Here is a 107,065-nt window from a genome sequence, read left to right as displayed (position 1 = left end):
GAAAGAGAGAGGGGACAGGGGGGAAAGAGAGAGGGGACAGGGGGGGAGAGAGAGAGGGGACAGGGGGAGAGAGAGGGGGGACAGGGGGAGAGAGAGAGGGGACAGGGGGAGAGAGAGAGGGGACAGGGGGAGAGAGAGAGGGGGACAGGGGGAGAGAGAGGGGGACAGAGGGAGAGAGAGGGGACAAAGGGAGAGAGAGGGGGACAGAGGGAGAGAGAGGGGGACAGAGGGAGAGAGAGGGGGACAGAGGGAGAGAGAGGGGGACAGAGGGAGAGAGAGGGGGACAGAGGGAGAGAGAGGGGGACAGAGGGAGAGAGAGGGGACAGAGGGAGAGAGAGGGGAGGACCGAGGGAGAGAGAGGGGGGACAGAGGAGAGAGAATGTCAATATACATCACAGGGATGAGATGAGACGGAGAAGCGAAGAACTTCACCCCCATCTCTTCCCGAAACCCTCTCCACCCGGAACAAGATGTCATTCAGGAATTATTTAAGCACAAAGAAGGAATGCAAATACTAGTCAGATTCACATTTGTGAATGTGCACGTTTAACTAATAAACATTTTTTTAAAAACAAACGGTGGTTTGTTTAACCCACTTTCGAACAGAAATGCCATGATAATAGAAAGCAAACCACGTTACCCTCTGAAGAACAGCACAAGGAGGACGTTCTCTACCCCCCCCCCCACCCACCCACCCACCAATCCCATCCCATCTTCGCAAAGTTTACTTCCAAGTTGTGTCAAACAGGCAAATGAACAAAAGTCCCAAGCAGCGTGCAGGAAGTCAACTGATTTGCCCAGCATCTGAACTTGCCCGCACCTCTCTCTCCCCCCAAGTGGGGCCAGTTTACGGTCAAGGGGGAAACCCGGCTACTGGCCGAGAGGTGCTGCCTCCCGGCCGGCTTGGCTCTTCCACTCACCGCGTGTGTGTGGCGCGACTGTCCGCCGCGTTGGCAGGCTGCGGCTCGCCCTCTCCCCGGGGGGAGCGGACTCGGGCTCCGGCCGCCACTGGCTCAACGGGGACACCCTGGAGTTCAACTCTTTCAAAAGTGCCGCTTTCTCGGCTCTGCCCAGCTGCATCCCCCCCTCCCCCCCACCCACCCACCCCCTCCCTCAGCTCCCGCTTCCGCCTTCGGTCTGTGCCTGCTTTCGCGGCCGCGGCTCTCCGCTTCCCGTTATTCTCTCGCTCCAATCCCGACGAGCTCCCTCCCGGCTCTTGCGCGCTCCGAGGGGGAGGTGGGGGGGGAAATGCTCGCGTGTGCAGGTGCGTGCACGGTGCAGCGCGCGCGCACGGCTTCCGACTGGGACGGTCTGCAGAGAGGCACCAGCGTCTTGCCAGAGGTTTTGGCTGCCTTGTTCTGTTCAGGTAGTAATGCTATTCAGATTTTTTTTAAAGTACTTCCCCCCCCCCTCCCCCCTCATCAGTTCCCAGAGACGAAATAAACTTGTTAAATGGCTGATTCTGCTGGAGTTCAGCATCTACTTTCTTTCAAACCCCCCCCCCCCCCCCCACTTCAGACCAACTCCTTGCACATTGGGAGTTTTGCAAAAGAACCCACAAAATCACGTTGGTGACACTTGCTTAAAAAAAAACACAATTTACTTGCCCCTGGTTCAAGGAGACGTTGGTCTGGAGAAATTTCGTAGCAGAATTAGAGGAAATTGGAACAATGTTAAATCACTGCTTGGCATAGAAAGCTTAAACCATCCATTCCCCTGATCAGGCAGAGACAGAGCTGCCCAGGGTAACTTATCCTCAAACCAAATCAAGCTCCAGGAAATGTAGTTCTTCTTCAACGTATTTTAATCTCAGCATTAACTACTGGAAGAGTGGGACTTTGCTATGTGGAGGATGTGCAGGAAATGTATCTTTCTTATTCTCTGTACAGGGCCTCCATAATGTTTGGGGCAGAGGAACTTTAAAAAAAATTACCCCTGTGCTCCACAGTTTTAAATTTGTAATCAAATTAAAGTGCACATCCAGATTTTTCTCAAGGGTATTTGTGTACATTTTGGTTTGGCTAGATTGATACCAGGAATGAGGCACATTTGTCAGATCTTGGCCAGTACTCATTGGCATACAGAAGGATGGGGAGGGCCTCATAAGTCGCTTTCAGGTGCGTTCTCCGCCAGAAGCGGATTCAGACCTGTGGAATGGTCATTCAGGTGGCAGCGCTGAAAGCGCAGTGCTGGCTACCTGAAAGGGATAGCTTCACAGGAGCACTCCGGCTCCTGTCCCTTCAGGGTGTCAGGGTTGGGGCGGCCGGCATGGGCTGTCCCCACATTGATCCCACTGCTCTGCCTGCATCGGCTGCCCCAGCATCCCGCACCTGCCACCCCAGCGCTGACAGCCCATGCCGGCCGCCCCAACCCCTACAGCCCATGCCAGCCGCCCCAGCGCTGACAGCCCGTGCTGGCCGTCCCGTCCCCAGCGGGTGAGGGGCTGTCAGGCACTTGCCAGCTGATTGTCATCCCCTTAGCAGCCACTTTCAGGTGGCTGCATTCAGGTGCCGGGGGGACCTCAGTGTTCTGGCAATTATCCCTCCCGGAGGAGGGTTAACAAGTGAGGGGTATAATATGCAGCTTTACATCGGATATTTTGGCCATCTGAAAGTGTTATTGAGATATTTTGAATGCTGAAAGGCCTGAACAGAGTTGATATGACAAAGTTGTTTCCCATGGTAGGGGAGCTGAGGACACAATTTCAGGATAAAGGGCATCAATTTAAAGCAATGCAGAGAAATTTCTTTAGTCAGAGGGTCGTGAGTCTGTGGAACTTGGAACCAGGCACCAGTGGAAATGATGTTGGTGGGTGTATTTAAATCAGAAATTGACAGATATTTATTTTGTGTAGTTTTCTGATGTAATATTGTAATCATACCGTTTTTAATTTTTTTTTCTATTTTTCTTTAAATGTAATTCTTTATTGTATTCATGTTATAAAATTTTAAATAAAGTCTTAAAAAAAATTTGACAGATATTTGATTAGTCAGGGCATCAAGGGAGAAGACCAGGGAGTGGAGCTGAGGGATAAAGATCAGCTTATGATTAAATGGTAGAACAGACCCGACAAGCTGATTCGCCGACTTCTGCTCTTATATCTTGTGATCTTGTGTAGAAATTACAGCATTTTTCATGTATAGTCCCCTCATTTCAGGGCACCATAACATTTGGATATACCAATGGGATGTATATTTAAGTAATCACATTTAGTACTTTGTTCAATGTCCCTTGCAAGTCTGTGATTCATAGACACCACCAGATATTGAGCATCTGCTCTGGTGATGCTCTGCCAGGCCTCCACTGCAAACATCTTCAGTTCCTGTTTGTCCCCTTAAGTTTTCTCTTCAGCAGATAGAAGGCATGTTCAATTGTATTTAGATCGGGTGACTGACTTGGTCATTCAAGAATTTTCAGTTTTTAGCTTTGTTTCTTTTTCAGAATGTTTGGGATCAAGGTCGTGATGTAGGATGAAGCACCATCCAATGTTTGGAGACATTTGCTGTGAACTTGAGCAGATGTTTCCATTCACCTAAGAATTCATTTTGCTACTGACATTAGCAGTTACACCATCAATGAAGGTAAGTGCATCAGTACCTGTGGCAGCCATGCATGCCCAGGCCAGAACACGTCCATCACCATGTTTCACAGATGAGAGAGTACACTTTGGATCTTGAGCAGTTCCTTTACACCTCCACTCTTTGCTCTTGCTATCATTCTAATATAGGTTAGTTTTTTGGTCTCACCTGTTCATAAGACCTTTCTCCAGAATTCTGCAGGCAAACTGTTTCTGTGGCTACCTAATGGTTTGCATCTTGCAGTATAGCCTTTGTATTTGTGTACATGAAATCTTCTGCAGACAGCCGTCATTGACATATCCACACCTGCCTGCCAAAGAGTGTTTCTGATCCATTAGACAGGCATTGGGGATTTTCTTTTCATTGAGCAATGTCTTTTCCTGTTTTATTCTTGTTTTTCAGCCTCAAAATGTCTTATTTGACTTTCATTGGCTTAAGTCAGGTCCCCATGTTGAAAAATGGCAACTACAGACTCCAAAGGTGATCAAAATCATAGAAGCAGGCCTAGCTCTCTTATACCTGCACCAATGAAGCAATTAAACATAACTGAGTAATCGCAAACACTTGCAAAGCCAAATGGGAAAACTATGGTGTAATTGAAAAGTGGTGTAATTACATGGTTAAACCAAAATGAATACAATAACCTTGAATAAAATCTGGGATGTGCACTTCAATCACATGTGAATTGCTTGAATACAAATCTAAAACTGTGGAGCACTGGGGCAAGTAAAGGGAAAAGTATCTTTGTCACGAATCATCACAGCAAGCCAAAGCACAAAATAGTGAGAGAATTTTTCAATGATGGAGCTGGCTGGGAAGAACTCTGTTCAAGATCTGAATCTTGGAGAGGAGTCACGTGATGGAGTAGTGGCCGGACGATGAACTCCAGCCCTCTCCAGAAAAGTCGGGAAAAACAAAGGAAAACACAAAGGCACAGAAATAAAAGTTACAGAAAAGTGAGTATAAAGGTGGAAAGAAGATGGCGACAAAAAAAGAAAAATCGAAAGCAACGGTAAGAAGAGAGGAAGAGAAGACAAAGGAGGAAAAAGGTGAAGGCCTTACCTGTCCGAAGAGGCCCGCTGCGGAGAGAGAAACCCGCTCCCTCAGGTCGGTAAATAATGGACTACAAAAATGGCTCGCTGAGCCGAGTAAAAGTGCGCAACCGCGCATGCGCGATGCGAATGAAAAAAAACACACTGACGGGAGGGGGGACCAGCTGGGGAGTCGATCTCCACAGCCGGCAACGACAGCTGCAGAACACCTGCAGCAAGAAGAGACCACAGAAGACAATAGAAACAAGAAAGAATAGAAGGAAAGGGCACCAAAGAAACAACAGATGGCCAACCCAGAGGAAGAAGAAGAGGAAGAGGAAGAGTACAGTGAAATAGAAGAAGAAAAGAAAGGCAAGATAAAGGATATACTTTCTCTTATTAAAGGATACATGGAGTCATTTAAAGAATGGCAAACACAGGAATTTAATGATTTAAGAAAAAGAATAAACAACACAGAAGAGAAAAGGAATAAAATAGAGATGACCTTAACAGAAATGGGAAAGAAAATGGACAAGATGGAAGAGCGGGCAGTAGCAGCAGAAATGGAGGTAGAAGACTTAAAAAAGAAATTGGAGGAATGTAATAAAAAAACTAAAGAGACACAAGAACTACTAGCTCAAAAAATAGATACAATGGAAAATTATAACAGAAGAAATAACATAAAGATAGTGGGCCTTAAGGAAGATGAAGAAGGCAAGAATATGAGGGAGCTTATAAAAGAGTGGATCCCTAAGACCCTAGGATGTCCAGAACTACAGCAAGAAATGGAAATAGAAAGGGCACATAGAGTATTGGCCTCTAAACCACAACCACAACAAAAACCAAGATCTATTGTAGTAAAATTCCTAAGATATACTACAAGAGAAAAGGTACTGGAGAAGACAATGGAAAAAGTAAGAGAGGGCAACAAACCACTGGAGTATAAAGGGCAAAAAAATCTTCATTTATCCAGATATAAGTTTTGAACTCCTAAAGAAGAGAAAAGAGTTCAATACAGCAAAGGCGATTTTATGGAAGAAAGGGTATAAATTTATACTAAAGCATCCAGCGGTATTGAAAATATTTATTCCAGGACAACAAAACAGACTATTCTCGGATCCAGAAGAAGCACGAAAATTTGCAGAACAAGTACAAAAATAGACTGAGGGAGGAAGACGGGTAATGAGAGTTAAAATGATCACGATTGATATGTATGTGGGTAAAGACAAAAATAGACTGAGGGATGAAGACGGGTAATGAGAGTAAAAATGATCACGATTGATATGTATGCGGGTAAAGAGATATAAGAGTGAATAGAGACAATGTGCATACGTGAATGTATCTGTACTTAGAGGAAAATATAGATAGTATAGACAAGAATTAATAAAGGAAGGTAATGGAATAGAGAGAATAAGGAGGGAATTAAAAGAGTGACCTTTGTGACATATGAAAAGTGAAATCTTTTCTGGGGGGGCGGGGTGGGGGGAAATAGCGGTCACTGCAAAATCAGTTGACGCTTGCGAGTGGATTCACAAATCCAAATGGAGAGGGGAGATGTGGTTGTCCGACAAGGGATAAAGGACAACTCAGGAGGGGAAGGGGAGATTGGGGATAAATAAGATAGAAATAGGAGAATAAGGAAAATGTTGGATGTTGTAGGAATGTTGTCTTATAAAGAGTTGAAAATAAGAAAACAGAAATGGAAAAGGAGGAAAGGTAATGATGGAAAAACGGAAAGAGAAGATAAACAAAATATAAAAGGGCTACGCTGAACTATATGACTTTAAATATTAATGGAATACATAACCAAATTAAAAGGAAGAAACTACTAAATTTAAATGAATAAATGTATTCCATTAGAAAAAATAACATATAGGTTAAGAAATAATATTGAAATATTCGAACAAGTATAGGAGCCTTACATTAAATACAATAGCGAAAACCTACCGGGGACAAACATTACCTAAGTTGATGGAAGGAGAAGGAAAGAAAAGAATGGACTCAGTAGAATTTCTGGTGTATTTTTGTTGAATGACAACATTGTCTGACTGGCTTAATGCAACCTAGATTGTATACCTAAAATGGATGAGAGGGGGGGGTGGGGGGGTGGCTTGGGAGGAGTGGGGGGGGAGAAAAAGTCACTGTATATGTGTGAAAAAGAAAAAGTGTATATCATGGCTAATGTGATTTATGGTGTGAAAAATAAAAAATTTTTAAAAAAAAGATCTGAATCTTGGAAATGTACATTAACAAGTTGGATTCTTGAGGACAACACATCACAGAACACTCAACACTACAATTCATTTGCAGAATTGGGTGAAAACCTTCACTGAAAGTGTTAGGCATTTGCTTAACCCTTGTTTCTGAATTGAAGGATTGTGTTTGAGCCTTACTTAAAATTAATTTGCCCAGAAGTTCTCGAACAATGGTTGTGTGAGAATACTGTCAATATTTTAAGTTTTAAAAATTTTAATTTAAACATACAACATTGTAACAGACCCTTCCAGCCAACAAACCCATGCCACCCAAATACCCTAACACCTCCATATGCTTTGAAGGGTGGGAGGAAACCGGACTACCTAGAGGAAATCCACGCAGATGTGGGGAGAACGTACAAACTCCTGACAGTCAGTGCCAGATAAGAACTCAGGTCGCTGGTACTGTAACAGCGTTCCGCTATCTGTGCTGCAAAAATATACTGAATTTAGGAAAGAGTTATACATCATAGAAACTGCATGGCCCAACTCATCCATGCTAAGCTAGTCCTATTTGCCTGCACTTGGCCCATATGCCTCCAACACTCTCCTTTGCATACATCTATCTAAATGCTTTTTAAATGTTATAGTTATACACATCTCTCTGGCAGTTCACGGACCACTATCACTGAAAATATTGCCCCTCGGGTCCCTTTTAAATTTTCCAACCCCGAAACCAATACCTTCCAGATACTAATTTCCTTATCAATGTCCTTCATCATTTAGTCTACTTCTATTAAGGTCACTCCTCAGCCTCCACTGCTCCATGAAAAGAAAGTACTAGCCTGTCTGGCATCTCCTTGTAACTTCAGCAAAGTTTTGGCTGCAGTACCAGTGGACAAAAATGTAATAGTGACCAAGGCTCAAGATCTCAATCAAAAAGTGTTGGTCATTTTTCAGCATGGTTTTGTCTACACAAGATGCATCCCATAATTTTCAGCTCAAAAGGCCTTAGCATTACCCCAGCAACGTTAAAACATTTTCTAACTATATGCACAGTTGTTCATCTCACCAAAATCCTATACAATCTCCTTTCTGTTATGCTCCAACCTCATTGCAATAAAAACCAGCACCACCTGCCTGCCAAGAGCTTCCTATAACTGTATAGTTACTTTTTTCAGGCCATGAACCATTATAACAACATAGCTCTCGACTATCATCTTTGCTTAAAATATGCTGTTTTCTCATTTTCTATCAAAATGCATCACCAAGTTTTCTGACAATATACTCCACCTTCCCCATTTTTGTTCAGTCCATAATCATTTTCTTTTGTAGACTCCTTAAAAACTCTTCTTGGCTCACTTTTCATGAAGTCTTATATCTCTCATGTACATCTATCAGCCTTAGCTCAGTTTGGGAGTTTTCTCACCTCTTAATTTAGAAGGTTATGGATTCCAACACCTGACATTTAAAGAAAAAGATTACCCATTGTTTCAACTAAGAATAGAGAAGTCCCTCAAGTATTTTCGCCAATATATTTCCCTCAATCAAGATTTCAACATTTCTGAAAATAGATTATCTCGTCACTATCACATTGCTAATATTGGGAACCTGTTATGTGTGAATTGGGTGCCACATTTTCTATTCTGATAACTTCATGACAAAGCTTCTTGATACATGCAAACTGTAACATAATTCAGAATAACATCTTTTCCACATTATCAGAGCATGAAAAATGAAGACATTTTAACCTGAGGAAGATACCCTTAGAAAATTGTTTCAGGCAGTAATAGTTTGAAAGTTACCAGAACAAATATCTGAGTTATATTTTGTCAGCCTGAATGCATAATATCTGAATCTAATCATCCATGATTTTCCATTGCAGTACAAAGACATGAATGTTGAGGATGGAGCGCTTTCATCCCTAACGTCGAAGTACTCGAGATGGCAGAGGTCGACAGCATCGAGTCCACGCTGCTGAAGATCCAGCTGCGCTGGGTGGGTCACGTCTCCAGAATGGAGGACCATCGCCTTCCCAAGATCATGTTATATGGCGAGCTCTCCACTGGCCACCGTGACAGAGGTGCACCAAAGAAAAGGTACAAGGACTGCCTAAAGAAATCTCTTGGTGCCTGCCACATTGACCACCGCCAGTGGGCTGATCTCGCCTCAAACCGTGCATCTTGGCGCCTCACAGTTTGGCGGGCAGCAACCTCCTTTGAAGAAGACCGCAGAGCCCACCTCACTGACAAAAGGCAAAGGAGGAAAAACCCAACACCAAACCCCAACCAACCAATTTTCCCCTGCAACCGCTGCAACCGTGTCTGCCTGTCCCGCATCGGACTTGTCAGCCACAAACGAGCCTGCAGCTGACGTGGACATTTACCCCCTCCATAAATCTTCGTCTGCGAAGCCAAGCCAAAGAAAGAACAAAGACATGAATAAATTGCCCATTTCCCGTGCCTATCAGGAAATTTGATGTTCTTCTACCAACATGTATTGTTCAATCTAATTACTGGTTATAATATGGTTGGTTAGAAAAAAAATTAACCTGTAAACTGCTGTATTACCTTCCACTGTGATTCAAATTCCTCCAATAAAGAAATATGACACAGAAATGTATAAAAATTTTGTTTCATCCATAGATATAAAAAATATTTTTAGAAAATAACTAATGCTTTTGCAGGTTTACTATTGGTGTTGATCGTCCATTGGGATTTAAGTTACCCTTTTTGCAATTCAATGCATGATTATGCAAAATTGGGAGATTAAGGAAACCTGGAAGAGAGTGCAATCACATTGTAGCAGGATCAGCTATTTTTCTCCATTAAAACAATAATTCTATTTATTTATTCATGCATTTATTGAGAATTACAAAAATTCCAAATAGATCAAAGCAAATAAAATATAATAATTACAGCAGTGGAAATATTAGTGCATCTTTAGACTAACACATATATGATTTATACTAGAAAAATTCTGCTGAAAAAAAAATTATTAAATAGACTATTGCGTACAAAAAATTTCATGACCAAAAATTGAATTTTTAATTATTTTTCTGTACAATCACATGAGCAAAATGCCTGAGAAAATTTTGTATTGGGTGTAGTACATGTTGTTTTAATTATGTACCGTATTATATGGAGCTGCAGTCTAGAGGCACACACATTGAATGCTGTGACTTCACAGAGAAGGAGCTCTGTAATGAAGAAACTCACAAGCCTTCTCCAAATAATCTGGATGGCTGCATGTCTTAAACCTGCAAGCAAGATTCTGGCAGGCAGCAACATGTTCACCCTAAAGATGATGAGCTATTGAAAAGCAAGTAATAAGGGGGATACCTCATTCTTCCACTGTTGCTCCAAAATAAGGAATTTTGCAGCTGACAGATCAAGAAGTCATTAGTGTGTTTCAAGACTCTATCATAACAAGACATAGAATAGTATTTTTTTACATTATCAAGGTTTTTAAATAGAGTCTTAGGAAGTATACCTACTTTAATTTTAATGTTGTATCTTTGAAAGCAACTGGAAAGATCAATAAACCTATTAAAATATAATTGTGGGTTTGATAAATGGAGGTGCATATTTCAAAAGAAATATTTCAAAATGGGTGGTAGAGCCAGTTAGAGCTCAGTTGCCAAATCCATATGCCAAATTGCAGCAAGGTTGTTGAGGCCTTAGAGAGGAGTCAGAAGAGAAGGGGGAGGGGTACGTAATTTGTGACCATTCAAATGTGTACCCTCATTCCCATTCTTGACCAGGCCTACACTTCCAATCCTTCTTCATTTTTTTAACCATCTTGGAGATGCATCTTGGAGATCACTCTCCTGAGCCCTTGCTTTCTTGCCTCTCATTTCTCCCTGCCAACTTTCTCCCTCAAGGAATATTATCACTCAAAAAGAAAAATCAGTAAAATTCTAATTCTAATGATCGTCTGCTGGTAGGAATTGATTGCAAGAAATAAAACTGGTTAAGTGAAATCAAACATCAATCCATCTTTGTTGCATTATTGGTTAAAGATTAAACAATATTTCAGAAACATGCTCAGTTATCATATTTAAAGTACTGTATATTTCAGCATATAAGTTGACCACCAGATAAGTCAGGTCCCCATTTTCAGCCTCATTTTAATGATTTTATGATATATCAGATGTATAAGGCGACCCCCAAAAATTGCAATGACTGAGCTGTTGGGTGTTGGCAGAGGGTGGTTGTTATCATGGAGGCTCCAGCAAAATGACCAAAGTACAAAGCAAGTTTTAAGTTAAAAGTGATAGAAATGGCCAAGAAATCCAGCAACTGGGTGTTGCTGAAATAAAATTTGATATATAGAAGTTGGTAAGAGATTGGAGGAAGAAATTAGAGACTTTAAGAAAAATACCAAAAAGGCAATGTTCGTTGAGAAGGGGAATCACTCGTTGGCCACAGTTGGAAAATCATGTTGCAGAATGGGGACATGAACAGAGGCAAGATTGCTATACAAGATTATTTGCACTGAAGTGGGCAAAGTCATACCCTGAAAAACTTTAAAACTTCAGTCAGCTGGTACAACCGTTTCATAAATAGGAAAAATCTGGTATTACGACAAAATACAAAAATTGCTCACAAACTTGCAAAAGATCTTGATCATAAAGTTGTAAGTTTTCACCAATTTATTATACGTAACCGGTAGAAGCACCAGTTTGCATTGGCAAATAATGGAAACATGGACGAAACCCCCATGAATTTTGACAGGATCGGCAACAGAACAGTGGAATGGAAAGGTGTAAAAACTGTGCAGACCAGAGGTACAGGCCATGAAAGGACCAGGTTTACCGTGGTGTTATGGTGCATGGCCGACAGGACAAAGTTTAAGCGCAAACTTAAACCTAAAGTGAAATTCCCAGCAGGAATTTTTGTACATTTTCATGAAACAGGACGGATGGATGAAAATGGTGTAAAACTATAGATAGACAATGTGCGGAACAGGCATTTTATGCTAAGAACGGAGTTTGCTGGTCTGGAATACAGAAAAATCACTCACAAAAGGCAGGGCAATGCATGTTGCATCACTTGATGTGCTGTGTGACTTTGTGCTGAAAGCGTGGGATAAAGTGAAAGAAGAGACTGAAATAAAATTGTTTGTGGTATCTTTTGCATTTGATGGTACAGAAGATATTTATTGTGGGACACTGGCAATGAAGCTGAAGCTGTCTCATCAGATACAGACTGGGACCCAATTCGATGACTGTTTAAACAGTGAGGGAATGGATTTGCTTGCCGCAATCTTTGCCTCAGATGATGAGAGTGATAGTGATTTAGAAGAAATCCAAATGTGTTTTTCTTTCAATAAAAATTTCATTCTAATATACTGGTTGCATGAAATTTTGTTGTAGTCGGGGGGTTTTTTTTTTGGTTTTTCATGGGTCACCTTATACACCAATTTGGTTTTCAAGTATCGACTTGTACGCTGAATCAGTGTCAAACGTTTTTTTTAAAGTTGAATTTAAGGTCTCAAAAGTATATCTGGCATACAAGTCAACCCCCACTTTTTGAGAGATTTTTGAGGGTTTCAAGTCTCGACTTATACGCTGAAATATACAGTATCTATATCCGCTAATTAAAAAATTTGATTCTGTTTTTAACTAAAAAATATTACTAGTCACAGTTAATTATTTTGGTTTTGATGTGTGATCTATCATGTTATTATTAAGATGCATAATTATATAAACATTTGGTTGTGACATTTTTTTCCATAAATTCACTCCCTTCACTTGATTCTGTCAATGGAAATAATAAACTCAGCAAGCATTTATCACAAACCATAATTTTGCTCTGAGACAGAAAATGGAAATGTATTGACCTCCCAACAACCTGCAGAGGCAGTGTAACTCTTGGACTGCTAATGGAGAGACTGAGACTCGAGGCCATCTGTTCTACCTCAGTGCATTGCACAAAGTAACCGCAGGGTCTCCTGGAGGAAAAACAGCTGTTCCCGGGATAAAAATCAATGAATAATCAATTGATCTAAAGGAGAAAATGAATACAAATCAGAAAATAAGTTCACAGGTTTTGAGATTTCTAAACCAACAAAATATGAAAAACAATTTAATCATTTGTACAGTCACTGATCCAGAGTTTTCTCACAGAACACCACTTTCATTTCAAAGATAAATTTAAGTTGCTTAAGAATTTTGCCATCACAAAAGAACTACATTGCATTAAAAATACACAAGTATTTTAAAATGTATTCATAAGCTTTGATGTCAAAGTTCAATCATGGGCATCATTTACCTTCTTAAGTAAAATATATTTGCATCACACTAACTGCATTTGTGTATATTCATCCCAAAGATCCTGATGTTTTTGGTGAAATACTGATCAATTAATCCAGCAGGCTGCTATTCATGCAAAATTTAACCAAAAGATTCAGGGGATTTGCAAATCTCCATTAACATCTCAAGCAGTTTATACCACACTTCCAGGTTCTATACACAAAAGGCAATCTGCCCTCATTATTTTTAAAAGCTTTCTACACATTCATATAATTGCGCTTTAAACTCAAAGTTGGGGTTAGAATGCAAATAGCTTTTAATTACTTAAAAATTGTTAATGTAATGACAATCAATCTAACAACCCAGAAGTGAACAATTTGTTCATTCTTTTTACCCTATGGTAATTATTGTTCAAAGGGTTTTAAGAACACTAAATTCAGTTTCTTTTAGATTCTCTTTGTCATGTTCTCCCCTTTAAATCCAGTCTTTTTCCCTTTCAGTTTTTGGCTTGATTTCTATTCACCCTTTTGTCAATCAATCTTCAATTTTCATTCATATATGTCATTGATTCCTCCATTAACTAACATCCACAGCAAAACTACAACCCACTATTATCATCCCACATTCACTCAAAGCTGCAGGGTGCGGACAAAAGTCTAACTAATTGTGCATTTTGTGAAATACCCTATGCAGCTGGGATCAAGAGAGATATTCCAAGTCAGACTTTTCACTTTTTCCAAACAGTACAATGGCTTTCATTTTTGATATAATTTCTTAGAGTCAATAGTTCAGGAATAGAGATACCTTCCAGCATGAAATGGTACTTTGCAGAATTTACCAGCATATCAGTTTAATTCTGTGATGTCCTTAAATGTTCTGATCTGATTGTTGTATGTTATACATTCACCTAAAATTTGTATTAGTAAAATGCACGGTCAATAAACCTTTTTTTTTCCTCCAGACTTTCCTGTTTAATTCTTTTTTTTGTTCCTTTACTGTTTTGTGCACAGAAACATTGATTGCTCTCTCAAGACCAGACAAGGTACCAAACTTGCTTAAGTTGTAGTGTCATCTGTTTCATGATCCTCATATGCTCATCATATGACTCAATGGTTCAAGATATAAAGTCTCCATTGTAAATACCACTTTATTAGTGACTTGCATGCATTCAAATTTGAGAGGATGGATTTCTAAGCATTACAAGATGAAAAAGTTAGTCATTGCATTGTGTTCTTTTGGGAAATAGAAAACTCCCATCACAAAATAATGAATTCCAAATTGAGCAAGTTCTGGTCATTATAACACAGTTAATATTTTTGAAACAGCCCTCTGCGTTAAAAGGATTCCGCTTACACATTGTTGATTTTTTTTTCCTATTGTTGACCCATATTGGCACTTTGAAAGGTCTTGCAATGTGCTTGCAAGAAACGACACAAGTTTATCAAGAACACAAGCCATATGAAATGGAACAAACAACTTGCATTGGTATTTTGCGAGCAAAGGATCACACTACAGACTTCCATCATAAATTTGTAGGGACTCGTCCACAACCGAAAAAATTAGTTAAACAACAATCTGATATAATCACATTCGTAGCATTATAAATTTCTGCCAATCCTTGCTTTTCCTGGATTATCTACTATCCCATTAACAGGGTAATTGCTTCAAAAAATATGAAATGGAGAAATGTAGACAGGAAAGAATGGGTCATTTCTATCCTCTCCACAAGATGCAGGGCACATTCATTAAACCCATTACCAGCTGATCACACTCAACTTAATTGTCTGCAAAGTGATTGTAAATTAGTCTGCAAACGAATCCTCAGTTTGACCACAAGGGCCCCAATCTTCAATAATCATTTGTATCCTATATCTAAACATGGACAAGACTTATACTTCAGAGTGGAAGAGTATGCAGTGGAATCTCATTGAAAGTGACAGAAATTATGACAGTTAATCTGTTAAATACAGAGGGTGACAGGATGAATAGTGAGGTAGGTACCCGAGGTACCTTCCTTCTTCCTTAACCATAGATTTCCTTCTACCATCATTGACGGAGCTTATGTCCACATCTATTTTTCCAAATCTACACTTACACCATCATCTATGAGATTCCATAGCCAGGTATATATTTTACACTCCCCTTTTCACCATTGTAATGGACCATTTCCTTTGCAGTCCATTTTTTCACCACATACTCCTCTTTTCACTGCAATTTCCCATGCACTCTTTCCTTTTAACCCTTTCCTTCCCTCCATCCAGACATCCAAAGAGCCATTCTGATGAAGGATTTGAAAACTGAAACATCAACAATTCCTCTCTCCACAGATGATGTCTGATCTTCTGGGTATTTCCCAAGCTCCTGGCCTGCATTTTACATATTTTATGCGCTAATATTTTCTATGAGGAGAGAAACAAAATAAAAAGGAATGTCAAATATTTTAAAATCATGAAATATTAGGAAATGTTGATGATTGAAGTGATGTAGAACCAAGGATATCAATGAAGTTTTTCATAATTCTCATATGATACATTCTGCTGAGAAATAAAGACTTTTTGAGAATGATTTATGGGTTTTAAATTGGAGAAAAAAAGACGTGAAGATTAACAGAGGCCAGAAGACTGGAAACTTCTAAAAACCTGCAAAGAATGATTTTTTTTAAAAGGGAGAGAATAGACTATGAAAAATAATATGGACAGCAGGATCTGCAAAAGGTGGAGAAGATGAGATGGAGACATCAGGAAATGCCTTTGCGGCTCTGCATTTTAAAATCTACATACTCAAATTACTTCAACAGAATCCGCCGCTCACACACTGGCTGGGATCTGTGATACCACACTGAACCTGGGGCTCCTGGTATCTCTCCTGGGGCATCATGACGTCCACACTGGGGCCAGGACATGTGATACCACACAGAACCTTGGATGCCCTGGTGTCAGCCCCAGGCCCAATGATACCACAATGAAACTTGGTCATCCTGATGTCTACCCTGGGGCCAAAACCTGTGATACCACATTAAACCTGGTATGTCCTGGTGCTAGACTTCAGGCCAGGATTGTGATACCACACTGAACCAGGTACGACCTGATGCCAGGACCTGTGATCCCTCACTGAATTTGGTACAGTACATCCTGGTGCTAGCCCTGGGGCCAGGACCTCTGACACTATACTGAAGCTGGTACAGCATGGTGCTAGCCTTGGAGCCAAGATCTGTGAACCACACTGAACATGGTACAGTACATCCTGGGGCCAGGACCTGTGATACCACACTGAAACTGGTACAACCTGCTGCCAGGACCTCTGATACCACATTGAACCTGATACATCATGGTGCTAGCCTTGGGGCCAAGATCTGTGAACCACACTGAACCTGGTACAGTACATCCTGGGGCCAGCCCTAGGGGCAGGACCTGTGACACCACACTGAACCTGGTATGACCTGGGACCAGGATCTGTGATTCCGCACTCAATTTGGGGGGGGCCATCAAACAATTAACACCACTGATTGCAATGACATCTGTCACATGGCCACAGTCCAACAAATTACAACCAGGAAACTACTGGGAATCATTTTCTAACTCCTTCTCCACCTCCCTTCCTAATGGTTTCTCCTTATATCTGACTCTCCACCTCCCGTGTTTTTGTACACTCAATCACTTCTGGAACCCTCCCTCAGCTTCTTTATACATGTTATTTCACCTATTCTAGCTTCGTCTTGATAAGGGGTTTTGACTCAAAACATTGACTGTCATTTCTACCTGTCGATGTTATCCAACTTGCCTTTTACAATTCTTTCTTTGTTGCTCACATCCACATGGCCAACAATAATTGAACTTGCCCCTCTCCCCTTCCAACTCCTCTTGTGCTTAACAGCCTTTGGGACTTGTGCTTGAGGCTGCAGGGGATAGACTATTTTAATTACACTATTCACTTGGAATTGCAATTTAGTAAAATCTTCTTTAAGAAACTTGCAATGGGGGGGGCGTGGCAAGATGGCGTAGAGATCAGACATGAAATCCCTGCCCTCTCTGGTCAGACTTTTAAATGCCTGTTTTGTAACCCTTTATTTTTAATTTTAAAACTTTTATTTTCAGTTTGATATTTTGGTGAGACATTATGGCTGCTAATGCAAAAAAAAGTCTCAGTTACAAAAGAGAATACAGTTTCAAAGTCCAGAAGAATTGGGGCCTAAACAACCTGGAACAGCCTCGGATCTGTTTTCAGTGATCCCCAAGCTTCAATGATCGCCAGTGGGGACATAAGCTAAGGTAATAGTTACTCACCAGTCTCAAGATGGCGCTGGTTCAACCCGTTCTGCGGAGGAAGGAGTGCGCTCTCGAGAAGTCGGGCACGAGCCTGGAGGCTTGCTACAAAGAACATCCCCGTGGGAAGATACGGGAGCACGGAGGAAGAGGATTCTGACGGCAGACACGCAGTCTGCAGCGATTATGGGCTTGGGTGGCGCTGTTAATTACGGAGAGCTCCATAATTTTATTTAAAAATGGTCTGCGGGGGGACAGCAGCGACGACACCCTGAGGAAGTCGGGGGGTCGTCATTGGGTGTCTAAACTCGCAGCAAAACGACTAGAATGCTACCTTTTGAAGAACAACAAGAGGACTTACCTTACTCTACCACTGCACAGGAAATGGAAGAAGAGCTGGAAGAAAGTGAGTTACAAATTATGGAACCGGATCCTGCATTTCAAACTGCACTTCAGCCTGTTTACATGATGTTTGAGGGTATTGCTTCTTATTTGGATGTTATCACTGGTCAATTGAACCAGTTGGTTCAAATGAATACTAATATAATTTCAGACCTAACTGTCATTAAGGAAGAAATTAAAGGAAATCAAGAAAATTTTTAAGAATTTGAAGCTTCTTTTTCTGAATGTAAACAACAGGTACAATCCAACACAGAAACAACACCTTTACTATTGTTTCTGTATTGAATTGTACCTGTTGTTTACATTCAGAAAATGAAGCTTCAAATTTTTAAAAGGTGGAAAAATCAGTTAAAGATTTAGGAGCCCGGGAAAAAGAGTTAACAAAAAAAATGGACTATTTATAAAATCAAAGCAGAAGAAATAATGTGAAAATTGTGGGTTTTTCAGAAGGTATAAAAGGTCAAGATCCTGTCAAATTTTAAAAAAATTGGATTCCCCAGATGTTGGGGGAAGAGTCCTTTCCTGATGGTTTTGTATTGGAAAGAGCACATAGAGCTTTAAGAAGACCACCCTTATCTGGTCAGCCACCAAGAGCTGTGATAGTTCGCTATTTGAATTGTTTGGAGAGAGAGACAATTCTTCGACTTGCAGTTCAAAATGCAAGACAAAGGCAAGCTCCGATGATGATTCAGAATAGTAGAGTTTTCGACGCCGACGTGAATTTAATCCAGTTAAAGATGTTTTATGGCGAAAAGGTTACAAATTTGCTTTTCGTTATCCTGCTCTGTTGAAAGTGTTTTATGGAAACTATCGGTTTCAATTCTTTGAGAGTGAACATGAGGCAATGGTTTTTGCTAATTCGTTACCGGATGTCAGAGGACAAAGAAAGAGTCCACCATTATCTCCTAAAAGAAAATCTGATGGACTTGGAAATGGACAAAATGGCAGAAATGGAAAGAATGGGAATGGAAAGAGTTCACCTACTCTTGAAATGAGTTCACCATCTGGACTGGAATCTCAAGGCTGATTATTTTTTGTAATATTTTTGACTGGTTGGCTGGGGAGGAGGGGATTTGTTAGTCATCAGTCACTAGTGGGTAATCCACACCCACCTTTTGGTAGTTTTTTTTTCCTCTCTTATTAACGAATATTATTTTTATTTGGAGGGCCTATATATTTTAATTTGAGGGTTCTATATATTTAAAAAATTCTTTTTTTTTCCTTTGTTATTAATTTTGTGATTATTGTTGGTATCTAGCAATTGTATTAGATATGTCGAATTTGAAATTTGCTACCTTTAATGTTCAGGGATTAAATAACACGATCAAGCGTAAGCGAGTTTTGGCTTACATTAAAAAGATGAAGATTGATATTGCTTTTTTTACAGGAGACACATTTGAATGAAAAAGAAAGTATGAAATTGAAGAGGGATTGAGTTGGACATGTTTTTTCTTCTTCATTTAATTCCAAAGCTAAGGGAATAGCAACTTTGATACACAAAAATTTATCTTTTGAATTACAATCAATGGAAATGAATGCAGGACGTATTCTTAAGTTGAATTGTAAGATTTTTAATGAATTTTGGACTTTACTTAACATTTATGCACCACATGTGGATGATGAAGCATTTATTTCAGATGCATTTTTGTTTTTGGGACAAGCTAATGAAAATGTTCTGGTTAGAGGAGATTTTAATTGTGTTTTGGAACTTTTATTAGATAAATCTCCAAAAAATGTTAAAAAATCTAAAATGGCAATTCAAATTCGAGCTTTGACGAAAGATTTTAATTTAGTGGACATTTGGCGGCATCTTAACCCAACAGAGAAGGATTTCTCTTTTTATTCATTTAGACATGAATCTTTTTCTAGAATTGATTTTTTTTAAGTATCGGCACATTTACAGCAGAAAATATTGCAAGCAGAATATAAAAGTAGAGAAATTTCAGATCATTCCTTGTTGTATTTTACTTATGAGAGTTCTGAAAAAGTTTGTGTAGCTTCTTGTTGGAGATTCAATACGATCTTAATTTGAAGGACAACGTGGAGAAGGATCTCAGTCAGAAGTCCTACCGTCACTGCGCATTGAACAGCTGAAATTGAAGGGATGCCCTCAAACAAGAGGTTAGAGCATGTAGCATGAATAAAAGCTTTCACGACTGGAGGGAGAGTAAACGCTTTTATTAGCTTATAACTAAGGGTAGGGTTCAACAGTGGTCTTCAGAAGGGTTCTGGGTTTAGGCAGGAAACCCGGGTTATATGTGGGCAGATGGGGATGGAGCCGGGAGGTGGGGCCAGCCATCAGCACAATACCCTACCAGTGAATCCCAGTTCACTGCATTCATCTTCCTGTAGAATTTAGGGTATGTGAATGAAGGCAGAGAACATGAGTTCAGAAACAAGTAGTTAAAAAATATAGTTATTTACAAATTTACAAGTTTAAGCAGTGTGGGGGTCTGGAGATCCTGGTGGACCACCTTAGCACCAGGGAGCCTTGGACTCCTTGGGTCTCCTGGTCCCCTTGTGAGAGAGGAGAGGTGGTTGGGTCTCTGGCTCGACGAGGGATGGGGGTGTCCTTTCCTCCTGAACTGGATCCCCCGAGACCCTGACTGGGGTTGGTGAGAATGAGCTCCATGGCTCGCAGGGCACCTGAGGCAATGGACCCTTCCAGCAGGTGCCAGGTCCCTGATGGAGACTGTTTCCTCCCTGCCATCCGGGTACTCCTCATAGGCGTACGTGGGGTTTGCATGGAGCAGTTTCACCCCTTCCACCAGGGGGTCACTCTTGCTTCTCAAGTGCTTCTTAAGAAGGACTGGACCAGGAGTAGTGAGCCAGACTGGGAGTGTAGTTCCTGATGCCGACCTTCTTTCGAAGGTGAATAGAAGCTCATGAGGAGTAGCGTTGGTCGTGGTACATAGTAGTGACTGGATAGAGTGGAGCACGATGGGGAGGGCAGTTTGACAGCCTTCCAGACCATGGCGTTCTCCTTTTCAACCTGCCTGTTCCCCCTGGGGTTGTAGCTAGTAGTCCTGCTGGATGCAATGCCCCTCACCAGCAGGTACTGATGCAGCTCGTCACTCATAAAGGCCGAGTCCTGGTCACTATGGATATAGTTGGGATACCCAAATCGAGTGAAAATGAATCTAGGGCCTTCATAACGGATGAGGTGGACATGTCTCCACTTTTGCAGAGCGATGGAAATGCAGCTTGTACTCCATGCAGACCTGGCAAAACCTGGTCATTTCCCTGATGTTTTCTACAGAGTAGGGAAGATTGCAAGCCTTGACAAAATGAGCCATGCAGGTAACCTCTGGATGGTAGAACTCATTATGCAGACTGCAGTTGGCTGGTGTGTGCAAAGCTTCCTCTGGATAAGGCATCTGGAGGGTCATTAAGGGCTCCTGGCCAATAGGCAGTCATAATTGTAGGTGGAGAGCTCAATCCTCCACCTAGCAATTTTGTAATTTTTGATTTTGCCCCTCTTGACATTATTAAACATGAAGGCGACCAAGTGCTGGTCAGTGAGGAGTGTAAATCTTCTACCAGCCAGGTAGCGTCTTCAGTGCCTCACGGCATCCACAATGGGTTGAGCCTCCTTTTCCACTGATGGATTCCTGTGCTCATGGCCTTGTAATGTCCATGAAAAAAATGCAACCGGCCTGCCCGACTGGTTGAGGGTAACGGCCAGGGCTACGTCTGAAGTGTTGCTTTCCACCTGAAAAGGTACATTCTCGTCCACCATGTGCATGGCAGCTTTCGCATTGTGGTTCCAGAGATAGTTAAAAGCAGTTTGAGCTTCGGCCGAGAGGGGGAAAATAGTGGCTTTTAAGAGAGGGAGAACCTTATCAGCGTATTGAGGGATCCACTGGGTGTAATATGAGAAAAATCCCAGGCATCTCCTCAAAGCCTTTGTGGTGCCAGGGATGGGGAACTCTAACAGAGGGCACATTCTATCAGAATTGGGGTCAATTATGCCATTCTCCACCACGTAGCCAAGGATAGCCAGCCGTTTAGTCCTGAACATGACCTTGTCAATGTTATAAATGAGATTCAGGGCTTTCACTGCTTGGAGGAAGCTCTAGAGGTTGGCGTCATGGTCTTCCAAGGTGTAGCCACAGATGGTGACATTATTGAGGTAGGGGAATGTAGCCTTCAACCCATACTCATCCACCATTCTGTCCATCTGCCTCTGGAAGATAGAAACCCCGTTAGTTATACTGTAAGGGACCATCCAGAATTGATAGAGAAGACCATTAGCTTCAAATGCCATATATGGACGGTCCTCAGAAAAGATTGGCAGCTGGTGATAGGCAGCTTTCAGGTCGATGGTCGAATAGACCTGATATTGCACGATATCATTCACCATGAATGAAATACAAGGGAGGGGTATGTGTCCAGGAGTGTATACCAATTAATGGTTTGGCTATAGTCAATTACTAGCCTGGACTTGTTTTCCCCTTATACCACTACCACTTGCGCTCTCCATGGGCTGGTGCTAGGCTTGATGATACCTTCCTCCAGCAGACAGTCTCTGACTTCATAAACTCTCAGTCTGCTGTACTGTACCTCCTGCTCTTAGTATCAATGGGCTTGCAATCTGCAGACAGATTCAGGAAGAGGGAGGAGGGTTGATATTCAGTGTGGAGAGGCAGCATGTGGGTTCTGATTTTCGGGGCCCTCCGTCCCAAACTGTTACAGGAGGAGGGGACCAGAATACTCAAAGGTCACATTTTTAAGGTAACACAGGAAGTCCAGACCCAATAACACTGGAGCACACAGTTCATCAAGAATATACAAGTGGGAGGAGTCACGTGATGGAGTAGTGGCCGGACGGTGAACTCCAGCCCTCTCCAGAAAAGTCGGGAAAAACAAAGGAAATCACAAAGGCACAGAAATAAAAGTTACAGAAAAGTGAGTATAAAGGTGGAAAGAAGATGGCGACAAAAAAAGAAAAATCAAAAGTAACGGTAAGAAGAGAGGAAGAGAAGACAAAGGAGGAAAAAGGTGAAGGCCTTACCTGTCCGAAGAGGCCCGCTGCGGAGAGAGAAACCCGCTCCCTCAGGTCGGTAAATAATGGACTACAAAAATGGCTCGCAGAGCCGAGTAAAAGTGCGCAACCGCGCATGCGCGATGCGAATGAAAAAAAACACACCGACGGGAGGGGGGACCAGCTGGGGAGTCGATCTCCACAGCCGGCAACGACAGCTGCAGAACACCTGCAGCAAGAAGAGACCACAGAAGACAATAGAAACAAGAAAGAAGAGGAGGAAAGGGCACCAAAGAAACAGCAGATGGTCAACCCAGAGGAAGAAGAAGAGGAAGAGGAAGAGTACAGTGAAATAGAAGAAGAAAAGAAAGGCAAGATAAAGGATATACTTTCTCTTATTAAAGGATACATGGAGTCATTTAAAGAATGGCAAACACAGGAATTTAAGGATTTAAGAAAAAGAATAAACAACACAGAAGAGAAAATAAATAAAATAGAGATGACCTTAACAGAAATGGGAAAGAAAATGGAAGAGCGGGCAGTAGCAGCAGAAATGGAGGTAGAAGACTTAAAAAAGAAATTGGAGGAATCTAATAAAAAAACTAAAGAGACACGAGAACTACTAGCTCAAAAAATAGATATAATGGAAAATTATAACAGAAGAAATAACATAAAGATAGTGGGCCTTAAGGAAGATGAAGAAGGCAAGAATATGAGGGAGTTTATAAAAGAGTGGATCCCTAAGACCCTAGGATGTCCAGAACTACAGCAAGAAATGGAAATAGAAAGGGCACATAGAGTATTGGCCTCTAAACCACAACCACAACAAAAACCAAGATCTATTGTAGTAAAATTCCTAAGATATACTACAAGAGAAAAGGTACTGGAGAAGACAATGGAAAAAGTAAGAGAGGGCAACAAACCACTGGAGTATAAAGGGCAAAAAATCTTCATTTATCCAGATATAAGTTTTGAACTCCTAAAGAAGAGAAAAGAGTTCAATACAGCAAAGGCGATTTTATGGAAGAAAGGGTATAAATTTATACTAAAGCATCCAGCGGTATTGAAAATATTCATTCCAGGACAACAAAACAGACTATTCTCGGATCCAGAAGAAGCACGAAAATTTGCAGAACAATTACAAAAATAGACAGAGGGAGGAAGACGGGTAATGAGAGTTAAAATGATCACGATGGATATGTATGTGGGTAAAGACAAAAATAGACTGAGGGATGAAGACGGGTAATGAGAGTAAAAATGATCACGATTGATATGTATGCGGGTAAAGAGGTATAAGAGTGAATAGAGACAATGTGCATACGTGAATGTATCTGTACTTAGAGGAAAATATAGATAGTATAGACAAGAATTAATAAGGGAAGGTAATGGAATAGAGAGAATAAGGAGGGAATTAAAAGAGTGACCTTTGTGACATATGAAAAGTGAAATCTTTTCTGGGGGGGGCGGGGTGGGGGGAAATAGCGGTCACTGCAAAATCAGTTGACGCTTGCGAGTGGATTCGCAAATCCAAATGGAGAGGGGAGATGTGGTTGTCCGACAAGGGATAAAGGACAACTCAGGAGGGGAAGGGGAGATTGGGGATAAATAAGATAGAAATAGGAGAATAAGGAAAATGTTGGATGTTGTAGGAATGTTGTCTTATAAAGAGTTGAAAATAAGAAAACAGAAATGGAAAAGGAGGAAAGGTAATGATGGAAAAACGGAAAGAGAAGATAAACAAAATATAAAAGGGCTACGCTGAACTATATGACTTTAAATATTAATGGAATACATAACCAAATTAAAAGGAAGAAACTACTAAACTTAAATGAATAAATGTATTCCATTAGAAAAAATAACATATAGGTTAAGAAATAATATTGAAATATTCGAACAAGTATAGGAGCCTTACATTAAATACAATAGCGAAAACCTACCGGGGACAAACATTACCTAAGTTGATGGAAGGAGAAGGAAAGAAAAGAATGGACTCAGTAGAATTTCTGGTGTATTTTTGTTGAATGACAACATTGTCTGACTGGCTTAATGCAACCTAGATTGTATACCTAAAATGGATGAGGGGGGGGGGTGGCTTGGGAGGAGGGGGGGGGGGGGGAGAAAAAGTCACTGTATATGTGTGAAAAAGAAATAGTGTATATCATGGCTAATGTGATTTATGGTGTGAAAAATAAAAATTTAAAAATAAAAAAAAATATACAAGTGAAATTTACAGAATTCCACCCCCACCCCTTCGAACGATAGCTATGTTTTTGTACACACATAGAATCTGATTGAGACACGAGAAATATATGGTAATTAGAAGGATACATCTTCAGGTTGTATTTTTCCATAGACTGTGAGTCTATGGAACTCAGTAGAGCCCATGTCAATTTGGCATTTAGTGGAATGTCCATTTACCTTTATAGCGACTATAGAGTTGCTGAGCTGGTGAGGTCTGTCCTGATCCAGGACCATTGAGGCTAGCTCCCCAGAGACTCCATGCCCTTCACTCGAGTGGCCACCACCACCCTGCGTGGGTAAAATGGTGTCGACCTTGTGGCGCAGCAAGATGGACGCCCGCCTTCCTCCTCCTCCTCCTCCAATGACAGTGCCGAATTTGAATTTGGGTCATGGCAAGATGGCCACTGAGCCTTTTTGTGCCATTTCCTCACTGCCAGCCTCCATTGGCAAGTCGCGCAGCAAGCGGGTTTGGGTGAATTCGGGGCAGACAGCTTGGGACTGGAATTGGATCCAGGAGTGGTGCAGGCCGTGGACTTCCCTGAGTTTCCCATCACCCAATGTAATTTCTTGCCAAACCTGAAACACACAGTGTCTTTTACCGGGCAACGAAATTGGGAACAGTGCTCTTGATGCAAAAAAGCCCTCCCTGGCACAAGAAGCTGCAGTCATTAGGGCAGGGGTAGCAGGAGCAGCTGGTCCTTGGATGGGCTCACCTGGGAGGGCAAGCTCGCTGGCTTTGAGGTCGTCGTTCTCGAGCTTGGCCTGTTCCAACAATTTGGCCAGCTTGACGTGGCGAGACAGGTCTTTCTTACCCAACTTGAGTAGTTGCTGCCTCATGCACCTCGAGCGGACCCCTGCGACTAGAGTGTTCCAGATCTGTTTTTCTTCACGAATGTGGCCTGTAGCCGCTTTGTACTTGCACCTTGGCAAGCAACCGCAGATCCAGCAGGTAGTCATCAATGGTCTCTCCTGGCCGATGGCAATGTAGAGTGAGTCGGTACCTCACTAGGACCTCACTGTGCGACTTCAGGTACCTAACCTTCAATGCCTCGATAACAGCGTCAAACATAGAGCAGTCCCTGATGACTGCATACTCTTTTGTTCCTACCCTTGAAATGAGTGTGGATGTCCTAAGTTCATCTATGTGGAAGATGTGTCTGGTCACATTCAGGTGGTCCTGGAAGCAGTCTAGCCAGTATATGAACTCTTCAGCCACATCGGGGGACAGAGGGTCTATCAGCAGCATATCTGGCTTGAGCAGCACTTCCATCATTGGAGAATAAGCTAATAAAATTATAGCATGAATAAAAGCTCTCACGACTGGAGGGAGAACAAACGCTTTTATTAGCTCATAACTAAGGGTAGGGTTCAACAGTAGTTTTCAGAGGGTTCTGGGTTAAATAAGAAACCAACAGTGGCTGTTGCACTAGACGCAGAAAAAGCCTTTGACAGAGTAGAGTGGAACTACTTATTTAAAGTATTACAGAAGTTCAGTCTACCAGAAAAATTATATAAATTCGATGAAAGCATTGTATAATGGACCGTTGGCGAAGGTAGCAGTAAATGCATATGTAACGAGTCACTTTAAATTAAGTAGGTCAACCAGACAGGGATATCCACTATCCCCTTCAATAAAACCTATGGCAGAACTGATAAGAAAAGAAAATAAAAGGGATAAAAATAAAGGAGGAGTATAAAATCAGCTTATTTGCAGATTACATCATAGTATACCTAACAGAACCAGAGATATCAGTAAAAGAATTACATAAGAAATTGTAGGAATATAGAAAAATATCGGGGTTAATAAAAATGAATAAAAGTGGTGATGCCAATGAGTAATGCAGACTATACAGAATTTAAAAAAGAATCACCATTTAAATGGCAAGCACAAGCAATCTGATACCTCGGGATCAGGTTAGATAATAACTTAAGCCACTTGTACAAACTAAATTATCAGCCACTAATAAAGAAATTGCAGGAAGACTTAGGACATTGGAAAGAATTACCGTTAACGTTGATAGGGAGGGTAAACTGCATTAAAATGAACGGGTTCCCAAGGATATAATACTTATTTCAAACATTACCAATTCTTTTAACAGTATTTTTTTTGATGAACTGAAGAGAATAATAAGGAAATTCTTGTGGAAAGGGAGGAAACTAAGGGTAGAGTTAGATAAATTAGCAGAGAGGTATAATCAAGGTGGTTTGCAGTTACCAAATTTTAGAAATTATTATAGAGCTGCACAATTAAGGTATTTATCAGATTTTGATCAGATAAGGAAAAAACCAGACTGGACTAATATAGAACTAGATAAAATAGGGGAGAAGGTACTGGAACATATACTTTATAAGTGGGATGAAAAGCTGGTGCAACATGAAAACTCACCAGTATTGCATCATTTACTTAATACTTGGAAGAAGATCCGCTTAGAAAGGAAAAAACAAATGATCAAATACCAAAATTATTATTGACGCAAAATCCGCTAATCCCTTTTACAATAGACAATCTTTCCTTTATAGAATGGGAGAGAAAAGGAATCAAAAGAATAGAAAATTGTTTCTTGGGAAATAATTTATTAACATTTGAATAGTTGAAGTACAAATATGGAATAACTCCAATGTTTGCATATCATCAATTGAAAGCTTATTTAAAGGATAAATTGGGAAACAGCTTGAGATTACCTGAAGGAAGCAGATTTGAATATGTGATTACAGACACAATGATAATTAAAATATTTATAACGAACATGTACATTAAGCTGCAAGATAAGGAAAATGAAATAAAGTATAAACCTCAGCAGAAGTGGGAAAAGGATCTAAACATAAAGATTAAAAAAATGAAGTATGGGAAAAGTTATGTTCTGGAACAATGAAGAATACAGTAAACACAGGTTACGTATGATACAGTATAATTGGTTACACAGGGTATATGTTACTCCTCAAAAATTTTTAAAATGGGATTCAACATTATCGGATGGATGTTTTTGCTGTAAGAAGGAAATGGGAACAACATTACATGCAACTTGGGCATGTACGAAAGTGATTACGTTTTGGGAAGAACTAAATCAGATACTAAATAAAATTACAAAAAAAAACATACCAAAAACCCAAAGATATTTCTTTTAAGTAACATATGAAGAATTAAGCCTCAAATTGGATAAAGTGCAAAAAAAATTCATTATGATAGCCTTACCAATAGCAAAAACATGTATAATGTCAACTTGGAAAATAACCATATAACCACTTACAGCACAGAACAGGCCAGTTCGGCCCTACTAGTCCATGCCGTAACAAATTCCCACCCTCCTAGTCCCACTGACCAGCACCCGGTCCATACCCCTCCAGTCCTCTCCTCTCCATGTAACGATCCAGTCTTTCCTTAAATGTAACCAATGATCCCGCCTCGACCACGTCTGCCGGAAGCTCATTCCACATCCCTACCACCCTTTGCGTAAAGAAATTTCCCCTCATGTTCCCCTTATAATTTTCCCCCTTCAATCTTAAACCATGCCCTCTAGTTTGAATCTCCCCCACTCTTAATTGAAAAAGACTATCCACATTTACTCTGTCTGTCCCTTTTAAAATCTTAAACACCTCTATCAAGTCCCCCCTCAATCTTCTACGCTCCAGAGAAAAAAGCCCTAGTCTGCACAACCTTTCCCTGTAACTCAAACCTTGAAATCCTGTCAACATTCTCGTGAACCTTCTCTGTACACTCTCTATTTTGTTTATATCTTTCCTATAATTTGGTGACCAAAACTGCACACAGTACTCCAAATTTGGCCTCACCAATGCCTTGTACAATTTCATCATAACCTCTTGAATTCAATACACCGATTTATGAAGGCCAACATTCCAAATGCCTTCTTCACCACACCATCTACCTGAGTATCAGCCTTGAGGGTACTATTTACCATCACTCCTAAATCCCTTTGTTGCTCTGCACATCTCAATAGCTTACCATTTAATGCATATGACCTATTTAGATTTAAAATGGAAGAGAGCATGAGTATACAGCAATGGTACATGGAAATGAATAAATGCATTCCATTGGAAAAAATAACATATAATTTAAAAAATAAAGTCACAATGTTTGAACAAATTTGGGAACCATACATGGAACATATCAGAGAAAGCTTGCCTAAGACCTCCATCGCCTTAAATGAGAATGAAAATGATAAGACGACAAAATGACTAGATTTGCAATAAATAGATGACGCATTTTTCTTGTTTTTTTGCCTTTGAGTGAAGATATTGTTTTATTGTATTGTATATGTTGAATATTTATGGATTTTGGAGGGGGGTGGGTAGAGGGAAGGGAGGGAAAGGGGAGAAAAAAAAGGGAGAAAAGATCACTGTGTAAATTTGATGAGAAACGTTTGTACATATTTTGGTTGATATGGTTCCTAGTGTGAAAAATTTTAAAAAATTAAAAAACAAAGGGTTCTGGGTTTAGACAGGAAACCTGGATTATATGGGGGCAGAGCCAGGCATCAGCACAACACACTACCACTGAATCCCAGTTCACTGCAGAGCAATAACAAGGTTCCACTGCCAGTGGGCTGATATCGCCTCAAACCGTGCATCTTGGCGCCTCACAGTTTGGCGGGCAGCAACCTCCTTTGAAGAAGACCGCAGAGCCCACCTCACTGACAAAAGGCAAAGGAGGAAAAACCCAACACCCAACCCCAACCAACCAATTTTCCCCTGCAGCCGCTGCAACCGTGTCTGCCTGTCCAGCATCGGACTTGTCAACCACAAACGAGCCTGCAGCTGACGTGGACTTTTACCCCCTCCATAAATCTTCGTCCACAAAGCCAAGCCAAAGAAAAAAAAGAAGAAACAGTGTAAATAGAGAACTTGACAGGAAATGAGTGGGCATTACACTCAGGGTGCGAAGAGACTTCAAATGGTTTTCTTTTTTGTAAATAATTTATCATGAATAATGTCTATTTTTGATTGGAAAAAAATCAGAGCAGCAAGTAATTTAGAGAGGTGGTAGTAGAAACTAAGGTAGAAGTGTTATCAAGCAATGTTATGAAGGTGGAACTTCGGCACATAATGAACAGTCTAGAACGTGGCTCGATGCTCAATTCAGAATGAAATAGAACACCAAGATTGTCGTCTGATCAAGTTACAATTTCCAGAAAGGAAAGCATCAGCTGCGATGTTTTGAGCATCAATTATCTAATTATTCTTCAAAGGTTAAGATTTAACATTTGCACTAAATTATTTTGTTTGGGTGGCATCATGTATAAAGATTCACTTTTCAATCCTGCAGTTTATTTATTATCTGGAGAAATTGGAGAACAGGATCTTACCTTTCACTCCCAGCTTTACCTTTCTCTCTCATGTGCATCATTCTGCTGAAATCTGACAAAGTAAGATGTAAGGAGCTTCATGCAAAACATACAGAAAAAGACATTAATATGACTAAATTTAAATGTTTTAAATTTATGTATTTACAGAGCACAGTAAAACAGGCCATTTTGGCCCTTGAGCCCAGGCCACCCAATTTACATCCAATTAACCTATAACCCAGTACGTTTCAAACAGTGGGAGGAAACCAGAGTCCCCGTGGAAAACCCATGCAGACACGGGGAGAATGTTCTTACAGACAGCGTAGGATTCGAACCTTGGTCCCAATTGTTAGCGCTGTAAAGGCATTACACTAACCGCAATGCCAACCATGCTGCCCAAGTTGACCAAAATAGTGAAATGCATTGGCAGCTAGCCTTTCTGCTTGTCCTTGTTCAAAGAAAATTAGGATGAAGAATTTAAAATTCCTAAATATATTTTAATTAAAATGTGGTCAAACATAGAACATTTGAGCAGTTTATCACACGCAGATAAAATGTGGATCTAAAAAAAGGCAAGATATATTTCGAAAATTAGACAGCATGTGTCGATAGAGAGCTAGTATCTTAGTCTGGTGACTTTCTTCAGAACTGGTAAGAGTACAGGCATGCTTAAACAATTCAATATTCCCAATTCTGAAGAAGTCTGCTTACTTCCTTCCACCAATACTGCTTTGCCTGCTGGCAATTCTCAATTTTTCTGTTTTTGATTTCCAGTGTCTGCAGGTTCCCCCCCCCCTCCCTTTTTTTTCCAGTGTGAATCCAGTGCTTCATTGCCATCTGGTGGTAACACTTATGAATGTCGATTTGACCAAGCTCATTTCTTCCAAATCACATTGTTTTGCTTTAACAAATTGAATGCAATGTAGTTACAATGAAACATGTCAAAACAACATGCCTCATAAATGTTTTGCTTCTAACATATTTTAAGAAGGTAATATTAATGACTAATCATTTAATTTTACATCTTAGATTACAAACTCATTACATGTAATAGTGAAACTATTGAAGATGCAAGAATTTATTTATTTGAAAGTTTTGCATCCTTGACCGAAATTTACTTCCTGTGATCCTGAGTTCTATTGTTAATGTCATCATAGTCTACACCAAAATGACCCAGAAGAGCCCTGTCAATACTGCCATTCCATAAAATACTTGGATGTTACAACATGACGCTGCAGTTCAGTGAAAAATAAAAAAAATTACCTTCTTCCTCATATTATTTTAAATATTTCAATGAATAAACACATCAGGACAGTGGTTCTTTTCAGGAAATGCAATTAGTGAAAGACTGAAAAAATATATTTTATATATTGGCTGTAAATATACCATATGGAGCTATTGTAGAGAGAATTTTACCAACAGAAACTTTCTTCAGGTTCTATCTGAATTGCTTTTTTTTTCTCATCAATAGCTGAGTTTAAAGAATAATTTAAGAGACCACACATTTTGCTTCAACATTGTGCAAGCAAATGCTACATTTATTTATACAATTCATGTTCAAAAGTGATTTAAATGTCAAAACATTTCTCAGAAGTGTCATCAAATGCAAGAAGGTATTAGACAATTGATCATTCGAATAATCAAAGGGTTAATTTCTTAGAAAGATCTTAAAAAGAGAGATGGTGACATGGAAAGTTTTAGGAATCTTTGGTAATATGCAGAGCTACCAGTGGTGGAGCAGGAATGACAGAGGCCAGAATTAGTGGAGCAGGTATCTGAAAGTTATAAAATTGAAGTTACAAAGGAATAGAGCAGTATGGCAGCATAATAAATGAAATACTTAATATGTATTCAGATCTCCAAAGGGTTTTGAAACTTTGCATAGAAAAAAGGGATCTGAAAACCAAAATGGGAGAGCACAGCATTTCTTAACTGAGTAAATGCAGATAAGCAGTGGGGCAACTTAGGAATTGGGCTGTAAGGTTTTAGTTAACCTCATGTTTCAAAGAACATAATATTCTATCAAAGGTTTCTTCAAATAGCTCAATGTAGAATAATAACAGCAGAGATGAACAGAGGAAAAGCAGAGCTCAGCAGTGATACAGAGATGGAAGTTGGCACCATGGTATTGATTTGCAAATCTGCTCCAATGCTCATCTCAGGCGAACAATCAAACTTGACTGAAAATAATCAGGGTCAGTTTTAAATAATTTAGGTAAAGGAATGAACGAAGGAGAGAGGGAATGGATTTTGTCAAGGAAATTCAGCAATGCACACATCACAAGTCATGGGTATGGGAATGGGGAAAGAAGCTAGTGTGGATTATCCTTTGGCTACCCAAGGATAGGAAAGATTTGAACTAGCCACCTACCAAGCTGGCTGACTGGAGATATTTACAGAATACAATGGGATAAATTATGTCTGACCATACTTAAATGGATAAATTGCCTTTGTAACACAAGGTAATACATTTCAAATAGCAGCTCCTGCAGCATAATGGCAAAGGCATAAATCTGCTTGAAGATACCAACCAGGACTTCTGGGAAATGTGGCAATGGGCTTGGAAGGATATTGCACATTCAGTTAAGAAGAAAATTAAGTTGGAAATAGGGCAAAAATTAGTCGAGATGAGTTAAGGCCTGCTGCTTTTATTTTTGAGAATCAAAACGGACACCAGTTCAGCATTTAACACTATAATCTCTTCAAAACTGATCAGCAAACTCCAAGACCAGGGAACTAACACCCCACTGTGTAATTAGATTATGATTTCCTCAGTGAAGATTGGCAAAAACTTCTCCTCCACAATCTCCATCAGTACCAGAACACCACAAGGGTGTGTTCTTAGCCCCCTGCTCCACTCACTTTGCACCTACGACTGAGTGGCTCGGTACGATAACGCCATCTAAAAATTTGCCGACCATAACCACAGTAGTGGGTTGTATAAAGGAAGGGATGAGTCTGCAACAGAAGGAAGATTGAAAACTTGGCTGAATGGTATTCCAACAGCCTTGCACTCAATGTCTCCAAAAGTAAGGAGTTGATTGTTGAAAGTCAGAGGTATACAATCCAGTGATCATTGGGGGATGAGGTGGAGAGGGTGAACACATTTAAATTCCTGGGAGTCACTATCTTGAAGATTTTGCCTGGCCCCAAAACACCAATGGCATCATGAAGAAAGCACATTAGTGCCTCTACTTCCTCAGGAATTCGCAGAGGTTTGGTATGACCCGAGATCTTGGAAAATTTCTAGAGGTGAGGTGGAAAGTATGCTGACTGGCTGCATCAGGGTCTGGTACAAGAGCACCAATATCCCTGAGAGTAATGACCTCCAGAAGGTAGTAGACACAGCCCAAGACATAACAGGCAAAACTCTCCTCATTATTGAGTACATCTATGGGGAACATTACTGTCAGAGGGCAGAGGCAATCATCAGACTTATACCACCTAGCACATGCTGTTCTCACTGCTACCATCAGTAAAGAGGTAAAGGTGCCACAAGACTTGCACCACCAGGTTCAGGAACAGCTGCAACCCCCACCCCCCCCCCAACCATCAGACTCGACAACAAACTCAATCAGAGACTCATTAGGACTCTTACACATGCACTTTATTTTCTTTTGTTCTCTCTATTGTAGTTGGTTTACATTCAAGATCTGTTTAGTTCTTTTATTTGTTTACATGCTTACACTGTGTAGTTTATTTTTTGCACTACCAATTATTGGTAATTCTGCCACGCCAATGGGAAAAATACATGTGATGTCATGTATGTATTCTGACAATAAATTTGATTTTAAAAAAATTTGATATTGATAGGGTGTAATGAAGTTTTGCTCTGACATTCAATTTTAACATACATGGAAGCGAGTTTTGCTGGAATGTCTATTATCCATGTAAAGGCAGCATTTATTCAGCCACGTTATGGAACCGTTGTCCTTGTCATAAATATACTCCACAATGTTGTTTTAGAGATTTTGATCCTGCAACAATGAAGGGTTGATTTTTTAAAAAATTTGGGTGACATGTCATTTGGAGAATTTGACAAATGTCTGCAACCCTCATCCATCCAAGTGTCAGGATGGTGGATTTGCAAAAGTTACAGTATCCATTTTTGTAATTTTCCTCAAACATTATTAGTATTGAATTGTAGCATGAAATTCAAACACATTTTTACTTTATTTCTTTTATGCCAAAGCTACATGGATTGTCCTTTTGTTTCACAAAGTCACAATAACAGAATTTGGGCTGTATTGCACAGGAAATTCCAGATCAATATGTTGACTAACATGAAAAAGGCATTTGTGGCTCTTTTTTTTTTCCTTCATTCTAGTAGAGATTCCATGCACTTTTGAAATTACTACACCAAGTGCATTCAATTGCCCTTGTGCATGGAGGCTAATAGCAAAGACAAATATCAAGATAACATGAAAGGTTACCAGGACATTACCAAGACTAGAAAATAAGTCTTATGAGGCAAGGTGAGCAGAGCTCGGACTTTATCTTTGGAGAGTAGAAGGTTGAGAGGAGACTTAATTGAGCTCTACAAGACAGAAATAGCAAACACCAGAGGACACATGAGCAAAGCTAAAGGAGGTACATTTAAGCGAGACATCAGAAGTAAGGTTTTTTTTTAAAAATATAAATGCAGAGTTGAGGGTGCCTGGAATGCCTTGCCAGGGGTGGAGGTGAAGGTGGAAAAATTAGGGGCATTTAAGAGGCTCTCAGAAAAGCACATGGATGGAAGTAAAATAGAGGGTTACTGGGTCGGGAGGGTTTAGTACTTTTTAAGGAATGTATGGGTCAGCACAGCATTGAGGACCAAAGGGCATGTACTGTGCTTAAATGTTCTATATTAAGTGTCTGGAAGAACTGTGTTGAGTGGATACAGCTGGAATATATTCTATCAAATTCTTCACACACCATACAGATATTAGTGAAGAGCTTAAATCAAGAATTAACTAGTGTTGATTGGGCCTACAAGCACCCAAGTTGTTAATAATGGGGCGCCTTGGTGTTATCACTCAAGGTCAGTGGAAGATAACTGGGCCTTTTACATCAAAGATGATTACTTAGTGATAATGTAACATTTTCCACCACTTATGCCTTGCCTAAGCATCATGTGCACATACATAGATAACCTAAAATTATTTTATTAATTTACGATTCTGACATACCTGCAGAAGGTGATTGATTCAACAGCTGCAGCTACCTCAAGCAAGATTCCATTCCAAGGATTACCCCACATAAATAACTTTGTAATGAACATCTTTTGATAACACTGATAACTCCCCCCCCCCCCCCCCAAGCCAGGACCAATGAACTGCAAAATCTCATTGATATTATTCATTATTGATATTGATATCTTCATATAAGAGACTGCAACCCCTCTCCATGTGTGAAACTGCTCAGGCAGCTGTATCGCGATCAAGATTGCAATGTGGTCTGATGGAAAGTGGTCTTGACTAAAACAAAATTAAGCATAGGATTATTCATGAGTGTTCTTTGTCACTTGTTCTTGAGTTAGACAATGTGCAGTGCAACAATGCTGCTTTAGCATTGTACACTCTGAAATGATGTTTGAACTCACATTAGACAGTGATTCAAAACTGAGAAACAATAGATTTATAGTTTTACCCACAGCAACTTATGAATATTAATTGATAGTTGAATTAGTTAGAATACAGTATTTAGTTTAATGTCAAATTGAAAGCTAAATAAGAAATATTGGACTTAAGTACAGGTAAAGAAGAATCTACTTAAATTACTGAACCACAAACAAAATCTTAATGAATGAATCCACACTGTAATAGAATTTGTCCATGACAGGAGTTATACTCTGCAATTTTATTTATTTATTTTTTAAAACAGTGAAATCAATCTATTATTTCTTCACTGCGTAGCTCAGTACTGAAATCCTCGGAGTTTAATTAACAGGTGTCATTTGCAGCATTCTCTACTTTGACCAAGCAGGATTCAGGGTATATTTCTGAAATTTGGTTCAGGATTTTAAAAGATTAATTTTAAATGGTTCAGTTCATTTGTCACATTGATTATAAAATGCAAATCTGCAGTCATTGGAGACAGATCAATTTATTTCCTTTCTCCTTCCTTCCTCCCAACCAGTTTTTGACTATTTTTTTTCCCACATTAATAACTCCAACTTTTTTCCCTTTTCCACATTAATAGCTCCTTCCTCTTACATTTTTATCATGTTTCCTCTTCTACTGCAGTCTCATGTTGCCCTCCTCACAGTGGCATATCCAGATAAAATAGCGCCAATGGAAAGCACTGAAATTGCACCCTCCACCTGTTTAAAAAAAAAACACATGAAGTTGACAATTTGGGCTAGTTTTGAAGATCGTCCGCTTGTGTATTGGGCACTTTCTCAGAGGTCGTGAACTCCCATTCCATAAATCAGTACCGTTCCTCACAGCTGGGTTCATTGTAACAGGGTTAGAAATGGGACAGGCAAAAGAGTTTTTTTTTTAAATAGAAACCAGGAGAAGCAGTCTCTCTTGCTCTCTCCCTCCTTCCCCCATTTAAAGCCTCTGCGCCCACAATGCGATTAGACTAGTTTGCTTTGTTCGAGAAACCAGCATGTTAAGTAATCAATATATTGACGTGCAGCCACTCCAGAGCTGGGCGCAGGAGTGTGCTGTCTGGAGAACGGCAAACATTGCTGTTAACTGCCATTGCACTGGCACTAACTGAATGTTGCCCCAACTGGCCTGACTGGAACCAAGGGCAGTCTGTACCTGATTTTCCTTTATTATCCTGGAATAACTCTGCCCGGCTTCAGTGGGGAACCAGAACATGCACATGGGGGAGTGGGGTGAACTCTTGAATTCTCAATGCTGCAATTCCCCTTTGTTTGACAAAAGTCTGCTGCAGGCCACAGGTAACACAGGGGTTTCCTGGTGAAGCTAAAACTTGGGCAAGTCAGGTGTGGATTTTTTGTCCCCCTGCTCCATGCGCATAATCTCTCCCCTTGCACTTTACAGGATTCAAACATAAATGTTTCTGCCACTTCAGGGTAAAATAATTGTTCAGAGGGTCACTACTTCCCCTCCAAGGTCTGGTTCACCAAATGGTAGCGCCAGCCCTGGGTGCAGTGCTGCTGGAGCTCACCAGGCCATTTCAGGGCCCTCTGACACCTCGCCCAATGGGCAAAATAGCTGTCTGCCTTACCCATAATCCTCTGTGCAGCTGGAACCACTCTGCTTTTCCCTAGCACTGGCAGAACATCTCCAGCTCCATGGGGGATTATGGGTAAGGAAGACAACCATTTTGCACATTGATCCCACATTGAGCAAGGTGCCAGAGCAGCCCTGAAGTGGCCCATGAGATGCCAGCCTGAAGCGACCCAGTAAGGTGCCAGAGTGGTGCCCCACGACACTCGAGCACTAGCAATACTGCACCCCTGACATGGAGATTCATTGTTGGGCTTGGGACTCAAATATTGGGCAGGCGAGGCAGGGAGTGTGGCGCCCAGGGCATGTGCCCTGGCTGCCATACCCTAGATATACCTATGCCTCCTCACTCCATTTCAATTCAAGTTGCTGGTTATTTCACATGTTATTACTTTTTTTAAGCTGATTGAGAATTTTCATCTTTGCATACTGGTCTGCAGAGTGCAACTTTTATATATGGCACTTCAAATAAAAGCATTTTAAAGCAATACTACATACCTATTATTAACATTTAGAAGTGTGTGATAACCTGCATAATTTTTTTTTGCTAAGTCACAGTGGATATTTATCAAAAACATTAAAAATCAGACTTTGAATTTCTATGGCTCCAAATTTTAAAAAGTTAACTATTTCGTAATCTTCATTCAGCCATTTAATGAATTGTTTCATTTCACTGACTTCAAAGAGCAATGTCAGCCAGGAAACTTGAATTTAATCTAAATAAATCTAAAAAATAAAATTCACCAGACTTTTTTTTTTAAATCAGATTTATTGACATAGCCAATAGGATTACCTTTACACAGATACTATCCTTGCACAATAAACCTTTCGAGGTTTTACACATTTGCTAGTCCAATGCCAAATATTTCTGTTCATGACATTCAGTTTTACACATTTTTAAATCTTCAATTCAGTTTAATTGTAAAATAAACTGTGTAAAGGTCTCTAGGCTGGCACACATGCAAATAACATTTAGTCCAACCTGCCACTAAATGATGATGTACATAAAAAGAATACAGTACTGTGACCCTGCTTCAAATAAATACCCACTTGAAGTACATTTTTAATGTAAATGAGCATACCAATACTGTAAAACAGGTAAAAAAAAACATTCTTCCAGCGAACAGAAAATGTCATCCACAACAATGCTAAAATTCATCATTTAAATTGCACTTATTTTAATCTTATTTTTAAGTTTGACCTGATTTGTCAAAACTTGGCCTCAACAAACATCACCATGTCACCATGTGGCTTGGTTTGTTGATGCAGCATTTATTTTCTGTTTGCTGAATTAACACAATGATTACATGGCTGGTTAAGAAAGTTACATCTTAATGTTTTCTGCCAACAATACCAGTTACTTGCCATCACCAAAGCTAAAATAAACATGATACAGTCTTCTGTACTCCAATCACATATGTTAATACAATTTAAATTGTTCATTAGGAGTCCAAAGTCATTAGATTTGGTTCCCAAAATAAGTATCCCCTGAATTTGCATGAATCTGCATTTCGTAAGTATCACTGACAAAAAAGAATTTTATACAATTTATAAAATTAAGACTACAGTGGAAATTCTATGCAAACAAGAGGAGTTCTCAGTTGCACTTATTGCTCGCTGCTCTTTTTTTGAAATTTGAATACTTTGCAAAAACATTTTTGTTGGAACAAGCACTCATTAAATTATCAAAGGCACTACTGGTAGAATTAACAAAAACAAGTCATGGAAAAAGAACACCCCACAACAAATAACTTTTGATATTACCTCTAGATGTACCAGGTTTGGCACAATAAACAAAATGAGAAACAAGGAAACAATTCCAATTTGGAATTTATATGGCGCATTTGTAGAAAATTCTGTTCAATCAATGATACTTGATTTTATTTTAATAAATCCAAAAATCTGGCATTAGCTGGTATTACACTTTACAAGTTCTTATACCATTACCAGAGCAAGTCAAGTTTTTTCCTTGTTACATTGAACTATTCCTAAGAATAATATCCATGAAAACCCCAGAAAACCCCTGGATTTTAGAACATGGCAGTTAACATCAGTAAAATCAAAACAAACTTTAGTGGAGAAAATGCTGAATCCCGGTAGTGTAAATTTTAATTTGAGCACAGGTTAAAAATAAAATCAATTTTTCTGCAGCATGCTGATGCAGAAATCTATCACATCAAAAAAAAACACTACCGACAAGAGCTTTATCCAGAAATCACAGCATTTTCTGCCTTTCTAAGAATAAAATGATATATATATCAAAAGTGCACAGGTATAACATCTGATTAAAAACATTGAATAATTGCAACAAAACATAATACCGTAACACCATCTCAAAATTGTCATATTCTATAAAGCCTTAGGTTAATCAAATCATTGAACTTTTCTTCAACACTTGTGAGTTTCTCTTCCTCCAGCAGCAATTTTAATAATGCTTTTGTTCATGTATTTAATACCAAAATGCAGTAAATTATCTGCCTTATTATTAATGCATTTCAAGAGTATTTTGTGCAACAGACTACAGAAGCAATTTTTAAATAAACTGCACTCTTGGTCAGAAAGTCCTTCTCCAGGGACAATTTTATCGCTGAAAAGGGGAAAATACAGAAAAAATTAGGCAAAAACTTTATTAATAATAAACACTTGCACAAGGAGCAATTCATGACGAATGCAGAGCACAAGGTTTGCTAGTCATATTAGTCTATTAATGAAAACAGCAAACTGTTAGTGATCAGAGAATATAGGCCATTTTGGATTATTTCCCAGCATGAAGCATAGTTGTTTCATACAATACGAGCCATTTATTGGAAGCTAACCTCACAAGTATTGAGTGACCTTATATTGGTCATGCAGAGAGAACATTTTGTCAAAGAAATTGGTTTACAGAGCCATTAAATGAAAGAGAAACATGCAGATCATTATTTGCAGGCTGCAAGGAATAGCAAGTACGGCCAAAAGCCAAAGGACAGCTTGCTAACAGAGGTAGGCATACAGTGATTTCACTTGTGTCTAACAGCTGTTAATTAACAATAAATGCACATTTTAAGCAAACTTAGACACATAGCAATAATCATAAAACTTCGCTTATACTTTTAAAATAGAGTAAACATTTTCCCAAGAAACTTAAAAAATCTCTTTTGCAAGTATCAAATATGGTGATTGCTTAATTTTGCCTTTACTCAAAGGAAGCCACAGCTTCATTAAAACATTTCCTCAAATACCAAAAACAAATACGGACCTGATTTAAACGAAGCAAAATTGTTTAGTGTAATATTTCAAAATGCCAGGTTTAGTCAAACCACTGGCATAATAGCATAATTAAATAGATCAAAGGCTTTCATAGGATCTTGCAGCATAAAAGACTGAAGCCAGATCGAATTTAAAAGAAATCCTTTGTATACATAATAATGGCAAATACAAAAAAAAATACAGATTAAATGTTTTAAAATCTGACCCATTACTTGATAGCATCACAAAATCCCGCATTAAGGTATTTTTCAAGTTCTTAAACAATCAAATACCACACATCAAATACCATGCATCAAAGCTAAATGGACAAAACAAGTCTTGGCCATGACTCTTCCCCTGGAACCATGAACAAAACTTGAAAAAATTCTACATTAATACATGATTATGGTTTTTAAAACAGTCTTTATAACAAAATATATTCAAATTGCATGCCCTGTACTATGAAGTACAGATTGTGAAAAATGCAATGCATTTACTGCATCCTAACCAATAGTGAATTATATTTAAATACAACTGAGTAGGACTGAGTTCTCAATTACAGTTGTTAGATTTAACAGCTTATTCCAATAAAAAATAAAACTTGATCCTACATATTTAACAGTTATATTTACTATATTTTATCAATACTGAATTGGAATCGAAAATCAAAAATAGCTAACATTATGGTAGATTTGCTTTTGAAGGTGGGAAGTGGATTTTTTGTTGATTCCAAAAAATGAGAAATATTCAACCATAATCATAAAATACAATTTTTCTGACATGATTTTACATTTTATCTTTTTTTTTCTTGGACCAAAAAGTGTTGCATTTTAATTGCATTATTAAATCTCTTGATTTTCTGTGAAAATAAAAGCAGTGGTATGGTGAACCAAAGCCAATGTCAGTGAAGGGAAAGCAGGATTTAGAGAACTTGTTTCCAATCTCAGAAAATGCTAAAGTGACAGGAATTTATGCAAAAACATGCTACTTGTACGATGACAGACTTTTTTTAAAAATGAATCTTGGTATCATTCAGTCCCTTATATTCTAATTTGTGCTTATTTGAAATACAGCATTGAAAGGCTGTGTATTTTGGTGAATGTGCATCTGAGTCTAAAGCACATTGTTTTAAAACAAAATAAAGGAACATATTAAATTTTTTTTGCAATTCTCAGTTTTCAGGATAATTTTCAAGTCCTATATTATCATGCATAATGGGGAGCTCCAGATTGTGCTTATTTCAATAATAAATTGAACATTATTTTGAAGTTAACAGTTACAAATACTGGATGTGTGAACAATGAAGCAATCCATGGTTTTTTTTTTCTGAATAGTGGAATACAGAGAGAAATAGATGAATTAAATCCCTTGCTTGGGATACAATTTTAATCACTAATGTACTTAAGAGCAGCCATTTGTAAATAGAAAATTCCAAGATTGTAAGCAATTACAAATGTCTCTTAAAACATTTTTAAAATTGTACATTTTGGAGAAGTTAGTTAATAACTTTGCATATATCAAATACTGTAAACACGAGCTACATAATCACATGGAACCTTTTGTCAAGGTGAAGTGCAAATTAAAGCTGGATGGAGGGGTAAAAAAGCACATTTGTGCTGTTCAGATTTCAGATTATGGTTCTGGAGTAAGATGGCAGAATGAACCAACTTCTCAAGAGATACCATGATATCCACATATTGAGCAGGCATCACAAGAAAGTTAAGTTACTCTACTGCAATTACTTCATAGCCTTGTGAATTAATGGTTAACAATACAATACAGCTGAACTCACTACAATGCTCAGAAAATAGGGCATCCAAGTTGCACTGCACACCAAAGCATTACATCTATTTTGAACCCCACAAATGAACCCTCAAAAAATGCACCACAGTCAATCACAGTAGATTTTGTACTTCTCACTGCAATAAACCTGGTTACCAATACCAACTCCCTCATGTTTGACAACACAAGACCGCCCATGACTTACAGTGGGATTGTTAGCCCTAGTTTTGGTCCACGATTTGGTTCGGCCACGTTTGGACTGTTCATGATCAAACTCCAAGTCCTCAAGCCGCTGTGTCAGTGCCAGTTTTTGCTGAATGGCCATGCGGAGAAGGGAATTCAAGGTCTTCTTCTCATCCTCAGCTGCAGCAAGTTGACGCTGCATTTCATCAAGCTGATTCACATATTCATCGCATCTGAAATACAAATTAAAAACTGACTGTTTTCACAAAAAAATTGGAAATATTATTTTAACTACTGCCAATTATGTCCTGTTGTTTTCATCTGTCTAATCTACAACAGAAGTTTGACTAACAAATAATTACGAAAATCATCATTAAGCTCAAACTTCAAGAATGAGGTCATTCAAACCTGACAATTAGGAACAGTTTATATACCTGTATAAACTTCAGAATATTTGTGAACAGATGCAATTAATATGGTCTTACACAAACTGACAATGTATGAAACCAAAAATTATATTTCAATATTTAACATACATTTTAGCACCACCAAAAAGAAAGAGAACATACATTTTCATTACTTAAAAAAAGGTTATAAAAGAAAAACTAGAAACAAGCACAAGAATGTTACTTGGGCATCATACAGAAGAGAAAATTAATTATGAACCAAGTTGCATGGCATTGATCATGTTCTCAATGATTATCAATAATGTTAACACATGGCAACGTGCACACCTCCAAATAAATACCTTGAAAAAAGAGAAGACACTAAACTGCGCATTTACATGCACACCATGTCACAATAGATCGGACCAAATATAAACATAGCATTAAGCCGTTTGGAAATTTTACCCAAAATAAACAGTAAAACAGATATTCCAATTCAGAGAGTCACCTGCTGCTTCCTTTCTTAAAAAATATATCAGGCAACTTCAAACTCCATTGTGAGCAAACGCTAATAAACCATTCTGATAATTGCATGTTGATCAAATGTGATATATGACTAGCTATTAAAGAGATTTCAACAATTTTATTTGGATGTTTAAGGACTTGCTTCCTAGCACATAGTTTACAATAAATATCAAGTATCTAACAGTCACAATTATTACAAAACTTAAGCACAAAGATCCTTCACAGTGCTATCCTTAACAGTACAAATTAAAAACTAAAATGCAAGTTGAACCTGCATTTCATTTTTGTTTGAAAAATATAGATGTCACAAAACTAAGAACCACAGACACCAAGTTTTTTGGGTCAATCTTTGGTCCATGAACTTACTTATCCCAAATGGAATAGCAATGGTAAAACTAGATTCAATGGCTGTGGAATTTAAATAAAACTCCTCAAGATGTAATCATCACAGGTATGAGCTCTACATACCTTATATCCCTTCTTGCTGTTGTGAAAATGGAGGTTCAGCCACTTTCTTAAAATAGGCCATTTCAGATCGATCAAAAGTCGGGTTGTCAAGGGAGAGAAACTCCGCCAAAACGCATAATGACCTACCTCTCTGAATTTGTGGAGGTGGTCTCTGAGCCACATAATCCATCCCCTCTCTGAGAGGGAGAATCTCCGCAGCGCAGCCCTCCGTCGATTGATGTGAATTGGCAGCTGCGCTAGGCAGCTGTTTGAGGGTGGGCTGATGATGCCAGCAACCCTTCTCCCCACTCACCCCTCTCCCTCCAAGACAGGGGCGGCAGGGAGCTGAGGGGCAGCCGGGACTGGCGGGTACAGTCTGTGACAGCCACACCGGGAGGCTTCGGGGCTGCTCTCTGCGGCTCAAAACGCGGCAGAGCCATGGCCGTCTTCCCTACCCATAATCCCCCCACGCAGCTGGAACTGTTCTTACAGCGGTTTCAGCTGCGTGGGGGATTATGGGTAGGGAAGACAGCCATGGCTCTGCCACGCATTGATGATGGGTGGTGCTACGGCACCAGTCGGCCCACCTCCATAGGGATCCGGAGGGCACTACGACACGCCTCCCCTTTGAATGGGACGCTGGAGCAGCCTTTTTGGGCTGCTGTCTGAATGGTAAGTTCCAGATTTTCCATCCGCCCTGTAGCCAGTCTCCAGGTGGGGGCCCGAACTGAAATGGCCTATTGCTTCAGTCCTTCTGGTGAAGGCACTTGATCTACTTTTAAGATGCCAGATCTATTCACACTTAGCACAATGGGAAGACATCCTTGGTGTGACAATAGCACCTTTCACACTTGCAAGTGATCCCAGGAATTAACAGCCAATTAGCCTTTAAAGTGTCTAGTGTGAAAGCAAAATCAGATCAACACAGGCGTCAGATGACATAATCTCATGTCGGGGATTGACAGCCTCGACCCCGAGTGCAATCCCCAGCATCTGCAGATGCTGGCATTGTAATCAGGCAAGTGTATAATGGGTAATTGCATTGCAAGATTAAAATGACCCAAGTTTTTGCGTGAGTGCAGGAACATGAAACAAGATTAAAATGGTTTAAATTTTGCCATGGGAAAGTCGCAGAGAGAGCGAGCGCGCAATAGCGGACGATTTTTATACAGCGTGGGGAAGTTTGTACTGCTATAGAACACAATTTATAAAGCATGGGAAAGTTGGTCGCTTTTTCTGCAGTCTTTACACATTATGCGCTTATAGCACTTCCAACTTTCCTACGCTGTTTAAAAATTCTGTTATTGCTATTTATTGTTAGCATTTTTCAGTCCCTTATAAAGGTTTATACAAGTCGGAACAACAACAGGGGCTGAAGGGTACATAAAGCTTAGTTATGCTTTAACTAGACATGATTAATTTTGTACAAATATAAGATCATAATATATTGATTAGTATTTAGGGCAGGTCCACCATCGATACGTCATGATGTCACCAGTAGAAAGTAGAACAGTCTTAACCCACAGGATGATTCCTTGCAAATGTGAAAGCATTCAGTGTTCCAGTTAGGAGTGGTCAAGTGTGAAAAGCCAGGACACTGAATAGCCAATTTAGTGGAATGCAAGTGTAAAAGGGCTAATGAAACCATTTCCAACAACTATCAATGCTGAAATTTGCATTTGATATATTGGCAAAGTAACTCTGTTAAGTTTATTACTCGTTTGTTTCCCCACTATCAGATAGAGACCCAGTCTGACAGCAATACCTTTTAAGACCTCTTTAAGATCAGTCATACCCAGAGTACATATCGTTTGCAAGCAGAAGAAAGTTACTATAATTTGACATTGTGCTGGGCACAGACATCATTGGAAGGGCCTGATTCTGTGCTGTGCTGTTCCATGTTCTATTTACAAGTTCCCCAACTTAAACAAATATGCTTTTGAGAGACATTGCTAACAATTATGGCTTTTAGACTGCAGGCACGTAACAGCACAATCAAGGAATTTTGCCGCTACACAGGCAGTCTAAAAAGGAATGTGCAGGAATTTTGAATCAATTCCTGAACCGTGATTTATCCTGCAGGACCCCTCCGACTCTTTGGAGGAAACCTGCAGGGTACATCGTAGCAAAAGAATCATTAACAGTCATTCACTCTATTGCACATCCAACCACCGGCACTGTTGCACTTCGGGTACTCGCAGTCTAAAAAGGCGCCCAGTCTGAATGACCACACAGGAAGTAATTATATTAATTTTTTTTTCCCATGATTTTCCTGACATTGCAGTCGAAAAGCCATAAATGACATAGTTGAAAATTTACACAGGCAAATTTGGTGCCATTGAATACATGTGAACCAAATGTGAGGATGTATGTGGAATTAAAATCTGGAACTTAAGCATATTCAAGAGCTGAAACAAATGACAAATTTCACATTTCCAATGCATAGCAGGATTTAACATGAAGTAATGAGATTTTGGCATCTTTGGGGAGCCAGATAAAAATCAAGAATGAATAAAATGCTACCATCTTCAGTGAGCTGTGCCAGGTCCCACGCCTAAAGTATTGCAGTAGGTGCCATTATTTCAAATGTTTACCATTGCAAATAATGAGAATTTATGTTAATATCTCCCTGAAGTAAGTTTCCAATTATTTGAAATGCTTAGGACCGGACGTTTTTCAGTTAACTGTATCTTTCGAACTGAGAAATTGCTTTAAGCAGCCCAGTCGCATCAGCAGAATACTTGCATAACAAGAAAAAATACATTGGAAGGTTTTTCCAAGCATGAAATAATGTTTCATTCTTACCAAAAAAAAGTGATCTCTGCTTACAAAATAAGATAAATGCATAAATTCAAGAAATTTTTTCCAACTTGTCGCCACTGGAAAAAAAAATTGGATAACTGAAAATTTTGGTGAAATAGTTTTTGGATAAATCAGAAATGAACTGTATATACAACTCAGCACAAACTATAATTTTAACTACATATTCGAAGAATAAATTTAACAAATCAAATTATAAATCTCATTTTGAAGCAGAATGGGAAATTAAATCCAAATTCTCAATTCCTTGCTGTAATTAGGAACACTTTAGACTTCCCTATGTAATTAAGGATCGACTATAAATGGCAGCTGCTACTGTTGTTGTAGGGTTGGCAGCAGATATTGAGAGAACAAGAGGAGCAGCTACCATGGCGGAGGCCGGTACAACTAGGGAGAGCACAATGGCTGTTCAGATGGTACCAGAGTCAGGATAGTGACATAGGTTGCTCTTGCCAGGACTATGCCCAAAAGCATAAAGAAACTCTTTATGCCAGAGGCCAACCATGCAGCTCCTGGAAGGGCAAGAAGTTGCTGTGCGTGAATCAGATTTGCCTGTTAAGCTAAAATGCCAGAAATTCAGTTTTGATCATTACCATGAATAATCTTGTTTTTTTTTGTTTTTAACCATGTTTCCCATGAACTTTAAATCCAAAAAGAGCTGAAGAATGGTGACTTTAATTTTGTGATGGCTGAATAGCATGTAAAACGAAACCTTTCACTGTATCTCGATACAGACAACAAACTAAACCCAGAAACCCGCAGACTGAAGGGCTTAGTTCACATTCTCAGGTATTTACTGTAATTTGTGTTGAAAATGCAAGAATCTGGTTTCAGGCTGGATATGTTTGGCCTCGCTCATTTTTTTCTATAACCAACTAATTTATGGTTGGCTGCGGCTGAGGAGGCATCTCCGAAGACAAATCAACACTTCCATGAAAGAAGAAAATTGAAAATGTTGATAATTCAATCAATATTTATCTCAACCATATTATAAATAAACAGAAATTTCTATTATTTTGTCTAAGTTGACTTCTCATTTGGTCAAATATTAGTCAAAATGAACTATTTTTCACAAATAACAAAGTTCACAGTGATGGACTCTGAAATAAACTGACACAAATATTTTTTTAAATTCATATTGTTTGAGGTGACCCCAAGAAGAGGATGAAAACAAGATTGCAAAAAAAATGTGACTACTTAGCCATCAGGAAGCCAAAATGGTGACTTGCTGCACATGGATTCCATAATAAAAACAGCAGATGGCACTAGGATATGAATGTCCACAGCTCCCAAATGGCTACAGTACAAAAAGCCAACATGCAGACACTGCAGCAATTGCAACAAAGGTCTGGAAATTAGACACCTAGATTTATCCTACCTGATGAATCTTTGTAGAGTTTAATAACCTGAAGCATAATAATAAATTACGTATTGTTAGAAAAAAATCTCACTAAGGAATTCAAGATGTCAGCAAATAAGATTTTCCTTCAGTCCACTTGACCACAGCCAGCTCCACGTGAAAACCACCAGTTCAAACTTGTTATTTCCACCCTTGAATATTTTCCAGACAGAATATCAAATTGTATCAATACTCATAGTTGTTACAAATAATGGCAGAAAACAAAATTGTAGGACTTCTTTCCCTATTATCTGTAATTATTTAAACGGTATGTTTCCATTATTACCAACCTGTTAACCAATGCTGATAATCTTCTGTCAGTTAACCCCTTTCAATTTGTAAAACAGGTCAATAAAGGGCAGTGACAAAGTACCACATGAGGAGAAGGAGAAAGGGGAGAAACAGTGATAAAGCTGGAAGAGTTAACTGTGGGGAGGTTTACATCAAAGACCCATCCTTTTCCAGATGTTGCAGATTGGATTGAAATTCAAAGCTTTCATTGATTTACTCCCTGCTCTCCAGTTCTCCTCAAATCACCCCTCTTTTAATTCCCCTATCTCTCCTCTCACTTTCTCCCCACATTACTTGTCTCCCTCTCAAAGGCAATTTTCCTTTTATGCTATGCAAAAATGGTTTAACAATGAAGATTGCAATTAACTTTTTAGAAGGATGAATTCATAATTACATGGCAGTCCAAATTGTATTAAGAACATTGAAAATGTTGTATTTCATTGCACTTCAACGTTAACAATAAATAACACGAAGAGCGTTTTTTTTTTCCCAGATTTCTCTAAGTCAACTGGATGGAGTTCTGTATGGATTGTGCAATAATTTTCCTTTATTGTGTATCAAAATTTGCTTTTCAGGTAATGGTTGAATTTCTTCTGTTTTTGTTACCTTTCTAACAAGCTTAAAAGTTTTTGTGCTCATAAAGAGTTGAGGGATATGTAGTTAAGGAAATATATTTGAAATAATTAATAGGATAGTGCAAAATACATTGAAGAGAAGGCATACACATACAGTTTGCTGTCAACTTGCATAAACATTTCTTTGTGTAAAATGCATTGATTGCAAAACATCAATGTGAATAAAGTGATGGAATACATTCTGAATTTTAATGAAGTGTCTGAAACCAAAGAAAGCAAGCTATTCATGAATAGAGCAGAAAATGGTAAATTAATGGTAGATTAGCAATGCCTCATCAGAAATTCATTTAAAAATATCCAAACCAATTTTGAAAAATAGAGTCAGATTCAAACAAGATCATTCAGCCAAATCACCTTTTGTCTGCTTGAACTCCAATCACTAGACATATTAAATTGATAATTTGCTCAAACTAACAAGAGGGTGAAGGGCAGATGTTAATCTCCAACTAATATGGCAGAAGCTTGAGGGAATTAAGCCTCAAACCATTTTTATGAAGGTTTTCAGGCTTGCTTACAAGTTCTCACACCAGGCAAACAAGGAGCTCATTGGAATTCAAAAGCCAGAGCCTGACAAGATCATGCTGATTCCCCCCACCCCCCCATCTATTTGCAGCAGAGCTCAGGATCCATTAGCAGCTTTACCCATGGCATGGGAACCCAAGAATCCTTTTTATTAAAGTCTCCTTGGAGAAACTAGTTTAGTCCCAGACTACTAGAAAAATGGGGACATCAAAGAACATATCAACAAACTAGTCAAATCCACCCCAATTACTGGTTTGACTTTTGAATTGCTCTTATCAAAGCAGCAAGCATCTTTTCAGCTGCTTGATCCCAATAAAAAGTAGTACTTTTTTTCCAGTCATGGTTACTCCAGACTCTTTAGATTTTTAAAAAGAGTTCTACCGCATTTTGGATGTAAACAGGTCTGGCATTCCTATCATTTGTATCATTGTAACCAACATTTTGCCTTCCAAAATTTCTTTAATGGTTCAAATTTCTTTTCACAGTATTATGATTGGGGCGACTCACCCAAAGTGTCTCCCTATTTCTGCCAAGGAAACCTTTATTTTTATTAATATTAGTAAGGCTTTATCTGTAAACTTGGGGGAGGGGTTAATTATGACAGCAGAACAGGTAGCACAATGTTGTTTCTGCGTTCACGAATGGGTTTGAATTTAAAGGTGCGCCGAGGGCCCGACAGGGACATTTGAGTTGGGCTGTCAGCGAAAGGAAAATGTGCTAAAGACCTGACTGAGATGCGAGCATGGGGGCGAGTCAGGTACCGCAGAAGGCTTGACCAGAACGAAGAGCCAGCTGAAAATGGGACGAGTCTCCCAAAGTGTCTCCCTATCCCTTCCCACAAAGAGTCCATATCTTTTTCCTGTAATGAGTGAGGGAAGGGGGGAGGGGGGGGTGGTTACTTATGACGGCAGCACAGTTTGTGTGGTAACTAGCACAACATGGCTGCAGTGTCAGCAACTGGGGTTCCGATTTAAATTTTGTAAGTTACAGGAATTACTTGATAAAAATGAAGGACAATAATACTGATTTTTTTTTTCCCAAATTACTTGACATTTTGCACACAGTCTTTTGAACAGTGTATTCTTAATGCAAGTGTATTAGTTAGGCATTGTAAGAGTGAGCTTCAGTCAATTGGAAAATCTGCATTTCTATAATCCACGTTCCCCAAAGGTGCCAGATAATGGGTATTTTACTGTACTTCAAAGAATTGAATACCGAAGATAAAAATTCAGTTGACATTGAAATAAGACAAAAATGGGAAATTAAATTAAAATCCTCAGGTTAGGGAACATCTGAAGAGAGAGAATTAGAATTAATGTATCAGGTCAATAATCTTTCATCAACACTGATGGGAAATTGAACTTGATTTGATAAGATCTCAAGTCCAACTGTATTGGTTACAATAAGCACATTTGAAATGGAAGAAGTGAAGGCATTGAAGGGATTCCAGTAGAATAAATGAACAACATTGGAAGGGGATAAAGTTTACATCCATGAACTTGAAAAGTGAGTTAAGATGATTCATCTGAAAAGACACCCAAAGCAAATTGCTTATTTCTATCAAACTTCAAAGATCGTGCCCAGATCATTCAAAATCAAGAGCAAAACGTAAATAAATGATGGCCAATAAAGATTTATATCTTGTCAAGAATATGGAACAAGAGAGGTTAATATTAACTTTGACTAAGCAGTACAGAACAACCAGGGGGGCATATGCAGGTTTGGAATGACATGTACCAGATAAATAGTGAAGAAAATTGGTGTGAACCAGTTAGTTAGCCTGGCCTTGAACCATGCAATAAAGACACGCTGTGGATAACAAATGTAGTTTCAGATGTGACTGGCAAAGACACTGAGCATCTTGCTTTGCAATACACAAAAGTGCTGGAGAAACTCAACAGATCATGCAGCATTTATAGGAAGTAAAAGGCGCAGTGAACTGGAACTCGCTGCATGGGTCGATTAGACCCTCTTGGCTCTGCCCCCATCGGTTCGATATAAACCGTTTTCCTGCCTTACCTCCAATTTACCTGAAGACCATTGTAGATACTGGCTGTTAAATGTAAGCTGAAAAAAGTTTGTTAATACTCAGAGACATGTAGAGTACTATCAATCACATTAAAAAGGGCAACCAACATTTTCACCCTGAGCCCTTCATCAATGTATTTTTGATCTGCTGAATTTCTCCAGCACTTGTACATTGCACTACATCCCCGGCGTCTACAGACTTTCCAGTTTAATTTATCTAAAGGAGGAGAGAATTGCTTGATCAGGTAAAGCAATGGCTGGAAGCTCATCAACCAGTAGAAGTTTGTCAGAAATGCTAATGTAAAGCTTTGGAATGATCGTGAATGGAACCACATCAGTGGAAGGTAACTAAATAAATGCTGAAGAAATGGATTTAAAACCTATCAACTTGGGAAAGAACAAAATCATGCAAGTTTCTAGGAATGCACATGAAGGTATCAGATTGTGAATAACCAAAAGCTATATATTTTTTAAAAATACACGGCACAGTGGGCCTTTTCGGCCCACGAGCCCATGCTGCCCAATTAACCTCCAACCCTGTATGATTTAAGGGTGAGAGGAAACCAGAGCAACCAGGAAACACATGCAGACATAGGGAGAACATGCAAACCCCTTACAGACCGTGCTGGATTTAAACCTGGGTCGCTGGCGCTGTAACAGATTTACGCGAACTGCTACGCTAACTGTGCCACCCAATAAATCGTAATAGAGAATTAAAATAGCTCATGGTGCTTGATGCAAAAGGAAATGAGAGAGAGACCAAAGCTATAATTAAAACAGTGCAGTGAAGAGGAACTTAAAAATAAATAATTTTAAATTTTAGGAGACCGTGAATAAGGCAGATGAACTTGCAGTCTGGACCAACACCTGGGATGTTGATGTTGAGACTTGGCTGCAAGAGAGACAGGACTGGCAGCTTGATGGGTTTCATAGATGAATAGAAAGGGAAGTAAAAGAGATGAAGGGGTTGCATAGCTTATAAGGGAGTGTTATAACTGCACTGAGAGGATATATTTTCAGGGTCATTCACTTAAGCAACATGGTTAGAGATCAAAAAGAAGAAATCACTCTGATAGGATATTATTTGCTATTTACTGGGACTTCCTTAGTGCCAAAGGCTTAAATGGGCAGAATTTGTTTGACAAGAAATGGCAAGTCAACAGTCCAACCAGGGAAGAGGCCATAATTGGCCTTGTATGGGGAAAATAAGCCTGGCCAAGTGATTAGAGTTTCAGTGGAACATTATTTTGGAAATAGTAATCACAATGCTTAAGTATTAAGATAGTTATAAGAACAAGGATAAACCTGAACCCTGTGGGAGCAAACTAAATTTAAGGGTGGGGGCAGCGGTTATCTGACAAGTCCACAATTTGACAGATAGGAATTGTTTCAGGATCGGCTGTTCAGAGACCAAGCATGTTCCAGTAAGGAGGAAGGGCATTACAAGAGAGGTCATGAATTTGGTTAAAAAAATATATAGGAAGTACATGCAAGGTTAAGGAAGCCAAAAATCAGGGGCCCTTGAGGAATATCAAGATGGCAAGAAAGAGCTCAAGCAGTGTCAAAAGGAAGCATAAAATATCCTTCACAAGTAGAATTAAAGAGAATCTCAAGGAACGTTATACATGTAAAAATAAAGGAATAAATGGGGAAAGGACAGAACTATCAAGGACAAAAAAAGAGACTTTATCCTTGGAGTTAGAAGATGTGAGTACTTTGCATCAGGGTTCACCAAGGACATGGAGGATTGTGAAAGAAGTGTGGAGAACACCACACTTTTTGAAATTGAGATTTTGAAATTGAGGGAGCGGTGGTGTTGGGTCTTTTGAAGAACATCAAGGTGGAAACAAATAAAATGGTAGCATTAAAGAGACTTCTAGATGGACACACAAATATGCAGGGCATAGGTTATGTGCACACAGCAGTGATTCGGTTTAACTTGCCGTGTTTGGCGGAGACACGGGCCGAAGGGCCATTTCCTGTGCTGTACTGTTATTTGGATAATGTTCTATAGAGAAAAGAGAATAAATGAGATGGTTTTGACAATATGATGTGAACTTAGCTTGATTCACTTTAGCTAACATTCCAAAATGGAATGGTGCAATGTTGGAGTGGCTGCCTTTGAGGACAAAAATTTAAACTGAGACTGTGTGCGCTGTTATTTTAGAACCTCAAGTCTGTGCCGACCACTATTCCGCTAGTCCCACTGACCCTCTCCCACTCCATAACACTCCAGACCTTTCCAATCCATGTATCTATTCAATTTATTCTTAAGATTGAGCCCGCATTCACATCAGATGGCAGCACATTCCACACTCACTTTTGAGTGAAGAGCTTTCCCCTAATGTTCTCCCTAAATCTTTCCCCTTTCATCTTAAAACTATGACCTCTCCCATTTATCTCCCCAATCTACATGGAAAAAGCCACTTGAATCCACTGTCTACACCTCTTATAATCTTGTCAACCTCTATCAAATTTCCCCTCATTCTTCTCTCCAAGGAATCAAGTCCTAACCGGTTTAATCTTTCTCTGTAACTCAACTTCTGAAGACCCGGCTGCATCCTAGTAAATCTCTGCATTCTTTCAATCATATTGATAACCTTCCTGTCGTTAGACGACCAGAACTGCACACAATATTCCAAATTTGGCCTCACCAATGCCTTAAACAACTTCAACATAACATCCCCACTCCTCTACTCAATACTTTGATTTATAAAGGCTGAGATGCCAAAAGCTCTCTTTGCAATCCTGTCCACCTGTGATGCCATCTTCAGGGAACAATGTATTCCAAGATCTCTTTGCTCCTCTGCACTCCTCAGTGCTCTACCATTTCTAGTGCATGTCCAACCTTGGTTTGCTCTTCCAAAATTCATCACCTCACACTTGCCTGCTATTTTTGGCCCATTCTCCCAAATGGTCTACAACTCTCTGCAAGCTTCGAAAATCTTCCTTGCTGTCCAGAACACCTACCTATCTTTGTGTCATCAGCAAATATGCTGATTCAATTTACTACATATCATCCAGATCATTGATATAGCCAACAAACAACAATGGTTCCAACACAGATCCCTGAGGCACACCACTTGACACAGGCCTCCAGTCTCTGAAGCAACCATCCACTACCATTCTGTTTTCTCCCACACAGTGGGAGAATCCAGTTTGCAACCTCTCAATAGATACCTAGGGTCTTTTGAATTAACCTCCCATGTGGGACCTTGTCAAAGGCTTTAGTGAAATCCATGCAGACAACATCCACAGCCTTTCCTTCATCTACACTCTGTTATCTCCTCAAAAATCAATACAAGATTTGTTAAACACTACCCACCACGCACAAAGCCATGCTGACTGTCCAAATACCTATATATCCTATCTCTCAGAATTCCTTCCAATAATTTGCCTACTACTGATGTCAGGCTCACTGGCTATAATTACCTAGTTTATTTTTGGAGCCTTTTTAAACAATGGGACAACATCAGTAATCCAATCTTCTTAGGCACCTTACCCATGGCTAAGAACATTTGAATAGACCTGCCAGGGCCCCTGCAATTTCTACACTAGTCTCTCTCAAGGTAAAACCTTCAAAGAATCACAATCTGGTCATCAAGACCTTCTATTTGTGAATACTTGTGATGTGAAAATTGCAGTCACATTGCCGACAGCAAGTGCAACAGTGATTTTTTTTTTAAAACTACAATTCATTAGTCTTAAAGCATTCTTGGATGTCCCAGATCTTGAAAATACAAGTCACTTCTATTTACAATCAGAAAATAAATTAATTTGTAAATGCTTTGACTAAAGATGAGCTGTTGAAAGATGATAGCAGATAAAAACTCAAGAACATAAGCCACAGAAGAAGTAGACAATTCAATACATTGCAGAGATCCTAGCTGATCATTTCGAGTCCCACTTTCCTGCTCTAACCCTATATCATTTGATTTCCATACTATCCAAAACCTATCAAAACTGCTCTTAAAACATTTAATGACCGAGGCACCAAAGCTTTTGTGATAACTTTATAGATATTCTATAGTCATTACAATTTGGATGAAGAAAGTTTTTCCTCACCTCAACCATGAATGACTGACCCCTTATTTTGAGACCCCTTTTGACCAGCGTGCTACCCCCAACCACATCTGCTGCAGTTTTGTTTAATAACCTCCCGAATGTCCAAACACACATCTATTCATTCTCCCTTTTCTATTTTGCTGATTGCATTTTCAAACACTTAATAGAATTGTCAAATACAATTACTTTTTCACCTATTCATCTAGTTTTCCGAGTACCTACTGCCACTTCTTTCATAATTGATTCCAGCATTTACTGTTGGAAAAGTATAGATCAAGATGGCAGGGGAAAAAAATGGTTCACTTGAAAAATGATGGGAGAAACACAAGACAGAAAAGTGAAAAAGCAAAAAATTAAAGCAGAAGAGAGTCTCAAGCAGACAATTAATGATGAATTCTTTCAATTTGTGTAACAATTAATAAAGCAGGGTAGTGTGTTAAAGTGATTTCACAAATACTCAAAATATTAAAGAGTACTTTTTTTTATGTAAAACATTTCTAATTTATCCAGAATCAATTGAACAGCTGTCAGTTTAATACAGGATCTTGAGGACTCCAACTTTTCTAAGAGGACGAACCAATATAAACCTTGGGGCAAATTAATAATGTTGCAGGTTTCCTCACAACTGCCTGGGAGCATGGGACCTGATACACCAGAAGACCTTAATGGAGGAAAGTATAAAGGTCACAGTTATTTTTGTTAATAGCACAGGTTCAGAAATTTAACCATATTATTTTTGACTGCATAAATTGGCTGCTATAATTATAAACTCAAGCAATTATAACAACATGAAAAACATTCTTACAAATGTACATAATTTAGATCATCTAATCCCAATCAAGGTAGGCACACAATTATTATTTTTCATTGAAAACTCTAAATGGGAAATAGGACAAGTGACAAATCTTAATATTATGCCAAACTAAATTCAATTAAGATTTTACCTTGTTGCAAACATAGCCCTCAAAGACGAAAAGGTAGCAGCATCCTCTTTTAAAGCTTTAAGCTCATTACGAAGTTTCAGTATGGTCTCCGTAACCATTGATTTCTCAATTTCATATTTACTCTTCAAATTTGAAAGGGCCACTTCAGCCGTCTGAAAATAAAAACATTATTCTGTTTTTTCAAAAAAATGCAACATGGATGTGCATTTTAGTTAAACTGAAAATGCAACCCAGAAATAGAATTAAATTCAGTACAATTCTAGCAAAGACACGCTGTCCGTTGCATTATATAAATACGTTGCTGTTCCAAAAGCGATGCAAAAATTGTGCATGTTATCTCATTACAGGCAAATTAGATTTGTCGCATCCTAATAGTTACTAAGTGCACTTAAAATTAGCAAATTTTGTTAGCATGCACATATTTCTTAACTGATTACCTTAATACCTGGTTAACTTAACAACCAGCATTTAATTGAATTTAATTTAAAAGTACAAGGCCCACAGTTCACTGCCCATTCTTTGACATATTGCTTCAAAAATAATCACATCTCTACCTGCTTGTTTGCTTTGAGCACAGTTCTCAGTGTTGCTATTTGTTCCCTCTTGGTACTCAACAAGGACTTTAGTTTTAAGATCTCATCCATAAAAATTTCTTTGTCTTTATCTGTCACCACCCCCATTTCAGGGGATGCAGTACGTTGTTTGGATAGTTCGGTTGTTCTATCAACTGCTTTTTGAAGATGCTTGATTTGGTCTCGAATGACACCAATCAGGTTGTAAATGTTCATTGGTTCTTTGCGTGGATCACTGGCAAAAGATACTGGTGAGGGAGATGATGAAACAGGAGATGATGCAACATCTGCACTGCCATTTTCTATTTTTCCCATCTCGCCTGGAAAAATGCCCTTGGTAAGCAGAACTGGGGATCTTCTCTCTTTACCTTCCGGACTGCTGCGAACTCCTTTGCCTTCTTTAAAATAATCCAGTATCACTCGACTGGGTGTCTCATTGTTGCAGATACAAACATGGTTGTACAGATTAGCTAGTTCTTCACTGAAGGTGACAAGTTCGTCCTGAGCAACAGTCAAGCTACCCTGAGTTCCTTCAGCTACCTCACTTACTTTCTTCAGTTCCTTTTCTAGGCAGATAATCTGATCCTGCTCTTGTTTATTTGTTTTTTCCAGTATTTCAAGTTTCTCTGTCAAGGCTTGGATTTCACTTTCATTCCTGGTTTTCTCCTTATCATATTTATTTTCATTTTCAGTGTATTTAACCTTCAGATTTTTAAGTTCTTCTTTAAGTTCATTGACATCAGCCACAGCGAGCTTGTATTTGCACTCCAAAATCTCAGGTCCATTAATGTCGACCTCATAGTAGTCCCCATCTTCATGGCTGTCTCGCTCTTTTTCATTATCAAGTGCAGTCTGCCGTTCTTTGCTTGCCTGGAGTTTTTTCATGGCACTAACATGCTCGGTGAGTCTATTAACCTTTTCATGTTGTTCTGATAATGCACCTCTTGCATTTTCAAGCTGTTTTTGTGACTCTTGGAGAGTAGCAAGTAATGTTGTCTTATCCCTTTCTACCTAAAATGGCAATCAAGAAAAAAAATTAAAGGAACGACTTGGATTTGTATCACCTAATCAAATGTCCTTAACAGAATGAAAAATTGTTGTATTCCTGTTACAATTTACAGGTGGCAACCAATTTTTGTACAGGCAAGTTCCACAACAAGAAAACTCGGGAAATCCAATATTCATTCAAGGGAAAAATGCAGCCAAGGTACTGGAAGATAGCGAGCCATTTACTCATTTCGAGATCAATTCAAAGTGACAATAATTTAACACTTCTGATGGATAAAGGGCTTGTGACGAATATTCACAAACTAGTGAAATGAAAGTGAGAAACAGAGTGGCTAAATTGTGAAATTGGGATTATGAAAACAATGTCAAATTAATTTCATATGGATATAGACATCAAATACCTGTGATATCACAAGGGATGACTAAAGTTAACTGTTGAGTTTTTTTATTTTGGAAAATACGAGACCGCCATTAAAAATTATAGCATAATTGAAAACAGGCTTTGGTGTAATTATAGAGCACAAATTCAACATCTCAGCATTTCGAAGTACTATGGAAACTGTTGATGTTGAAATTATGGAGCAAAAAAAGACACACACAATCTGCTGTGTTACAATCAAAATACTTGAAATAAAAAATGAGATTAAATCAAAAATGGAAGACACTGAATAAAGATTGATTTTAAACCCAGTTTCCTAAATTTATCAAAATTATAAGTAAGTGCATTAGTTCAACATTTGTTCCTGAGAATATAATTTTCATTTGCAATTTTTTCAACTGTACATACATATTGGTACAACAACAAAGTATCAATAATTTCATAAACAAAAAACCCTCAAATCTTTTGATTTATATTGTATAAATTATTCCAATTTTGAACAAGATACAGTGTTACTTCAAATAGAAATGAATAGGTGAAAACAGGAGTATATTTACCAAATATTGTACTAAACTAAACAGCAAGCTACTTATCAAAATTTTAAGTCAACCACTTGGATTCGACAAAATCCCACATCTAATCTGGAGCCAAATCCTGCAATTGTATGTGGTGAATTCCTAGTTTTAGCAACATAATTTGGAGTTGACATCAAGTAACAAACCAGTCTCAGAAAAAAATCTTCAAGATTACTTGTATACATTGCTAAAGTATCTATTCTGAACAAAAATGACATCCATTTATGGATGTTTATGGATATACACAGCATTTTCATCTGAGAATCAAACGTGATATTCAAGGTAGGTTATGGGTATAAACCAAAATGTATTGCATCTTTAAAGCACATGAAAATCCAATTGATTGAATTCATAGGAGTAGTTTTTGTAATCAATGTGCTTTCACACACTAAAAAACACCAATGTCATGGTGAAGAAAGCACAGCAGTGCCTCTAATTCCTCAGGTATTTGTGGAGGTATGCTAGGACATAAGAACCCTTAGCAAACTTCTACAATTGCTTAGTGGAAAGTGCACTGAACGGCGAAATCATGGCTTGGTAAAAGAGCACCAATACCTCGGAGTGGAAAGTCCTGCAGAAGGTCGTGGACTTTCCCCACCATCAAGAACATTTACATAAACTGCTGCCATCAAGGAGCAGCAGCAATCATGAAGGATCCACATCACCTATGACATGCTCTATTCTTACTGCTGCCATCAGGAGAGAGGAATAAGTGCCACAAGATTCATACCATGAGATTCAGGAACAGTTGCTACCCCTCTGCCATCAGACTCCTCAACAACAAACTCAGACACATTTAAGGACTCTTACTTTGCTCATTTTTTATTAGTGAATTTTTTTTTCTGTATTGCAGTTTATTTAAATTTCTTTCTTTGCTTAAAGGTCTCCATTTTGTTTTTGTATCTTGTGTACAGTTTTTTTGCATGATCGATCGGTAAATATTCTGCCTAGCCTGCAGGAAAAATCTCAGGGTTGTATATGATGTTAAGTATGTACTCGGACAATAAATATGAACCTGGGGCATAAAGCAAACTGACAAACATTTCTAAGGAGATCCTTGGTTAATGGAACAAAAATGCATTTTCAATAAATTCCATTTTTATTTTAAGGAGACCGTGAAGCTCTCATCAAAGAAACAGAGGTTTCACAGTAATGTAATCGACGATTAATCAATTTAGTCAAAGATTCACTCAGATGCCTGCTCTTCACTGAGACAAACATTCACTTGCCCATTTTAACCCAAAAAACTAATTTTAAAATTGCTTTATTTGTAATATGTTATAATAGTGTCAAATTTGATGATAAATTCAATTGTCATATACATGAATGTCAAAAAGTGACAAAAGCTTCCTATCACTAATAACCAAATAAAAATGACATACCTGCAGGAGTTGCTGCTTCAGTTTCTGCATTTCAGATAGATTCAGCTCACTTAGCAAATCAGACACCAAGCTTGGCGCTGGCTTAAAATGATCATTTTTCTTTGGAGTGGATAGCTTATTGTCACCATTCATTTTGGTTAGACTGTTTTCAAAACCATTCACAAATTCATCATTGTTTGGTTCATTACCATCATCGCTAAACTTCAATCCATCCAAAGAGATATTCAGTTGGCTGGTGTACATCGAATCACTGAGGCTCATATAGTGAGATAATTCTTTACGCATGTTATTCTTCTGCTCGCGCTCATTCTTCAAAGTTTCCAAGGATTCCTCAAGTTGACGTTCTGCTATTTCTTTTAGTCTGATAGCATCTTCCAACTGACTGTTAAGGAATTCTGTGTCCTCTTCGAGCCTTTTAATTTCATGTTTAAGGCTTTCAAATTCAACCTGCATTATAAAAGAAAATTTCCTGAGCAAAATGGTATTTCACTGGTGACTAAATTAGTTGTACAATTGAGCTTTCATTAACCTCTCCCCATATTTATATTAGATTTACACATGGCATGAGGTTAACAAATGCATAAATTCAAATAAATACAATTTTTGCTTCAACAGCCAACAGATTCAATAGACACAAAGCTTTGAAACAAGAAAAAGTGCTTTTATTTTCAATGTTAATTGTTCTCATTGCAGTATCATCCAAAATGGCAACGACCACTTCCCCCACCGTCTCTCTGCTACCACCTTGATAACCACTCGTCTTGCACAACTTGCACCACAACTTCCCCCACCGTCTCACTGCTGCCGCCTTGATAACCACTCGTCTTGCCCCACAACTTGCACCACAATTTCCCCCACCGTCTCACTGCTGCCGCCTTGATAACCACTTGTCTTGCCCCACAACTTGCACCACAATTTCCCCACCATCTCACTGCTGCCGCCTTGATAACCACTCGTCTTGCTCCACAACTTGCACCACAACTTCCCCCACTCTCTGCTGCTGCTTTGAGAACTACTCGTCTTGCACCACCTATTCCTGATTGAGTTCAAAGTTCCTCCAGCTTTAGCCTTTCCTTCTCGGAACTAGACTTCACAATATGTGGACGTCATTATTAAATTAGATTTGATGCTAAAATTTTATATTTGTGACTCATTTCTTTCTTACAATATTGAATATTTTTCTGCATTTCCATCTTTCATGATCTTCAATCAGATTAAGGCCAAGTGCTCTTTGTGGAAAATGGAGCTCCAATCTAACAAGTCTTTCAAGTGATTCTTTTACCTTTTAAGGAACTTCTGGAAATCTATTTGCACCTTCTCCAAAACAAAATTATGAATACACTCAAAGAGATTTTTATTTCTCACCTGATTTTGTTTAAGTATTGAGACTTGCTTTTGAAGAGAGATATTCTCCTCTTCAAGTTCAGAATAATCTTGCAGAAGCCTTGTTTCACGAAATTTATATTCTTTAATATCATCACGCAAGCGATTTCTTTGCAACTCCACAATCTGATTGTTCTGAAACCAAAAATATATTTTACAGACATTAACCAATCCGAAAACCCACAAAGCATGCTGTAATTCTAATAGTTGACTTCAAAGTGGTACTTGCCCTTAAAAATAAATGTCACAAAAACTAGTTATTACAAAACCAAATATATAGGCATTACCTGAATTTCAAATCTCCACTTAGGAGAATTTTAAATGATAAATTATTTATGCCAACTCATTCCTCAATACGCATGTATAATACATCAAAACTTTAATTTTCATTTTATATTTAGCACAACCTCCAGCTTTGCTTTTTCTTTAAAAAATCAAAATCATTATCTTTGCAAAATAAACCTACAAATTTGACTTCAAGAAAGTCCAATATTTAAATACGCAAACCCCAAAGCAGTTTAAAACATTTTGACGTATACTAATTCAGAGGTAGAATTTAATTGTTTTCACAACAAATACCAAACTGACACATTAAAGGACATTAAAAATAATAATGCATTTTAATGCACGTTGACTGAGTGAAAAAGTACAGGGAGGTGTGTCAATTTTAAACGTTCATTTTTATTTCTATTTATTTAGTTAACATACATTTATCTTCTGCATTTTATTCTCCCCCCCCCCCCCCCCACCGGTTGATTGGATTCCAGATAACAGGAATTTTACTGTATATGTATAATCAGATAACAAACTTGAATTTTAACTATTTTGCTCAAAAAAGTATGTGATTCTTGAAGGCTCCTGTGGCTTTAGGTATTGATAGAGTTGTCAAGTCGTACATCACAGAAACAGGCCCTTTGGCCATGAGTGCACATCAATCATCAAAATACCCATTTACACCAATTCCACATTAACCTTTTTATTTTCCCCACATCCTTGACAACCGCCACCCAATTTAACAGTCCAAAAAATTCAGTTGAGAAAGAAAATTCTTGACACTAAAGCTGCTTTTCATAAAATCACACACCAACGAGCGACATGCCTGCTTTTCTATGGGCCTTTTCCCCTATCCCCTTGAGAACCACACTTGGGAAGCCTTTCAACATTTTTTTTCCCTGCTACAGCTGAACTTGATGTATGGATTTACAAAAATAGCAAAACAAATTTACCTCCCAACAAAATATATTTAACATGCATAATGATCATTATAAAGATCAATTACTCTTATGCCAATTACAAATTCTAATGATCACATTCCACAAATTTGCATAATAGCAGGAAGTTGAAGGAAAGCAAAATAGTCCAGGCCTTAAGTTTTCTTTTTAACCTTCGATATACTATATTTTCACTCATACAATGTGCACACACATATACCAAGAATTCTTAAATTCTGACAGACAAAAGCAATTTGCATTTAACTGGAACACGAGACAAAGCACAGCACATCTCAGTATCCACCAGTTAATCTCCTGCAGTTAACACCCAATCAACTTCCCCGGAAGTGTCAATCAATATAGATCAGAGGTTTTCAAGTTTCCCCCCCCCTAAACTCACATTCCACCTTAAGCAATCCCTATTCCATTTGCTCTGTGATTAGTAAGGGATCACTTAAGGTAGTATGTGAGTGGGAAAAAAAGTTTGAAAACCACTGTTTTAATTGTACCGAATTGACTCGGTTTCATAACTCCAAAGGAAATGGGCCAATGACAATTTTTCTCAAGCAAAATATTTCAGTAACAATTGGGTCTCAAGCAGTGATTTTCAACCTTCCTTTCCCATTCAAGCAATCCCTTACCAATCATTGATCATTTATGACATAGGGATTGTGCGAGTTTAGGGGGACAGTTTGAAAACCAGTGATAGATATCCTGCTGCAACACATTCGCAATCTTTATAGAGAGGAATCAATTAAATAAATCAAAGACAGGTTTCAGAGTTAAAAGTTAATTCTAATGTTGTCAATCTGATATGTTAATTTCCACCCTCAGGGACAGGTCAGGGCAATTATCATTGATAAGGTGCAATGCCCAAGCCAAAATGTCCTGTTTATGGGAAAACCATGGCATCAGTACAAAGATATTCTCAAGATCAAAATTTCCCATGCCCATCCGAAATTGTGCGTGTTCTTTCATATTATGTTCTCTTGCACACTATAACATTCCCATACTCGCTATAAATTGCCGGCATGTCCTGAGCTTGGTGATGCTGGCTCTGATAATCCCCGACGAGAGTAGCTGAAAGACGCTGTGTATGGGATGGAAGGGGTCCTCAATGATTTTGCACACCCTCTTTAGATAATGATCCCAGTATATCATGTTGATTTTGTGGTGAGGGAGATTCCAGTGATTCTCTCTGCCACTCTTTTGGTCCTGTGGATTGATCTCCAATCCATCACTATGCAGCAACAGGGCCACAGTGTGGTGCAACCGGCCAGGATGATGTCGTTAGAGGACCTGTAGAAGATTGATATAATGGTGGCCAGTAGCTTTCAGTCTTCTCAGGAAATGGAGATGCTGTTGCACATTCCTGATGAGTGAGGAGATGCTGAATGTTCACGATACGTCACTAATTAAGTGAACTCCGAGGAACTTGGTGTTCTCCACTCTCTCTACCCAAGAGTTGTTGATGTATAGTGGAGGGTGGTGGTTCCTGGTCCTCCTGAAGTCCATGATCATCTTCATTTTGTCCACATTGAGGCTCAGGTGGTTACTCACGCATCATTTCACAAGATTTTCTACCTCTTCTCTGCAGTGCAACTCATCTTTGTTGCTGATGAGGACAATGACTCCAATAGTGTCATCATCTGCAAATTTGATGACACTATTGGAGCTGGATCTGGCGATGCAGTCGTGAGTCAGTAGCATGAACAGGAGCAGACTGAGCACACAATTACGAGGTACGCCAGTGCTCAATATTCTGCTACCTACCCAAGACAGACTGTGGTCTTTCCATTTGGAAGTCCAGGATCCAGATACAGAGAGGGGCATCGAGACCCAGCGACGAAGCTTCTCCACCAGCCTCTGATGTATTATCATATTAAACACCAAGCTGAAATCAATGAGGCATCAATGGTATATGAGGCGTCAATCTCTAAGTGGCCAGGGCATAATGAAACAACAAGGCTATATCATCGTCTGTGGAACACTTTCTTCCAAAGACAAATTGAAAAGGATCCTGCATCTCTGGGACGCATTGTTTGATTCATTCCTTTACCAGATGGTCGAAGCATTTCATCACTGTGGAGTCAGTGCCAGAGGGTGGTAGTCATTGAGGTCTGTTATTGTCACCCTGTTGGGTACTGGGATGATGGTGGTTATCTGGAATCCTGCAGATCAATGGACTACTGCATTGAAATGTTGAAGATGTACGTGAAGACATCCATCAATTGGTTTGTGCACAGTACCCGACCAGGTATGTTGTCTGATCCCACCACTTTGTGTGGGTTCACCTTGGATAGAGTTCTCCTCACCTCGATATACAGAGGGCACATTCATCAGGAGGACACTGAGCTTTCTTAGGCATTATCCTGTTCTTCCCATCGAACTGTGCAAAGAAGGGAGGAGTCATTGTCCTTAATTCACATGGTTGATTTGTGATCAGTTATAGTCTTGATCTCTTGCCAGTGTCACACAACTGTCTGTGATCTTGTGTGTATCCACACTTGTCCTTCCGGATTGCACAGAGGAGTTCAGCCCTGGCTAATCTTAGCGTCCTGTCCTGAAGGCAGCATCACAAGCTCTGGGAATAGCCCAGAATTCTGGATCCAACCATGGTTTCTGGTTAGCCTAGTTGTCAAGCATCTGATCTCAGTGACATCCTCACTGCATTTGCTGACATACCCAGTCAGTGAGCTTGTGTACACCTCTATGTTTACATGACTGTTATAAAGGGCCGCTTCCCTGAAACAGCTCCAGTCAGTTGCCTCAAAGGAGTCTTGCCATCTCTCGACTCAACCTCCCCCCCAGCCCAAAAAACCAGCCCTCATCCTGATCTCCCTGCGAACTGACCAACTTTGCTTTGCCAGTGTAGGCCAGGGTTAGCAGGACAGATATATGATCCGAATAACCAAGGTGGGGAGGGATGCAGCCTTATAGCACCGGGGACGTTGGAGTACACCTAATCCAGGAGTGTTCTCTCCTCTGGTAGCAAAGTTCACGTGCTATTCAAATCATGGCAAGACAGTTTTCAGTTTGGCGTAATTGAAGTTGCCAGTAACAATCATGGCACTGTCAGGGTGGGAAGCTTGGACTTTGCAGATGGCACCATAACACTCCTTCATGGTGTTTCAAGCCCAAAGGACTCAAAAATTAGCAGCAACATAAATTCACCAAGAAAATAACTACTTATCAAAAATGGTTTTATTTTCTTAATACACAAGATCAATATTTAATTTATTTCTATCAACTTAACTCTCCTTACTTAACCCCCTTCAAATTTTAAGCACATGTTTATGTAATGTTTATGTTCAGGAAAGTTCTTTTTCTCTGTCCAATCATTCATTTTTCCAAATTCACTGGTATCAGACAATCTTCCATACTGTGCACAGAATTAAACATCATCTTCACCAGGCTCTGGTGCTTTAACTTATTACTGCTCAGGAAGGTCTGTGTTGGTTTCAGAGAGATGTTAGTTCTTTATTGGACACACACAAACTGATCTCCTTCAATCAGCCACTGAATTGTCTTGCTGAAGAAACTTGTCCCCTCGTGGGTTTTTCCAAAAGATAATCTCTTTTTCCAGATTAGCACAATGAGTTCTTTTTTCCCCTCCTATTTCAGAAGGAACAAAATAACCTGCCATTGCCTCTTGTAATTGACTACAAGGGTTTAGAATAGGCTGAACTCTGTACTCAAATGAAATTGGGTCTTGCAGCAAGTCTCATACAAGTACTCTCCCATTGTCTCAGCAAACCCAATTTGAGACATGAAGTCTGCTCCTGCATGGCATTTGAGATGTTTGTGAAATGTGATCTAACAACTAAAGCTCACAATTTTATCCCTTTTAAGATGTATTTTATCATAATTTTATTAATCCATACCATAAGAATGACTTCATTCATTACTCAAAAGCAGAATGTAGATTAAAATGCCAGTGTACAGTGAAAAATGATTGTAGAATCACAAATTAATTACATACGTATCTACTATTGCAAGCATATGAAATGCTTTGAGGAGGCAGATGATTGCAGGGCAATTGGTGTCTTTTTTTAAAAAAACATTTGAAATTTGGAATAGCTAACCTAATTCATGACCACGATTAAAAAATATGGAATGAAAATAGAAAATGCTGAAATCTGCACAAAAATGGGAAGATTAAGCCAAACAACTCTGTAACTAGGTCAGGTCAAAACAAAACAGCAGAGAGAGAAATAAAGTTGATGATTCCAATTATAAATTACATTAATTTTTAAACAGTAGATCAGAACCAGACTGTCTCTAAATGGAAAATATTTTATTACTTGGAAACAACCATGAGAAACAATTATTGAAACAAACCAAATTTGATCACTACAGGTAGTCAAATGTTAAGATTTTGGCTATCAATATTCTACAGCAATAGATAAATGTGGTCATTAGTAAATTGGTTATCCAAGTTAAACAAAGAAATTGAGTTCTGTAATAACAGAATAGTTTTCAATCTAAATGTAATATAATTTTCCCCAGATAATCTCAGTCAAACATCTGCCAGGTAAGTCAAGTCCAAAATGATATTAAAGCAAAAGAATATAATGACAAAAGCTTTTCTAGCCAGCATCAAATGATACATTAAAGGCCACTGCAACAATTGAGATGAGACCAAATAGTTCAGGGAACAAGGATTAATAGAGAAAGAGCTTTTTTTTCCAAAGACAGTAATCAATACAGTAAAGCGTCAAATCAACCAAAATACAGTACAATTAGTGCAATGCTGTTACAGCGATCGGGACCAGGGTTAAAATCCCGTGCTGTAAGGACTAGGGTTCGAATCCTGCTCTGTCTACCCACGTCTGTGTGGGTTTCCTCCAGGGGTACCAGTTTCCTCCTACTGTTTGAAACATATGGAGGTTGGAGGTTAATTGGGTGGCTCAGGGGCCAAAAAAACTGCACCAGCCATGTGGATTTCACAATAAGTCAAACAGAAAATAATATGCATTTTCTTTTTAAAAAAGAGTTGCTCTCTCCAATCTTCCCTGTTGAAAATACACGTTTAATTATTTCTCTTGCAGCCATTTATTTTTTAAAACCTGAGCAAAGCAATTTCTAAAGAAGGGACAGCACTGGATCTAATTAGTATCTTTTGACTCTTGATGTTTTTCATTTCAACTTTATTGTGACACTGATGGAAAGGATATTGAGAAAAGGATTTTTTTTAAAAAAAAGGGGGGAACCCAGTGCTGTCTGTAAGCAGTTTGCACATTTTCCCGTGTCTGTGTGGGTTTCCTCCTACCCTCCAAAAACGTACAGGGTTTGTATTTGGGTGGCATGGGCTCATGGGCCTGAAGAGCCTGTTAACCAAGCTGCATGTTTAAATTTAAATTTGAAGAATTGGCAGGTGTAGGAAAACTGAAAATCAGGGAGGAACTTCAAGAGCAGTGAAACTGTTGGAGAGTACTTAAAACAAATTAGGACAGAAAGGTGGGGGGGGGGGTTAGAAATGAAACACAATTAAGAATAACCCCAATTCACTAAGTAGATAAAAGGGGGGAAAAAAATTAAAAATAGGGCCAAAATTGCAATCCTTGCATGGAGCGAGATGTCGTAAATGAACATTTCTCACCTGTATTCATCAAGTAATGTGATTGAAAATTCAAAGTGGGGGAACAATGTATTTGATATCTTAGCTAGCTCAAAGGTGGACATATCAATGAGGACCTGATGAGATGCATCCTAGCTGCTAAAGGATGGTAAGAAGATTGCTAAGGCCTCAGCTGCAAACATGGTACACTTATTTAAGAACAGCAGGTAATTACAGGCCTGTAAATCTAATGTCAGGGATGGGAAGGTCTTTGGTAAAATTCTGAGGGATGGGATTAATCTGAATATTTTAGGTCAAGGATAAATCAAAGATACCTCACATGACTATTAGGGACAGATTCCATCTGACCAATTTGATTAAATCAAAAAGTAGCAACAGAATGAAATTGTGAACAGTGGAGTTCACATCATATAATTGGACAAACAAGGCCTTTGACAAAGCCCCACGTTAGAGACTGGTCCAAAGGTTTGTAGCCCATATAATCCAGGCCAAATCGGCAAATTAAATCCAAAACTGGTTAGGCAATAAGAGAGAGAGGGTCATGGTGGAGGGTTGTTTTTTTGATTGGAAGCCTGTGACCACAGGGTCTATAATGGGATCCTTGTTGTGTTATGCATGAATTATTTAAGTATGAATGCAGGAGGTATGACTGGCAAGCTTGAGATGACAAAAAACTTTCTTTGATTGTGAGGATAGTTGGAGGCTGCAGTAAGATGTTGGTTATTTGGCAAAGATTGGCAGAGCAATGATAGATGGAATTTAATCCTAACAAAGTCCATGATTGTGAATTCTAAGAGGAATAAAATAATGCCATAAGCCCTCATGGTTCTGTGAGAGAAAAGAATTGCAGACTACAAGTCCAAGCATACCTAACGACATTCAAGCAGATGATGTAGTGGTCTAGTGGATTTGAGCCTTCATTAGTTGAGGCATAGACTACGAACAAGAGCAGTGAAATTGAGGTACAACTGTAAATAACAGTGCTTAGGCCACAGATGAAGTTCTGGCAACCAGACTGTAAAAGGGTTGATGACTGGATTGTGGAGGATGTAGAGAAGATTCAACAAAATATTTTTTTTTATACAAGAAAAAGCATTTCATTTAAGATGGAGAAGATAATCTGGGTTTGCTTTATTTGGATCAAAAAAAAGCTCTAATAGAGCTGTTCAAAATTGTCAGGGGCATAGAAAGGATAGATTGTGGAAACTTTCCCTTAAGTGAAATATTTAAAAAGAGCACATCTCTGATGGCAGGTGAACCGGCTCCGCATCTTATGGTTGCAGCAGCAGAGGAGCCGTGTCAAGATGGTGTCGCTGAGATAGTCTTTTCTGCTGGCCGGGTCAGGTCCGCACGCGTGCAGGACAATGTCACGATGTGGTTTCTGGGGAGAGGGCAGGACTTACCCACGGCCTTAAGGCGCAGCGCGGGAAATTTCAATAAACAACTGGAGTGCGGATGAGTCCACTGAGTACTGGTCTCGTTCTTTTGACTCAGTTTTGTTGCCATTACATTGGTAACCCCGACAGGTCCAGATGTCTCTGGACTTCATATTATGGATGCTGCAGCAGTCAGTGCAGTCGCCCTCAAACTCCCGAATTTCTGGATGCTTAGCCCATATATTTGGTTTGTTCAGGCAGAGACCCAGTTCCAGATAAAGCAGATGACCTCAGACTCCACCAAGTACAACCATGTCGTCAGCTCCCTGGACCAAGAAATCGTGGCCAGAGTTGACAACCCCATACAGAACCCACCGGAGGAAGGTAAATATTCTGCTTTGACGGTGCTCCTCATCAGCACCTACGGGCTCTCTTGATGCACGAGAGCACACAGATTTATGCATCTGGACAGCCTAGGGGACAGGATGCCATCTACCCTCATGGACAAAATGCTCACACTGGCAGAGGGCCACAAGCCCTGCCTCATGTTTGAGCAAGCATTCTTAGACCAGATGCCCAATGACATCCAGCTGCTGCTAGATGATGTGGATTTCAGCAATCCCCACAAGGTCGCAGTGAAGGCGGTCATTCTCTTGCGCACCAAAAGAGAATGAATCAGCTGACGCGTTCCCAGATGGAGCAGCAGCCCTCGCACCACAGCCACCCTCCCACCATGGACACCACCCCACCTCAATGCCACAGACTTTTAAAAAAATTTAATTGTTTGCATCATTAATCAAATATCCATAGCCCAATGATACAAAAAAAGTACTTTCTCCCCATCCCCCCCACCCAAAAGTAAGAGAAGAAACACCTGCCATTTAATATACAATTATATTAGCATAGACATTCATTAATTGTTATTAAAAATTACTAATTAAGAGAAATGGATAAGATAGAAGGTGGACGGAAAATTATCCATAAAATCCATATATGGTTTTCCAAATACTATAAAAATTTTCAACTCTATTCCTTAAACTATATGTAATTTTTTCGCAAAAGTACACAATTTTGCATCTCATTATACAATGACGCAGACTAAAAGACAACTGACTGTGTTCGTTCGCAGACATGCGCATTCCCCCCCCTCTCCAGCAACCCTATGAAGGACCCTACAAGGTGAACCACAGAAGTGGCAACACATTCACACTCGACATTGGGTGGAGGGAGGAACTATTCGCGCCAACTGCCTTCACCCCACTTAGCTCGACCTCAGCCAGCCAGTTGCCCTACAGCCAGCCAAACATAGGGGCAGGTCCCCCTAAGGTGAAACCAACACAGGATTCGGGGGCACAGCATACTATCGCTGGTTCGGGGGTGGTGTGTGGTTGTGTGGCAGTGCACATCTCTGACAGCAGGCGAACCAGCTCTGTGTTACAGTCGTGGCAGCGGAGCAGCCACGTCAAGATGGCACTGCAAGTATAGTCTTTTCCGTCACCTGGGTCAGGTCCACATGTGCGTGGGGCAACATCATGACGTGGTTTCCAGTGTGAGGGAAGGACTTATCCGTGGCTTTAAGGCGCAATGCAGGAATTTGCAATAAACAACTGGAGTGCAGATGAGCCCAGTGAGTACTGGTCTCGCTCTTTCGACTCTGTTTAGCTGCCGCTACAATGGCATAGATTTGAGGCAAGATAAAAAGGGGTTTGGAGGGAAAAAAGTATTTTTTGTCTAGAGTGGCTGGAATCTGGAATGCACTTAATGGAAGCAGGTTCTCTCACCACTGTTTCTAGACTGGAATTGGCAACACACAGTCTATTGACCCAATGCTTGTGAATGCTATCTAAAGCTGTTCCATCAAACCAACACCATCGTGAAGGAAGCATATCAGTATTTCCTCAGAAGTTTGCAGAGGCTCAGTCTGGCATCAGAAACCTTGATAAACCTACAGGTGTGCAGTGAAGTGTGTGCACACCTGCATCATGGCCTGGTATGGGGGCACCAATACCTCTGAAAACCCTGTAAAAGGTTGTGGATACAGCCCAACACAAGGCAAAGCTCTCCCCATCATAAAGAACATCAAATGTACTGCTGCCATCAGAGAGCAGCAATAATTATCAAGGATCCACACCACCCAGGACATGCTCTGTTCTCAGTCCTGTCATTTGGAAAGAGCTACTGGTATCACAAGACTGGCACCACCAGGTTCAGGAACATCAGACTCCTAAATTCAGAGATTTATTTAAGGAGTCTTACTTTGCACATTATTTTTTTACTGCATATTTATTTTCAGTGTTTGCAATCTGTATGCATTTCTTTCTTTTGTATTTAGAGTAATGAGAAATTCTGCTTGTCTTGCAGAAAAAAAAATCTCAGGGTTATATGTACTGTCATCTACTCTAACAATAAATTTGAACTTTGAAATGAAAAAGGTCTGGATAAATACTTGATCACCATGGACACAATGGGCCCAAGGACTTGTGCCTATGCCATATGGTTCCATGACACCCACTTCTCTCAAATGATAGCAAGGTACCGCAACTTACAGTAATGCACCATATTGTTTCACTATTGAATTTTCAATTACTCCCATCTGACAATGAATTTCTCAAAAGCAATTATTTTGTGTGAATTTATAAAATCTTCAAAATGATCACAAAACTCCTGCCTCAAAGAATGCCAATCTGGCACCATAAAGATCATTCACACGCATTTCCCCACTTGCATTACCTCCAGATTTTAGCTGCTTCCAAAATGTTCACCCATTTCTCCAAGCCTTAGAATTTCAATTCCCCCAATCAACTTCCTATTTTCCAAGAGTGTGAACATCCAAATGTTTAATACATTTTCCAACATCAAATCCAAGACAATCCTCCTGTACTTTCTAATCTCCCAGGGATCAAAAACCTTTAAAGACTTTGGGTATTATTTCCTTGTAACATGCCATCACTCCAGGAACTCTACATGGATTAAAATTTTACTGAAGGATTAAATTCCTTCACTCCACTATTGGTCCTGAACCGAAACTTCAAATCTCCTTTCCATCTTATTATCCTTTAAATAAAACAGGCATCCCTGTTATTACCACTTTTGGTTCAATTGAAAATTAAACTAAAAGCCCTCATGAAATATTGTAAAATTTGCATAAAAAAGGTTATACTTAAATGCAAACTGTTGTGACCATTGCAAAATATGAAGCACATTTTACTAATACAAGAATATCTTTCTCTGGCAATAGAAGAAAGTGAAAAATGAAGGAATGGGGGAAAAAAGGACAGGCAAGGAAGGGTTATAAGTGAATAATTTTAAAAAAGGTATTCTGGTGACACATGACAAGTTTTCCAAATAGAGAGAATCTACTCTTGACTTAATCGCAACAGACAAATATAGATGAATATGAAACTAAAAAAAAAGGCCAAACAAAGACTGGTTCCAGCATTGAATGTCATACCACATATATACTGTAAATTCATGATCATGGGACAACAACAGAATTGAAAGAACTGATTTCTCGTTGTACTGTACTTGCAATGAATGAGATGTCTTGATGGAATGTACACTCAACAAACTATCACTGCATTTTGCTACATGTGATAATAAACCTGAATTCAAGTTTAGCATCTAATTTTGTTTAGAAGGAAATTGCAAACACAGTCTGCTGAAATACAGGAAATGGGATTGTGCTGTACATTAGCATGGACTCAAATAGCCAAATGTGTTTATTGGTTGTCTGAGAAAATGGGAAATGAAACCGCAGGGAATTACCAGATCAAGTGAAAGGCAAGACAATCCATTTTGGGATAACAAATAGAAAGCTTGTTTTTAAAAAGTGTCAAACTATATTGTATTAATTGGTGTCCAGAAATCCAGGTATATTTACACAAGAAATACAAAGTTAGCACCAAATACATCAAGCGTTATGAATAGAAATACAGTAGTATGTTGATCGTTATTGTAAAGTAAATGAAGTACTAGAGCAACAATGTCTTCCCGCAATTATACAGGAGGTTCATGCTTAGGGGAATTTAAGTGTGGATGTTGTGAAGATATGACCCATGATGGGGGAAGTCGCAAACGAGAAGCAAGATCACAGCACACAATTCCAAACATTAAGGCTGAGGAATCTCTTGGACTTTCTTGGACAGCATTCTCAATTGGCTATTAAAAATATACAAGGCCAAGATAGGGAACCAAAAAGGAAAGCAAGGGTATATGTGACTTATACAAAATAGAGAAGTCAAAGATCATTCTTGAGAAGGGTGGAACAGAGTGGAGGAGCCTACTCATGCTGTTTCTTATGCAAATTATGCTTCTCTCCAACCTTCAACATCGTCAGATTAAGTATTTTGAGGAGCAATAATAAATTGATGCCGACAAACATTTCCACCAAATACAATTAGAGGTACAGTGATCAACATTTTAGTGAAATTAAAGAGGAAAAAAATAAAAGTAGAGCTGTCACTTTTTTTAGCCAATGTTGAGGTTCAGTCACCTCTTCGAAATTCAAAAATTAAATCAATATCCTTGTGGAATCAAACATTTTCACATGAACCTTTTCTTGTGTTGTTGGTGCAGAAATAGATCTCAGGCCCCAGTACGTCCAAAAATAATCTGGAACAGCTTCCAAGAGAATTGCTTACAACAAGTGTAGGTTAAATTAGGAGCTGAACATCAACTTCACCCAGATCTATTATTTGGAATGCTCATATGACCAATGAGTACTGAACCATCCTTGAGACACAATCAAATGAAGTGGTGTAAAGAATTTGATCAGTGAACCTACTGCCAGGCACTTGGATAGTCAGAATCATAATTTATTGTCATAAACGTCACAAAATTTGTTGTTTTGCGGCAGTATCACAGGATATAAACCAACTTACAAAATAAATAAAAATTGTGCAAGAAAAAGTCAAAGCAAGGCAGTATCTGTGGTTCATCGTTCATTCAGTTCTCTGATGGCAGAAGGAAAGAAGCTGTCCTTGTGCCGCTGAATGTCCATTTTGAGGCTCCTGCACCTTTATCCTAATGGTAGCAGAGTTAAGATGACATGGCTGGTTGGTGGGATTACTTGAGGGTAGACACTGCCCCTTGCAGATATCCTCAATGGAGTGAAGACTGGTGTCTGAGATGTTGCAGACAGAGTGAGCATCCCACGAGTATTTTCTTGCCCTGAGTATTGACACCTCCATACCAGCCAGAATGCTCTCCACAGTACAGCTATACAAGTTTTCAAAAGTCTGCTATGACATACCAAATCTCCTCAAACTCCTCACAAAATAGAGCCGCTAGTGAGACTTCTTCGTGATTGCATCAACCCAGAAATTTGAAGTTCTTGAGCTTCTCCATTGCTGACCCCTCAGTGACGTCTGCTTCATGTTCTACTGACTTTCTCCTGAAGTTCATAATCATCTCCTTAGTTTTGCTAATGTTGAGTGCCAAGTTGTTGAAGTGACACCACTCAACGAGCTGATCTATCTCCCTTCTGTACACTTTCTCATTGTTGTCTGCCGACAACCCATGTGTCATCAAATTTGTAGACAGCCTCAGAAATGTGCCTGGCCACACAGTCATGGGTGTATAGTGAGAAAAAGCAGTGAGATAAGTATGCATACTTGAGGGGTGCCTGTGTTGATTAACAGTGAGGAGATGTGGTTTACAATTTGTACTGACTGTGGTCTTACGATGAGGAAGTCAAAGCCCAGTTGCAGAAGGGGGTGCAGAGGCCAAGGCCTTGGAGCTTGTTGACCAGCATGGAGGGAATAATGGTGTTGAAGGCAGAGCTGTAGTCTATGAAGAGCAGCCATATGTACACGTGGCTATTTTCCAGATGATCCAGAGCAGAGTGGAGAGCCAGTGATATTGTGTCTGCTGTGGACTAATTGAGACAATAGGTGAATTGCAGTGGGTCCTTTGCTTTGGTACTTGTTAATTCTAGTCATGACCAACCTCACAAAGCATTTCATCACAGTAGATATTAGTGCTCCTGGGCAATAGTCATTGAGGCCGCTCCCTTCTTGGGTACCAGAAAGATTGATGCCTTTTTGAAGCAGGTGGGAACCTCTGACTGCAGCAATGAGAAATTGATAGCATCCATGAACACTCCAGCTAGTTGGTTGGCACAGATTTTCAGCACCTTGCCAGGTACTCTGACAGGGATTGACACCTTGCGAGGGTTCACCCTCTTGAATGATATTCTGATATCGGCCTTAGAAATACATCACAGGGACCTTGGGCTTTGTAGGGATTCGAGTAGGTAATGTTGAGTTCTCCTTCTCAAAGTGGGTATAGAAGGTGTTCAGCTCATCAGGTAATGAAGCATCACAGCCATCTATGCATTCACCATGACTTTGTAGGATGTAATGGCCTGCACTCCCCGCCATTGCTGGCATGTATCTGTCTCTAGCTTCTTCTAGAATTGCTTCTTTGTTGCAGAGATAGCCTTCAATAGATTGTGCATGGATTTCTTGTTGAGATCTGGATCCCCAGCCTGAAGCACATGGATTTCTTGTTGAGATCTGGATCCCCAGCCTGAAGCACATGGATTTCTTGTTGAGATCTGGATCCCCAGCCTGAAGTACCCTTGATCTCGCCCTCAGCAGATTACGAATCCTCCGATTCATCAAAGGTTTCAGATTGGGGAACTCTCGGTATGTGCACATGGGCTCACACTGGTCTACGCTGTTGCATATTCAGGTCTGAGAATCAGTCCTTGAATATGGTCTGGTCCATCGATTCAAAGCAATCCTGCAGGCTCTCTTCTGCTTCCCTCTACTAAAATTATCCCATCTTTACCACTGGTCCTGTATTCCTCAGTCTCTGCTTGTGCGCCATAAGTAGAAGTACAGCCAGATGATCAGACTTGCCGAAGTGCTGCTGCTCCATTACTTCATAGGCATTCTTCCTGGTGGTATATGTGTTGGTAGTAGTTTGTTACAGACTTCTTCAGAGTGGCTTGAATGATTCCTACAATGTTTGGGAAAGGATCAGGAAGTGTTGTCTCGTGGCTGCTCAGTCCCTCCAGTGCTAGCCCAATGTTAGCCTGTGGCAGGATTTACATACCGCCACAGGCCAACATTGGGCTTGCACTGGAAGGACTGACACTGTGATGAGCAGCCACAAGACAGCATGATGACGGCAATGAACTCCTTCAATGGATAGAATGGACAGCCATTGATCGCCAGATGTTCCAGGTCAGAGGAGCAGGACTGGGACGTTTGTGCCATATGATGAACTGACGATGATACAAACACTGCCTCCCCTCAGCTTTCATGATGCTGTTGTCCAGTCAGCACACCGGAGCGGAGGTTGTAGCCCAAAGGATGTAGAGCTGTGTCCGGAACATCCTTGCTTTGCCATGTTTCCGTGAAGTACATCACACAGCACTCCCCCAAAGTCTCTCTGATTTTGTGATCTGGCTCAGAGTTCATTGAGTTTGGTTTCTAAGGATTGTACGGAGGCCAGGAGGATGGTACGGGGCAGAAGCCTCCGGGTGCAGCATGTTAACTTAACCTGTAGCCCTCCTCTGCGTCCTTGTGGTTGGGTCTTCCTTAAATGGCCCATGGGTCAGCTGCTCATAGCTCCTGTGGTGTTCAAATGGCCCATGCACTAGCTCTTCACATCTCCCACTGTGTCAAATGGCCTGTATGTTGGATGCTAGTAACACAATATATCTTTGCTTTTTATGTATGCTCAAAGACCGGTTGAGTTCCTCATGCTGCATTTTACGACTATCACAATGTCTGCAAACTTTTGTTTCATTCAGTTTAAATGGCCGTTTGAAACTCCTGTGGTGTTTAACTTGACTATGCATCATCTGTTCAAATCTGCTGGGGTCTGACGAAGTCTGCTGCTTTTGTCAATTGTGAGAATTAAATCCATAACGTTACAACTTTAGATGCTATTTTTTTTTTTGCAATATAAATTTGCCTTTCATTCAAATTCATTGTTATCCAAAATGCTATCATCAAATGAAGACTGAATTAAGCACAAACCTTAAACACAAGAGGTTATATTTACAAGTGTTGACAGTGATTTTTTTTTGCATCTCTGGTTCTGGGTGAGCAAGATTTTGTATCACTTCCTCATGAAGGACAATTATATTTGAAAGAATACAAAGCACATCAACAATAAATAAACTTCAGACACAAATCACATGCAGAGAAAAAGTTTATTGAGACTCAGAATCGCAAGATATCCCTTGGCACAAATATTTACTTTTTCTCATATTGATTTTCCCCAGTCGGAACAGATTTAGGGTGATGAGAAAATGGTATGAATTTGTACATTACGATCACCTTCAAATTTTATGTCTGTATAAATTAGAATATAACTAATTTTGAGGTTTTTTTTTTACTGCCATTTCTACTTGTTATTTTAGCAGAAATTGAAGAATCAAATACAAGGTTTTCCTGATTTAAATACAGATGTTCTCTGACGTTGAGCAAGAAATAGCACATTCCCAATACAAGCTTCAAGGGTATGGCAATAAAATTGAATAGTTCATTTCTTGTTTGCTCAATTTTTATTACCTCTTTTAGCTGTTGTGTGATGGAAGCTAGATGATCACTTTCAGACTGGGCATTGGTAAGCACGTTTTTCATCTGTTTTAGTTCTGTCTGTAACTCCAGAATCTTCCCCACATAATATGCCTCTTTAGAAGCAGACTCCTGAATCAAGGACTCTTCACGACTCTCTCCATCAGCTGCTACTTTTTTGTGGTTACTATATGCCTGACCAAAAGCCTGAAAGAATAATAAAACAAACGACAATTAACTTACAGAAAAAGTTAAACCTTAAAAATATTTCAGACAAGAAGCAGTTAATTAGAAGAGGTATACTGCAAGGCAATTAGGAACAATCTCCAGAGATTATTGCCCAGTTCAAGTGTGTAGATAAAAATATAGCTTTATTACATGAATACATATAAGCAGTACAGGCAGTCTGCAGGTTATTCGTGCTCCATTCTTGAGAATTGTACATAGCCAGACAATTTGCAAGTTGGTCGTTTAAAAAAAAGGGACAGAATCTAAGAAACAGCCCTGATGGGAGAGGGAGCAAATGTGATTAGCACTCCCCGACTTGTTCAACCCACCTCCAAATTGTTGCAGTTTGATGGATGGGGTGGATAGGAAGAGAAGGCACACAGAAATACCATTTCCAACCTGTAGAAGATGACCACAACCAACAAATTTATCATTCTTGTCTCAATTCAATCGTACCTATGACATATCTTTACGTCAGCCAGATGTAACAGGGGAGACCTGTATTATATACACTATTTTTAAGTCTTCCCATCAGTACTGTTCACTTATTTAGCTTGCTTTATTTTTAATGCAGATATAAAGCATCAAATGCAATTCTTCATGCATGATTATTGCCATGTTAAAGTGTGGCTTTGAAGACAAAAAGTGGTCCACAAGTTTCCAGGGTCTCATCATAGATTTTAACCATCAGACAATGAAGTTCTACGACAAAGGTGGAAAGGAAGAGGAGTTCAATTACATGGATACAAAGGGCAAACTGCATCACATCACTTCCCCTGCTAATCTTTCCCCGCTCCCCATCACACTCCCTCTACCATGCTTGAGTGAAGAACTGAATGATGATTTGGAGCTTGCGCTCCAAACATGCAAATACTTGTCTGTGCCCTATTGACTACAGCTGAGAGAGGTCTTTGATTTGGAATGGACGCAATGCAGTTTAAATGTTCCAATTTATTTTGTAACTAATCCAATAGGAAATATGTTGGAGGCAAAGTACAATATTATGGCAAAAGAGAAATAAAAGTGTGCCAGCAATTATACAATCTAATTTCACATAAATCTGCACTGCCACGAGGTCAGTTGTGGGCTCACTAATTACCATCAGTTGTAAGCTACCACACAGGAGATTCAAGATGGATACAATTACTTTGGAAAAAGTCCATTGAGATGTTTTTTGAAGGTATATCTCAATCTATGGGAATGTCCACATTTTCAACCTTTAGATGTCAGAAAACAGTGTGATGATTTAGAATATTGTAGTTCCAGACCCTTCTCTTGTATTTGCCAAGTAATAGGCCCATACTCTCAAACAGGTCAACACTGCCTTGGAGATCAACTTCTGAGTATGTGCCAACATGCTACACTTGACAATTGCGTTCTAAATTACCTTGGTATTAGGTTGGACAGTTTCCCAATAATCTAAACATTACTTCCACATGGCCTTTGATCTCATTAAATCCTTTGACTATCGATCACGAGGGACCATGGAACATCTTGTTAAAATGCAGCTGTCCAAAGAGACTCTTCTCTGCTTGACCTTCATTTTATGATGGGATCAAGCAATGAGACCATGAGCAGATCCAATCAGAGTGAAGACAACTGTCAAAAAAAGTCAATTGTCATAATGCATTTCTAATTTTGTATATTATGCTGTCACCACGTATAAAAATATCCATTTGGTAGAGGAAGCAAAAACAGTGCCCTCCATAATGTTTGGAACAAAGACACTTCTTTCCATTTTTTGTCCCTGTGCTCCAGTTTTAAATTTAAATTCAAATAATTCACATGTGATGAAAGTGCACATTCCAGATTTTATTCAAGGTCATTTGTAGACATTTTGGTGCAACTACATTGAAATTAAAGCAATTTTCATATATATAGATATATATATATATCTATATATAGTCCCCTTATTTCAGGGCACCATAATATTTGGGACATAGTAATGGGATGTATATTTAAGTAGTCATGTTTAGTACTTTGTTGCATATCCCTTGCATAATGACTGCTTGAAACTTGGTGCTGAGCATCTTCACTGGTGATGCTCTGCCAAGCTTCTACTGCAGCCATCTTCAGCTCCTGCTTGTTTTGGGAACTTTTCCCCTACGTTTTCTCTTCAGCAGATGAAAGGCATGCTTAATTGGATTGAGATTGTGTGGTTGACTTGGCTATTCAAGAATTTTCCAATTTTTAGCTTTGAAAACACATTTGTTGCTTTTGCAGTATGTTTGGGATAAAGTGCCATCCAATGAGTTTGGAGCCATTTGCTCAAACTTGAGCAAAACGATGGTTCTATACACCTCAGAATTCATTTTGCTTCTGCCATCAGCTGTTAGATCATCACTGAAGATAAGTGCACCAGTACCCATGGCAGCCATACATGCCCAAGCCATAATAACAACACCACCAGGTTTCACAGATGAGATGGCATACTTTGGATCTTGGGCAGTTCCTTAACACCTCCACACTTTGCTCTTGCCATCACTCTGTTACAAGTTAATCTTGGTCTCATCTGTCTGCAAGACCTTTCTCTGAAATACCACAGACTCTTTTAGATACTTCTTGGCAAACTATAATCTGGCCACCCTGTTTCTGTAGTTTGCATCTTGCAGTGTAGCTTTTGTATTTCTCTTCATGATGTCTCTGCAGACAGGAGTCATTGATACATCCACAACAGCCTCCTGAAGAGCGTTTCTGATCTGTCAGACAGGTGTTTGGGGATTTTTATTCATTAAGAGAATTCTTCTGTCATCAGCAGTGGAGATCTTCATTTTTGTGATTACTGAGCAAACCAGTATGCTCTTACTTTTTAATGATGTTCCAGTTAATTTTGGTAATCCTCAGGTTTGTGTGTTGTCTCTTAGTATTTTATTCTCGTTTTTCAGCCTTGTGTCTCCTTTAACTCTCATTGCCACAATCCTGGTCCTCATGTTGAAAAATGGCCACTACAAACTCCAAAGGTGATCAGAAGAAAACCTATCTCTCTTATACCTGCACCAATGAAGCCATATAACTGTTTACGGCATGGAAACAGGCCATGTCGGCCCTTCAAGTCCACGCCGGTTCACTTGAACAACTCCACTAGCTTCCCCCTCCTGCTCTCTGCCCATAACCCTCCAACCCCTCACATCCATTTACACAACCAACCTTCTCTTAAATGACAGAAGGGACCCTGCTGCGACTATCTCTTTTGGAAGATCATTCCATTCTGCCACCACTCTCTGAGTGAAAAAGCATCCTTTAATATTTCACCTAAAGCCATTAAATGTAGCTGAGTAATCACAAACACTTGTGATGCCAAATATCCCAAACATTGTGCCCTTAAAATTGGAGAAGTATTTATAAAAATTGCTGTAATTTCAACATGGTCAAACCAAAATGTATACAAATAACCTTGAATAAAATCTGGAATGTGCACTTTAATTACATGTGAATTGTTTGATTATAAATTTAAAACTGTGGTCCATGGAGGTAAATAAAGGGAAAAAAGTCTGTCCCAACTATTATAGAGAGCACTGTATTAGATGCCTTAACACCCAAGGTTACAGCTTGTAGGCCTCCTTTAAGGTAATAGAGTCAAATCAAGACTTTCAAAAGAGAACCAAAAAGCCATTTGAAGAGAAATAATTTACAGGACCATGGAAAAAAAAACTTAGAAATAGAACTGACTGAATTAATCTTCAGAACCAACAAGGATTTGATGAATTGCAAGGCGTTTTATTCCTGCGTTGTGACCTTGATTCAAGATTTACTCAAAGAAAGTTTAAGCACATGGGAAAACTAAGATATCCATGGTATTCCAAATTATGAAGGAATCAATTTCATATGCAGATAAAGTTAAAAAAGTTTTTAACAGACTGGCAAAATACTATTGTAATATATTTTTGATGATATAGTTGTTCATGTCACAAGTTTAGGTGATTTCTGTGAATTGCAAAATAAATAATATTGAATTCACAATCTCTTACTATGCAAGAGGAAAACATATGGGAAATCATCCTTACAACCATGACTGCAGTTAACCAGGAAACATTAGACTATCAAGATCCTAATACAGAAATAGATGATTGAACAGAATTTAGCATTTAAAAAATTCCTTCACTGAAACATTAACCATGTTTCAGAAATAAGGCACTTTGGAACATCACAAGAGCACTTTATTTTTGCCTGTGTACTCATCTGACCTTGTGAAATTAATTATGCTTTACCAGCCACAAGATGAAAAATTCAAGATTCAATACTTGCACTTTTTTCTTTTTCTGCTTCATTGAAGAATAGCTATTTTATTCAACAGCACAAGATAAAAGATCTTAATAGAAGACAAGCAACTCATTCCTATCACATTGACTGTACACAAATAAAACATTATCCTCTTTGATTCACCAAATATTTTGCATGTTTATTGGGGGGGGGGGGGGGGAGCAGGGCAAAGCCATTTTCAGTTCAAATGCATGGCCTAGAACAATCCTTATTTTCAGAGTCCTGTATAGAGTTGCCAAGAAGACTATTATTCAGGATTAAAAACTCAGAAACTAATTGTTAATCATACAAGGGTCAATAATGATTTGTGCGAAGGGGCGCACACTGGCCACCCCTACAATGACCTTGACAGGGTCATCAGGGACAACAGCTCCACTTTCGTCCTCTACGTTGGCAGTAAGGAGGAGACCTTTACCATCAACCACCTGAAGCCAGCATATCTGGACCGTAACCAGCCGGTCTCCACTCCTCCCTGTGACACAGGAGCAGACCACCCAAGTGAATGGCTCAATTTCTGGTTCTGGGGTAGGGGGAGGGGTCATGTAGCAGCCCATGCACACAGACTAGCCCACAAAATGGCTGACAAATGCGGCGACTGCATAGACCTGGGGGTGACATCAGCAATCATTCCAGATGACCTCCTGCATGGCAGGAAAGGAGTGAACTGTGATGGGAACAACAGCCAATCCAAGGCCGGCGTTCCAATGATGCGGTGCCCTGACGTCAGTGCTTGGCCCATATAAACACAACGGCAATGTAATAAAGCCCTCTCGACTTCAAGACTTTGGTGTGTGTATCGTTCTTCTCCACGCCCATGTAGCATGAATGCTACAAAACATTTATATACCAATTTAAGGAGATAGATTTGTAGAACTTAACAGGAAAGATGAACAAACAAAATTCACACTCAGTACACGAGATGATGTGACTAAAATTAAGATGATGGCAGATGACCAAAAACAGTCAAAAATATTGGAGAACAGTTGTTGGGGTGGGGGGGGGGGGGGTGGGGAAAGGGGGAAAGAAAGAAAGAAAATACTCAGGGCAAATTGTTGAGTATGATTTGGACACCTCATGGTTAAGAAAGAATGAAATTTGGTCCATGAGAGAACCCAGAACTGAGTGAGTATAACAGGAATAGTCGGACTAGAAGGGGTTCCTGAATTAGTAGGAATGAATCTAAGAGAAGATTTGAAAAGGGTGAGAATTTTTAAAAACAGATTTGGATTTAATGAGGCTCAGTGTCCACATGACTATGATAAGGTGATCAATATTTGGAACAGATTACAATGTGTAACCATTGTTTTGGTTAAGTTTAAATGAATAGAAGAGAATGCCAGACAAAGCATTAAAAACCAAGGTATAAAGGTCATATACATGGTTACGCATTTGTAGCAGATTTTATGCAGTTTTATCAATGGAGTGTATTTGTGATCAAAAATTCATGTTAAAATCAAATTTGGCAACTAAATTATAAATGGGTCCGTTCAGACAGAAGAATGACATGTCAGTTGTTGGCAATCATATTTGTGGCCAGGATTTTAATTTGCTGGAAATTTTCTGCTCATTTAAAACTGCATATTGGACTGGTATATTGAACTAGATATCATCTGCAGACTCAGGACTCTGCATTTTTTTCAGATATCAACGACATGTAGTGTAATTTGTCAATGAGAAAGTGAAAGATGGACTCAGAGAACTCAAGATCATGGTAACATGTCCAAGAATCAAAACTATTATAGCATCAATAAAATTTGAATCCAACTGTCCTGCCCAGGTTTGATCTTCAGCAGCCATTCTCAATGGGAGCCACAGCATATTTAAGTAAAAGCCTTGGTTTCTTTTTACCCCATGTGACAAATGTTTTTTTATGTAATCAGGAGAGAAATACAGAAAAAAAAGCAAAACTTAAGTGCCTTACAGGAAAGAGGCCCCATAAACTTTGAGCAGAGTCCTCAGGGGGACCAAAAAAGGTTGTCAATGGCTGATTTAGAGGGACTGGACAAAGGTGCATGTCAAAGGCAATACATAAATTGAGATGCATAAAAAGAGTTAACCATGGCCACAGATATACAGAATATCATGCAACTTTGACATGGATCAAAAGAATTGACAAAGGCAGTGATTTTGTTGGTTTACATGGATTTTTAGCAAGGTGTTTTTGTTACTCAACCGCGGATAGCCAATCAGGTTCCACTTAGATCAGTACTTGATCATTCGCACACACACACACACACACACACACACATCTCTATTATTTATACCGAAATATACATGTCTATAAAGTTTACAGAAAATAAAAATGCAAATGCACAGAGTTGACATTGCTATCTCAATCCTGGTGCTCATTCTGGTCTTTACTACTCCATTCATGAGAAGGCAATTACAATATGCAATCTTAGCATGTGTAAATTATGCAGCTACTCTGGATTCAAGTATTGCTCTGTGGAAGGAGAACAGTACCCCAACTATCTGAACTCCTTTCAGTGATGAGTGAATCTTTGTTAATACAATTTAAGGAGTTACAGTCTGGAGCCCGGCATCAAGCTAAATCCCAGCTTTAGCTTAATCCCTACTCAAGGACATGACAAAGGCGGAAAATAATTCTGAAACACTAAATCTGAAGAAATATTATTTGATATCAATAACAAATCAGATGAGGAAAAACTAAATGAAAAGGAAAATTAAATACAAAGATTTTGGCTAAACAAGATTTAAGGACAGATACAATAGACCTGCAAATCTACATTTTAAAATAAAACCACAAAGATTAAAAGAATATAATAAATCAATAATTTGATTTTTTTTGTTGGGCTCCTGGCTATCATTGTATAGAAATTCTTTGACTGTAAATGTTTAGGGTTTTTTTAAACAACATTGTATTGTGAGACCCTGGCCTCTAATGGCAAATGCTTTAAAATACATTTCCTTGAAACACAATAAAGGGCCCCATCAAGTCCATGCCAGCTCTCAGAGATCCCAGTTCCCCCACTTTGTTTATGACATATCCTGTTATGTGTTCTATAAACAGCATCACAAGTCTCCTACTATGAACCTACTTACTACATATAAATAAATTATTTTGGATGTTTGAAGTAAGCAAAGGATTTGGAAAACAACATGCAGGGAGAAGTTGAAAACTCCACAAAGAATACGGAGTGCAAGTTGTTGCTAAAACCTTGTCCTTTACATTACAACACACCAAATTATTCTATGAACATCAATCATGTAAAAATAAGGGAACACTAGCTCAGTTAACGTTTACAAACAAGGTCTATATAATGGCTGCCCTTACAAAAACTGGGGTACATTTTGACAAATTTGAACTGCACTAACCCAATGGCTGAATCCACAGTGGAGTTAATTTGAAAATGAAAAACTTTTATTTAATGCAGCTTTGTGAACTGAGGAATCTACTAATCAGCCACCCAAAAGTTGAATCTTCTGTGTGGTAGCATAGAAATTAGTGAGCCCACAGCAGACTTCATGACAGTACAGATTGCGGCAATTCAGACAGCTACTGAAAGTTTTTGCATGTACCATTCAATTATATTTTGCACAAGATTAAGAATATTAATCCACAATGTGAAGCAAAAAAGATTAATCCCCAACAAATTTAAAAAGTGAGAATGCATAACTGTGCATACTGCAAGACAGGGACTATTATAACAAATGATCAGTAGCATGCAACTTTTCTACACTTTTAAACACTTGCAAAGGATATGCTCATCATGGACGATTCTTGCCACGTGCCAAGAATAAATTCAGGCGACACACAATCTGAACTATTCCTTACATTCTATGACAGATGAGATTAATGAACTGTTGCAGATCTTCATGCCTTGATTCAGCCACGAGGTATTCCAACACACCAATCTTCTTACACATTATTTCCAAAAGCAACCAAAAACTATTTGCAACAGTGCAACAAAAAAAAATTCCAAAGGAAAAAGCACAAAAAATCCTACCCACAATGAAAAAAGTTTTCTGTATGCATTTCAAAGCACAAACATCAATTACAGGATTTTCCACGATGTAAAAAAAATCCTACTGTCCCTGGAAATATTGCAGAGCAAGCTCAGTTTGATGTCAGATGGACGTCTATGTGAGAATATGCTTTAACCAAACCTCAATAGGCAAAAATAACATATCAAATTTCACTTGCCTAGGATTCTTAATCACCTACATTTTGGTAGCTATAATATTCGATCTACCAGTTATACTTTAGGACGGTGTAAAGTCACAGAGCAATTTAATCAACAAATTAAACTGGAAGCATCATCGGATGGGAACCTTCAGTTTTGATTTAATCCTTTTAGTGACTTTGCAGTTTCCAAAGTATTTATTGGTTAACAATATTATAGAGGAATAAAAGCTGTATTTCAGGAGGGTGTAAAGTCACAAAAGGGATTCATTCAGGAGGGTGGAAGTATTTGATGGGAGTAAACTAAAAGGACAGATATAATGGATGAAAGCAAGAGCACAAATTCAACACCTCTATGTTCTACTGTTCCAATGTCACCATTCTTAGAAGAGCTGCCAGAAGTGCAACTCAAATTCTACTGCTGGTATGAACACTCCAAATCACAAATGTTTTTAGTAAAATGACAATTCGTCCTTCTATTGGAGAATTATTGAAGGATTAAGGCTCAATTCAATCTCTTTGTTTAAAAAAAATCAAGTAAATTGCAGGAACAATTGGCAGAGATATACACAGCTGAAAAAGCTTTACAGAAGGCAAACAATTTGGCAGAACTGCACACCCAATATCATGAATGCACCAACTGAAAGTTTCCACCTCTCACATAGCTGATTTCTCCCCCTCCCCCACAGTTGTGTCTTTCAGAAGACATGTTCATGCATGCAAGCTTAGAATTATTTAGTTTCATGTTGTGGAAATGCAGCTGGGACTTATTTTGCATGTCCAACACCAAGGATACAAAAAGCTATATTCATCAACATGCAGATCAGAAACCAGGCTCTTTTTGCTGCATGTTACATAGGCAAAATGCTAAACCACTTCACGGATTGGCAACATCGATGTGCATTAAAATGTGCAAGTGGCAGCTGGTCTTCAGTTGTCATTTTCAATATATTGTAGATTTTAAGATAGATTACTTTGGCATTCAATTGCATTTGAAACTCTGACATTAATTAAGTGACGAGATTCCATCAATCTCCCTTCATGTTAATTTGTTGTTTCCAAAAAACCAAATATGCAGTAAAATGTTAAGCAAATAACTTGACAATCCAAATGACAATTTAGCCTAAATCCCAAAAGCAAAACAATTGTTAATTTTTTTTTTAAATCCTTATCCAAGTCCCACATTTTAATTCACAAGTGGATGGTCACCATGAAACCACCAGAACATCCAAAAAAACAATCCAATATCCCTCAGAGAATGAAATTTGACCTCCTCATCAGGTCTAATGCAATTCCAGACTCATATTCTTAACTGCCCTCAAAATGTCAACTATTTCACTCCATTTTAAATAGATAATGAATGTCAGTCATGTCACTGATATTCATGTCCATAAAATACTTTGAAATTTAGCATATGAACTTACAAATAGCCCAGATACTGGATATAAAAAAAAACCCCAAAATGCTCATAAGTGTCAATACCCAAATGTTTTTTTTCCCCTAACCAGCTTAGTTGTTTTTCGGTATTTTTCAGGGTTTTTTTTATTTCAAATGAAGGCATTAATTGTTTGAAAGATCAACACAAAAGAGTCAAAGCTCCAACAATGTGCTGTCATTCAAACTACAGATGTCCATGACTTCATATTCACCTCCTTTTATTAAATATTTTAACAATTAAAAAGTACCATATATAAAACTAAAGTCATAGACACATTTCTACAAAAATTGAGGGTGATCCAACAGCAAAACAAATTAATTTAAAAATCATTTTTAATTAAAAAACACAAACCTCAAATACCCAATATGAAAAAAATTGTCACGATACTCACAAACAGTACACAAGCCCATCAGTGATAAAGATTCCCTTCTGACAAGCATTTAACTTTCCATCTCAACGCTTTGGTTGACGTCAATATTGAGTCAATTGTCCAAATACAGACTGAACCTCTTTTATCCGGGATGTGGCCATTGCTGGACCATGGAAAATAGAAATTGACACCCAAGGGAACCCCCTATGTAAATATATCAAAGGATAAACAAAGCTTAAAACAGAAAATAATACGGTTAGCACTATACCTTTACTGCAATAGCAATCGGGATCGGGATTTGAGTCACACACTGTCTGTAAGGAGTTTGTACTAACAGAGGCAGATTCAAAAATGTGCCAGACCATGGGAGTTGCTGGACCACAGAGTGCCGAATAATAGAGGTTCAACCTGTACTTGAACAAAGATTTGTCTGTGACTTCAATGAAATGTTGCTGTGAGCTTATGCATCTCATTTCAAGGAAAAAAAGATCAATTTTAGCCAAGGTTGGATAAATATTCAACAAGTTATACAGCACAGAAACAGTGTTTCAGCCCAAGTTTGCACTGACTATCTTGCACCAGTTCACATTTGATGGATCCTATATTTCAATCAACTTCCTTCAGATTCCACCTCACATCAACATACCAAGAATAATCTACAGTGGTTAATTAACTTAATGATCCACAAATTTTTGGGATGTTCACAGAAAGAATGTAAACGCTATGCAAAAGCAAGATAGGTTAATAAAGCTGCGAGGCATGAGGTCTATTGGATGAACCACTGTATGACGCTGGGCAATAGCATTTGTATTTAAGTGTACAAACAGCATTATAGTTTGCAGAGCACATACAGGCAGATCGGAATAGGAAATTGACATCTTGGACCTTCTCTTCCTCTGTAACTGGTCATCAATGAAGGCATGGATTAGCCAGCTGATTCGGTGTCAAGGGCAAGTGAACAAGCCTTGACAGTTTCATCCAGGGCTTTGTCCTTACCTCAACCATTGAAAATGTGACTGGAAGAGGAATTTACCCAGGTTGGAGGGGTTCATGTGGGTGCAGCTAGGGGGGGGGGTGCCCAGAGGTTTGTGGGTGGGGGGGGGGTCCAGTCAGCTGGAGGTGGTGGGACAGCTGAGGGTGGTTCAGACAAGGGAGGGAGACAGTTGGGGGTGGCCAAATAGGGTAGGTGGAGGGTTGGGTGTGGTGCCGGACAGTTTTTTTTGGGGGGAAAGGAGTCGAATGGGGAAGGTGGAAATTTCAGATGGTGGGGGTTGGGGAGAGGTGGTGGGTTCAGATGGGGGGGGCTGGGGAAGGTGGAGGGTTGGAGTCAGATGTGGTGGAATGGGAGGGTGTGAGGGTTGGGGTGGGTGGAAAGAAAGGGGGAACTCAGAGGAGGAGATGGGAGTTTAGGGAGAGGTTTGAGGTATATGGGAGTGGTGTGGTGAATGAGTCTGTGGGATCCAGCATTTTATTCCATTTTAAACTGATTTTTAATTGAAATATTATCAATCCAATCTTTACCCATCTAACAACTGTCATTTCATGGAGATCCTATAAACATCACAGAAGCATCACAAACTGCAAGCTCTACTTGCCAACTAAATGAGTATTCTCTCATCTTTTATAAAACAATTGATAATAAAAACATCATGTCACAGAATATTGCTTCAACATTCCACATTTGAACCATTATGTTACCACAATTTGGTAATATAAAATTGACAACTCCCATGCATTGCTTTTTCAAAAGCCTTGCAACTATTTGTGGACCCAATTCAATTATTTGTGAGATCTGCAATTTTTTTCCATTTTTAAAAAACATTGCAAAAAAAAGTCAAAAGTCAAGCAATCATTTCTTGGAAATGAATCAGAAAGTTGGTCATGCAAAATTTGTGACTGGCCTACTTGCTGCAAGAGATGGAAAGGTGCGTGAAGCCCATTTTTCACTTTTTATGGCTGAAGGTTCAAAATAAATAATTTTATCTTCTGAGCAGACTTGAAATTAACACGTGCAGATCAAAGTATATTGAAAATACTCGAGTAAGGCAGGATCTGTGGAGAGAAAGTGTCTCCATACTTGAGCACTGCAATGTCAGTGATTACATCCACAAGATTCATGACAAAGCTGGGCATACTATTTTTTTGAATATTGTTTTAAAAAGATTGCCTTGGAATTACAGGTATTCATTCAAAGGTTTCCACCTAAAATATCATCGGTTTTTCTCTCTCCACAGATAATATTTGATCTGCAGGTAGCTTTCCTTTCAGAGTTCTAGGATCTGCAGTATTCTACTTTTGATTATTATGAGAAAAAGCAAATTTAAGAATTTATCTTCAACAAAATTTCTAATTTTATTGCATATTATGCATTGTATTTTTCTGTCATAAAAATTATCAGAAATGGAACCAGATCACCATTATTCAAGTCCATGGATGACTTAGCTCAACACAATATCCTTCCTATATCTGCACATCCCAAGTTCCTGAAGATCACTGATCTATGCTTTGAACAAACTAAACAATTGAACATTCTCAGCCCTCTGGAGAACAGTTCCAGAGACTCACCACCCTACCCTCACATTAAGTAATTTCTGTTCCAAATGATCTACACTTATTCTGTAACTCTTGTTCTACACTCACTGACACAAAACATCCTCCTTACATCGAGCCTGTTGAGCAGGAGAAGTTTTAAGTTTCCACAAGATCACTTCCGTTTTTTTTTTAAACTCCATCGAATACAAACATCGTTCACTCAATCAACCCTCTTACAGTATTCTATCCTTTACTCTGGTTCCAAGAATACTATAATGAGTCTTCACTTGTTCCATGTACCAAATGTTTCATTTTTTTGGTAACAAAAGAAAAATACAATATTCCAGATGTGGTTTAACCCAAGCTCTATATAATAGATAGCCTATCATCAAATCTTTTAATAATGAAGGCCAAATTCACCATTAGTTTTCCAAATCACTTGCTCCACCTGGCTTTCAGTGACTTGTGCACAATTGTTGGCTCCACAACATTACCTCAACCTCTCAACATTTTAAAATTTTCTGTTTTGTGCAGTGAAGTGGAAAATTTATTTTGTCTCCATTGTTGCCCATTCAGTGAGCTCCAAAACATCCCCTTGAAGCTTCTGGACTTATCCCTCGAATCTAGCATTACCACAAACTTGGAAATATGACATCAGGCACTCTCAGCCAAATGAAAGAGGGGTTGACCTGCTGAGTTTTTCCAGTTTTGTGTTTTTACTACAATAAGTGTCTGTGATCTTTTGTGTTTCACACCAATCACTGTTACCCAAGTGTAGATTCATTGTGAGAAAGATCCATTTATTCCCACTATATGCAATACCAATTCTCAATTCACAACAGTGTTACCTCCATTGAACATACTTCAATTTTGCAACCAACCTCTTGCATGCAAAGTCACGACAGCCTCTGCACATCCAAGCAGACCACACCTACGGGTTCTCCTCATCTTCCTTTATTTCACCAGTTCAGGTAAAAGAGATTCACCCATAAAATTCACAACTCACTACCAACTCTGAGATATTGAATAAAAATTATAAAGACACACGATTCTGGAATTTGGAACGAAGAGCTGCTCAGTGGGCCAAGCAACAAGGAGTCAGAGTGTAAACAAAAAGCTAGTAATAAGAGGTGAGCAGAAGGGATGATGCAGGAGCTGGCAAGTGATCAATGGATTCAGGTGAGCATGGGTTGATAGGCAGATGGAGGAGGGAAGGATGAAGGTAGCAGCAGAGGCTGTGAGATAAGAAAACAATGGTATGCAGACTTTGGAATATGTTAAGAAAGGAGATGCATGGGGGGAGGGTGGGCACATGAAACTAATTGAGGTAGGGCATAGAGGGACGTAGTAGGGGATAGGCAGATGGAACAAGATGGTGGAGGGTGAAGATGATGAAAGAAACTGGGTAAAATGGATCTAGGGCTAGGGAAGGGTGGAATGAAAGTCATGCACAAGATCATCTAGATGGAGCAGAATGAGCTAGGTTAACTGAAAATGATGAATTCAACATTAAGCTGTAACGACTCAGACAAAATATGAAAAGCTGTTGTTGTCATTTGCATTTGGATTCAACCCCGGCAATGAACAGTGTGGGAATGGGGTTGGTAGTTAAAATAACTTGTAACCGAGATCTCAAGATAGTCAATGAAGACAGACAGAGTGGTGCTCTCAGTGTGGCCTCCTCTATATCCACACCAAGAGCAGACTAGGCGACCACATCACCCGTCCTCTGCCAGCAATGGCCATCAAGTTCAACAAAGGGGTTAGAAACAACAATAATATGAATAGTTTATTCAATAGTGTGGACATGGCACTGATGAAGCCAGCTAACACACGGCAAAAGGTCTTAAGTGTATTCATTAAAATTTCCACACACACCCCACATTTTAAGATACTGTTTAAAACGATTTAACCTACGATAGAACAGACAATTGGAAGAGATTGCTCTGTTTGCAGCTAGCCCCCTTACCCAAATCACATTTACTCTGTCCAAAACAAAAGCTAGATAATCAGGTTGAGGTTAAAAACAAGGCCAAAGCCACAAAGTAATTTCACATAAACCCGCCTATTGTTGCCACCAAGTCCAAGCCGTGATTTTCGAGCAGCTTCCCAAATTAATCCAGCATGCTTGAAAGCAGGAGCCAGGAGGGAGCGCAACGAGATCTTGAGTGGAAGTCAACATGAGTCATTGCATTCAAAAAAACTTCCCAATGACCAGTTATAGAACGGCTGCCCTCATACATTATAGAAGGTTTTTTTTAAATCATCTTTCTTACTAGAAATTCGCTGGAGAGAAAATTTAGTCCTCAAATCTCCAGACCAGCCCAAAAAACATTTTGAGAAGGGGAGGAGACCGTTCATCATCTCGCAGTGGCAGATCATGAAGGATTGCCTCCCGGGGTTACACTGGTGAGTCGACGACTGATACCAAAGGAAAGAGTGCAAAGGAAATGCCTTCACTCAGTGACAGCGGGGGATCTTCCTCAAGAAACCATCGAGCACAAAGCAAACCTGGCATTGCAGATGCCTGGGACACATTTTGAATCTGTCAGTGGTTTGGCGACCTTTTGCAGTGGGTGGGGATCCGCCTCGCTCAGTTTTTTTTTTGAACCAAAACGTTTTGACGAGACCTTTTTCGTTGCTTTTTTTTACAAAACGTGCTCACATCGGATTTGTTGCCCTCACCTCTCGAAGCTGTTCCAATTCCTGCTTGACCGTCTCGTATTCGCTTTCCAACTCGTCGTATTGTTGCTTGAGCGTCTGCTTCTCCTCCAGCACCACCAGCCCGTACTCGGCCGCTTGGATCTTCTCCCGAGTCGTCTCGCTGAGCTCCCGGTTCAGCCTCTCCAGCTCCGTGCGCAGCAAATGCTCCCGCTCCACGGTGGTCATCATCATCATCGCCGCCTCCTCCTCCTCCTCATGCTGCTGCATGGCGTTCACCGGGGGTTGGGGGGGTGCGGACAGGGTCGCGGGGAAACGGTCTTAAACGCGTACGTGCGACGCCCGCCCTCTGGCCGCGACCATGTCTCGGCTTGCCGACCAGCCCCGGTCCCCGCCAACGTCAGGCGGCGGCGGAGGAGGAGGGAACAGGGGAATGAGGCTCTTTTCGCAAACCCGGGACGGCGGGGAATGGGACACACGCTGCCCTGATTCGGGAACCGCCGCCTTGCTCGCGCGCCCGTTGCTCGCGCCGCTTTCACCGCCCCCGGCCAGCCATTGTGATTGACAGCTGGTGGGCAGCCGCTGACGTCAGCGCCTTGGCTCTGGACGAGGAGCCGCCCCGGCCGTTGGGGGAGGAGCCGCGCGTCTCCGGCGAAGCAGCTGCCGGCCACCGCCGCAACGCCCCCGGGGGGGGGGGGGTCGGACGAGCCCAGCCCTCCACTCGGTTCTGAGGAAAATGTCATCCATTGAGAAAGGTTGGATGCAATTCAGAGTCCCGCGTCCTGATTTGTTCCAGAAATCAAGGCGCCGGCCCTCCACTTAACGATAAAAAGGACTGTGTTGTCATGGTGATGTGACAAAATGAAGTCCAATGGCGCGGGGGTTGGGGGGGAAGTTCCGTGAAGAACAAGGGGATTCAAACCACCATCTTGACACAAAGGATCGTGCAAATCTTGAACTTCCTCCGCCCCAATAAAAATGGCGGGGGGGGGGGTTGCATCCAATTTTACATGTCAAGCCCCAAAGTGTGCAGACGCCGGGGCTGGGGGGGGGGGGGGTTGCATCCAATTTTACATGTCAAGCCCCAAAGTGTGCAGACGCCGGGGCTGGGGGGGGGGGGGGGTGTTTGAAACCATTCCGCAGCCGTGCTGGGGAAACTCCAGCCCGAAACGCCGGTGCTGCGCCTTCAGTCCTGGCCCTTCGCCGTCTGAAGACCAGCTGCTGTTCCTCAGCATTGGGCGGGTGTGGGTTGAGTCAGCGGGAGAAGGAAGCCCGTGCAAGTTCTTTGGTGGATCGGTTCAGCTTTTGCTGATGGCTCCGGGCACATTCTTGATTACCAATAACATACATTTTGAGCGATTATTAATGACTATTTTTCACCTTAATTTGGGAACTTGTGTAATAACGAAATTGTTGACAAGACAATAGAGGATTTTCGACTTGCACCCTTGTCCTTTTGTTAATTCCGATCATGCTGCCTGAACTGATCGGTTCCGTTTTATTTCAGATTCCCAGCATTCTCGGTCAATTAATCCCCACCCCCCCATTAAGATACACAAAGAATTGCAAAGTTGAAGTTGCTGACCATAATTTTCAACTTAAATTTCATCAAATTAAGATTCTGACAGGAAAATTAAGATCATGTGGAATCCTTTACAGCACATACCAATCTGTCAGCCATTTCCATCGCGATTTGTAATATTCCTGCACAGCAATTTCAAAATTGAAACCTCTTTTAACAATAAAACGTGGACATCTAAATAAGATTGATACTCAGTGATGTCAACCTTTTAAGGTGGTTAATATATTTTATGCTACTTATTACGACTTAACACTAAAACGTGGACCTTTAAATAAGATTGATACTCAGTGATGTCAACCGTTTAAGGTGGTTAATATTATATTTTATGCTACTTATTATGACAGTGGTTTTTTCCCCCTCTCATACCACTTTAAGTGTTCCCTATGGCATAGGTTAATAAGGGATTGATATATGGGTGGAAAGAAAAACTTTGAAAATCACTGTTTTAATCGTACCTAATGTGTGCACGGTTTCATAACTCCAAAGGAAATTTTTCTCAAGCAAAATCGTTCAATGACAATTGGGTTGAGAGCAGTGATTCACCACCTTCCCTTCCCACTCCCACACTACCTTAACCAATCCCTTACTAATCGCAGGGGATGACTTATGAATGAAAAGAAAATGGTTCAGAACCACAGTATTACAAGCCCCTATTTTAGTAAAATGGGATTATCACTGTCAGGGTGTGCGCTGAGGTCGCAGCGAGTAAGCACAAAACTCGAAAGACTGTACAACAGGCTTTATTCCTGTAAAAGTATGAACACCAGTTCATGCCTTGGTGGCTCCCTGTGTGACTGACTCAGGAGGGGCCAACTCAGGTCTATATTCAGGTCGGCTGATTGACAGCTGGCCAGGTGGAGTCAGCCCTTTGGTGGTCTTCCTGCAGGTACAGAGATCACCCCCTGAAGTAGGTTGGTGGTTGTATTACCACAAAGGGATAGTATAGACAGGAGGAACTAAATGGTCACATTTAACATTTCACACAAGCATCATCACAAGTCACATTGACAATTCAATACATTTTCATGGTCTGGTCCAGATTTGATACATTTGCAAAGACATTGTGATTTTGCAATGGAGAACCATTCTGACGGCTGAAGAGAAAGCAGCTTTTTGAAGCAGCTCTTGTGGCCAGCCATTTTTTTTTTGTGGAATTCAGAGTAAAGCCTACTCTGGGAATGACAGCCTTTTCAGTAGATTCACTTGTGCCAGGAGGGTCTTTTGGGAAGCAAATCACTTCATTTTGAATGTGACTAACAGTGAAGGTCACTTGGAGAGACTGGTGTCAAGGTCGTGGAGGCTGCCCAGTTTGAGTCTTGCCTACAAAAGGACCAGGAGTGTTATGACCACAGCACGTGTGGATGGACATTTCATCAACGGCAACACAAGGAGAATTTGTGAATCTGTAGCAGCTACAACTCCAGTCTTCCCATCATTAATTCTGGACATCAAATTTCAAAGACCTATGCTTCAACACTGAATTTAAAAGACCAAACTTTGAAGTAACGTTCTAGATTTTGGCCTGGACTATAATGGTTTATACACTCTCTAGTACACCTGCGCATAATTAGGGATAGATTTAGTGTTAAGGATAGTTTAAGAGTTAAGACTATAGTTTGAGTTTGAAATAAAATTAGTCTTTTAAAATTAAAGACTAGTTAATTGTCTATTGTTGCTCATTACATATGGTTCATAACACACTGAATAAATATTTTTAATTAACCCAACATTCAAAAACCAGACCACACAAATCTATCAAAATAAATTGATTTACTCAAATTTCTATTAATTGAAACTAGAAATATCTGACTTGAAAATATTAAAATGGTCTCCAAATTCTAAGTTCCATGGCATCATATAAAACCCTGAGATTCTTTTTCTTGTGGGCCAGGTGGCTTTTCTTATCAGTACTGTAAACTGAACTCAAGAAAAAAATGTATACCAAAGAGAGAAATGTAAACAAACTGAGTGAAAAAAAATTCCATAATAAATAATGTACAAAGGAAGAGTATCTGACTGAGTCTGTTCTTTAGGAGTTTGATGGTTGAGGACAGCAACTGTTCCTGAACCTAGTGGTACAAGTTTGTGGCACTTATATCTCCTTCCTGATAGCAGCACCAAGAACAAACCTTGTGCAGGGTGGTGTGGATCATTGATAATGACAGAAGTTACCCATGAAGATGTACTCAATGATGGGAAGAGTTTGGCCTGTAATGTACAGGGCTGTGTCCATTATCCTTTGCAGGGCTTGCCAGAATCAGAGGAATTGGTGACCCCATATCAGGCCATGATGCAGCCGGTCAGCACACTTTCCACACTTTCTTTCCTCACCTTTTGAAGTTGCCTTATTTTGTTCTTCAAGTCAATAATAGTCACGTCCATTTGATCACAGCAGTTATCCCAATTCATTAGTCTCACCAAGTCTGAAATATAAATACTTTCCAATCATATTAATGACAGGAATAGTTAGAGTTGTTTTTCTGAAAGCCAATAGCCTGCCTATCTGTACTTTAGTTCATTATTTATGAAATCCACACAGATGAGATTGGAGCTGTACCTTCATGAAATTAGATTTTTAAAAGATCCGTTTGTTTTTTTCTTACATTTATATACTTTTTTCACTTTTTGAATTTCAAAATGAGACTACTTTAGTTAATCAACTCTCCTTCACAATATTGTATGAAGACATCTTGTGAGGAAATTGGAATATCTGTAGCGAGTGGTGCAGTGAATAAAGCACAACAGAAGTTGTCTGTGAGCTGAACCAACAGAACTGTTTAATGGAATCTTCACAGGAGTTTAAATAATTACAGTTGGCCGTTATCACAATCAGCTGACCTTTGAAGTCATACACCTCCCAGAGTTCTTTGTGCCCCTGCCCACCGGGAACTCCTGACCTGTGGGGGCCCACAACTATAGACACCAGTTTGATAATGGAGTGGCGCAGTTCACCACATAACCCCCCACACCGAACTGGAGTTCAGAGGTGACACCGCAGATGCACCTATATGGCTAGAACAAGCCGGCAGGTGCCCTCTGCTCTGGGGGCATGATACCAAAACTGGCTGATCTAGGTCCACATGCGCCGGCTTAAGGTCATCTACCAAAACAGTTTCTTGCCTGCCGCCAATGTCTATAGCAAACATGGAAACATCATTCTGTACCACCTTGAAAGGACCTTCATATGGCCATTGTAACGGCATCCTTGCGCAGGAATACGTAAAGGCAGTGCTTGAGTTCAGGCCAGGTGGCCGGGATAGGCACCAGTGTACCCACCTTCTCCCTTATGCGTGTGAATACCAAAGTGGGAGATAGCTGATCACATGTTGCCAGAATGAAATCCCCTGGGACCTGTTGTGGGGGGGGGGGGGGGGGCTCCATAAACCAATTCGGCTGAGGACATAGCTAGATCTTCCTTCGGTGCGGTATGGATATCTAAAAGTACCAAGGCATTTCATCTATCCAATCCGGTCCCTTAAGACATGGCATGAGAGCCATTGGAATGGGGATGACAGGCTGTCGAGCAATGCAATTGCATGCCCAGCAACTGTGCAATTGTGGACCATAACCTGGACGTAAATTGAACTTCTCTGTCAGACGAGATATGCATGGGTAGTCCGAAATGCGCTATCCAATTGGCGATGAGTGCTCTTGCACGAGCTGAGGCGGAGGTGTCAGAGGGCGGGACAACCTCTGGCCATCTCATGAACCTGTCTACTATTGTGAAGAGGTCCAAGTGCCCTTGGACAGGGGTACAGGCTTATCCCCATGGATGTGATCAAACCTGGACTACGTGGGTGCAAAAACCTGTAGTGGGACTTTAGTGTGTTGCTGAACATTTGAGGTCTGGCATTGGATGCATGTCCTTGCCCAAGCGCCGACTTGCTTGTGCAGGCCAATGCTGCATGAATTTGACTGCCATGAGCCTTGCTGTGTATGGCATCAAACACCTGACGTCACCACGCAGCAGGTACAATGGGATTCAGTTGGCTGGTGGATACGTCACAAAGTAGGCAGGCAATTGCTGGACCAAAACGAATATCCTCCAATTTCAGTCCCATTATGGCAGTGTGATACTCAGCCATCTGTTCATCTTCTTGCTGGGAGCAGGTGAAGGGAGGGAAGCAATTGTGTTGCAGAATAGCATGTTGGCAACGAGATTGTTCTTCCTGGCGATGTATTTTATCGCAGTCGTAAACTCTGAAATGTAGGAGAGATGTCATTGTCGTGCTGACGACAGATGTGACATCTTGGCGAAGGCGAAAGTCAACAGCTTTTGTGATCCATGTAGACCATAAATCCTCTGCCCTCTAGGAAATAGCAAAAATGCTGTATGACCAAGAAGAGGGCAAGGAGCTCCCTATCAGAAGCATTGTACTTTTGCTCCAGTGGTCTCAAATGACAACTAAAGAAAGCTAAGGGTTTCCAGGTGCCATTGACGAGTGCTCCAGGACCCTACCTACCGCACTGCCTGATGCATCCACTGTCAGAGCCATTGGCACGTCAACCCTTGACTTGTTTGCGCTGCTTTGGCAATATTGAATGTGGCCGCAGCCTTGTCATTCCATTTCAGTTCCTTGGGATGTCTGGATAAGAGTTTGAAAGGTGGCTGCATAACTTCGGCTGCAGCTGGCATGAAACAATAGTAAAAGTTCATCATGACAACAAACTCCTGCAGGCCTTTAATGGTAGAGGGTCTTGGAAATTTGCAAATGGCCTTGACCTTGGAAGGTAGCGGAACCACTCCGTGTTGACTGATACAGTGTCCAAGGAAATCGATTGATGAGAGGCCAAAATGTCATTCGGATCTAGCACCCGGCATATTTGACGGAGATGGGCCTACTGCTGCGGCCGCGAGTGGCTGATAATAAGGATGTCGTCCAAATAAATAATACGAAATCCAGGCCCCGGGTTACTGTGTCTATTAGCCTTTGAAATGTCTGGCCTGTGTTTTTTTATATATCAAAAGGCATACAGAGGAATTCATACAGCTCAAATGGGGTAATCAAGGCAGTCTTAGGAATGTCGTCCAAGTGAACTGAGGTCTGATGTTACCTATGCACCAGGTCAATTTTGGAGAAAGTTTTAGTGCCACGAAGGATCGCAGAGAAATCCTGTATATGGGGAACCAGGTAGCGATCAGATGCTGAAGGTCTCCACTCTCCAGATGCAGAGATGCCCAAGGGTTGTTGGAGCGGCGAACAATCCCAATTTCCTCCACGTGTTCAACTTCATCTTTAGCCAATCGCAATTTATCCCGAGGTAGCCTGTGCGCTCGAGCATGCACGGGACATCCAAGAGTCAGAATAGTCCTGTATTCCATATTGTCGATAACTGTGGAGTAACGATGCTGAGAAATTATGCTTGGATTCTGGTGTATTCATTGCTCGAGAGCGTCATCAAGTCGAGGTGAGGTGCGGGCAACGCCGTGGGATGCAAGGCGAGGAACTGGAAAGTCTTCAAATAAACTAAGTGGCAACCTTTTGGTTCTACTAGAAGGGAGTGTGCTTGCAAATTATCAGCTCCCAGGAGTAGCTGTGATATATCAGCAATGGTGTGCTGAAGCACCAGCTGAACCGCGACGAGCCAAAATTGAGTGGAATTGTTTTTGACCAGTACGTCCTGATGCTGCTGTTGTTGGTGGCTGTGAGTGGAGGGCTCTTCTTTCCTGAATGTGTGACTGGCCAGAGGAGGGAAACATGTTAACTTTTGTTCCAGTGTCGACCAAGAACCGACAGCCTCAGTGTCGTTCCCAGAGGAAAAGGAGGCTGTTCTTGTGGCCGGCCGTCATGGCCACTACCAATGGCCGGCCTCAGCATTTCCCAGATGCTTGTTGGGGGGACGGCATTGGCGGGCTGCATCTCCCTAACTTCGATGGTAATAGCACCACTGCTCTCTGTCTGCGCTGTGTCCAGATGAGTCTGATGCTGCACCGCTATCCGGAGTGGACAGGGTTCATGCCCTTTGCTGCGGCACCACCTCGCACCCAGCCAAAAGTCTATCATACTGCTACATCTCATCAGCATGGGCTGCTAAGCGACGGGGGTCATTAAAGTCTTTGTCTGCAAGCAGCAAATGGATGTCTTCTGGCATTTACTTGAGAAGCAGACAGGGCTTGTGTCCATCCTTGAGCGCCAGCATCTTGTTCATTAGTTCAGAAGGAGTGCGGTCGGCCAGGCCATCCATATGGAGAAGTTGTGTTGCCTTGTTACATTGGGAAAGACCAAAAATACATATGAGCAGGACTTTGATGGATTTTTACCTGTTGTTGATTGGAGGCTGGCATAAGAAATCGACAATATGCCCCGCAGCGTCTTGGTCCAGCAATGCAATGACATAGTAATGGTTTGTGGCGTCAGCAGTAATCTGGCATAGATGGAACTGGACCTCAGCCTGCTTGAACCAGACCTGTGGCTGCAAGGTCCAAAATAGTGGAAGTTTGAGAGCAACGATGTTCTGCGCATCCCAAATGAGCTCCAAAATGTTGTACGGACCGTCAGGGTAACCAATGTAGTGAGTAGTGCAGTGAATAAAGCACAACAGAAGTTGTCTTTGAACTGAACCAACAGTACTGTTTAATGGATCTTTCACAGGAGTTTAAGTAATTACAGTTGGTGCGCTATCACAATCACCCGACCTCTGAAGTCATGCACTTCCCAGAGTTCTTTGTGCCCCGCCTCCACTGAGAACTCCTGATCCTGTGGGGGCCTACAACTACAGACACCAGTTTGTTAATGAAGTGGCGTGGTTCGCCACATATCCATATTTCTTGTGAGACTGGTCAGTCACATGACAAACGGGGATTGCAATTGAGAAGAGCCACAGGGTTCTGTTAAAAAGACTTTAGACTAAGAAATAAATTTATTTTCTTTCCACAGATCCCAACCTGCTGTTTCCAGCATTTCCAGTGTCTGCAGTTTCTCCATTTGCAATTAGAATTTCAATATTTTTGAATAGTTTTCTTGGTTTGATATTTTTCAATTCTCTAACCTGATATTTGAAGATTCAAGATCGATTCAATTTATTCTCATGCAATAAAGACAGTACAATATTACATGAAATTTGCTTTCATCTACCATAAGGCCAACAGATTCACTATCAGCAGAAATTGCCTGAGACACCTGTTACAGTCAGAGAAAGAGAAAAGAGAGTCCCCTCAGAGTCACTGGATATCCATGGATTTAACTCCAGCACTCCTGTAGCCCATCAGCAGCCCAAGTTCCAAATCCAAGCCTCCAACATGATCAGGAACCCTTCAGCACCCTCTTGCATCCCAGTTCTGATACCTGTTACCCCTTCATTCAGTGTTGAGCCTGTCTCCTGCAGTCCACAGCCTGGTGTGAGTCCCTTGACTACAGTCGCCAGCAACCCGAAGCCTGCGTGGGTTTCTCGCCTTAAGTTTGCCAACACCCCAGTGCCTGTTCTTCAGCCTCAGAACCACTCATTAGTCCACCGCTGTTGTCACTGACCCACGGGTCGTCACTTCTCCTTCTCAGAGGGTGTTCTCTATTTTTGGTGCCCCGCACCAATCCTCTGCTTTCCCAGAGTCCGCAACCCTCGTAGCTGCTGCCAATCCCTCGCTTGCAGTATTTTAAAACAACACTTCCACCAGCTCCAATTACCGGTCATTTAAAGCCTGTACAGACCTGACAGTAGTTGGACTGGGTGGTTGCGCCCCACAGCAGCACTGTTGTTGTTACGGCAGCTCGGGCAGCAAGGCCATTTTGGGTCAACCTACCAAACATTCCTGCCAAAACATGCCACTTTATATTAAAACTGGATTCCCTAAAGCTTTAACATGTCGCTACTTGAAAGAACCTGAATATACTTATTTACCATTTTAATCATTTAATCTGAATGTCTTTGAATTTTACTCTTTTGTACTGCATATTATTCCTCCACAACATTCTGATTGTATTCCAATTAAGATACGTCACACAGTACTTTATTCAATATTACATTTTCAGGGACCTTCTAAACTATGATTTTAAATCCAGTGACATCTAATTATTTCAATGATTTAAAATTTGAAATTTTGAATCACACCATTTCCTCATATTTTTAATAATCTATTCATTCTTCCCAATTTGTACTTAGAATGTCCATCATTTGATTATACTTTGCCATTCAGAAACAATATATTAAAATCTTGCTCCTTTTTCAATCCAGTGTTTGGAGATCAATTTCAATCAATTTGAGAACATGATAGCAGAGCCAGCAAAAGTAAACAAGAAAATTAGGGGAAGAGATTAGCTATGATGCATTGGGAGACATTTAAGAGCATTTTTTTCAGACAATGGACATGAGATATATTACAGTAAGAAAGAAAAATTCCAAGCAGGAGGCCATCAGTTGACTAAAAAAGGTAAGGATTCCATTAAACATTTCATTGTACAAAGATGGATAGCAGTCAGAAGATTGGATTGAATTTGAAAACAGCAACAAGTAACTAAAATATTTATAAGGAAAAATTAGAGTTCAAAATAAAGCTCATGATAATGAGTCCATTGTCATATGCATTGTACAATGTACAAACAGTATGCACTGAAATTCTAACTTGCTTCAACCAAGCAGGTACTTCATAAAAAGTCGACTTTAATCATTTGCATTAAATAATTGAAAAAAGAGGTAATAAATATTCACAATTACCATAGTGTTGGAAAAATTGTGACATTACAATAGAGCAGACAGTCCTCTTGTGTCAGAGAAATCTACGATTCATGGTACATTGAAAGGATCAAAAGCATGATTTCCATTGATAGCTAACTATTAATGTGATAGCACAATAAGAAATTCAATGAAGGCTTATTTAACAAAAATTAACAAAGTGAGAAAGTGAATCTAGGTTATTAGGAATTGAAAATGGGAAGACTGCACTGAACCAAATAGGTATTTGGCATCTATCTTCTGTTTAGTAGATAGCAATAACATCCCATAATCAGAAAGGAGGGAGGATCTCAGGAAAATCACAGTCACAAGGGAAGTGGTATGGAGCAAGTTATTGGAACAAGTCCCATGTCCTGATGGACTTCTAACTCGGATCAAATAAGTGGCTAGTAAGTTTTTGTTGCTTTTATGAAATTTTCCAAAATTCCCTGGATCCAGGCAAGTTTTGAGCCAGGAAACTGAGCCAATTCATTTAACATTTGTTGTCGGGAAGCTATTTGTAAAGAGGCACTTATAGCAGAGCAGTCGGAAAAGTTCAAAGCAAAACCAAAATTATATTTTTGAAAATGAAATCTTGCTTGATCAATTTATTGGAACTTTCAAAGAAATAACCTGTTAGGGATAAAAGTGTGGACATACTGAACTCTTATTTTGAAAGGGCATTTTAAAAGGACAAGAATAAGTGGAGACAGTCACAGGACATGGAGTAAGGCATTTGAGGCTGAGGTCAGGAGAACTTAGTATACATGCAGACTTCTCCACCATGGAAAATTGTGGAAGCCAGGGTTATTTCTTATATTTAAGAAGGCAACAGATAGATTTATAGACACAAAGGGCATCAAGTGAGATGTGGAGAGAGAAAGAGAGAGATGGGATCAAATTAAAGAGCAAAACAGGTGCAAGGGGCCAAATGGCATATTTGTAAATGGGATGCAGCATTTGGTCCATTGAGTTTCTGCTGGCTCACAGAGCAATCCAATTTTCTCACATATTTTTCCTGTATTCTATTCTCCCCTCATTTCATCAATTTCCTCCTCCCTCTGGCATTTATTGACACACCAAGGCAATTTCAAGTAACCTACCAACTTATAGGTGTTTGGGACAGGAGGAAACCAGACGATCTGAAAAAAAACCACACAATCAGCACAGGTGATTAGAATTGAATCTGGCTCACTGGTGCTATGATGCAGCAATTCTATTAGCTGTATGACTGAATCCCATTCCTTTGCTTTTGCTTTTATTTTATCGTTTTATGTTCTGAACCAGATCAGATTCTTTGTTGCCTCAGAAGTATGTACATAGCTTAGTTTTCTCATTTGTTTCTCACATTTCCTTCTATCATTTAAGAAAGTCATTCTATCTATTCAAGTCATTCAAGACTCAATGCTGCCTCTCAGACCAATCCCATCACTCCCATGGTCTATTTATTTTCCTGTAACCTACCCTCTTAAACATGCCCATCAACTCCCTCCGATTTCTGACCTCAACGATATGCAATTTACAGTGTCCAATCAACAGCATATCTTTGCAATATGGAAGGAAACCAGAATACTTGAAGGAAACCCATGCAAAAATTTGAAGAATTCATACAGTATTCAATGTCAGGATCAAGCCCACGTTGCTGGATTTGGATGCTTCGAGAAGCAATGGTGAGCACATACTCATATTTGACAACAAAGATCCTAATGGTACAAAGCAGAAGGAAGCCATTCAGTTCAATGAACCCATGCTGCTATTTATGTTCCCCACAGTCTTTTTTTCTCTCATTCTATCAGTAAAACATCATATTCCTTTCTTCCCATTTCCTTTATCAGAATCCCTTGAATATCTACTTCACCGGAGCTGCTCTTATTCAGGAGTGAGCTTCACCCTTAAACCACTCTCTGAATTTTTGACCTGCATGAAATGTATATCAGCGGTAAGTATAGATGACACTTCCCAGGTTCTAGTATTTCCTAATTTCAAAACATGTCATCTTCAAGGAAAAGTGTGGATGATATTCCTAATTACTAACTTATTAATCCAATAAACCAAACTTTGTCGATGAACCTTTATGTACCTTTAATTCATCGATAAAATGGATAAAACATTTTGCATAACTTCACATTAAGATTTTCATAATGAATAAGCAAAGCATATACTGTATTTAAAAATATAATGATATTTAACTTTAAAGAGATATACAAGAAAAAATAAGACAAAATAAAACAAATTCAAAGAAAGTGATCTCGAGCTCACATTCCCTTCATTGTTCATCAAAGAAAGAGATGCAAGCTCTTAGCCTGCGCAGATATAACAATATATTACCTCATTGTCACTATGGTAACACTACAAACAATAGTTTTTCTTAAAGGGATAGGCAGAAAATTAACTAAGAATCAAAAGCACAAGGTTTTAAACTTTACATTAAGAATGCTGAATGTCGGAGGAGTCACGTAATGGAGTAGTGGCCGGATGGTGAACTCCAGCCCTCTCCAGAAAAGTCAGAAAA

The 107,065-nt window shown here is 39.7% G+C and overlaps 2 protein-coding genes and 1 long non-coding RNA gene across 13 annotated transcripts in view; 1 reads left to right on the top strand and 2 right to left on the bottom strand.

The window, feature by feature from the left end:
- Positions 1-1,095, bottom strand: part of LOC138764181 (FYVE, RhoGEF and PH domain-containing protein 3-like) — a 243,352-nt gene extending 242,257 nt beyond the window's left edge. For 4 of the 5 annotated variants that reach the window (XM_069939738.1, XM_069939740.1, XM_069939739.1 and 1 more), the window contains exon 1: positions 921-1,095. In XM_069939738.1, the coding sequence (XP_069795839.1) occupies positions 921-1,080 (160 nt within the window). In that variant the 5' untranslated portion in view covers positions 1,081-1,095. The remainder of the gene's footprint in view (positions 1-920) is intronic. The other variant, XM_069939741.1, reaches the window with a different exon arrangement.
- A 64-nt stretch (positions 1,096-1,159) lies between these two features.
- On the top strand, positions 1,160-9,410 carry LOC138764185 (uncharacterized). Its single transcript, XR_011358040.1, has 3 exons — positions 1,160-1,366; positions 3,442-3,581; positions 8,690-9,410. It is a non-coding gene; the product is annotated as an uncharacterized lncRNA (long non-coding RNA).
- A 3,222-nt stretch (positions 9,411-12,632) lies between these two features.
- On the bottom strand, positions 12,633-94,897 carry LOC138764182 (protein bicaudal D homolog 2-like). 7 transcript variants are annotated; one of them, XM_069939748.1, is made up of 9 exons: positions 94,350-94,897; positions 78,687-78,899; positions 61,973-62,125; positions 60,608-61,054; positions 57,246-58,274; positions 56,692-56,843; positions 42,652-42,862; positions 30,271-30,322; positions 12,633-12,812 (listed from the first exon to the last, which is right to left on the bottom strand). In XM_069939748.1, the coding sequence occupies exons 1-8, from the start codon at positions 94,593-94,595 to the stop codon at positions 30,308-30,310; spliced, it is 2,466 nt and encodes an 821-aa protein (XP_069795849.1). In that variant the 5' UTR covers positions 94,596-94,897; the 3' UTR covers positions 12,633-12,812; positions 30,271-30,307. The 7 variants fall into 7 exon arrangements, with proteins under 7 accessions (XP_069795849.1, XP_069795846.1, XP_069795847.1 ...); XM_069939745.1 differs by lacking the exon at positions 12,633-12,812 and adding an exon at positions 36,447-36,553; XM_069939746.1 differs by lacking the exons at positions 12,633-12,812; positions 30,271-30,322 and adding exons at positions 33,839-34,226; positions 36,447-36,553.
- Between the last annotated feature and the right edge of the window lie 12,168 nt (positions 94,898-107,065).

The sequence above is a fragment of the Narcine bancroftii genome, chromosome 5 (genome assembly GCF_036971445.1).
Source record: "Narcine bancroftii isolate sNarBan1 chromosome 5, sNarBan1.hap1, whole genome shotgun sequence".
NCBI lineage: Eukaryota > Metazoa > Chordata > Chondrichthyes > Torpediniformes > Narcinidae > Narcine > Narcine bancroftii.
Note: the sequence above shows the minus strand (reverse complement) of the source record. Positions and strands in the feature narration are given on the sequence as shown.

Bases quoted from the DNA above. Each gene is read 5' to 3' on its own strand.
- LOC138764182 (XM_069939743.1), bottom strand. From the start codon at position 94,595: ATGCAGCAGCATGAGGAGGAGGAGGAGGCGGCGATGATGATGATGACC. The intron at 78,900-94,349 runs GTGAGGGCAACA...TTATTCTTTCAG, and splicing joins AATTGGAACAGCTTCGAGAG to GCTTTTGGTCAGGCATATAG. The intron at 42,863-56,691 runs GTAAAATCTTAA...TTTGTATTTCAG, and splicing joins AGGGCTATGTTTGCAACAAG to ATGCGATGAATATGTGAATC.